Source organism: Sciurus vulgaris (genome assembly GCF_902686455.1).
Source record: "Sciurus vulgaris genome assembly, chromosome: 10".
Classification (NCBI taxonomy): Eukaryota; Metazoa; Chordata; class Mammalia; order Rodentia; family Sciuridae; genus Sciurus; species Sciurus vulgaris.
In genome coordinates this window covers 89,040,947-89,178,962 of record NC_136470.1, presented here as the reverse complement: position 1 = coordinate 89,178,962, position 138,016 = coordinate 89,040,947, and the positions used below count along the sequence as shown (strand labels likewise).

Sequence of the window (138,016 nt, the reverse complement as noted above, 5' to 3'; positions counted from 1 at the left end):
TGTGTCAGTGTATTCCTACAAGCACTCAAATCACTAATCCTATTTAATTTTTCACTCTTATGCTGCCTGTGAATTTGTAGGGCAGCCAAACAGTTCTCTACAATGTACATTCATTTAATTGAAAACTTTTACTGAATTGCCATCTGCTTTTCTTTCTCCAGGCTAAATTTTCCAAAATCAGAGGTTTGCTCATTAACTGAGCAAAGGAAGAAATGACAGACTCCCGGGTCCCACAGGAGGGCACCTGAATACTGAGAGTCAAGTCAGAATGGCCACGTGGAAATAAATCTCAGTCAAGAACGCCAAACCCCAAGTGCAAAGAGGAGGTGGGAGGGAGTAACTTGCACAGAAACCTAGCAGAAGCCTGTGGCCTGTGGATTTCTGTCGGTGTCCATGCAGAAAAGGCAGGCAGTGGCTTGCTGGAAAGTTATTTGCTGTAAAATGACACCTAGGCTGCCTGACCTTGCCGCCCTGCTTCCCCCAATAGCGGCTTGGTTTACTTGCTACAGCCACCTCTTTCCCTAAGACGGGTAGCTCTCTTTCAGCACCGGGCCTGGGAAGCTTGCTGCTTCAACCTGCTTGTGTTCTTGCATCCACCCCGGCCTCCCTCTCTGCTCTGCTTCAGCCAGAGAGTAGTCTGATAGGTTGAATGAAGGAAGGAAGGTAGTCATTGTTATCCCCACATAAATTGTCAAAAAGATCCTGGAACTATGAAGTCAGCGAATTGGATTCCAGGACGAGTTCTTCCGCTTACTAGCCAGATGAACTTCCTTCTTCTAAGGGTTCGAGAAATGTTTGTTGCCCTGGATTGGACGTCCAGCGCTGCAAAAAAAGAAAGTTTTTGTTTTTTCCCAGAGATTGAATCCAGGGGAGCTTAAACACTGAGCGATATCCCCACAGTCCCTTTAATTTTTTTAAATTTTGAGACAGGGTCTCCCCTCGCTTAATTGCTGAGACTGACTTTGAACTTGGGATCCTCCTGCTTCAGCCTCTGGGGCGTCCGAAGAAAGAATGTTGAACGAAATAATAAGACGTCTTGTTGAGACATTATATTAATTGTAAATGAGCTAATACTTGTACCAAACCTGCTCCACAATCAGGATTTGTTAGAGTCACCACCGTCCCTCCTACAGTAGAAAGATCATGAGTTCCCTGGGGAAAGTCTGACTCGGTTCCAGTTGCCAAGGTCCCATTAGGCAACTAGAATGAATGCATACACACACACACACACACACACACACACACGTGATTGAACCCCGGGCGCCTTACTACTAAGCTGCATCCCCCAACCAGTCCTTTTTAATTTTTATTTTGAGACAGGTTCTTGCCAAATTGCAGACGCTGACCTCAAACTTGCGATCCTCCTGCCTCAGTCCCTGGAATTACAGGCGTGCGCGGCGAGGACTGCAATTTTTAACAGGCTCGGGGCAGGGAAACTGCTGGACGATTACAAATCCCACATGGGTCTGGCTCCTTGGTGGCGACCGCAGTGCCATCACACTGCAAGAATCTCAGCTTGTACACGCGCAAATAAAGACCTATGATACTTGCAGACAGTCTGACGTCTAAGAGATCGCACCCCGCAGGGTCCCCACAGACCCAGACAGCTGCTCTGGACGTCACGCCTCCCAGTTCAGACCTCCCACCGAAGGGTGCACACGGAAGACGCATGCGCTCTCCTCCCTCAGCGTCTCCTCCCACCCTTCTTTAGTCCTTCGCGTTTCCAGTGCTGGATCCTTTTTGTCCCCTACCGCGTGCGGTGTCGCCTTCCCTGCGGAAGTGTTGGTTGTGAGGGAAGAACATGGCGGCCGCGGTGGCTGGGGCTCCCGGTGCTCCGGCCAGTCGAGCTAACAAGCGCGGCGGCGGCGGGCCAGGAGGCGGTGGCAGCGGCGGGGTGGCCAGAGCGGCAGAGGAGGAACCGCCGCCGCCCCTACAAGCGGTTTTGGTGGCCGATAGCTTCAACCGCCGCTTCTTCCCTATCTCCAAAGACCAACCTCGGGTGAGCGCCGGCACGTGAGCAGCCAGCCGGCTGGGAGGTGATGGGGCTGGAACTAGTTAACCTTTCGACTGGCTATTGAAGCATGCCCTGGAAGGTCTTGTGTTTCCCCCCATCCCCCAGTTTTCCTAAAAATTGGGTTGATCTGGTTAAGAGGAAGGCAGATGTCTGATTCCCAGTGACTGCCCGACCAAGTGAGTGACTGGCAGACGTAGGGCACTCAGGATGGTCCTCCCCAGGTTTGGGAAAAAGGAAGAGTAATAAATGTAAAAACAGCATTTGAGGGAAGCCTTCACACAGAGATGCAATGGCCTAAGACCATAGGACTGGTTGGGGATGCAGCTTTGCCTTTTAACTTTGCATTAATACAAAAAGAATAATACCTTCCTTTGCCTCCAAAAGGAAGATAGTGTGCCTAAAAAAGAGCAGGCAGGATCTCGGTCTAGTGTACTTTTTTACTTTCCAGGTTTTAATGACAACCTTCATCTGTCAAGAGGACAGAATGAGGGCTGGGGAGATAGCTCAGTTGGTAGAGTGCTTGCCTCGCAAGCACTAAGGCCCTGGGTTCAATCCCCAGCACCGCAAGATAAAAAATTTAAAAAAAGGACAGAATGATTTTAGTGGTTAGTTGTCATAAGCTCCTGAATTTTCTAGACAATGAGAAATTAGATTGAGCCCTGGGATCAGTTCGGTTTAAGGAGGAACTGCACTGACTTTTGGGGAAAATCTTCCCTAACTACCCTCCAAAAAACAAATGGCTGTTCATTTTTGATAAGTGATGGGGGTGGCTAGCCGGTGACTCTTAGGGCTCAAGAAAGTTTTATGGGAAAGAAGGCCTTAGCAGTGGTTAGAGTTCTGGTGTTGTGATCAGTTTCCAGTATTATCCTTTGTCAGAAGACCCAGCAGCTCTCTGCCTGATAATAGGCGAATAGATTCCATGCTTACTATGTCCAAATTGCAACACATCAAATTTTGAAGCTTAAAGCATGCTATGAACATCAAAGGTAGGCTTTGAATTAGAAAGATAAGGCAAAACTACAGTGTTTGGAAACACTGATAAAAGAGTGAAAATTGTTGTCATGGGCTACCTAAAGGGCCCATACCAACTCAGAAAACCTCAAATATTTTTCATATCCTGCCCTGCAGGTCCTCTTGCCCCTGGCCAATGTGGCATTAATTGACTACACTCTGGAATTCCTGACTGCCACAGGTGTACAGGAAACCTTTGTCTTTTGCTGCTGGAAGGCTGCTCAAATCAAAGAACATTTACTGTAAGGCCCTGTAAATTTGCTTTCTATGTTTCATCATTTTTATCCACTTTCTTCAGGATGGATATAACTCAAGGGGGATGGAAAAGATTTTTTTAAAAAGTGTCTATTTAGATCCTATCGTAAGGTCTAAGGGTGTTTTCTTGTCATGAGGTGAGCAGCTAAACCTCTGTATCTGTCCATTTTGAGGTTCCTGTGACAAAGATAACAGTAACACTTGGACCAAGGAGTTCCTGTAGTTCTAACTACTCAGGAGGATTGCTTAAGCCCAGGAGTTCAAGGCCCTCCTGAGAAACACAGTGAGACCCCATCTCAAACAAAGAAAAAAATTAAAGGAAAAAAAAAAAAAAAGAGTGATGCTTAGGCTTGGATTTTTCTGAATCTCATAAAGTTTGGTCCCAGTAGGTTTTGTTCTTATTTAATAGCTCCAATACATAAATTATTAAAATAACATCTTTTTTTTTTTTTTTTTTTTCACTGATTGTCCAAATATCATCTATACTGATCCTCAAAGACAAGAATGAGCTGTCCCTTCATCTTTGTATCCTTACTGCCTAGCTTAGTGCCGGGCACATTGTAAGCCCTTAATATGTTTATTGAGCTGGGTGTGATGCACCCACCTGTAATCCTACCTACTTGAAATCTTGGAAAAGAGTGACTCTCAGAATTTATGGAAGCTTGGAAAATAAAGATTAGAAATATTAGCATGGTCACCATCAGACAGTTCTTAAATTTTGTATGGACTTCAAAGGAGTAAAGGTAACATGACAAGTATGTTTGAAAGAATAGTCTTTCAAAAGTACCCACAAAACTAGGGTACTTTATACCTTAGTTTCAATAGGATTTTAAGTTCAAATCCATGTTGGAGGACAGGGTTCAAGGTATAGAGAGGAAATAACCATGTTTCTCTAACCCATAAAACAAAACTGGTGACACAGGATGCTGAAAGCATTAATTACAATACATAAATCTCTTTGAAGTTGTGGACGCTGGCAGAAACCCAAAAGAGCCATAGAGAAGTAGGGTGAATATTTCATTAAGGAAGGGGTAGGGAAGGTCCCTATGATGTTTATGTTTGATTTACTCATTCCCATTACCCCCTTCCTGTAGGAAATCCAAGTGGTGCCGCCCCACATCCCTCAATGTGGTTCGAATAATTACATCAGAGCTATATCGATCACTGGGAGATGTCCTGCGTGATGTTGATGCCAAGGCCTTGGTGCGCTCTGACTTCCTTCTTGTGTATGGAGATGTCATCTCAAATATCAATATTACCAGAGCCCTAGAGGAACATAGGTCAGGATGGGAAAGTGGCAGGGGCGAGTGTTAGGGGGTAAACGAGCCCTAGGATTGCTCTTTTGCAGCTCTCTCCCTCCTATCCTTTATAGGTTGAGGCGGAAACTAGAAAAAAATGTATCTGTGATGACAATGATCTTCAAGGAATCTTCCCCCAGCCACCCAACTCGTTGCCATGAGGACAATGTGGTGGTGGCTATGGATAGTGCCACAAACCGAATTCTGCATTTCCAGAAGACCCAGGGCCTCCGGCGTTTTTCATTTCCTCTGGTGTGTGGGTATCTGGGGTCCCCGAGATGGGAAAGTGATTGACTTCAGTAGGAGAAACAGGTTAAAGTTCATATAACTTCTCCCCTCAGAGCCTGTTCCAGGGCAGTGGAGATGGAGTAGAGATTCGATATGATTTACTGGATTGTCATATCAGCATCTGCTCTCCTCAGGTGAGCTGTCAGGGCCAGAGTTACACATCTGAAGAGTAGAACTATGAGAGTCTTTTGTCTCCTCAGAAGGGCAGGGTATATTTTTTTCCCCTTTTTCTTATCTGTTGTAAAGCAGAAGGGTGATGTAATCTTGACCCCAGTGTATTGAGAGCCTCTTAGGAGCTCTTTGATACATGTCCGAAATGGGTTTCTCAGGTCTCTGGTGGCTTGTCTTTGCTTCCAGAGAATAGCACCTAACCTTAGCCCGCCCTGTTTCCTCCACAGGTGGCTCAACTCTTCACAGACAATTTTGACTACCAAACTCGAGATGATTTTGTGCGAGGCCTGTTAGTGAATGAAGAGGTGAGAATAGTCTTTCAAAGCCTCTTTAGGAGGGTAGGAGAGAGTTTGGATTTTATTCCATTTTGGTAACTTTGGTCCTCTCTTGTGTTTTATTGAGGCTTAGGAGCAAGGAAAATAGCTGGGAGGCTGGGAAAACTGACCACAAAGAAAACTCTCAGGCCATTTGGCTGTTACAGAGAGTCAGGGGGACTGAGGAGACTTAGGAAGGTGTTATACTTGGGGATGTTCTTCCTGTCTTGCTTGCTTGGCTGACCTCACCTTCCTTCTCCTCGTTTAGATCCTAGGGAACCAGATCCACATGCACGTAACAACTAGAGAATATGGTGCTCGGGTCTCTAACCTACACATGTACTCAGCTGTCTGTGCTGATGTCATCCGACGATGGGTCTACCCTCTTACTCCAGAAGCCAACTTCACTGATAGCACCATACACAGCTGCACTCATTCCCGACACAACATCTACCGAGGGCCTGAGGTCAGCCTGGGCCATGGCAGCATCCTGGAGGAAAATGTGCTTCTGGGCTCTGGCACTGTCATTGGCAGCAATTGCTCTATCACCAACAGTGTCATTGGCCCCAACTGCCACATTGGTGAGCACAGGTGGGGAATCAAACCAACCATCCTAGAAACGAGAACCTAGGGACCTTGTGTTTTCAGAAGCAAGGATAGTCCTTGGGAACAAAGAACTAGAGTGGCTACCTTAAGAAAAAGGATTTGACAACTGATACCTTAAAGTGTAGCCTGTGAGCCTATTATTGGATTACTCTTCACATTCCAGGGCACCCTATAGTCACATTCAGGACCAGTGGATAATTAACATGCAGTAATAATCTCTGTTTAGTGTATTACTGTTTATATATCTGAGCTTATTCAATCCTCACAAAAACCTTGAGGTAGGTATTATTTACCTTAATATACAAACAAGCTCTAAGAGGTTGTCTCACCCAAGGTCATAGCTAATAAGAGGCAGCACTATGACTTGAATTCTGGGTATTCTGGTTTTAAATCCAGTGTTCTTTTTACTGCCCCCATAATTAACTGGCTAGCCTCTTGGTAACTCATTGTGGCTGTAGGAAAGTGATGCTTCTAACAATACTGCCCCTTTAAAAGAACAAAGTAAGATTCAAATTCTAAAAGTATAAGAGGCAGACTAATTTGATTGTGTTTGTAGAGATGGATGTGATTCTAATAAGCGTCTTGAGTTTGTTCCCAGAAATCCTATAGGTTTTCCAGTTCTAAGGCCCTGTATATAGTCTTTAATGGTTGTGAACTTTGTTAGAGAATGGTCAGGTGTGCAAAATTCTATTCTCAGGGTTGAGCCTAGAGAGTGACTAGATATTTCTGTTGCATTTGTATGAGATATTAGTACTATGTGGGAACTGGGCTAGTGTCAGTAAGCCTGTCCTCCATGAAAGGCTGTGGTCTAGAGGTGGAGCCCTGAGTAACCAGGAGCCCTTCCCATCCTGAGCCAGGTGATAACGTGGTGCTGGACCAGGCCTACCTGTGGCAGGGTGTTCGAGTAGCTGATGGAGCACAGATACACCAATCTCTACTCTGTGACAATGCTGAGGTCAAGGAACAAGTTATACTGAAGCCACGTTGTGTCCTTACTTCCCAGGTGAGACCTGCTCCATACTGTACACAAGCCCTGAATTGAGTGGTTGTAACACCAAACCAAAGAGACCTAGTTTCTACCAATAATTCAACCTGAATTGAGAGTCCAAATCCATGGTTTCATTTACCTTCCACTTGGCTTAGTTTAAAAAATAAAATAAAAACTAAAAGGTCACTCTTACCTCAACACTCTGAAGATGTGTGCTACATACTCCTTTCTTCTCCCCTAGGTGGTAGTGGGCCCAGATATAACACTACCGGAGGGCTCGGTGATCTCTTTGCACCCTCCAGATGCAGAAGAAGATGAGGATGATGGCCAGTTCAGTGATGATTCTGGAGCCAACCAAGAAAAGGAGAAAGTGAAGCTGAAAGGTATGGGGCATATAGGCATTTCTCTGCCCTGTAGAAAAGCCACTGTTTCCTTCTGGAAGGGTGATGCTTCTGCTGGGCCTTCTCTAAAGATCAATACCTTTTCCAGGTTACAATCCAGCAGAAGTAGGAGTTGCAGGCCAGGGCTACCTCTGGAAAGCTGCAGATGTGAACATGGAGGAAGAGGAGGAACTGAGGCAGAATCTGTGGGGTAAACAAGGCCTTATACCTGCCTTCCTCCTTCTAAGCCAATATTTTGAAGGATAATTACTACTTCAGAGCCAGATTACTTGTTCATTCCTCTCTTCATGCTGATAGGGGAGATATATTGCTCTCCTACAATGACTCTTTTCTTGTTTTTCTTTTTTCTCACCCTTTCTGGGTTCTAAGGACTCAAGATCAACATGGAAGAAAAGAGTGAAACTGAAAGTGAACGAAGTATGGATTCTGAGGAGCTGGACAGTCGGGCAGGCTCCCCTCAGTTGGATGACATCAAAGGTGAGTGACCAGGGGCACAGAGGCCTGGACAAAGGGGAAAATCCTTCAGTTTATTCTTTGCCTGCATCAGCTAGCTTAAGGCTCATGTTCCTCCCAGAAACACTTTGTATAAAATCAAGACTAGGAGACTTGAAGCAAAGCATCTGGACTGGTGTCAGCCTATGAACTTTTTCTTTTTAGTATTCCAGAATGAAGTCTTGGGAACGTTACAGCGAGGCAAAGAAGAGAACATTTCTTGTGACAATCTAGTCCTGGAGATCAACTCTCTCAAGTAAGAGGAGCCCCTCCCTGTTCTTTTCTACACTGGGAAATTCAAGGCAGGTAGAGCTTCTCTCCCAAGTGTTTCTTTCCCAAATAGGAATCTATTCCCTCAGTGTCCCAAATAGAGAAGGATGGTAGTATTTGGAGCAAGGAAAGCATTAAGTTTTAGCTTCAGTATAGACTTTCCCTTCCAAAACCCTCCCCTTCCGTGTTCTTCTGACATCCTGTCCTTTAGTGTGCTGTCCTACACCATGCTGAAAGGGCCAGTGAAGGGCCTGTTGTCACACCAGTCTCCCAACAGATATGCCTACAACATAAGCTTGAAGGAGGTGATGGAGGTGTTGAGCCACGTGGTCCTGGAACTCCCCCTGCAGCAAATGGATTCCCCACTTGACCCAAACCGATACTGTGCCCTGCTGCTTCCTGTGAGCAAAGATTGGGGCTGGGTATGGGGATTGGGTGGAGGTACTCATCCTTATTGTGCTTGACTTTAAAGGAAGTCAGGAGTAGATGGTCTTATGGGGTACATGCTACTTCTGGCTTCTTTTTCCTTGCCTTTGGAAGATGGTTGGGTTCTACAGCAGCCTTGGCTGTCCAAAGTAATCAGGTTGGGTTCAGTTGGCCTTTGAGACTCCAGGACGCAGATCATACTAGGTCCCAAAGGGATACTTAGAAATAGACCTAGAAGCCAGCATAATGGTGCATGTCTGAAGTCCCAGGTACTTAAGCTGAGGGAGGAGGATCACTTGAGCCCAGGAGTTTGAGACAAGCCTGGGCAACATAGCAACATAGCAAGACCCCATCTCAGAAAAATAAATCAACCTGTAGGCTGGGAATAACCTGAGGCAGCCTTTAGTATCTGACCCCCTTTCACCTTCCTTGGGAAATCTATTCTTTTCCCTAACTCTGACTGCCAGCAACTCCCAAGTCCCTCTGACATGCATCCACAGGACTTCTATCATCTCCCTTTTGCCCTCTTGTATCAAAAAACCCATGTATCAATATTGATTGTCATTGCTACTGAGGTATAGGTGCATTCTCAGAAATATATTGTAGTTCCCTATTTTCTTTCATAGCTGCTCAAGGCTTGGAGTCCTGTTTTTAGGAACTACATAAAGCGCGCAGCTGACCATTTGGAAGTGTTGGCAGCCATCGAGGACTTCTTCCTGGAGCATGAAACTCTTGGTATTTCAGTGGCCAAGGTGAATACCACCTAAAGCCCCATGCTTCTGTATCTGCATTGAAAGAGGCCTAGGTGACCAGCATGGACAGCACCATCTGTCCCTAGTATCTTGCTTATTGCTATATCAGTACAGCTTAAAGACAGGCTAATTCTAGTAAGGCAGCCATTGGGGGATTAGCCTAGGAATGTGCAGAGCATTGTCCAGCAATAGTTCCAGAAGTTATGCCTGCCCAGCATCAGAGTGGACAGTTCACTCTTGTCTGAAGTGTGTGGAATATAGAGCTGCTAAGGTTATGCCTCTCCCTCTGTTATCTATTTTATATTACTGGACTCTGCAAAGCCCCTGAGATCCCTTTTGCTGGCCTTCTGCAGGTACTGATGGCTTTTTATCAGCTGGAGATCCTGGCTGAGGAAACAATCCTGACCTGGTTCAGCAAAAGGGACATAATTGACAAGGGCCGGCAGTTGCGCAAGAATCAGCAGGTGAGTCAGGCTTCCCTCTTCTGGCCAAGGTGGTGGTTCCCAGGTCTTTGGCTTTAGTGTCCAGGGACTCTGCCTGTTAGAGTTGTTTTATCCACCAAGGGCAGTGAGAGGGCACATAGCTGTCCCCTAGTAGCTCTTTCTTCTGCTCCTTACAGCTGCAGAGGTTTATCCAGTGGCTAAAAGAGGCAGAAGAGGAGTCATCTGAAGATGACTGAAGTCACATTGCCAGCTCCTGTGGTGTGATGGATTGCCTTCCTGACTCCTGGATCAGGACAAGTGAGGAGCTGCCTCAGAAGGATGAGTGGCCAACCTCCAGGCTGAGACTTAATGGAGCAGAGGCTGAACTGCAGTGTTCTTCCCACCGCCAGCAACCATGTGCCTCCCATTCCAATTGGGGAGTTGGGATGAGGGAAGTTGGGCTGAAACAGACTTTGCCTAGGGAGGATCAAGGCAGGCCCTGCAGTTGGAGGAAGGCCAGAGGAACAGTTTTGTGCTCTGGCTTTCCCTCAGGGAACAGCAGAGAGCAGCTGATCCTTTCTGCTGCTTGTATTTGTTAATATTAAAAGAGAGAGAGGTGTATTTGTTTTCTCTCCAGCTCCGACCAATCAGCCATTAAAGTTTACATGACCAGAGTGCTGAAACTCTTACAGCCTTTCCCTAACACCTAGGGGAACGGAGAAGAGGGGTGTTGTGGCCACTAGATGGTACTGTGTCTTACTAATTAACTACTCCTGTGACTCATGGGTAGTAGAGGACTGAACTTTTCCGGCTTCTGTAGACCAGTCTGTGGTTCTGCAGTGGTGTGCTGAGCTGATTTCCTTAGCCAGTTCTGGTCCATATTAAGCCAGGCATATGTGAAATCCATTACCTCTTGCCAATCCCTCTCACAAGCCTTTTCCGTTTGACCCAGTACTAGTTTTATCAGAGAAGCTGGACCACTCTTTGTCTTAAAGAAAATCTGCTCAGGGTCTCATGACTCTTACAGGTAAAGTTAAGAACTTGAACCTCATAATCCAGAGTTCTTTCTGCTTCAGTATCTTGTCTCAGTGACAGGGAAACTGCCTCCAGAAGCAAATAAAACCGAAACCCAGTAATGAGCATCCTAAGAATGCAGGAAGATCCTTTGAAATGTGCTTTCCCTTATTACTGAGAGACTTTAAAGTGTGACAGGCATTTACTAAATATTCTTTGTGTATTATTTCATTTAACCTTGATGTCAGCCCTGTGAAGTAGATCTTGTCCCTGTTTTCAGATGGGGTGCCCGTAACTCAGAAAGATCCCATTACTTTTCATTAATGGAGCCAGGATTTTATATTGAACACTAGAACTGGAATTTTGCTATATTTTCTTAACCTTAGTAGTGAGATGTGCCCTCTGTGTCCTTTATGGAGTGTTCCTTGTTTGTTTTGTGGTGCTAGGGTTGAACCTAGGGACTCATGCATGGTAGGCAAGCACTCTCTAGCCCTTTTTATTTTATTTTGAGACAGGGCATTACTAAGTTATCCAGGCTGACTTTGCACTTGTGATCCTGCTGCCAGTCTCCCGAATGGCGAGGATTACAGGTGTGAGCCACCATGTCCAGTTCCTTTGTGACCTCTTTGTTGCCTTCATATGGAGTGAGTTAGTAAATTCCTGTATTGATACTTATTGTGGCAAATGTCACTGGTAACAAGAGACCCCTTGGCATGGAAGTCATAGACAAAATAGGTGCTTTTCTTCATTTCAGTGAAGTGGAAAGGAATAAGCTGAGGAAGAGGATACCGAATTCTCCTTGGGATAAAGACATTTCCAAAGAGGAAAAAATAGGTTAGCCAAGGGTTTACTTCATTTTTTCTTATTCAATAAATATGTTTCAATCTTTTCAGGTTCAGGATCTAGTACCTAGAGAGCATATGAAGGTTATGACCTGGATCTAATAAGACAGTTAAATACAGGTAACCATAAGGTATCTCTGATCTGTACCAGATTGATGGTGGAAATCAGAAGTGACTTATAGATCTTTTTGGGAAAGAGAGATGCCTTCTAATTGGGATATTTAGGGGAGATTACCAAATTGTGATGCTGAGATTGGCCTAACAAATAGAAAAGGTTAGAAGGACACATTCAAAGCAAAGGATTTCCAGTTAAATATGGAAAACACATGACCACTTTTGCTTCCTCAAAAAATCCCATTCAAATGCTAGTAAAGGAATTCTTTTTCCAGGCACAATGACACATGCCTGTAATCCCAGCTGCTCAGGAGGCTGAAACAGGAGGATCACAAGTTCAAGGCCAGCTTAGGCAAACTTAGTAAGGCTGTCTAAAACACTATAAAGAGCTGGGGATGTAACTTAGTGGTAAAAGTTCTGGGTTCAACTGCAATACTGAAGAAAAGAAAATTCTTTTAAAAAGGCATTTGAGCCAGGCACAGTGGTGCACACCTATAATCCCAGCCTCTCTAATCCAGAGGCTGAGGCAGGAGGATTTCGAGTTCAAAGCCAGCCTCAGCAATTTAGCAAGGCACTAAGCAACTCAGTGAGACCCTGTCTCTAAATAAAATATAAAAAAGGGCTGAGGATATGGCTCCGTTGTTAAATGCCCCTGAGTTCAGTCCCCAGTACCCCCTCCCTCCCAAAAAAGCAAGGTACTTGATTCAATGATACGAAAAACAGAAGGTAACAATGAAATGAAAAACATTTTGGAAAGTGAAAGAGTGAAAGGCAATTTAGTGGAACACAATGGGTTTGATTCTACCTGCTAGAATGGTTATTAAGAAGCAAGCCAGTGTACCCTTCACACTCTCAGAGGAAAGTAAGGATTGGGGTTGAGAGTTGGAAGTGTGAAGGGGGATTACACAAAGATCAGTATAAGAAAAATTTAACCCTATCCCCACTTCATCGGATTCAGCCAGGTGATTACCTTTGCTTCTCTGCAAGAAATGGGATATTCAGCTTCTGGAGAAATGGTGGGAAGGAAATCAGAGAAATACCTAAGAAGATCATGAATTTCCAGGTGAACAGGGCCCCTGAGTGCCCAGTATAATGAATGAAGAGTCCTGTGAAATTTCAAGACATAGGGGAGAACTATTAGAGCCTCTGATCTCAGTAATAGGCAAAGTGGGGATGGGGTGAGTTATTAGGTAAATCATGAAGAGGAAAAAACTATCCATACTGAATTTTTTGTTGTTTCCTTAACAGAAAAAATCCCTCCCCCCACTTTATCAAAACCCTACATTGAAACCCATCAGTTAATAGGTCATGTATGTAGAGCTTCCAGTCAGGTTTTTGTTATCTCACTCTTAAATGTGACTAGAAGCCAGGGTCCATCAAATATTTAAAGAAGCTTCCCAAATGAAAGAGACCAAAAAAAAAGCAAATAGAAAGCTGAAACCAAGAAAACAATGGCAAAATTGGATACTTTTGAAACTTCAGAGAGGGAAAAACTACAATTACACAATTACAAAAACTCAAGGAAGATACTGTATTTACAAAGGAAGTACTGTAAAAAGGAAGAACTGGAGAATATCAGTTCTTAGAAAGTAAAAATAAATTATTAAGAATGGGAGGACTAGAGAACCAAATTGGAGGGAAATATTTCATTGTATTTCCATCCTTAGGTATGTTTAGATTTCAAATTGTGAATATTTTACTTATCCAATAAAAATGATGTTTAAGAACATAATAATATATTGGATAAGTAAAATCCAATACATTAGATGATTAATGTTTGGAAGGGTTGTAAATAATGTTAAGAAAATTTTGCAAAAAAGATGGAATCATTTAAAAATGAAATGGTAATAAAGAAGAAAAGGTTAAGAAAATGATCAATCCAGGTCCAACATCTAACAGGCAATACAGAAAGAATAGGAAAAATGATAGTGATAATGTTATATATTCAAGAAATTATTGTTGAATTCCTCGATAGAGTCCACCAAGTACCCAACAGTGAATGAGAAAAGATCTTTACCACATTAGGCACAGTGATGACCTGCAGTCCCAGCTATTCAGGAGGCTGAATCATGAGTAACACCTGAGCCGAGGAATTCAAGGCCCACATGGACAAGCTATCAAGACCCCAAATCAAAACAAAATCTTCACCAAAGCATATCACAATGAAATTTCAGAACCCCAGGGATAAAGGGACTTCCTAAAGGTTTCCAGAGACAATAAAATGAATTAAAAGGCCTGAGGAAAATAGCAGTACTGAAACTAAAAGACAATGCGAATACAATAGGTCAAAATAGAGTTGCCTTCAAAATTCTGAAGGAAGATTATTTTCAACTTAATCATTTTAGATATGTAAGTTCTCAAAGAAGTTTTCTAGGGGCTGGGGTTGTGGCTCAGTGGTAGAGCACTTGTCTAGCATGTGTGAGGCCCTGGGTTCGATTCTCAGCACCACATATAAATGAACAAATAAAATAAAGGTCAATCAATACCTCAAAAAGAAATTTTAAAAAAAAAATTTTCTATTCCCCATGCTTCCATTCAAAGGAAGCTTTATTGAAATGAAGGAGTAAAGCATCCAGGAAACAGGAGTCCAACACGAGAGGTAAAGAGAATCGTGAGAATGCAAATCCAGGTTTGGCAGCTGTGTACAGGTGGAGACAGCCAATAGTACAGGCCAGAGCAAAGAAAAGAAAGGCTTGGGGGTGCAAGGATGGAACTGATGAAGCCTAATAGTGTGACTGAGCAAACAAAATGTGTATTGAGAAACAGATTATGTGGGAAAAATTAGTGATTGTTACAATATATAAAAAGCAAAGTCATTTAGGGAAAAAAAAGCAAATGAAAAGGCAAAGCAATGATTAATACCAGGAAAAACAAAAAGTCAAAGGAAACAAAGTCATGTGACATGCATAGGTTAGCAGTGTACTCATAGTCACTTGGTATTGAATTGTCATTCAATACCAAGTACTAAATCTATTGAACCAGAAAGTGTGATTTCAGCATTTTAAGAGGGTAAAAGGAGGTGAATGAGAAATCATCATCAATCAAAACTGGAAATTAATAGGTATTGCCTAGAATGCATAAATCAAGAAGAGATAGCAGTCTGAGTTAAAAAAATATATAGGGTGAGGAAGAAAATTAAAGAGAAAACTGCTTTGTTAAAAGAATACTATTTGGTTATGTATACATGTTACTTTGATTAAAAAATTAATATTTAATAAAAGTAAAGGGAAAGAAATTAAGAGTCTGTTCAGGTGTGTACAGCAGCTAGCAAGAAGATTCATTTGCCTAGAGTCAGAAGTTTGGCCAGGGGGCTTGGGGTTGTGGCTCAGTGGAAAAGCACTTGCCTAGCATGTGTGAAGCACTGGGTTTGATTCTCAGCACCACATATAAATAAATAAAATCAAGGTCCATTGACAATTTAAAAAAATTAAAAAAAAAAAGTTTGGCCAGGATATAATACAAAAGACTACTAAAAGGTAGGTGGAACTTAAATTATGAAGGACCTTGAATATCCTGCTGAGGACATATGAAATGCATCTGGGGAAAGTTAAAGAGGTTTCTGAGCAGAAAAGTTGTCTGAAAGAGGTACTTTAAGCTAATTTGGCCACTATGTACAGAAAGGAGTGGGTGGAGCCCACACCAGTTACTGTAAAATTCCCTATGTGATCTGACCCTTGTCTACCTTTCTGGCCTGGTACAATTGTTCCTTCAATCACAATGCCACACTGTTCCTCACATGTGGAAAGCTTATTCCTTTTTTGAGCCTTTACACTTAACTGTGTCCTCTGCCTGGAACACTCTTCCCCCCAATCTCACAGCTGCTTTCTAATTATTAGCTCAAATGGAAGAGGTCTTCTGTTCACCCAGAATCCTCTTTCTCCGGTCACTATCCAATCACTTCGTTTTACCTTCTTCATAGCATCGGTAAGAAGTTATTTAACAAGCCTATGTGCTTCCAGTGGAGTGAAGGTCCTGAGGGCAGACTTGGCTTTCTTGCTACCGCCTTCACATGCAGCATGTTTTGCAGTGTAATAGGCACTCAATATTTATTTAATGAATTAAAAGCTAAGGGATGAGAGCATCTGTTAGGAACCGATTATAACTAGTTCTATCTTGAGACTTATGTCCCAATCATGCATGTATCCGCTCATTCTTCACTCAATCCATTTATTAAACCACTTTGCACCTAGGCATTGAGGTTAGAAGGATAAACCAGAATTTGATCCTGCCCTGTCCTCAAGGAGCTCAGTTAAGTAACCTTAATGACAGCAGCTGTGCTTCCCAGCAGATCCTAAAGGGCCTTCCTTGTTGAGGCCACTCTCCTCCAGATATCCACAGTCAGATCTTAAGATTCACCCTCCTCCTCCAGACCATCTCTGGGGACCAAAGCGATCCCTGCATTCCACCCCTCAAGGGCGGCAGAGGAGCCACAAATCTCCCTGGGGTCTAGAATGAGGACCTTGAAGGGTCCGGGAACAGGGTCATCCGGCCAAGACCTTCCCTTCCATCTCTGAGGGCCTGGGACCCGAGCGTCAGAAGCGATCACCGCCGCCCGGAGGGTGGGCGGAGAGTGGACTGGCCCGGCCCAGGCCCGGAGATCAGCGGCTAGGCCAGCGCGGCTCCGCGGCGGCCGGAGGCGGGGCCGCGCCGGGGCGGGGCCGCGCCCGGGCCGGGGGAGGGGAGCGGGCCGGGCCGCAGCCCAGAGCCGGGAGGGCCGCGGCCACCGGAAGAATCGCTGTGGCCAGCCGAGCCGGGAGAGTGGGGAGCGGAAGCAGCGGCGGCAGGCGGCGCTGGGACCCGGGAGCGGCCGGAGAACAAGGGAGCTGGCGCCGCGGCCGGCCGCCGAGCGGGGCTGAGCCGCTGGGCCGCGCAGAGCGCCGCCGCCGCCGAGAGGCCCGGCCCGGCCGCCCCAGCAGGCCGCGCGCGGGCCGCCCGGCCCGAGGCCGGAGCCATGGGCGAGACCAAGATCATCTACCACCTGGACGGGCAGGAGACGCCGTACCTGGTGAAGCTGCCCCTGCCCGCCGAACGCGTCACCTTGGCAGACTTTAAGGGCGTTCTGCAGCGACCCAGCTACAAGTTCTTCTTCAAGTCTATGGACGACGATTTCGGGTGAGCACGGTCCCTTGCCCGGCCTCCGGGGAGCCCTGGCGCTCGGCTTCCAGGGGCCGACGCGACCACTTTGGACTCCCTGGCTATATTGACTTCTATCCCCACTCGCTGCAAGGGGGCTACTCGACCCATCTGAGCTCCCTTTTGCTTTGGGGGGGGTTGGAGTTCCAGTCCTTGAAGGGACTCCCAGTTCCTGCCAGTCAGGCCCCTCGCCTCCCTAGAGACCAGTGGCCCACATAGACAGACACACCCCCCCCCCCCCCCCCCCCCATTCCAAAGCTGAAGTCTCCAACCCTCCGCCTTCCAGGGAGCCTCCTTTTTACCATAGACTTGGGATGTTTGGCCCCGGCCTGCCTTCCCAGTTTTTTCAGCTCCACAATTCAGCCATATTTGGAGTATCCTGCATCTAAGAGCCATGCTGTGGGACTTTGAACTGGGGGAAGGGGAGCTGGGGGTACTCCACCTGGCTGGAAGATAGAGCCTGCAGACCTCATATGTACTTAGCTGTCCCCCCTTGCTTGTGGGGACTGATGGGGATGATGTGGGCTGAGCACAGTGCCTGACGCCCCCCACCCCCCAGAGGGAGTCCTCACTAATCCAGGTGCTGATCTCACCTCTCAATTTTTCCTCCAGATGGTGACTCAGGGGGAGACATTGGAAAGGGCCTTAGAGTCTGGGTGGGAGGGCCAAGAAGAGCCTCTTGGCATTCTCCATGTTCCCCTCGCTGGTGGGGGTCTTCCCCTCTGCCCAGTTACAGGGCTTTGGACAGGCAGTTTGGAAGCAGCGACTGCCCCTTTAAGAGGGGTTGGAATGTTGCAGCCGGAAGGTTCTGTAGCAGCTGGCCTGGGAGGGGGAGCCTGGCCGATCCCCCCCTCCACTCTCAGGGGACTGGGGGAGGGGGAGGCCCCCACACTAACTGGGCGCTAGGCCTGGAGGCTGCTGGGAAGGCCTCCTTGGTCCTCCAGGCCTGAAGGCTGCCTCTCCAGCCCTAGCCTGAGGCCTGCATTGCTCTTTGCAGCAGAGGCCCCAGAGCCGAGTAAGGAGAGATATTCTTCTCCCCCAGTGTTCCTCAATCTGGCTTCTCTCCTAAGACCCAGGCCCTCCTAGCCCCAGGAAGCAAAGCACCTTCTATCTGCTGCCTGGCATGTTTGTTGTCACCTTCTGTCCTGGAACTCAGAATTGAATGAGCCCATGAAATCGTGTGTGTGTGAAAGTGCTTTGTACAATGGGGAGTATACTGTGTAGGTTCTTTCTATTCTTGATCCTGTTGTTCTTCCAACCCCAGAGTGGGGACTCCTAGTGTAGTGATGATTGTCTGGCTTCAGTCTGGGACAGACATGCCTGATTGGAAGATTGTAAAGAGAATCAGTCTGGAAGCTTTGGGGAGAAGGAGGTGGGTGCCTCAGTTTGGCAGGGAAAATAATATAGGGTTATAAAGGACTGATACTGCTTTAGAGTATGGGATGGGGGAAAGTCATCCAGAGTCCTGTATGGGCCAGTCCCTTGAGGAAAACTGAAACAGGTCTGTAGCTCCAGCCCCCACCTTGCCCCTGCCTCCTAAGCAGACCTTTCTGGGCTGCCTTCCACTCTCCCAAGTCTGCTGTTAAATTGGGCCTAGCTACAGTTACTAGAGGGCACTCATTATATCCTCTCACAGTTAGTTTAATATTTTTCCTTAAATTTACTGTTAATCATCTCATTTTTTTCCCTAAGCTTGACCCAACTAATAATACAAAATCAACCACAGTTCTTATTTTCTATTTATATCTCTTTCCAAAATTTGTTACAAATAAACATTGAACTAAGCAATGTTTATCATGTACCACCTGAAACTATCTTGCTTACATCAATGGTATTTGAAGCACCCCTTGCAAGATATTAGAGTTGACTGTACTAACAGGGTTGGGAATAGTGCTAAAAATGAAGTGGAGAGACTGAGCATTGTGGTGCATGCCTCTAATCCCAGCAAGTGGGGAGGCTGAGGCAGGATGATCTCAAGTTTGAGGCCAGTCTGAGTTAGCAAGACCCCATCTCAAAAGAAAAAGAGAAAAAGATCCAGATATTTAGCTCAGTGGTAGAAAAATAGAGGACATTGATGGACTAAATGGTTTTAGTCCCAGCAGATTAAATGAGTAGGAGACCTGGTAGAGCTATCTGGTTACAGAAAACTAGGCAAGTGTATATACAGTTTGTTTATTTTACAAATTCTTTTTATGGTGCTTACAGTGTGCCAGACTGATCTAAATGCTTTGCAAATCTTTACTCACAGAATCTTCATGATAGCCCTATGAAATAAATGGTACAAACCCCACTTTACAAGTGAGGAAATTAGAGCACAGAAAGCTTAAGTAACTTGCCCAAGGTCACACAGCTTGGCTGACATCAGTAATCTGGCTCCATAGTCTAAAACCTTAGTCACAAAGTTGTAGGTGTGATTGTTATCACCATTTTACAGATGATCCTTCTCTGGGAGATGGTAAGCTTGGACAGTTGGGGAGGTGATAGGGCTACCTTATTAAGCCCATACTAGGGACCCCTGCTGACAAGAGGGAAAGAAGAGAAAGACTGCTGCCCCACCAACAGTGTCTCCCCTCCAGGCTTACCCTCTGAGGTTGGGATGTGAGTGTTTGTCAAACCCAGGGCAGGCCCAGCCCTCTTAAGTAGAGTAATGGAGGAAGGATAAACATTTTCAGCACTAAGGAGATGGTAGATGAATGGGGTACCCTGCTGCTAGTCTGACCTTGAGCTGTGGAAAGGGGCAACATAGCAAGTTAGGAAACTGTGTTGCTTCCTCTTCGTATCACACACTGCCCTGCCTCAGGGCCTTCTACCTGGGGCACTCTTCCCGTCTCCTCTAGGTTCAAATCCCTCATCCTTATATCCCTACACAGTTCCTAGCCTGGCCCTGACACTCAGCAGATGTCTCTCTAGCAAATGAACACACCTGTTGCTTTATGGCTCTAACTTCTCCTCCCCTCTTGCAGTATGCTTACATAACTACCCACTGGACTGTACCTTCTCAGAGTATAAGGCAGGCTCCAGGCCTGATGCTTCATGACGTCCTTGTTGCATGGGACCTAAAGCCCACTGGGCTCTTGACAAAGCTTGTGTGTCCATGTGGTACTAGGCATGTAACCCAGGGGTGCTCTACCACTGAGCTACATCACCATCCCTTTTTAATTTTTTATTCTGAGACAGGGACTTGCTAAGTTGCCAAGTCTGGGCCTGCACTTGGAATTCTCCTGCCTCAGCCTTCTGAGTAGCTGGGATTATAGGCAAGTGCCACTGTATCTGGCTCAGCAAAAGCTTTTTAATAGGATGAATGATTAGCAGATTTGTTTGGTCCCTGCCTTTAGAAACTTACACAAAGTTAGAAAGAGGGTGTGGATCCCACCAAAAGTTGGTTGAATTAGTAACTAGTTTTATTATATGCCTGACCATGCCAGGCATTTAAGAATCCCACTTACCAGGTAAGACAAAGCCTTGGAAAAGTTAAGAGACTACTCTAGGATGGGAGGGCTAATAATGGGAGGGAATCTGAATGTATATTTGTCTGACTCCATGGGGGGATGGGAGGCGGGTGTTAAAGAAAGAAAGACGGTGGGGGTGTGGTATGTGGAACCCTGCGCCATTCAGCTCTGTGGTGGAAGATACAAGCTTCTGAGGTCCCCCAAGGCTGCTGAGGATCAGCTGATCATTGTGAGTCAGCAGAGACTTGGCGACCTGTCGGTGACCCCCAGAAAGAGAGGAAACATCTGTAGTGTGGAGCAGTGTGGTGGGGCCTGCTAGGGGAGGTCCCAGAGACTCAGCAGCAGTTTCCCACAAAGGGAGACCCTCTCCAAAGTAGGACACAGAGTCCGTGCCATGTGGCACATGCACCCCCTTTCCCTTTGAGCTTTGGCTGTCATGTGGGTCTGCTTGGGTTATCCTGTGACCAGATTGGCTGTTGGGTATAAGTTACCTCTCTGTCACTTCTTTCCAGCCTGTTTTTCTCTAGGCTTTCTGCCATCATGATCCTGAGCAAGATGATTTGGGCTGTTTTCTTAGGGTCGCTGTGGGGAAAATGATGGGGAGCCAGAGCTGGTTGGGAGGGAAGAGGGCAGGCTTGGCCTGCGAACTTGGCTTTGAGTCCAAGAATGTGAGCATCACAAGGAGCCAAGCACGTTCCTGACTCTGGGCAGAAGCTGCTCTATGAATGAGGGAAGAGTGGTCTTCCCAGCCTCCTCCTTGCTGTCTTCCTTCTCTGCTCAAGATCCTAGGCATGTGCCATGTGTTTGACAGCACTCAAACTTTTCCATTCTCTTTCTTGCCCTAAACCTAGCCAGTGTTTGACTTCTTACCTCACCACATTCCCCAAGCCAAACTACATACCATGACCACCTCCCATACCCTGCATGCCCCACATCACTGTCCCCTCACCACCTACCCTCCTCATAAACCCATGTTACCTTTGTCATTGCATAGGAAAGAATGTGACATACAGTTGAAAGGGTGTGAGTTCAGCATCAGATGAGCCTGGGATTGCATTCAGCTCTGACTTCCATGAACTTCATGACCCTGGATAAGTTACTGAATTTCTGTTAGTTTCCTTATTCATGAAATATGTATTATATTGTCTACGTATAAGACTGATGTGAAGATTACATATTCTAAATATAGGGACAGAAGATGGCATAATAAGTAAGAATCAGACTTTAGAGTCAGGCTGACCAGAATTCAAATGCCAGCTCTTAGCTTACTATTAGTGTGAATTATAGGTGAATTACTGAACCTATTGAGCCTAGTTTCCCCATCTGTCCCCAGCATTGTATGAGTATTAAATGAAACAATACAAGTAAAGCACCCAGCAAAATGCTCAGCCTATGATGCTTGCTCAATAAATGAGAATAATTGTCACCATCAGTTATCTTAATGGCACATGGAAGATGTTCAGTAAATGTCTTCTCCCCTTCTTCCTTAATTTCCTGGTCCATACCTCCCAGAACAATGTCAGGATTCTAGGTTGCAAAGGGAAGATCAGTAATACTTGTGTCCTTTTTCCCAATTTGGAACTCTGAGAAAAAGAAAAAGTCCAGCCTAGGAAAGCTACGTGGGGCTGGGTAAAGCACTTTGGAGGTTACAGGGAATGGCATGGGGACAGTGGTATATCTGTTGTAATCAGCAATCATCTGATGATTTAAAGGATGTCCCAGGAAGATAGCTGGTCCAAGCAGGGCTGGTGTCTTCTTGGTGATGCTAAAGAGATGTCCCTAGGTCACCCCCCTTGCTCCCATTTGAACAGTATTGTGCTGGTGACTTAAATCACGGTTTAGGATGGAATACAGCTGGGATTATGAGGACCCTCCATTTACATACCAGAAAGTTCTCTCTGACATCCCCCTTTCCCTACAGAGTTGTGAAGGAGGAGATCTCGGATGACAATGCTAAGCTACCCTGCTTCAATGGCCGAGTGGTATCCTGGGTAAGGAGCCTTCAGTCTCCATCCACCTGCATGCCTGTACTGGTTCGAGGGAGGGAAGGCATCCTGGGATTATAGATGGTGGTTTTATGCTTCAGTATCTGAATTTTCCTTTAGTTTTTTAACTGAACTATTTCTCACCCCAACTTCTTCACTTTTTAATGACAAGTGGGAGCCGTGGGAAAGGGTAAAAGGAAGAAACCAAAAACACATGTGGAGATAAAAATGTCTCCTGTGCCCATTGAGATACCTGCTGTTACCTGGTGACCTCTGCCTGGGACCACTGACCCTTGTTCTCCATCTCCCACTCCACTTGAGCAACCCATGCCTCCAAGGTCCCCCTCAACCTGGGTACGGGGCCACACCTCACCTCAGCTGCCCTTGCACAGTCCAGTTTCTTCTACCTGCTTCCTTCTTCCAAGGCCTTCATACCCTGCCAGAAGCCAACCCCCCCCCCCGATCTCCCTGGTGCCCCCTGTGACATAGATCTCACTTATTTTCTCCTTATCAGCTGGTATCAGCTGAGGGCTCACATCCAGAGCCAGCCCCCTTCTGTGCTGATAACCCATCAGAGCTGCCACCACCTATGGAGCGCACAGGAGGCATTGGGGACTCCCGACCCCCATCCTTCCAGTGAGTATTGCTTGAGGGTGGGGAGGGCCCTTGGGAGAGGGCCGCATCAGCTCAGCCCAGGGCTGGGGGAGGGAACCCCCAGCCTGCCCCCTCCCCCACCAAGTCCTCTCTTCCCTGCAGCCCTCATGCTGGTGGGGGCAGCCAAGAGAACCTGGACAATGACACAGAGACAGATTCCTTGGTGTCTGCCCAGCGGGAACGGCCACGCCGGAGGGATGGCCCTGAGCATGGTGTGTCTTCCCTGAACAGGAATGCCTTCCCCACATCTTCCCAGTCCCACCTTTCTGCCCTATGTCCTGAGCTCTGGATATGCCTGGCCCCAATGAAGCTCCTGGCCTGTGCCTCTCTCCTCCCTTCCCCTGAACCGAGCATTGTATGAACCCAGCCCTCCGTCCCCTGCAGCAACCCGGCTAAATGGAACTGCAAAGGGGGAGCGGCGACGGGAGCCTGGTGGTTATGATAGCTCATCCACACTTATGAGCAGTGAGCTGGAGACCACAAGCTTCTTTGATTCAGATGAGGAGGATTCTACCAGCAGGTGGGGCTTTAGTTTCATGGGTACTGTGGGGCAGGTGACCCCAAGGAGCCCTGAACTCTGAGGATGCTGGCTCCTGGGAGGGATGTGGACTTTGTGTTGGGGACCTGGGCCCTGCAGTGCCTCTCATAGGGCAGGGCTGGGCCAGCCTGGTGGGGAACGACTGTGGGCCCCACAGGTTCAGCAGCTCCACAGAACAGAGCAGTGCCTCACGCCTGATGAGAAGACACAAGCGGCGACGGCGAAAGCAGAAGGTCTCACGGATTGAGCGGGTATGGGGCCTGGGATGCTCAGGATGGGTGGGGGCAGATTGTGAGCCCTTTCCAGGCAGGCTCAGCTTGTTCTTCCTCAGAACCCTTCCCTTGGTTCAGCGTCTAGAACCATAGAGGGTGAGGGGAGCAGTGCTGAGGAGAAACCAGGTAGGAACAGCGAGTTCCTGCCACCCCACCTGCAGCTCAGGGCCTTTGTCTCTTCCAGTCCTCATCCTTCAGCAGCATCACAGACTCCACCATGTCTCTCAACATCATCACAGTTACTCTCAACATGGGTGAGTCTGGGGAAACAGTTCTCTTGAGCACCTACTATATGCCAGATACTGGGCAGGCATGAGGGCTTCTAGGAGACACAAGATTTGACCTTTACTCTCAAGCAGTTCTCTTGCATAAACATTAGCTAAAACTTACTCTGATCACTTTAGTACCTCATGGTCAAAGCTATGACAGATAAAAGCAGAGAGAGCTGTAGAAGCAGAAATGGCACCAAAAGTCTTCTTAGAGGCTTCTAAGTACCCTGCCCCTTGCCATCTTTAGCCATTGTATCCTTGCTCTCTGATTTCTGCCCTAGGTACTCTTTTTTTTTTTTTTTGTCTTGGTATTGAGGTTTGAACCCAGGCCCGATGTATACTAGGCAAGTGCTCCACCACCTAGCTGTATCCCCACATCTCACTGAGTTGCTGAGGCTGACCTTACACTTGGGATTCTCCTGCCTCAGCCTTCCAAGTAGCTGGGGATTACAGGTGTGCACCACTACATCTGGTTGCTAGGGACTTTATATATAGGAGACAGCTGGACGTAGTGAAAAAACCCAATTTGAGAACTTAGAAATCTGAGTTTGAATTCTGCCAGTTATTGGCTTAGAAAAATCACTTAAATTCACTTAATTTCAATTGACTGATCTGTAAAATGATGCAGAGTCACTGCCCCATAGCCAGTAGGGATTCAATGAAAGCATGGGTAAGTGCACTATACACAGTGCTTGATTTGGATTCAGTACATATTAGTTTTTGTCCCTTTCCATCCTGTTCTAAGAAAGGACTCTTGCCCCTCTTAAGCTGTTAAATTATTCCCTGTAGAAAAGTATAACTTCTTGGGCATCTCCATTGTGGGCCAAAGCAACGAGCGTGGTGATGGAGGCATCTACATTGGCTCTATCATGAAGGGTGGGGCTGTGGCTGCTGATGGACGTATCGAACCAGGAGATATGCTGTTACAGGTATCATTGCCCACCCTGGGTTGTAGTGTGGATAGAGGGTGGGGAGGAGTCCCTGCCCTCTGGAAAAAGATCTCCTGCCCCCTCTCCCCTGTACAGTCTGTTATCCAACTCCTGGTTCTCTTTCTCAGGTAAATGAGATCAACTTTGAGAACATGAGTAATGATGATGCAGTTCGGGTACTACGGGAGATTGTGCACAAACCAGGGTATGGATGGAATAGAGCACTGGGGAGGATGGAGTATACATTTCTGGCTGTCCTCAAGAGGCTTGGTCTGGCCTCCTCACATTCTACCCTCAATAGGACATCTTTGTTTTCAGGCCCATTACCCTGACTGTAGCCAAGTGCTGGGACCCAAGTCCGCGTGGTTGCTTCACATTGCCCAGGAGTAAGTAGATGGTGTGTGTGTGGGGGGGGGGGGGACTCATCCCTGAAGCCAGTATTTAACATCTTTGAGCCCTTTCCCACATTTCTGCTGTGTTTCCCTGAACCCCCACACCTACTTGTTGGGCCCAGCAGTGGGCAGGGTGAGCAGCCTGTGATGCCTCATCCTCCCTGCAGGTGAGCCCATCCGGCCCATTGACCCTGCGGCCTGGGTCTCCCACACTGCAGCCATGACAGGCACCTTCCCTGCTTATGGCATGAGCCCTTCCCTGAGCACCATCACCTCCACCAGTTCTTCCATCACCAGCTCCATCCCTGACACAGAGCGTGAGTGTCTAACCTTGTCTCCTGGACTATGCAGACAGGGCCAGGTGGGAAGACTGATGAGGGGCACTAAAGCATCAGGGAGGACCAGAGAGGGGACTCTGCTCATTCCAGTTATCTCACACTGTAATTTCTGCCAGCAGGCACTCATTCTTCACTAAACATTGTTTGCTTCAGAACCCACATTGAGCACCCAGGGAGTCTCAGTTTCCTCTTGTAAAATGGTACTATTAATATATACTTTACAAGGTTCCTATGGGTTTAATAAGAAACTATAAGTGATAACTTTATGCCATCGGTGTGTGGCATAAAGTAAGCACTCAATAAATGGCTGCCATTTTTATTATTATAACATACATGAATGCATTGTACTAAGTACCTTCTTTTATGTTACTGAACTCTTTCTTCAGATATCCTTGTAAATAGCTAAAATTCCCAATTTTATAGAAGAGAAAACTGAGTGTCCAAAAAATCAGTAATTTGTCCAGCATTGGTCCATAATTATTGTGGAATATTAACTCTTATTTATCTAACTCCAAAACCCCTTTCTGCCTCACCATTCTGCTTCCCACCCCCAGGCCTAGATGACTTCCATCTGTCCATCCACAGTGACATGGCTGCCATCGTAAAAGCCATGGCCTCCCCTGAATCGGGGTTGGAGGTCCGAGATCGCATGTGGCTCAAGATTACCATTCCTAATGCTTTCATCGGTGAGAGAGCCCCATGGTGGGATGAAGGATAGGGGCGGAATGATGGGACAGAGCAGGTCAGGGGTGGGGGGACTCAGTAACTCCCTCGGGCCATTCATGTGAGCTGGAACCAGCACCAGCCTCATAACTTCTATGAGGCCAGATGAATCCAAATCAGGTGGGCCTCCCAGTCAACTGGCAGCCTTATCCTCAGGCTCAGATGTGGTAGACTGGCTGTACCACAATGTGGAAGGCTTCACTGACCGACGGGAGGCCCGCAAGTATGCCAGCAACCTGCTGAAAGCCGGCTTCATCCGCCACACTGTCAACAAGATCACCTTCTCTGAGCAGTGCTACTACATCTTCGGTGACCTCTGTGGCAGTACGTGCTTTGCTGACCTTCTTGCCCTGCCTCCTGGCTGGGAGTGGGGAGGTGCACAAGGTTATGGTAGCAGACCCCAGGGAACATAGATGGGGCACAGCAGAGCTGGGGACCTGGTTCAAGACCTGAGAGTTCTATGGTGGAAACAGTCCAATCTAACCTCTTCACCTGCCCCACATCTCTTCTCAGGCCTGGCATGTTCTAAGTGCCTTTTCTGTGCCCGGCACAGTGCTGGTAGTTTCTAAAAGTATCATCTCATTCTCACTGGATCCTCACAATTCCCCCAGAAGCAGGGAGGATTACTATCCACTATCCATGTCCTCAGATGAGGAAACTAAGATGTCTCAGTATGAAATAGTCTGTCCCAGGTCTCACAACTAGTGGTAGAGGATTAAGCCTTAGATCCAGTGTCTTCTCACTACCTGGGGATGCTCTGGGTGTGTAGTACTACAGAAACATTTTCTCAGTGATGCTAAACGGAGTGCCTGCACTTGGTCTCTGAACCAAGCAGGACCTGCAACTGACCAGGGCAGGATCTGTTACTGACCAGAGGCTTCAAATCCTCCTCAGATCCCTTAAGGCAGGCTGTGCTCTAGGATGAAGCTGGAGAAGCTGTCAGGACCAGGTGGCAGATAATTCTGTAAGCCATACCAAGGAGTTTTGACTTGATCCTGAGAGAGCACAAAAGCAGTGAGGTTATGAAGCAGCAGAGATCTACAGGGAACCTCCCTTCTCTTTAGCCTGGGGACAACCCTTAGGATAGGGTATTCTTAGAACAGGATAGCACTGCCCAGGGCTGAGAGCTGAGGCCCACCCCCAGCAGCCACCTGTGCCCAGCAGTGCCAACTGGTGTCTAAAGCAAACTCTTAAAATGCTTCAGGTAAGGTTTGAGGCACTAGAATGGCTGATCCTGCAAAGCACAGCCCATGGGAGGAGAGTAGGATCCCTAGGCCTTAGCAGTTTGAGCATGGACCCATGAAGTAGTGATAGATGCTTAGGATTATGGAGTTTGACAGTTCTGAGTTCAAATCCTAGCTCCATCCTTATTGTGTGAGGTACGAGTAAGTGATCTAGTCTCTTAATGTATCTGTAAGATGGAGATTAGATTAGAACCTGTCTCATAGAACTTTTTCGAGAATAAGATAATGTATACAGTGCTCTTAGTGTAGTGCGTGGCTCATAGCATATGTTCTATAAAAGTTGCCTGTGTTTATATATTTAATTGATTCTAAGATGCATTCTTTTTTTCATATTTCAATATCTGAAATTGGGGTACATCTTACAATCAAGAGCTTCTTAGACTCTTTTGAAATGTTACTATTTTCATCATTAGCAGAACTCATCCCTGATCTTAAACCTCTAGGGACACCTAAAGCTTCCAAGGCATATATGGCCTTTGTTTAAAACATTGTTTCTTCCCTGGCCCCACCCAGGTCTTTGATCCATGGCCCCAGACCACTCAAGGCCCAGTTCAGGGTCATGCTGATAGAACCTTTTCCTTTTCACTTGACCAAAGTCTCCTTGGCTGAGAGTAAGGCTGGCTTAAAGGGAAGAACTGGGGCCTAGGTTTCCCCAAGAGCATATATTTACATATCCCAGAACAATAGCATGCAGGCTAAAGTCATCACCCATTCTTTGGGAGTGAGCAAGAAAGACCACTGCTTCCCTCAACCCTGCCCCATGGTGCTGCTGGCCACTGGACAGGTTGATAGCTTGGCTGACAGGCTCCACAGATACCTCAGATCCCCTTCTCCTGATTTTTCCTTGCACGGCTGGGCTGACTCACCTTAGGGCTTAGAGGAAGAGCTGTCTTATTATATGGGGCAGGTGGCCTCTAGCCCTAGTTCTCTCCAAGCTGTAGGACCTGTGGAGGGTGTGTGAGCAAGGGATGATCCTTATGCTCCCTTCAAGGTAGTTCTAGCATTGACAAGGACAGCTTTGCCCTTAAGGAGCATAAAATTTCCCCAGGAAGCCAGTGTCATGAAATAAGTAATGATAAATAGAGTGAGTTGGTGCCAGGCCAGAGGCACCTATGTTGTTCTGTCTGGCCCTTCCCACCTTATATCCAGCTACCCTAGCAGTACCAGGAAAATGTGATCAAGGCAAAGTCCTTGATGGGCTTCTAATGAAGATACATCTATCTATATCTTTATCTATCTATATCTATAGATAGATAGATAGATTTCTAAAGGAGAAAAAGGGCAAAATTTCACAATTTCCCCAAACAGCTCCCTGCTTCTAACTAATGGCCTCATCTGGAGAGGTAAAGAGAAAGTGAGCAACTCTTAGCTTCTGTTCTGCCTATAGTCATGTTGATCTCTGGCTGCTCTTTTAACTTGTGTGGACTTGACTTTCCTCACCTGGAAAACTTCATGGAGTTGTGGCAGTCTTTGAGGGAGATAGAGTGCTGACTAGTATGCTTAATGAAGCGGAGGTGTGCAGTACTTATAGGTCATTCAGTACTTCAGCCTTCCACATCCCCTGACCTAGGACTCTCTAAGTGAACAAAAGAGAAAATGGCTGAATAGCAGTCTTATCCCTTCTTCCAGCCCACTAAGGAGAAAGGAGAGAATGCTACAAGCTTGGTAGGGGCTTCCCAGGTCCTGGGAGTTGGGTATTGGGATTGACCCAGAATCTGAAATGATGACTCAGGCTTGCTAAGGAGGGTCTCCAGGGCTGTGTCTGGTAGTGCCAAGGAGTTCTGCAGAAGGGGTGAGCTCTCTGGCCTGTGCCATGCCTACTCCCGTTCTGACCAGAAACTACCACTGTTGCCTACCACCAGACCTAGTTCCGCAACCCCTCTCTCCTGAATAAGGAGTCCAGGGAACAGACTCAGCTTACCCAGTCTTTCCTCCGCAGACATGGCCAACCTGTCCCTCCACGACCACGACGGTTCCAGCGGTGCCTCTGACCAAGATACGCTGGCACCTTTGCCGCACCCTGGGGCTGCCCCTTGGCCTATGGCTTTCCCTTACCAGTACCCACCGCCTCCACACCCCTACAACCCCCACCCAGGCTTCCCAGAGCTCGGCTACAGTTATGGTGGGGGCAGTGCCAGCAGTCAGCATAGTGAAGGTAATTACCGCGGAGGGACCGTGGAGGGAGCTACAAGTGAGCCCAGGCTGCCTGCGTCAGCTCTAAGTGTCCCCGACTCCGACCCTGCTTGTCTTCTACAGGCAGTCGGAGCAGTGGCTCAAATCGTAGTGGCAGCGATCGTCGTAAGGAGAAGGACCCAAAGGCCGGAGACTCCAAGTCTGGCGGCAGCGGCAGCGAGTCGGACCATACAACACGCAGCAGCCTGCGGGGGCCACGAGAGCGGGCACCCAGTGAACGCTCGGCGCCCGCAGCCAGCGAGCACAGCCACCGCAGCCACCATTCACTGGCCAGTAGCTTGCGCAGCCACCACACGCACCCGAGCTATGGCCCTCCTGGAGTGCCCCCTCTCTACGGCCCCCCAATGCTGATGATGCCCCCTCCGCCTACAGCCATGGGGCCCCCAGGAGCCCCTCCGGGCCGCGACCTGGCCTCTGTGCCCCCAGAACTGACCGCCAGCAGACAGTCCTTCCGCATGGCCATGGGAAACCCCAGTGAGTTCTTTGTGGATGTGATGTGAGCAGGGCCTCTCCCCCACTGCCATCCCACCCCCCACCCTCCACCACATCCCTCTCCGTCAGTCCGTCCGTCTTTTTTACTTTGTCTGGTACCTGAAAGGGAAATAAATGCAACTAAATCCAGGTGCGCTAGCTAACTGCTCGCTGGGCGCAGCAAGGGCGGGGTGTATCTACCGTTCAGCTCTGCATCCCCTAACCCGGCTCTGGCCCAGCTTGTTCCCTCTGCTAACTAACCTTAGGGGGAAGTCCCAGGATCCTTCATGTCCCCGAGTCCTCACTTGCTGGTGCTTACTTCCCTCTGCCCCATCTTCACACACTTTAGGAGCTGACTCCAGTGGTGTCCTGGGGGGTCCGCTTACCACCTTCCCCTGCTTTTACCCCCTTCATTCATTTGGCTTCATCATCCCGGTATTAAGTTCATCCTCTCAAGCATGTGTCCAAATCTCTTGATTTTACCCCACAGTACTGACACCAAAAAAGTCACTTCATCTGCCCTGCCTAACTCTTCCCTGCCTGCTGCCTCAGATCTGTACCTGAGCTATAGTTATCCTTCAGTAGCCATTCATGCTGTTTATCCCTGCCTGTACCCATTCCTAATCAGAAGCCAGAGGGGCCCTTCGGGTGCTGAGCAGCTAGTGGTTTCCAGAGAGCATCTCTGCTGAACCCGTAGCTCCCGTGCCTGACTCGTGTGCTGGTTCCTTCAGACCCTAACCCTACTAACCAGCAGGCTCATCTCACCTCCCGGCCTGAAACATTTCTTTTCTTTCTTTTTTTCCTCCCCCAATTTTCCCTGGGCATGGAGCAGCCAAGAATTTCGGGCTGTTTGACTTTCTGTGAACCCCAAGCAAGGGGAGGCGCAGCCTCCGAGGAGACAAGGAACCCTGCTTCAGGAGCCCTCGGGGCTTCCCAAGGATGTCCAGCCCCCACACCCACACTTCAGTATTGCTAGGCTTCTGGGACTGGCCCCAGCCTCACCCATGCACGAGGACCCTGTTCTCTTTTCCAGAGAATATGCTTCCCCTCTATATCTCTCCCCTCCCCTCTCTCTCTCTCTCTCTCTCTCTCTCTCTCTCTCTCTCTCTCTCTCTCACTCTCTCTCACACACACACACACACACACACACACACACATATACACAAGTACACACTGGTGCCTATGCAAGTTCACTTAAGCCTCAGGGCTGGTCCCTGCCCAGAGGGCTGGACCCTCTCCAAGTCTTCTCCCAGAATAGTGGGGCTGGTCCCCTGACTTCCCTCTCCCCTTCCTCACTGCCCTCAAGCCACATATTCCCAACATCTTCCTACCTGGATAAAGCCCATAAGCTGGGTCTCAGGCTGGGCTCAGCAGAGAACTCTCCAGGTGACTGACAGGCCATTCTTACCACACACACCTACCCCCCCCCCCCCCCCACACACACACACAGGCTTTCCTGTTTGCACATCCACCATGATACTCCAGAACAAGGACAGAAACCCACAGGCCAGTTGGAGTTGGGCAATAGGGCTTCCAGAACTTTCAGACAGAGTTCCAGTTATTTTTTTTACCTTATTCTCCACTTTAAATAAATTGCAACTTTCTCTTCTAACCTCTACTATAAATTCTCCTGACTTGCCCAGTCTCCCATATTTTTAGGGACAGAATGTCAAGAGTAATATGAAGTCCTTAGCCCAGGTTTTGGGGCAAACCAAAGTAGGGGCATTTTGACATTATTTCATATAACAAATACATCTGGAATTTTAGTGAACAAACACTGCATTGGAAATGTGACTCAATCTTGCTTGCCTTCTGGAAGCTTTGGGTTTGCTTCCCAATCCAGGCTGTGGCTTCTTCTAGCCACCATTACAGAGCTATCTCCTGTCCTCTGACTCTGACTTGTCTGGCTTTCTTGAGAATGCCTCCACTATACTATACCTTCGGTGTCAGTTCTTCTGTTGTTCCATCTTTGGTTCACTTCTCTTTCCTTTGTATTTTTTTCCCAAAATGGTGTCATGAATCCCGATGTCCTCAATTGCTGCTGATATGCTGGTGATTCCCAAATATATAGCTCCAACCCCAAATTCCCTCAATCTTTAGATCTGTATTTTTATTACCTACTGACTATCTCCATGGACATGTCCATTTGGACTCAACCCATGTCCCCAACCAAGTGTGTTCCTCCTGAATTCCTGTCCTGATGACCATCACAATCTACACAGGCACACCAGCTAGAAACATTTACAGGCTTAAATTCCTTTTTGAATCTTACCAGTCAGCATATCACATCTTTTCCACTCCAGCAATCTTTCTTGAATTTGGCCCTTTCTCTCCCCTTTGCCTCTAATTTACCAGAGCCTCGGATTTGGAGTCATATTGTTCTGAGTTTGAATTCAAGCTCTGTTTCTTCTTGGTTGCGTGATAGGAGAGTTATTTAACCTCTCTGAGCCTCAGTTCTCTTGTATGTAAAATGATGATAATAATACCTACCTCACAGGGTTGTTGTGAGGATTTAAATTAGATATTGTACGAAAAGTGCCTAGCACAGTGCCTGGCACACAATAGAGTAGGTGCTCAATAAATGGTAACCATTATTATTATTTTATCATTATCATTATTATTTACTCTAAATTGGCAAGTATTTATAGTATGTTTGGAAGATAAAATTCTGGCAGAGGTAGAAGTGAAGCCTTGAATGCTGGCTAAAGGGTTAGAAATCCCGTTTTGTGTCACTTAATGGAATCAGGATGTGACCACAATTTGAGAGAGGCCAGATCTTCATCCTGCTATATCCTGACTTCCGGCAGAAGGATGCTAGGGGACGGTGAGGCTCACAATCAGATTTGCCCCTTTTGCCCTTCCTTCCTGCCATGACAGTCTCAAGCCTGCCTAGGGAAGGCATCAAGCTATCTCTGCCTACCGAAAGAGAAATGCTGTCTCTGGTCCTCACTTCCAAGATGATGAAAAAAAGAAAGAATAGTTGCATTCCCAAAAGGGCTGCAGCCATGTATGGCCTATTTGCTGCAGGAACTATGCCCAGTGTGCACCCAAGACAAGGCCATTAAGAAGTTCATCATTCAAAACATTCAAAAGTAGAGGCCCTCACCATCAGGGACATTTCCAAAGGAAGTGTTTTAAATGTTTATGTGCAACTGCATTACTGTGAGTTGTGCCATTTGTAGTAAGGTGGTCAGAAATCCATCTCGTGAAATCTGCATGCACCAAACACCCCCACCCTTATTTAGACTTGTCCCACCACCCCCACCAAAGCCTTTAAAAGGAGCTGGGTCCTTAACGATTAAAGAAAAGCTATCTTCTGGGAAAAAGTGGGAATTATAATTCAGATGAGAGAGAGAGGAGCAAACCGATTTTCTCCAGATCCCGCAAGAACTAGGCAGGTCTTTCAGATTCCGTGGTTGACTCTGCCTTCCCTCATGTCAGATGCGCATATTAGTTCTGTTCATCAGGGAATTCTGAATCCCACGTCCAACTAAGTACATTACCAGCAATTTTTTAAAGAAACTGTTGCCTGCCACTAGAAAGTACACACGTAGCTGAAGAGGGCAGTGATACATGAAAAGTTTTCGCTAGTTTCTTCTAAAATTTGCCTCCTCTCGGTTCCTCTTTTTGAGTCTTGATCCCCAGGAAAAGGCTCATAACTGGAACGAGTAAGACAAAAGTATGGGAGAATCACAGGTGGTGTTGAAAAGCAGTAAATTCAGCACTGACACTTCTGCCAAGTTGTGTGTTTGTGTATAAACTGAGGACAGTTAGTCCTAGACTCTGGAAACAGAAAAGGCCAATTCGAAGTAACAGACTGGCTTCAACAAACGGCAGTAATCCTCTGAGGCTCTCCGGAAATACCGAAATAGGAACAGTAGAAAGTGAAAAGACTACACTTCCCGGGATACTCAGTAAGGAAAGGGAGAGGGAGGAGCGGCGTGTGCTGAACTGTGTATTCTGGGAAGGGCCCGCCTAATCCTCGAAGGCGGGGGCGTTCTCTCGAAGGCAGTCGGTAGTTGTAGTTTTCCTAGCCTGGGGCGTCCGGAGCAGTCCGCGAGAAGATCGAGGGGCCTGACGGGATTTGTAGTCGGCGCGGGAGGCGGGCGCGCAGGCGCAGCTGGAGCCGGGGCGGGGCCGCGGCACTGCGGTGAAAGCCGAGGCAGCGGGCAGGCGAGCAGGGGGGCGGGCGGACATCTTGGGATCCGGAGAGTGGCTGGGCCGGCGGAGCGGGGGGCCCGCAGACGCCAGGTGAGCTGGGGATTTGATCTTATGGGGTGGGGAGGATTCCGTGGGTCGCCTGCCACGCTGCCCAGCCTTGCCTTTGCCTGCACTGCACTAGGTAAAAAGCTGCCCACACCCGGGAGTGACCTCAGCCTTCAGACCCGGGAGGGAGCTGACGGCGGGGCGGGGGTGCTCGGGGTGCGGTTGCAGGACGGGCGGGGAGCCGCGCCCTACACCTGACCCGTCGGGCGCCTCTCATGAAAGAGAGACGGACCGGAATCTTCCCAGAGCAGGGAAGCCGCGCGGCGCCCCCTTGATAGGATGGTGACCCCCACCCCCCACCCTCCAACACACACATCAGCCCTCGGCGCAGGGACAATTCCTCCATCTCCCAAGACAGTGACACCCCTTTGTGCCGCCTTCTTGGACGATGACAAGTCTCAGACAGTGACACCCCGCGGCTCTTTTTCCTCAGACCTGTGACAGCCCCCGCACCCTTGGCACCATCTCTTCCCATGATGTCTCCTTCCCCAGCGAACAGACCAACACCCGCTCATGCCTCTGTAAGCCCAGAGCAGACCCGGACTCTCCAGTTTTCCCGTATTTGCCACTGTCAGTCTCTCCCTGCGGGTTTTTCCTCCTCAAAGCCCTGACCTTTGCCATATACCAATGTCTTCTTTAGGGGCTCCACCAGCCCTGTTTGCATCTGTGAGGTTCACCTGAGTATACTGCTGACGGTTCCCTTAACTCAATATTAGGTTCCTGTCCAGAATCCATCTCTAGCTGTCCGGTGCACAGAACTTCCTACCACTTGACTTGGTTCTTTGCCCAGGGCTCTACCTGTATTTTGCATTTCCTCTCCCAGTTTCTTTGGGACCAAGGGATGGAAATGTGTTCACCACTTGAGAGACTTATCACTAGTCTGGGTAATGGTGACAGAGTAAAAGGCTTTATTTTCCAGTTTTAGAAAAGTCTGCTGAGCTTCCCCCTGTGAAATTAATACCAGGGCTAATCCAGGAAATCTAGAACCAAATTAACCCTTTTTCTCAGTCTAAATTAGTTTAACCCAAATAATTTATATATATGCATAATAATTCTCACATCCCTGCCCCTTGCTTATAAGCACTCAGGCCAAAAGTCAGTTACTTGGTGGGTCTAGAATCACAGTTTCAGCTGGAAGGATCTATTAATTTTATGAATCTGCACATACACATCCTCATTTTTATTGCACTCTAGAGCTTTTCCAAAGCGGGTGGTGGTCAGAAATAACTGTAACAAGCAGCCTGAGTCATTGAAGTTGGTTTGCTAGTGCTGGGACCTTTTTTCTCTGCTTCTTTGCCTGCTTATCTGACTGCCTGGAGAGATGTGCCTGCTTTGGTCACACTCTTGGGTTCACATCAGAGCCTAAGGCCTCCCTTCCTTCCCCACCCCCACCCCCACACCCTTTCCTGGAATGTGTAGACTTCTGGAGATTCAGGCCTTGCTGCCTTCTTAGAAGGGTAATGGAGTCTGAGAGACTGGGTGCTCTAAAGGTTGTGCCTGGGGGCGCCAGGCCTGAGCCAGCTGGAGTAATTTCTACCGCCATTCCTGCAGCCGCAGGCAGGCCTTCTCAGTGACTCACTGGCTAGAGCCTGAGTCTGCACAGAAGTGGGCTGAAAAGAATCCTTGCTGAGCTCAGCGCTGTGAAGAGAGGGTGGGGGTGACTCTCTGGCTCAGCCCCAAAAAAGGGAGGGTCAGAATGGCCTTAGAATCCTGAGCCCTCGTCTGTTTCTTCCATCCAGTGTGGAATAAACAGGAACTAGAGCCTGGCTGAGGGGAGGGGCTTGCCTGCAAGGGCTGCAGGGTCACTTGGTAGAGGGTCAAGTCAGGAAAAAAGCAAGCCAGTGACCTGTACAGCCCCACAGGGGACATTGGCAAGAGTTCTGAAGACTTCCCTTACCCCACCCCCGCCTGTCCTTAGGTCAGTTCTCAAAGCGATGGGCCGAGGAGACTGAGCTGCCGCCATGATTGGAGGCTTATTCATCTATAATCACAAGGGGGAGGTGCTCATCTCCCGGGTCTACCGAGATGATATCGGGTGAGTCCCCTGGCTAAGCCAGCTGTGTCCCCACCACCCCAGCCCCTCAACCCCAGCATGCAGGACCAGGTCTTATCCCAACAGGCTTGACTTGGGCCACCCCCACCCCTTGCTGCATCCTGGAAGCTCAGCTAATACAGCCTGGTTCCCATTAGGTCTGGTGGTATTGACCTAGCAGCCTGTTTTCTGGCTGCTAGGCAGGACCTGTGGAATGGGGTGGGGGCAGGTAACATCTTTAAGGACTCTGCCCTTCCTGCCCCCAGGGTCCCTTAGTTAGAGTTCTGGTTGCTGAAGATGAGTGTTTTGCCTAGACAGGTCAATTCCTCCTTTCAGGAGAAGGGAGATATGTCTTCAGTGGGTGGAGTTAGTGCCAGGCTTGAGGTGCTAATCTAAATCTTGCTCTTAAAGCCCTTTTCACATTGAGAGAGAGCCTTCATTAGATTCTTTTGAAAGTCTCTCCAGGCAGTGGAATCCTTTCCTACTCCCTTTCTCAGGAGGAGTTGGGCTGCTGACTCAGCTATTTTTACTTCCTCTGGGCCATTCCTGGGAGAGGAGGTGAACATGCTTGAGGCACTCTCTGGGTCACTGAGGAAGAGGCAGGGAGGCCATGCTCCTAGGACAGTTCCCTGTTCTGGTTCCCCAGACTTTAACAAGGAGCCACAGCCTGACTTCTCATTCTGCCCCACCCTGCATGTCTTCTTTCAGACAGAGACTCAGCAGCTCTAATGAGATTGTGCTCCTCTGGTTCCTGCTACCCTGTTTTTCTTCCTCAAAGAGCTTGAGATAAAGTCAAGCTCACAAAATGGGCCTATTGCAGTACGCCAGATTCTTGGCTTCTCTGTTGATGGGCTGGCTTGGCCGGGTTTTTGTGGCTGTCTATTGGTTTGGTGGCATGGTTGAGCTATACTTATGGCAATGCCTGGCCTGCCTGAACCTGGCTGGCTACACCCACCATGCCCCTCCTGCCCTTGTGGTCCTGATTAAGTCAAGGCCAGGTCACATGCCACCTTGCATGCCTTGCTATGCTTTACACCCTTGCCTGTCTTGTCTGCTTCTACCTCATGGTGTGTGCTGCCCTCCCTGGTGTGTCATGTGTCTAACCCTCTCTCTCGTTGCTGTCACTCTCCTCTTCTGGCTGGCGTCATTTCTCTCATCCCATCTCATTGGCTGCCGTAGCAATAGGTAAGCGGCCTATCAAGCTGCTGCCCAGGTACAGGCGGGTGGGGGGGCCCTACCCCCCATCGTTTTCTTCCCTTCATCCTTTTTCATTCCCTGAACTTGCTCTGGAATTGTATACTGGACAAGAATGAGTGGCACAGCTCCATTGCCTTTTGATACTTCTTTCCCAGTAGATAAGAGCTTTCTCTGAAGTCAAACTGGCCTTGTCCAACTTCTGGAGGAGTCTGTCTTCTCCGTCAGCAGGCTCACTAGTGGGAGACTGGAGAGGAAGCAAGATCTTTTCCTATTCTGGGCCTGGAGCTTACTGGGAAGGTGGTAGAGAGTTGGTAGTTGAGTATAGCTGGAAATTGGGGCCAGGCCTGGGAGTGAAAAACATACCTCTCTAAACTTGATGAATCTTAACTTTATTGAGATTACATCTGTCTTCCTGCCATTGCCACTTGACTTCCCTCTTTCTCATGGCTTTCAGACACTAACCCAACCCAGACCCTCCTGCCATGGCCCCACTGGGAGCCATGAGAAGGGAACTACCGTAGTGGTTTAGACCTTGACTTTAGCACATATGTCATATTTCAGCAGTGTGGAGGGTGGGACTTTTAACAGCTATGGTTGATCCCCATGGGGTGGGGTCTGCCTGGGTGCTGAGAGGCTCTCTGTACCCTTTTCCCTTAGGAGGAATGCAGTGGATGCCTTTCGAGTCAATGTTATCCACGCGCGGCAGCAGGTTCGCAGCCCTGTTACCAACATCGCTCGCACCAGCTTCTTCCATGTTAAGCGTTCCAACATCTGGCTGGCAGCTGTTACCAAGCAAAATGTCAACGCTGCCATGGTCTTCGAATTCCTCTATAAGATGTGTGACGTAATGGCTGCTTACTTTGGCAAGATCAGTGAAGAAAACATCAAGAACAATTTTGTGCTCATATATGAGCTGCTAGATGGTAAGGTTGGGGGAGTAGTGGGCCTTGAGTGGGGATGAACCTAACTGGGTGTGGCCTAGAGGCTGGAGCAGATCTGAAGCCCAGGTGTACTCTGAACTTTGTTTCCTGTATACCTGATATCTCAGGCTAGGATCTCTATGCCCTTGAAAAGCCAATTCAAATCCAGACCTAAAGGCTGTTCTGAAGTGGAACACAGAAATAGGCCAGCAGGTGGGGGCAGGGAAGTTTTGGTTTTTCATAGAGCTAGGAACCTGACAGGTTTGGTGACTGAGCCTCCAATATTCATCCTCTCTTCTTTGTGACTTGGGCCTTTGTTCACTGTCCTCCTGGCTTTCCATCTCAACAGCTACTTGAGAGCATGGGGGAGGGTGAGATTTAACAAGTCCCTTGGAGTACCCTGTTACCATGTTCCCCTGCAGGGTATGATAAGTAAGTTTTTCCACCTTCCACATTCTCAGCATCTGATTTCTAGAGAAAATGGGGTTCAGAGTTTCTTGACCTCTCACCCACTAACCATGTGACTCTTCTCTGAGACTTCTCTGTTTGAAAAAAATTAAACATTTTGTTTTTTGTTTTATTTTTTGTGGTGGTACTGGGGATTAAACCGGGGGGCACTCTATTACTGAGCTATACCCCTAATTCATTTGTTTGCTTATTGTACTGGGTATTGAACTAGGGCCTGGCATATGCTGGGCAAGTGCTTTATCATTGAGCTACATCCTCAGTACCCCCCCCCCCCACCCGCCAGCCCTTTTTATTTTTTGACAGGTTCTCATTAAGTTCAGAGACTGACCTTGGACTTATGATCCTCCTGTCTCAGCCTCCTGAGTTGCTGAGATTATAGACATGAACTACTGTGCCCAGCTTATTTGATTTTTTTATGAAGTACAAATCACAGTAAATGCTGCAAAGGTGGAAGACTTTGTGCAGTGATTCCACATAGTCTTAGTGAACTGTGCTAACCAGACATGCTGAGGTCAGGGGGACTGGAATGAAAGAGCCTACAGGTTTGTCCAGGGCCTAATGGTTCCCTTCCTTTTGCAGAGATTCTGGACTTTGGCTACCCACAGAACTCAGAGACAGGTGCATTGAAAACCTTCATCACACAGCAGGGCATCAAGAGTCAGGTACTTGAATTGTACAGCCCATAGGCAGGGTGGAGCCCAACTTCCCTTCTACCCAGCTGGTCCTTAGCCTTGTCCAAGCTGACTCATGGGCCCATCCTTGACTGGAAGTGCCAGCCTGAGTCTCCTGCAATGGCAGCAGGCCTGTTTTGCCTTGTGTGGCCCTGCCACCCCAGGGGCAGCTGATTCACCATCTCTTACTGAAAATACAGCTCAGGCAGTTTGTTCTGTGCTGGGGGTAGGGGGTGTGGGCTGCTCTGGAGACCTGGTGTTCTTCAGGAGAAGAGCACTTGGGCTCTCCTGTGGGATCCAAACCTCATAGCCTTCTCCTCCTTCCCTGCCTCCCCTATGGCTTCCTGTGGGAACTTTGTTGGCCCCGTGTCCTCCAGCATCAGGTAAGTTGCTCCCTTGGCTTCTGCCCTCATGGATTTACTCTGTTTTCTCTAGGTCCTTCCCCATGGAGATTGTGGGAGAGAATGGGTTACAGGGAGAGGACTAAAAGGGAGGTGGGGTGAGGGTTAAGTGGGAAGAAAGAGAATGATTGAAAAGGGAGAAGAGCAAAGCCATTGCTGTTTGTCTTTACCCCCATGTAGACAAAAGAAGAACAGTCCCAGATCACCAGCCAGGTGACTGGGCAGATTGGCTGGCGACGGGAGGGCATCAAATATCGCCGGAATGAACTCTTCCTGGATGTTCTGGAGAGTGTGAACCTGCTCATGTCCCCACAGGGTGAGGACCCTCTTGTGATGAAGCCACAGCGGGGCCAGGGAAGAATCCTGAGCTTGCCTGCTTGACTCAGCTATTCCCATTTATCTGTTCTATCACCAGGGCAGGTGCTGAGTGCCCACGTATCAGGCCGGGTGGTAATGAAGAGCTACCTGAGTGGCATGCCCGAGTGCAAGTTTGGGATGAATGACAAGATTGTCATTGAAAAGCAGGGCAAAGGCACAGCCGATGAAACAAGCAAGAGGTGCCTGAGTCAGGGGAGCTGGAGGGAAAGGGTAGTGGGACTTGTAGGGTTCACTGGGGCTTGGTGAACCACAGGTTCCTTCTGGACTACATTTCTGCTGTAACTGCAAACTCTCTTAAGTGTATGCTTAGCTGATTGCTCCTGACATCAGTGATTAGTGATGAGGGGTTGATATTCGCCTATTATTCTTAGAGGGCAGGCTCGTTATTTGGCCCCTAGGACCAAGGCCTCATCTGTACATACTGACAGTTGCTGCCCAGTGTGCCAGAAACACCCACATCCCACGCAACAGGGTTCTAAAGTTATGATGAGCTTGCAAAGCTCCCTCTCATTCCAAACTCTGGGACAGGGACCCCTGAGTCAGAAAACTGCATGCTGAGACTGTAATGTCAGTCTGGGATAGTAAGATTGCCCAGCCTGACACCTGCTGCTCCTCCTGTACCAAGCTCTTCTGCTTTTGCTTGCAGCGGGAAGCAATCAATTGCCATTGATGACTGCACCTTCCACCAGTGTGTGCGACTCAGCAAGTTTGACTCTGAACGCAGCATCAGCTTCATTCCACCAGATGGAGAGTTTGAGCTCATGAGGTGCCATTGGGCAGTGAGGAGGCAGGGGGTGTTGCTGGCTAGAGGTGGGAAGGGAGTGGAACAGGCTTTCATTGCCAACCTCACCTTCCAATCCTAAAGGTATCGCACCACCAAGGACATCATCCTTCCTTTTCGGGTGATTCCCCTTGTGCGGGAAGTGGGACGCACAAAATTGGAGGTCAAGGTGGTGATCAAGTCCAACTTTAAGCCCTCGCTGCTGGCCCAGAAGATTGAGGTGAAAACAAGGGGCTTGGGGAGGAAAAAGAATTTGTCTGCAGAAATAAAGGTAGCTGATGTCAGGACTTGACAGAGCTCCCTGACAGGTGTGTCACTTCTAGGTGAGGATTCCAACCCCCCTGAACACAAGTGGGGTGCAGGTGATCTGCATGAAGGGGAAGGCCAAGTACAAGGCCAGTGAGAACGCCATTGTATGGAAGTGAGTGTTTCCTTCAGGAGGCCACAGCTGCACTCTAGATGCCATAGTGTATCTTAAGTTTCACCTTTTGTCCTATCCATTGTGGGTTGTGGAGTGGGAGGAGAAAGGGTGCCTTTTTCTCCAGGAGCCTCTGCTTATGCTGTCAGCTCTTCCACTTGTGTGTGTGCGCCTGCCTGTACTTGGGTTCTTGTATGCATCTTTTTTTCAAGAGATTTTAGCATTTCTCAGTTGCCTTAGTAATGTCTGTAAACAGACAGACACAGCAAGGGGTAACTTGCCCCTCAGCAGAAAATGCAAGCTGGAATGCTAAAGGAATAACAGACCCAAGGTTCCACAGCAAGTGGTTATCAGGGTCCTGACCACTGTTCCTTGTCCTGGCACCTCCCACAAGCTCCTGGCTTTCACCCAGTTTTACATGGCAGCCCCCTTTGAAATGCCTCCAAGCTATCATGGGTACTTGCTGCCCATTGTTCCTGTGTTCCCAGGATCAAGCGCATGGCAGGCATGAAGGAATCACAGATCAGCGCAGAGATTGAGCTTCTGCCCACCAACGACAAGAAGAAATGGGCTCGACCCCCTATTTCCATGAACTTTGAGGTATGGCAGAGGAGGGGTCTAGCACCATGGTAGGATGTGCTGGGAAAGATGAGAAAGATGATTCAGATGTACCTCTGTACCTTAGAGATGAGAAAACAGACCTACAGGGAAGAAGTGACTTTTCTTCTCCCTTTAAGAATCTTAGTAGAAATTGTTATTCACACTGAGAAAAATCTTTGACTTCTCTTAGTGTGTTGCAAAACAGTTCTTTGGAAAAGTTTAGATTGTTTAAGTGCCAGGTAAGAGCTGGGTGCTATGGTGCATGCCTGTAATCCCAGTGACTCAGGAGAATCCCAAATTCAAAGCAACCTTCATCAACTTAGCCAGACACTGTCTCAAAATAAAAAAGTAAAAAGGACTGGACTTGTTTCTCAGTGGTCTAGCACCCCTGGGTTCAGTCCCCCCTACCAAAAAATATAAATTAAAATTTTTTTAAAAAAATGTGAATTCAGGTAAGACAGCAAATTGCCTCACAGGATAATGAGCTGACTTTGCTTTGTGTGTGTTAGACATATAATTTTCTCCACCTTATTTTTCAAGTCCATAATATTGAGCAGGATAAGTATGTTCTAATGCAGTTCTTTGGTTGCTGCCTCCTCCTTATTAAGGGAATTGATTCAAGTTATCACAGGCAACAGCTGACTCAACCCAAATTATTTCTAGTTACTCTTGGATATGCTTTCTTTAGTAACGTCTTAGAGGGCTCCCCACCACCCCCATCTTCTTTCAGGACCCCAGCCATTCAGCCATCTATAGTAGAGATGAGATAGGGCAGAGCTACTGAACTTCTCAGAGAAGAACTGTGAGAGAAAGGCCACATTCCTAACTGGAACTATTCCCTGCCCAGGTGCCATTTGCGCCCTCTGGCCTCAAGGTGCGCTACCTGAAGGTGTTTGAACCGAAGCTGAACTACAGCGACCACGATGTCATCAAATGGGTGCGCTACATTGGCCGCAGCGGCATTTATGAAACCCGCTGCTAGCTGCCCAGTGGCAGTTAGCCCACCTCCCTACCCACCCTCTTCCGCAGGTCCAGGTGCCCCCAGCCACCACACATCAGTGTCTCCTCCCTCCTGCTTTGCTGCCTTCCCTTTGCAACCAGCCCCTGAGTCTAGGTCTGAACCAACTGCATCACAAGTGGGACTGGTGGAGCAGTCCCTGGGCTCCCTGGGAAGGGTGGTTTCTGGGACTCCTGCTCTTCCCAATTCATCTGTCTGTCCTGGCCTAGTGCCAGGCTGAGTTCTGTGACCAAAGCCAGATGGGCCCCATTCTTCCCCACCCCTGTGGCCACACCTCTGGAGTGGGAGGGTTGGCTGCCCCTCACCTCAGAGTTCCCCCAAAGGCCAGTAACAGATCCCCAATCCTCAGTCCCTATTCTGCTTTGGGATAGTGTGAGCTTCATTTTGTACAAGTGTGACTTCGTCCAGTTATAAACCCAATAAACTCTGTAGAGCGGAGTTGTTGGCTAAGTGTTAATGTGGGAGCTACAGGGGAAAGGGAACTACTAGGACTTCCCACATTTTCTTATTCTACCTGTTTTGAGTAGAATTTTCTATTCTGAATACTCTCAAGGTTCTTTCCTTGTTACAGTTGCGAGCGAGTCCCCTCCAGGCCTTCCCAGCCTTATCCTCTTGAGTGTTGGCCCAGGTCTCCTGGCTCCTCTAAGAAGCAAAGGACTCAAGGCTAAGCACCTGGCCCCAGGGTAGTAGATTCATTTGGTCTTGCAGCCATTCTGAAAAACTGACTTCTTATTCCATCCTTTTTCTATTTAGCCAAGCTTTATGAATCTTGGTCGGGTGACCAGAAGAAAGGTTTTATTTTCCCCATACCTCTTAGAAAACTTCTGGATACCTCCACCCCTCCACAGAAAAAATGTGGTGAGCTGGTCCCTGAGAGGAATGTCCTATATCCTGCCAGTATGCTGGGGCTGATTAAAAGCAGATTTGCCCTCTCTAGTTTTTTTCTTGCTTGACTTCAGTTTTTTGAAACTTCAAATTTATTGAGAGAAAATGTCAAACAGAAGTAGAATAATGTAATGAACCCACTGTAATGACTCATCACCCAGCTTCAGCAATGATGGCCAGTTCCTTGATATATTCAACGTGTGTTCACTTAACCCAGATATCCTATAAAATTTTCTGCAACTTGTATCCAGTTAGGATCAGTTGTGGTTGGTTGAAACATCTTGTCTTAAAATCCACAAATTTCCCCTCAGTTCTTACAATTTTGTTGAAGACCTGGAATTCTCTAGTTTCCCCATTAGAATTTGCATACTCCCCCCCAGGATGTCACTTAACATATTCCTCTTTATCTATATTTTCTATAATATGGTTATTAGAAGGAGAGTTACCATAGCTTTTTAAACCTTTAAATATCGGGAATGGTTCCTCACTGTGGCCATACTTAATCCAAAAAGATGAATGGATAAACATGTAATTGTAGGTGCCAATTTTATTGCCAAGTTGGAAGATTATTTATCTAAAATACCAAACAGTAGTGTCATGTAAGGGCAGAGCCCTAACTTCTACCTGAGGGAATCTTATGAAGAAAATAGCCTTTTACTGACATTGAGATTCATGGTGCAGGGAAGGCTGCTGTGGGTGTAGATAGGGAATAAATACCATAAATTTATACTGGGCATTGTGTCTATCTGGTTTTCTTGCCCTTTGGCGTTGGATGAGGTTGTGCCCTGGGGTGGTGGAAGAACTGGCATAATTCGCAATGGTCGACTGCACCGTCATGAAGTGTAGAACATTGAGCGCAGATCCTGTGGGGCGGGGGTGGGGGTTGGCTACCAGGCTGACAGGAACAAAACCGACAGATGCACTAGACTGAGCTTGGGGCTTCCGTAGAGTGCAGGAGCCGGCGTGAGTCAGCAAAGCTCTCTTTGGGCTCCAAACTGGCTGGGCATACAGCTGCGTAAGCGCCTCGAGGAACGCTTAAGACCTAGCAAAAAACAATATGTTTTATCAGTCGTGGATCTACTGGAAGACTCCCATCCGGAAGACCAACAGTACTTCGCGCCCTGGTAAACCTTGGGGGCCTTTTCCCCACCCCTTGCCTCCAGATCGCCACCTCCTAAAAGAGCGAAAACAGCACATGTGGCTAATCTTGCAACAGTGAACTTTGCGCAGGCGCAGAAGGAGAAGTTCCATCTAAACTCGAAACAGCGCTTGCGCAGGGCTCGGCCAGCCCGTCAGATTCCGCGCCCTCGGCTCGTTTCTTACGTCACTGCAACGCATGCGCTTTGGGGGGAGGAGCGAGATTTCGGGGGAAGGTAGGGGGCGGGCCTAGGCAGAGGTCGCTCGGCGACTGCGCGGTCGGGATTCCGACTGGAACATGGCGACTTGCGCCGAAATCTTGAGGAGCGAGTTCCCAGAAATTGACGGACAGGTCTTCGACTACGTGACCGGTGAGCCAAACCGAATCAGCTGGCTGATGAGGCCGAATTGGAGGTCGGGGGGAAAGAGTAAGGGAGGGCAGTGTTGGAGACTGCTAAGGCCTCTCCTCTGAATGACCTCTTGTCCCGAGGGGCGGTTGGGTCTGGAGCCGGAACTGGGGTCGCAATTCCAGCCCTGAAACTGTCCACCTGACCGCTATCTTCCTCGTCCTGCCACTCCCCGCCCAGGAGTCTTGCACAGCGGCAGCGCTGACTTCGAGTCTGTGGATGACTTGGTAGAAGCTGTGGGAGAACTATTGCAAGAGGTTTCCGGGGACAGCAAGGATGACGCGGGCATCAGGGCTGTGTGCCAACGCATGTACAACACTCTGCGCCTGTATGTGCCAAGGAATAGGGGTCGATGGGGGCGAAGGGAGGTGAACGGTTCGGAGCAAGAGGTGGGATTCTAATGGCCGTAGAGCTTTTCCTTCAACTCCTAACTGCGCTTTCTATCCCTATCCACGTAGGGCTGAGCCACAGAGCCAGGGAAGTAGCCAGGTGCTACTGGACGCCCCTATCCAGTTGTCAAAGATAACAGAAAACTACGGTGAGAGTGAGGGGAGATTGAACTAGCCGCCCTCTGTCCTTTATGCAGCTTTTGCCCCCAGCCTCCTGTGCCCTACAGCTTAGGACCCCTTCCGTCTCTTCCACAGGACAAGAGTTGTAGGAGCTAGTTGACATGTTTATGAAAGCAAAACAGCCTGTGATGATGGCAATAAAACTGGAGGGTTCTCCCAGCTCTTAGGTATGGTAGGAAGTATATGGGTCTTGGAGCTGGACAGATTTAATGTCATTTCCCCAGTTTTACAGCTTATTTTTCAGTAGCAAATCTTCAAGAGCTGCTTATGTGGCCCAGTGCCTGTATCCTTATATGCAAGATTTGTGGGGTGTTTTAGCTCAGAGAAGATTATAGCCATCCATCCCCTGGATTGTAACACTTTCTTTTGAAAACATACCAGGTTCTTCTTGGTAACTCAAAGTGTTGGTTTCTCTTCCCTCAGAGAGAAGGTGACTGCTTTTTCTTATTGTTTACAGACTGTGACACCAAACTTCCAGGACTGCTAAAGAGGGAACAGTCCTCGGTGAGAATAGTGATAGGGAGGGAGCTGTGTGTGTGGTGGGTTTCGGAGTTGGCTGTCTAAATGTCATTGTCTTTGGGGTGATTTTTTTTTTTAATTCTTTCTCGATGTACATGACAGTTTAATGTATTTTGACATATACATGCATGGTTTGGGGGATTTCTGATTGTGTCTTTCTGTGAACTTTTGAGTCTGTTTAATATGAGTAAGTTGTGAGGATTTACTTGAGGTGTTCTCTCTGGGGGCTTCTTTCTGAGCCTACACCTTAGGGTGAAGTGGTTGTGTTTGGAATTCACTTAGACGGTGAATGCAAAGAAGCTAGAAAAGGCCGAGGCCCGACTGAAGGCAAAGCAGGAGAAGCGCTCAGAGAAGGACACCCTGAAGACCAGCAACCCTCTGTGAGTTCAGGAAGAAGGGCTCAGAAGGATAGCAGAGCAATCTGCTGGGACAGAATGGTTAGTGGGGGCACTAAAAGCTATACACTTACCTATTTTAAAGAGTCTTGGAAGAGGCATCAGCCAGCCAGGCAGGCAGCAGAAAGGAGAGTCGGTTGGAATCATCTGGCAAGAACAAGTCCTATGATGTGCGAATTGAGAACTTTGATGTGTCTTTTGGTGATAGGTGAGAGAATGGCAGTGAGGGGTGGCATTCTTTTTCTTATTCTAATTAAGGGAGAATTTGAAGAGATGAAATGGACTTAAAAACAACGTTAGGATTCTGTTCAACTTGAATATGCCTGTTTTTAAACACCCTTAATCTCTTTTCTACCACCCTTGCAGGGTACTCCTGGCTGGGGCAGATGTGAACCTGGCATGGGGCCGCCGATATGGGCTGGTGGGACGGAATGGGCTAGGGAAGACTACACTGCTGAAGATGCTGGCCACCCGGAGCTTGCGAGTGCCAGCCCACATTTCCCTGCTACACGTAGAGCAGGAGGTTGCTGGAGATGACACCCCTGCCCTGCAGAGTGTGCTGGAGAGTGATAGTGTGAGAGAGGACCTGCTACAGCGGGAACGCAAGCTCAGTGCCCAGATTGCTGCTGGCAGGTGAGAGCAACAAGCTAGAGAAGACCTAGCAGAAGCTGTTCTTCAGAGTGCCTGCCATGCTGTCACAATCCTTGATTTACATGCTCATCCTAGTGATTAGCAGAGCTTGGAACATGGCATTGTGGGACTCTAAAGCCCTCATTCTTTGCACAGCACCCGTTGCCTTTACACTTTGGGCAAGTCTTCCTGTGTTCTATTCCTGTTCTGGCAACAAGGCAGCAAGTGGGCCTGCTTCAGACTATATAGGGTGAAGGACGTCTTCCTCGACTGCCTAAACTTAGGCTGGTTGCTCTTTCTCTTTTCCAGGGCAGAAGGTTCAGAAGCTGCACAGCTGGCTGAAATCTATGCCAAATTGGAGGAGATTGAGGCTGACAAGGCACCTGCCAGGTATTTGAAATTCCCCCCCCCATTGTATTTTACATTTCCCTTCTGTGAAGTATTCCAACTGGGTTTTTTAAAATTTCTTCATTCCTAGGGCCTCAGTCATTCTTGCTGGACTTGGCTTTACCCCTAAAATGCAGCAGCAGCCCACCCGGTGAGTGATGCTCACCATTCTTGGTTCTGAACACTGTTAACTCTGATTAACACTGACCCCTAATGTATGTCTGTCTGTGTTTAGGGAGTTCTCAGGTGGCTGGAGAATGAGACTGGCCTTGGCCCGGGCTCTGTTTGCTAGGTGAGTCTCCAGGAACCATGTATGAGCCTAGGAGGGATGGGTCTTGGGACATGACAATGAGTCACTGACCTAAAAACCTTGTGCCATGTATTCTTCTTCATAGGCCAGATCTTCTGCTGTTAGATGGTGAGTTTAAAATGGGGCACCCTGACTCCAAGGTGGGGATGGGTAATAACATCTTTTTTCCTAGTTCTACAGCCCTTCAATCACAAATGTGTGCCCCCCACTTCCTCTACAGAACCCACAAACATGCTGGATGTAAGGGCCATCCTGTGGCTGGAGAATTATCTACAGGTGAATTTGGGGAAAGACTGGAGTGGGTTCAGGGAAAGTCTGCCTCTAAGACACTTGGGAACCTGGGATCTGTTTACCCTCCCAAACTGGGCCTGCTGTCCTATGACTCCTCAGACATGGCCCTCCACAATCCTAGTCGTCTCTCACGACCGCAACTTCCTGAATGCCATTGCCACAGACATCATCCACTTGCACAGCCAGCGGCTAGATGGTTATCGGGGAGACTTTGAGACCTTCATCAAGAGCAAGCAGGAGCGGCTGCTTAATCAGCAGCGTGAATATGAGGCACAGCAGCAGTATCGCCAGCATATCCAGGTGTGGGGCAGACAGGACTGTGAGTTCCATCCCATGGGTATCAGTTGTTCTTAGCAAGGGAGTTTGACCAATGCTTGCCCTCCTTCTCACACAGGTTTTCATTGACCGGTTTCGCTACAATGCCAATCGGGCCTCTCAAGTGCAGAGTAAACTCAAGATGCTGGAGAAGCTGTGAGTACAGTATCCTTGACCAGACCCTGACTCCTGTTTTCTTCATTTGTTCCCTCATTTTTCAGTCTAACTTTGCCTTCCCATTCCAGGTCTTCCTTTAGCTAGCAGGCAACTTTGACTTCCTCCCCTGTAGGAAAGCAGAAAGTATTTTATACTGTTCAGGGGGGTTAATTTTGCCTATGTCTAGGCAACCACTAATCTACATTCTGTCTTTACATATTTGCTTATCCTAGATGTTTCATATTAAAAAAAAAAAAAAAAAACATATTATACGTGACCTTTAGTATCTAGCTTCTTTCACCTAGAATGTTTTCCAGGTTAATCCATGTTGTAGGATGCATCAGTACTTTTTTTTTTCATGGCTGAATTATATTCTGTAGTATGACTGTACCATATTTTTTTTACTGATTCATCCAGTGATGAACATTTGGGTTGTTTCCATTTTGATTATTACAGATAATGCTGCCATGAACATTTGTATACAATTTTTTGCATTAACGTGTTTTCATTTCACTTGGGCACATACCTAGGAGTGGATTTGCTGGTTTACTTGGTAATTTCATGTTTAACTTTCTGAAGATCTGCCAAAACATTTTTAAAATATGTAAACTGTTACATTCCTGCCAGCAATGTATGAGAGTTGAAGTTTCTCCACATCTTTGCCAATACTTATTTTTTTTTTTTTTTTTTCCGCAGTACTGGGGATCAAACTCAGTGCCTTGTGCTTGCAAGGCAAGCACTCTACCAGCTGAGCTCTCTCCCCAGCCCCCAACACTTATTCTTAACTCTTTCAGTTTTAGCCATCCTGGTGGTTGTACAGTGATTTAGATTTGCATTTCCTTAATGACTAATGATATTGCACTTTGGGGTTTTAATCTCAAGTAGCCTTTCTAAAAGTTCTGGGAGGAAGATTAAGTTCATAAAGTTTAGAATTTTGTGACATTTAAACATATGTCATGATATATTTACTGGGAGTAAAAAATTACAAAAAACAGGCTGGGGATGTGACTTAGTCAGTAGTAGAGTGCTTGCCTACTATGTGTGGAGACCCTGTGTTCAATCCCCAGTACCACATGTGGGGGGAAAACTTCCAAAAAGAGGGGTAAGGATATAGCTCAGTTGGTAGAGAACCTGTATGGCATGTGTGAGGCCCTGGTTTCTGTCCCTAGCACTGCAAAAATAAATACAACCCTGGGTCTTGTCCCGAGCACTGCAAAAATACATACATTAAATTTTTTAAAATGCTAAAAAAAAAAAAAAAAAAAAAAAAAAAAAGTCTTTTTCAGCAGATAGTGAACTAGAAAAATATATTACGAAATAATATTAACTGGGTTGGGGAGTACAAGCTTTTCCTAAGTTTTCTTTGAGCTTGTACTTGTGCAAGAGGAACAAAGTTATTTTTTAAGTTCATTTTATTTATTTAATTTTTTTGCTTGATACTGGGGATTGAACACAGGGCCTTGTGTATGATAGGCAAGAGCTCTACTACTGAGCCATACCCCCAGCCATAATGGCATAGCCACATTAATTTTATAGCAGCTTAAATCACAATAAGGAAGTTACTTCTTAAAATCATAAATCCTAGTCCATTCTCTCTCTCCCTTCTCAGACCTGAGCTGAAGCCTGTGGACAAAGAATCTGAGGTTGTGATGAAGTGAGTGCTAAACCGGCGGGGCTGGTGGGGAAGCTCTTATTTCTGGCTACCCAACGCTCCTCCCCTGCACCTACAGATTCCCTGATGGGTTTGAAAAGTTCTCACCACCAATTCTGCAGCTAGATGAAGTGGATTTCTACTATGATCCTAAGCACGTCATCTTCAGTCGTCTGTCTGTCTCAGCTGATCTTGAGTCCCGCATATGTGTGGTATGGTTTCTGTTTGTGTACTCCATGAGCTGCAACTCTTGCATCCCAGAAAGTGTGGGTTGGGCCATTCTGAGGCCATTGGAGGAGGAGGTGCACAGGAATAGGAGTTGCGTCTAGGAAAAAGATGTTACTGTACTCATACTCTAGCCTCTTACGGCCACCCACAGAATTTGAAAACCTGGTTTGTGGTATTTTCTGAATACTCAGAGCTATACTTTTTCTGTCTCAGTTCTGAGTTAACCATGGGATGTTGAAGCAAGAAGATACCATTCCCTAGCTTGATTAGCAAGCAATATCTTCTTCCTTAAAAGGAAGATAACAAACCAAGCACAGTGATGCACTCCTGTAATCCCAGAGACTCAGGAGGCCCAAGCAGGGGGATCCCAGTTTGTGCAACTTAGCAAGACTCTGTCTCAAAATAAAAAATAAAAAAGGCTGAGGATGTAGCTCAGTATATAATGCCCCTGGGTTTAATCCCTGGTACCTAAAAGGTGGGGCGGGAGCATGGGAGGTAGCATCTCTGTCACTTGGTTATTGGGAAAAGTAAATCCCTAGCACTTAGCAAGTGTTCAAATATTGGTCTTAGTTCTTTAGAAATGTTTTTTCAGTTATGGGACTGGAGATCTAGCTCAGTGGTAGAGCACTTGCCTAGCTCTGTAAAACAGAAAGAAATTTTGGGGGATAGTAAAAGGCACAACCCAGGACCCCTTCTTAGCTCATTCCCCTCCATGTTCCTTCATGTGCACTCTAACATTTCTGTGCTACTTACAGGTTGGGGAGAATGGGGCTGGGAAGTCTACCATGCTGAAGCTGCTTATGGGGGACCTGTCACCTGTTCGAGGCATCAGACATGCCCACAGGTAAGGTGTCACCACTAACCACGTGTCCACATTCATACACTCCACTTATACTTCTTCATAGTCATTGTCTTCCACCTTTGTTTCTGCCTGCAGGAATCTAAAGATTGGCTATTTTAGCCAGCACCACGTGGAGCAGCTGGACCTGAATGTCAGTGCTGTGGAGCTGTTGGCACGCAAGTTTCCTGGTGTGTTAGGGATTTGAATTGAGGCAAGAGGCCCAGGCTGACCTCTGCAGCTAGGGGTTGGTGTAGAGTAGCCATGCCCAAGACTAGGCATAAGACATGGGCAGATAGAGGCAAATCTGGAAAGTTAGGGACAAAGTTGAGTCAGGAGTCCACCTGATGAGGGGGGCCATTTCCAGGGCGACCCGAGGAGGAATATCGTCACCAGTTGGGCCGGTATGGCATCTCTGGAGAACTGGCTATGCGTCCTGTTGCAAGCTTGTCTGGGGGCCAGAAGAGCCGGGTGGCCTTTGCTCAGATGACCATGCCCTGGTGAGCTCTGATTTTCTAGAGTTTTTGCCTTCCCATTTCCCTTTCTTGCCCAGTAAGAAGTGATTCTCTCGTCTTTGGACCAGAGGGGTTCATTTTCTCCCATCACCCACTTCATCTCATAACTACCTACCTTCCTGGGTTCTGCCTTCTAGTCCCAACTTCTACATTCTGGATGAACCCACAAACCACCTGGACATGGAGACCATTGAGGCTCTGGGCCGCGCTCTCAATAATTTCAGGGTGAGTATGCTTTCCTGCTTCCTACTACTCCCCATGCCTCAGCACCCCTTGGTTCCCTCCTGAATACCTCTTGCTTTCCTGTTTTTCAGGGTGGTGTGATTCTGGTGTCCCATGATGAACGCTTCATCCGATTGGTGTGCCGGGAGTTGTGGGTGTGCGAAGGAGGTGGCGTCACCCGGGTCGAGGGGGGATTTGACCAGTATCGAGCCCTCCTCCAGGAACAGTTCCGCCGTGAGGGCTTTCTTTAGGGCCGCCAGCCTAAGGACTGTGCCCAGGACCTGGACTGGTTTTGAAGACCCCTGGGCCACCATTTAAGCAATCACGTCCAGGCCACAGACTTGCCCCTACCTGGGGATAGCCTTATTCCAAGATCTCTTCTTTCAACTGGAGCATTCTCTATATAATGTGGAGAACCCCATCCAAGGGTCTCTGAGGACTGTGTCCCAGAGGAAGGGGTTGGGGGTGCCCTCTGGGGTTGTAGATATCCCCACTGCCCCAGGTTGACTGGGCCCCAAGTGGCTGCTATGTAAATTAAATCATCCCCTGCATCTCCTTTGCCTCATCTCTGCTGCTCCCTCTCAGGGCTGCAGTGGTTACACATTATTGAGGGTGTGGGCACTCTGGTATCTGTCACACAGAGGAAGCAACAGTAGTACCAATTGTGCCCCTGGGAAGAGACATCGGGGCTGGTGTGGCATGGAGGTCATCTGTCTGACTTGCGGGTAGGCTAAGTGGTGGAATGAAGGCCAGCATATTGGTATCGTGTGGTGCTTATAAACTGGCCTGGACTCAGCCTCAGCTGAAGGAGTCTTGGACTCTGCTGTCTCAGCCCCTGCTGCTTAGGAATTGGAACCGATTCTGAAATCTGACCTGCTTTCTCCATGACTCTCTGGCCTAGACTTCCCTTGCTTCTCTGATCTGGACCCTCAGGGTTCAAAAGAAGCTAACTTTAGCATTAGTGTTTTCATGTTTTTTTGTTTTTCTTTTAATTATACAGGAGAGACCTGAGAAGTAGGAAATTGAGAACAGAATCTAATGGGGAAAACTAGGACACTTCATTTTCAAATTAAGCATTCTTTGAGAGGGAAAGCCAGGGCAGTAGCATGCACCTGTAGTGCCAGCTACTTGGGAGGCTGAGATGAGAGGGATGTTTTATTCAGCATCCAGGAATTTGGGTTCAGCCTGGATAACATAGACACATCCCAAAAGCAGGAGTATGTATTTAACTAAGGACCTATGATTTATAAATGTTATTTCTTGAGGATTTAGTTGCTCTGTGTAATTGGTAAGCAGAAGATATTAAAATGAAGACATTATTCTCAATGATAGAAGAGAAAGCAGTCATCAGGTGGAACTTGCTGGCATTGTGGAAATTGTAGTCACAAAGTTCAACCAAGGAAACAACTCCAAGCTACTGAGGGTTTTGAGGTACAGCTCAGGGAGAGAGAGCGATTTTGGAGTTAAAAAATAAAATCAGGGAGGCCCTGTTGAACCACAGGACAGGTGCCTAGTGGACTGGTGGAGCTGACAGAAGGGCTGCTGATCTGTCTACTCCTCGGCTTCCCTCAAAGTCTGGAGGTGTTCCTCCAGCTACACCTCTGGCCGTGTGTACTCTCAGCAGTCCTGAGAGCTTTCTCACAGCCCCCCACGTTTTCTTCCAACTTCAGACCTGCAGATGGACGAGTCAGAGAGCCATCTGTAGGACCTGTCTGCCAGGCTTTTCAGTTCCCAAATTATGAACCTCTACAGTTTTTCCAACTACTTTAGGAACCTGGTAAATGCAATTGAGGGATTCCATGACACAGTGGTTTTTGCACAGCAGATACTAGAGCTGGAGTTGAATATAAGGATAAAGCCCAGCTCTTATCGCTAAAAGAATGGGCCACGGGGGCTGGGGAGATAGCTCAGCTGGTAGAGTGCTTGCCTTGCAAGCACAAGGCCCTGAGTTCGATCCCCAGTACCGCAAAAAAAAAGGGCCACGGATAGAAGCTTGATAGCCACAACAAATTCCTTAACATCCACTCAGGTTTTTTTCATTGTTTGGTACTGGGGGTTGAACCAGGGGTACTTTACTACTGAGCTACATCCCGTGCCCTTTTTATATTGAGACAGGGTCTCATCACTAAGTTGCCAAGGCTGGCCTTAAGCTTGCAATCCTCCTGCCTCAGCCTCCCAGGCCATTGGGATTTCAAGTGTGTGCTACCCCAATGGCTGTTGTAAGAATTTGCTACCAAGCCCAATATACAAGCATTCAGAAAGTGATTCAGTCTGATTTGAAGAACTGTTTTATGGGGAAAGATGTAAATTTCTCCTCTAGAGGTAGGCCAGTGGCTGACAGAAGACATACTGCAGTTGTTGAGGCTGCCTCCTTATTGTACCCCCCACTCACTAGGGCTGTCCAGAAAATGACTTTCTTGGGTAGACAGTGGACTAGATGGCCTTTAGCTTGGCTTCCAATTTTACCAATTCCATGAAAGAGAAGTGAAAAGCCTGTATGTTTGGCAGGGCCAGCCTTCAGCTATGATACAGTGCTGAGAAAGACACTAGTTTTTAAAAAGGAGAGAGGGTTGACAGAGTTGTCTTGAGGGATGGAAAAATGGCAATGTAGCCAGCTCCATTTCAGAAAGCACAGGACAAAGAGGAAAGAGGAATCTGATGTGGAAGGAAGTTGCCCTGGATCATTCCAGACTGCATCATGGCAGCCATCCCCTTTGCTGGTGATCCCAGTCAGTTGGGAAGCAGTCTTTCCTCAGCTGCTGACCCTGGAACTGCTCTGCCAACATCAGACCTTTAACTAAATCGGGAGCTGGTCAGGGAGAAAGCCTCAGTCTGCAGAATCTTTGTTGAAATCCTGGCCTCCCTGCCTCTGCTGACCAGAATTGGTAATACCTTCTTGGGCAACCTGGCCACTCCTGATAGGGGGCCCTGGGGCCTTCAGTATAGTCTATGAGGTATTCAGACGCCAGAGAATTATTTACTTCCAGGTGACGTTACTGTCTTGAGATTTGTTGGACGCACATCATTTTGCTAACTTTAGCATCACAGCTTGTGTCTGCATTAGGCTTGAGCATGCAGACTGTTATCAGAGACTTTGAAATCTCAGGCTAGCAGGGTGGCCCCAGACTGTGAAATGCTTTCGCAGCCTGAGTGAAGGGTTTCTAGGAGTCCTTGAATCTGGAGTGATGAACTGCCTTCATTCAGCTCCTCCAACTGGACTTCCATTGCATTTGTTTTGCTTCCCCCATTAAGAACTGCATGGCATCATTAAGATATGGTTTCTGCTTTGCCTTGACATCTGAGAGGACCAGACTGTGGCTCATTCATCTTTGTGCCTGTTGCAGATTGGGTTTCCTGGAGTATATTGAAGGTATCAGCATGCAGGGTGTAGGGGTAGAAGGGAGGGCCTGGAAATAGGATCAAGTAGAAAAAGAACTTGAGCAGCAATCCAGGCAGGCCTAAGGAGAACCTGGGTCAGCCCCACATTCTGGAACTGGGATAGCCCTGACGAGTTGTCCTGAGTTGGGGCAGTGGGCCAACCTTTCCTTCTGTTGAGGCTGTCAGTCTTTGGATGCTGGCTGCTACCAGGAGGCATGATCTTGGGAGAGGTTTTCCTCAACTGAGGTGATAACCCCCAAGGGACTGACAGATGAGGACTTTCTGCTATCAGTACTCTTAGCAGTGAGGGCAACAGTTCTTCATTCCTGAGAGGGATCTGGGCAGTTCATCATAGCATACACTACAATGCCTAGAGTCTAATAGGTACTTAGTAAATATATTTGATGAAGTTTGACAAATTAATATTTGAGAAAAAGTAGATGATAGATGATGACATTGAAGGAGAGAGTACAGGAATGGAGCCCATTACCCGAATTCAGTGTTAATGGGGTGGGGGTTAGGACAAAGGAGATGAGACGAGACAGACTGTAAGATGCAGCAAGGGTTTTTGAACTCAGCCCAAACTACAGAGGACTCCTTTCTCTAGCCAAAATCTTCACAATGAAGTGAGATGGCAGCTTTGGAACACTAAGCCAAATTAAAAGAGTTTTTTTGGTTGGTTTGCTTGTTTGTCTTTTTGTTTTGGATTTTGCTTTTTGGTACTGGAGACTGAACCTCAGGAGTACTTTACCACTGAGCTACATCCCTAATCCTTTTTATTTTTAAGTTTCGTGACAGGGTCTTGCTAAGGTGTTTAGGGCCTTACTGTTGCTCAGGCTGGCCTTGAACTTGTGATCCTCCTGCCTCAGCCTCCCAAGCTTCTGAGATTACAGACATGTACTACTGTGCCTGACTAAAAGGGTCTTTCAGTTTTTTTTAACTTCCCCTTGTTTCCTTTTGAGGAAATGCTAAGGAACTTTCAGATAATAACTGAATATTTAGAGGCTCTTGTGCAGTAGGCATGGTTGAAGTGCTTTCCCTGTGTTAACTCAGTCAATCCTTACAAGCCTATGAACTGGCACAATTACTGTCCCCATTTTTTAAATGAAGAAATACAGGGAGTTGACATGGTGGCAAGACTCAGATTTAAGGCCAATCTGCCTTTAGAGTATAGCTCTTAACTGCCACACAGGGCTATGATGATGCTTTTGGTGTGACATGACATACTGAATATAGCTTGTTAATGTCACCTCTTAAGCCTCATCATTAATTCTGTGGGCAGTGGGCTGGGCAAGCTATCCTCAGGAGACCAAGCTAGTGAGGGGGATTTCTTGGCAGCGTGGCTTACACACGTGAGGTCCTTAAAGAAGAAATGATCCAGAGTTTGTGGTGTAGGAAAAGTCACAAACTGGGATTGGCTTAGCTCTACCACTAATGGTCTTGAGCAAGTCAACCTTTGCTGAGTAAATTATCCATATTCATAAAATGAGCCTCACATAGGTGGTCCTGCCTGCTTCTTTAGGTCATACTTTCTTTGTTTTTGTAGTACTAGGAATAAAACCCAGGGATACTTTACCCCTGAGCTACATCATCAGTCCTTTTTTTACTTCAACACTCTGACCAATTTGTAGAGGCTGGCCTTGAACTCATTAACTCGTGATCCTCTTGCCTCATCTCCCCAGTTGCTGGGATTACAGGCATGTGCCACCACACCCAGCTTCTTTGGTTATTTGGAAGGTTTGAATGAGACAAGGTCCTATGTAAAGTGAATAAGAATTTATGAAAGCTGTGAAGTCCCAGGGATCTAAGAGCTGTTATTTCATGGAGTGATGGAGCAGCAACTTAGGGCCTCCTGGAGATACACAAGCTTGCATTTATGCCCATAAACACTGCAAACCATCCTCAAGATGGCCTCAGGAGGGCCACCCACTGCTTTCCACATCTGCTGAGCCTGGCACCAGAAAGCCTACTGGCACCCACTGAGTTGCATGGAATGAAGCAGAAATCCTGCAATTTTTATTCATTATATGTATAAGTCATGCCCTGTTGGTAAGTCTAGGCTTCTGTTTTCTTTGTTAAATCAGTGGGTAATTTGGAAGTGGTTTCCATGGTACATTAAGAGAACTTTGAAACCCTAAGTTAGAATAAATATTTGTCAACCCATACTATGGCTTTTATGACACTGAGAAAGACTTTCACAAATGGTCTCTTCAGGCCTTCTTATAGAAGTGGCTTCTGCTGAGTTGTTTAACAGAAGAACTTTGGGGCAGACAAATGTGTCTCTTGGGTTCACTATGTGTGCAGAGGTGAGGCAAGAACAAGGTATCTGGTTCCTTGACCTCCTCACATCCAGGTGGGCTATTCTCAGCTTTGTTCCACAGCTATTCATGTCACACATGCCCACATGCATACCCAGAATACGTACCCTTCTGCCCCTTTAGAGAAATATTTTAAGTCCAGAATGGAGAGAGTACTATGAATCTGACTTTTTTGTTTTCAATTTGTAAATTAGGGGACCCACCCTGGAGTCAGAAAGAAGTGGCTTTGCACTTAGATTCTATTATTTAATAACTTTATGATGTTAGCAAATTAAACTTTTTTTCTGTACCTCGGCTTCCTAATCTAATTATTATTCCTAATTGGAATAATAATGATCCTTACAGTGAGGCATGGTAACACATACCTGTAATCCCAGTCACTGAAACAAGAGGATTTCAAGTTTGAGGCCAGCTTGGGAAACTTAGTGAGACCCTGTCTCAAAAACTAAAAAGGAGCCAGGCATAGTGGTGTACACCTTTAGTCCTAGCAACTTGGGAGGCTGAGGCAGGAGGATTGCAAGTTCAAAGCTAGCCCCAGTAACTTAGGCCCTAAGCAACTTAGCAAGACCCTGTCTCAAAATAAAAAATAAGGGTGGAGGGGGCTGGGGAGATAGCTCAGTCGGTAGAGTGCTTGCCTTGTAAGCACAAGGCCCTGGGTTTGATCCCCAGCACCCCCCAAAAAAAATAAGGGTTGGGAATATCGCTTAGTGGTATAGTGCCCCTGGGTTCAATCCCCAGTAGTCGAAAAAATATGTATTTCTTACACTGGAGAGTTATGATGACTAAGATAATATAAGCCAAATTCTCATTATGGTTTCTAGTGTTCAGTAAGTGTTAGCCATTGTGATGAGTATTAGTGTTTATTGTGACCCTGACTGATTTGTTGATTTTTAATGAGATACTGTTTATAATCTACGTGACTGAGAACCACTATGTTTATTTAGTCATAGTGCTTCAGTCAAAATGAATAGGCATACACACCTCCTCCTGTATCACTGAGCCCAGAAGGGACCCCTTGAATAATTCTTTTCTCACTGCAGAGGCATTCTCTTCTGGTTGTTCTACACACACACACACACACACCTCTAATTCTTTCTGGATGTTCTACACTCCAGTGTATCCCATCACTCAGCACTTTGTTCCAGGTTGGTGACTGTCATCAGTGTAGGAATCCAAGTTTCTCTTGACAACTGGGGACCCTTGAGCATAGTCCTTCTGAACCTTTTCCTTGGCCAATATCCTAACTATTCCTACTCCATGAACTCTGCAGTCAGAACACAGGCTTGGCACATCCAGAACTTGTAAGTAGAGTTATGTTTGAGTGAAACTAGTATGAATCAGTAAAAAATGGCTGAACTGGGCATGGTGGCACATGCCTGTAATCCTAGTGGTTCAGGAGGTTTGCAAGTTCAAAGCCAGGCTCAGCAACAGCAAGGCAGTAAGCAACTCAGTGAGACCCTGTCTCTAAATGAAATACAAAATAGGGCTGGGGATGTTGCTCAGTAGTTGAGTGCCCCTGAGTTCAATCCCAGGTTATCCCCCCCAAAATAATGGCTGAGAGGTAGAAGTCATTCAAGAGATTGTGGATTTGGGTTGGGGGCGGTGGTGGTGGTATGTGTTTGAGAGAGACAGAAGACTGGATGACATCTAAGACCACCCAAGGGCATGGCAGAACACAGTGATTGGAGGTATACATGAAATGTGATTGGAAGCAAGATGTCTTGCCCTTCAAAGCACTAGATGCCTTAAGCCATCAGAGCTTGGCACCATAGTCCTCTGAACTCCACCTACTCACCCAACTCCATTCTACTTCTTTAGCTGGTGACCTGCTTCCTGTGTCACTTGTCTCACCAAAAGAGTATGTGCTGACCAGCAAAGATGGATTTTTCAGGCCACCTGACAACTGCATTTCTAACAATAAATTAGCTAACATCTGGCTTACATATCAGTCTCTTCTAAGTTTCACCTGTGTGAGACAGAACCCCTTAGCTTGATCCATTAATAATAATTTACTGAACACTATGTACCTGTCATGATTCTTAGTATTGTATATGAATTATTCAATCTAATTTCTTTTGTACCAGAAATTGAACCCAAAGGGGCTTAGCCACTGAGCCAATTTGTTAAATAGTAGTTTCCCCACCCCCTCATAATTTCTTATGGTCCTAATCCACACAGTTTCTGATCAACCTAATCATACTCACTAACCTGCTTTATTACCAACCCCAAAAGAAATGCTCTTTCATTTAGCTTGGATGCTCTTCAGTAATATCTCTAGGCACATCTTCCTGCCTCTTCAGCTCCCAGGCTGCTGTGTCAGTGCCCTGGGAGATTTGAGACTGCTGCTGGTACTTGGCACAGGCAGTCTCTCTGAAAGCTGGCTGCTTCCTCGGGAACTATCTGAGCACAGGCATGCTAGGACTCTGCACCTCACCAGTATGTGCACGACCTCCTGGAAACAGGAAGGCTTGGTCCAGGACGTTTGGGTGTCTAAGGAAAGAGCATTCCATCCATTTGACATTTCCATGCTTGAGGCTTTACCCTCCCCTCTACGCAATGAATAATGCAATCCTCTGTCCTCTGCCCAATTTGTCTGACGTGATATAATGCTGTCTAGCGAGGAAGTATGGAGAGATGCCCTCTCACATGACAAAGTGGAGAGTGCTTCAGTGAACAACTTCCACGCCCAGGGCCAGAGCCCCCGACATCCTATTTGCTGGCTCCTGGACTGTTCATTCATTGTACACATGTGCCTGGGCCTGAGAACAGCACTGGCTCAGACACTGTTATTGTTCTCAGGGGTCTGTGCCATCACAGGGGGAGAGACAGAGACGCAAGCTGAGGGGCACATGTACAGGAGCCCAGTGGAGTGCCAAGTACAGCCCGCCACCACCATGCACCCCCAGGCCTGCTCCTCCAGCCCTGTTGACTGCAGCTCCTGCACCTCCAACCTACTGTGCTCATCAACGCTTCTCTGCCCTGCCAGCTCTACATGTTCTGGAAGACTTCAGAAAACCTTCCCTGAATCCCCCAGGTGGGGATGACGCCTTCTGTGCTCCCAGCACAATGGGCACATTCCCTACCATAGCTCCTGGCACATTGTTCTTAAGAACAATCAGCTTTCTTCTGACTTGTGCCCCACAACAGACCTTGCATCTCTGAGAGCAGGAATGTGTTACTACTGCCTTCCCACTGTCAAGTGCGATGCCTGCCATATACTGTCTGGACAGTAAGTACCTGCTAGTATTGAGTTTCCTAATTACAAAGCGACCTTACTACATTCCTTTAATAAATTTCACTTGGTCATAGTGAAGAAAACAAAAACTATTGTTGCTAGTTTCATATGTACCTTTCCACACTTTCATCTCTAATCATATGAACACACAAAGCAGGAACTTTTCATGTATGGCAATGTCATCTGTTATTCTGCCAGCTATTAACTTTGTTCATAGTGTCCTTCACTGAACAAAAATTCTTAATTTTTGTAACATTTTGAAATAATTGGAGAAACACTGACAAAGAATTCTGCTCTTCCCTCAGCCAGATTTCCCAAACGTGAACATCTATTTTATCTTCTCTGTGTGATTGTGTGTGTATACATATACATTGTCTAAACTATTTAAGAGTAAGTTGTAGACAAAACCTTATTTTATTTCTAAATACTCCAATGTGTTATTTTCTGATAGAAAGGACTCTCCCTAAATAACCACAATGCAGTTATCAAACTCAAGATACATACACTGATGCACTCCTAGTCTCTAATCTATGAGTTTATTCAAATTTGACCAATTGTACCACTCATTTCTATAAAATAGAAAAGGGAAAAATCAGGATCCAATCTAGGGTTCCATGTGACATTTAGAGTTGTGTCTCTTTGGCCTCCTTTGTTTGGAACAATTCTTCAGTCTTATCTTTCCTAACCTTGACATTTTGGAAAAGTACTGGACATTTCTTAATTTGGGTTAGTCTGGTGTTTCCCCATGATTAGATTCAGGCTGTGAATTTTTGGCAGGAACCCCACAAAGTGATGCTGTGCCTTCTCAGAGCATCTTATCAGGAGGCATGTGATGTCAATTTGTCCCATTACTGGTGATGTTAACTTTGATTACTTGGTTAAGGTGGTGTCTGTCAGGGTCCTATGCTACAAATTACTATGTTTGCCCTCTGTAATTAATAAATATCCTGTGGACATGAAATACTTAATTTCTATGCAATCAAAATCATCAGTGTTTTGCAACAATAATTTGTTCTTTTGATGTTTTGAGTCTTTCCCACTCCTAGGTAACTGATTTCCTGCAATTTTTTTTCTTTTTTTGGTGATGGGGCCCCACACATCTAGACAAAGCACTCTACCATTGAGCTACACCCCCTGCTTCCTGCAACTTAAAAAAAATTAATTATATAGTTATATTTTCTTACTTGGGTCTTGAAGATATCTAGAATTCACCTTTGAATGTGTAACATTGTTTAGAGACGTGGTTCTCATCTTGCTCCATATAGTGAGCCAGTTTTTTCAACATTATCTACTAAACAACCTATCACTTCCTCAGTGACGTGTGGTGCCACGTTTATTACATATTATATGTTCTCATTTATATTATATTATATATAGGTCAGTTCTGTATTAGTCTCTTTGCTCTTATACCAATACCATGCTATGGTTTTTGTTTTATTTTTTGGTAATAGAGATTGAACCCAGGGGTGCTTAAACACTGAGCCTCATTCCCAATCTTTTTGTATTTTTTATTTTGAGACAGGATCTCACTAAGTTGCTGAGCACCTCACTAAATTGCTGAGGCTGGCTTTGAACCCTCAATCCTCCTGCCTCAGCCTCCCGAGTTGCTGGGATTACAGGAGTGCACCACCATGTCCGGCTACCACGCTGTTTTTTTTGTTTTTTGTTTTTTGCAGTGCTGGGGATTGAACCCAGGGCCTTGTACTTGCGAGGCAAGCACTCTACCAACTGAGCTATCTCCCCAGCCCTACCATGCTGTTTTGATTACTGTAGCCTTGAAAGTATATCTTGACATCTGATAGGGAAAGAATGCTCTATTTTTGTAATATATTGACTTTATTCATTTTTGAAATTTATTTCTTTATATAAATACTGGAGTAAGTTTTTTACATTTTTCAGAAAGTCCTCACAAACTTGAATTAGGATTGCATTAAACCTATACATTAAGAGGGAAAAACTAACACTGTTAGTTATTAAACTGTTCCACCCAAGACACTGGAGCTTCCTTTTTACTTCATTTGGATCACTTCTCTGAACTTCTAATGTTTTCTTATATATTTCTTAAGTAAATTCTCTGATTCTTTATAGTTATGTCATATTGTGAATGGACATTCTTTTTTATATTAAAATCTTTTTTATTTTTATAGACTGCATTTTGATTCATTGTACATAAATGTGGTACAACTTTTCATTTCTATGGTTATACACAATGTAGATTCACGCCATTCATGTAATCATACATGTACATAGGGTAATACTGTTTCATTCTACTATCTTTTTGTCCCCCACCCTCTCCCACCCCATTTTCCTCTACACCATCCAAAGTTCCTTCATCCTTCTCTTCCCCCTGCCACCCCGCCCTGTTCTATATTGCCATGCACTTATCAGAGAAAACATTGGGCCTTTGGTTTATTTGGGTTTGGCCTATTTCACTTAGCATGATATTCTCCAACTTCATCTATTTACCAGCAAATACCATAATTTTATTCTTCTTTATGACTGAATAATATTTATGTCTGAATAATATTCCATTGTGTATATATACCACAGTTTCTTTATCCATTCATCAATCAAAGGGTGTCTAGGTTGGTTCCACAATCTAGCTATTGTGAATTGAGCTGCTGTGAATATTGATGTGGCTGCATCACTGTAGTATGCTGATTTTAAGTCCTTTGGGTATAAACCAAGGAGTGGGATAGCTGGGTCCATTCCAGGTTTTCTGAGGAATCTCCATACTGCTTTCCAGAGTGGCTGAACCAATTTGCAACTCCACCAGCAACGTATGAGTGTGCCTTTTTCCCCACATCCTCGCCAACACTTATTGCTTGTGTTCTTAATAATAGCTATTCTAATTGGAGTTAGATGAAATCTTAGGGTAGTTTTAATTTGCATTTCTCTAATTACTAGGGATGATCAGCACTTTTTCATATATTTGTCGATCACCTGTATATCTTCTTCTGTGAAGTGTCTGCCCATTTCCTTAGCCCATTTATTGATTGGGTTCTTTGTATTTTGGGTGTAAAGTTTGTTAAGTGCTTTATAAACTTTGGAGATGAGTGCTCTGTCTGAAATGTGTATGGAAAAGATTTTCTCCCACTCTGTAGGCTCTCTTTTCACATTATTGATTGTTTCCTGTGCTGAGAAAAAACTTTTTAGTTAGAATCTATCCCATTTATTGATTCTTGCCTTTATTTCTTGCACAATGGGGGTCTTGTTAAGGAAGTCTGGTCCTAAACCAAAGTGATGGCCTACTTTTTCTTCTATTTGGTGAAGGGTCTCAGGCCTAATTCCTAGATCCTTGATCCATTTTGAGTTGAGTTTTGTACAGGGTGAGATATAGGGGTTTAATTTCATTTTACTGCTTATGGATTTCCAGTTTTGCCAGCACCATTTGTTGAAGAGGCTATCTTTTCTCCATTGTAAGTTTTTGACACCTTTGTCTAGTATGAGATAACTGTACTTATGTGGGTATGTCTCCGTGTCCTTTGTCCTGTATCATTGGTCTGCCTGTCTGTTTTGGTGCCAATACCATGCTGTTTTTGTTACTATTGCTCTATAGTAGAGTTTAAGTTCTGGTATTGTGATACCTCTTGCATCACTCTTCCTGTCCAGGATTGCTTTGGCTATTCTAGGTCTTTTGTTCTTCCAGATGAATTTCATTATTGCTTTTTCTGTTTCTATGAGAAATATCATAGGGATTTTAATTGGAATTGCATTAAATCTGTATAGCACCTTTGGAAGTATGGCCATTTTGATAATATTACTTCTGCCTATCCAAGAACATGGGAAATCTTTCCATCTTCTAAATTCTTCCTCAATTTCTTTCTTCAGTGTTTTGTAGTTTTCATTGTAGAGATCTTTCACCTCTTTGATTAGATTGATTCCCAAGTATTTTATTTTTTTAGGCTATTGTGAATGGAATTGTTTTCCTCATTTCCCTTTCAGATGTTTCATCGTTTATGTATAAAAATGCTTTAGATCTATGCGTGTTGATTTTATATCCTGCTATTTTGCTGAATTCATTTATGAGATCTAGAAGTTTTCTGGTGGAGTTTTTTGGATCCTCTAAATATAGAATCATGTCATTCGCAAATAGTGACAGCTTGAGTTCCTCTTTTCCTATTTGTATCCCTTTAATTTCTTTAGTCTGTCTATTTGCTCTAGCTAGTATTTCAAGAACGATGGACATTCTTTTATTGCATTTTCTGGTTGATTATAACTGCTATAGAGATATGATATTTTTTTTTATTGTAAACAAATGGGATACATGTTGATTCTCTGTTTGTACATGGAGTAAAGGCATACCATTTGTGTAATCATAAATTTACATAGGGTAATGTTGTTTGATTCATTCTGTTATTTTTTCCCTTCCCTCCCACCTCTCCCACTCCTCTTTTCCCTCTATACAGTCCTTCCTTTCTCCATTCTTACCACCTTCTTTAACCCTAACCCTAAACCTAACCCTAACCCTAACGCTAACCCCTCCCACCCTCCATTATATGTCCTCATCGGCTTATCAGCGAGATCATTCGTCCTTTAGTTTTTTGAGATTGGCTTATCTCACTTAGCATAATATTCTCCAATTTCATCCATTTGCCTGCAAATGCCATAATTTTATCATTCTTTATGGTGGAGTAATATTCCATTGTATATATATGCCACAGTTTCTTTATCCATTCATCAACTGAAGGGCATCTAGGTTGGTTCCACAATCTGGCTATGGTGAATTGAGCAGCAATGAACATTGATGTGGCTGTATCTGTGTAGTATGCTGATTTTAAGTCCTTTGGGTATAGGCCAAGGAGTGGGCTAGCTGGGTGGGTGCTATTGGTTTTTGTAGATTAATCTTGTATCAGGCTATCTTGCTGAATTCTTTTATAATAAAATAGCTTGTTGATTTTATTGGTATTTTGAGATGGATAACTGCCTCACTAATTATAATTTTATGTATATAACTGGGTCTGTTATATATGTATCTATTAATTATATGTATCTATTAATATTTCTGTAAGTAACCACCTGTCTCTATAGTAAGCTATTCATGAGTTCATACTAATGGCTCCAACTCCAATCCATGATGGCCTGGATCATTCTAACCTTCTCCCTTTGCTCGTCTATGACCTCCCATTCCAACATCAAGATGCCTGGTTCTCTTGGCATGGTGGCATATGCCTATGATCCCAGTGCCTCCCGAGGCTGAGGCACGAAGATTGCAAATTTGAGGACAGCCTGGGCAATTTAGCAAAGACCCTATCTCCAAATAAATGATGATGATGGCAATGATGATGATAATAAGAAGGGCCGGGGTGTAGCTCAGTGGTAAAGCACCCTGGGTTCAATCCCCAGTACAGAATGGGGGGAGGAAGGAAACCTGACTCCCACCATGCACTATTCACTTATTTAAATTGTTCAAATCCAGCATATATGAATTGTAGTTTCAAAAATGTTAACCCATTTCCCCATGGGAAACAACTTTGTCAACTAGAGTTCTTTTACCTTTAGTCTTACAGACTCTGCATTTCCAAAGCAACTTAGGTTAGCACCATTCTCCGTTCTTCTTCAGTAAGGTCATTTCATACATATGTAATACAGCTAGAGTCTCTGCCACATTCTGCATTCCATCCTAAGATCTCTCGTTCTCTTGAAGGATTTTTTAAAATTGTGTATACATAATACTTCACTCTGTGCTGGAAAGATGGGTGGGTTTGACAAATGTATAGGGTCATATATCACCTGTCACATTACCATGCAGAATCACTTCAGTACCCCTCCCACATCCCCTATGTTTCACCATTCAACAGTCACCACACCTTCACCCCCATACCCAGTAATTTTGTTTATCATCTTTATAGTTTTGCTTGTTTCATGTCATATGGATGAAATCATACACTTTGTAGCCTTTTCAGACTAACTTCTTTCACTTAGCAATAGGCATTTGAAATCACCTATGTATTTGTGTGGTTTGATAGCTCATTCCTTTATATTGCTGAATAGTATTTTTTTATATGGATGTAGCACTTATCTGGGAGCTGGGGTGTAGCTCTGTGTTAGAGCACTTGCCTAGCATGTGAGAGGCCCTGGGTTTGATTCCCAGCACTACAAAAACAAAACACAACAAAGAAAACATCTTTGTTGCTTCCAGTAGTCAGTGGTAACAAATTTAAAAAAAAAAAATACATGCTGTGAACATTTATGTGCCTTTTTTTTGTGTGTGGATATAAGTTTTCTAATCAGCTAAGTAATTATCTAGGAGTGTAATCACTGGATTATGAAGTAAAACTATATTTAGCTTTTTAAGAATCTGCCAAACTGTCTTCCAAAATGGTTGTACCATTCCACATTTCCACCAGCAATGAACAAGATGTTCCTGTTGCTTCACATCCTTGTTAGCAATTGGTATTGTCCGTTTCCTGGATTTTCACCAGTTAAAAGATATGTAGTGGCCATTTATTATATATTTTTTAAGTATTTTGTTATTCATTTTTAGTTGTAATGCATTATGGTTAAGAAACATAGTCTCTATGCTACTGATCTGTTGGGATGGATTGGTCTTTGTGGTCTAATACGTGGTCTGTTTTTGTACATCTTTTCAGTTTTGAAAAGAGTATTTCTTGTTTGTGAACCAGAGCTTACCATAGTGGTTCTGAGCACAGGCTTTAGAATCACCTTGCTGAGTTTTAATAGCAGTGTGGACTCAGGCAAACTATAGGGAACTTCCATTCCTCAGCTTCTTTAATAAATGAGAATTATAATAGTATCCACCTTTTAAAGTTATTATAAAGATTAAAAGAGCTAACATTTCCAAGTTAGAACTGCATAGTAACTTGATATCAATGTCTGTATAAGAAATAAATATATCTAAACTTATTGTATATTTTAGGTCTTTTACATTCCTCATGTTTTTACTCTGTGTATGTGTGTTTGTGTATGTGTGTTTGTGCATGTGTGTGTGTGTGTGCATGTGTGTGCACACTGGGGATAAACCCACAGTCTTCTGAATACTAGGCAAGCAAGCACTTTACCACTGAACTACATCCCCAGCCCCATTTTATGTATGTATGTAAGTATGTGCATATATATGTAATGGGGATTGAACACAGAGACACTTTACCACTGAGCTACATACCCTACCCTTTGTATTTTTTATTTTGAGACAGGGTCTCACTAAGTTGCTGAGGCTGGCCTCCAACTAGTAATCCTCCCACTTCAGTCTCCCAAGTTGCTGGGACTCATTTTACTTTTAATCTATCAGTTTACAAGGATAATATACTAAAATCTCTAACTGTATTTGTTGATATATTTAGTTCCTGCTGACCAACTAGCAAATTGTTTGAAATATATATATATTTTTTTTTAAATATTTTTTGTTGTAGATGACATGATACCTTTATTTTATTTGTTCTTATGTGGTACTGAGGTTTGAGCACAGTGCCTCACACATGCTAGGTAAGTGCTCTGCCACTGAGCTACAGCCCCTGCCCTGTTTGATATATTTTGATACTGTAGTAATTGAATCAGATTCGTATGTTTGTGACAGATAGAACCTATTTTTTATTGTTCTTTTTGTAAGTATAAATATAAAATATCCTTTGTTCCTTGAGATACACACACACAACACACACTCACCTTTGTTTCTTTTCTTTTTTTTTTTTTCTCTTTCTTTTTTGTGGTGCTGACTGCTTACAAGGCAAGCACTCTACCAGCTGGGCTATCTCCCCAGCCCTTGTTTTGACTTTTTGTGCTTTAATGTTCTGTAGTCAAATGAAAGTATACTTCAACCAACACTGAGGCCACCGCCTCACCAGCCCAAAAGTGTGTCTTCCCCTCCAGTCCCTCATTTGGTCTTTTTGCAAGTTGCTAGAATTACAAAAATAACCACTGTAAATTCTCTGTATCTGGTATATAAAAACTGAGCAAAAAGTATCTCAGTAGTTGTTACCTAAAAGCAAAACATCTTAGAAAAAATACAACACAGGTTTAACTTCTGCAGTATTCTTTCTCATATAAAACAGTAGTAAAATAGGCTTCTTAAAAATTAAATAGTGAAATATCAATCAAATTATATACATTGTTACAGTACAAGTGAATGAGAAAAACATCCAGTTCTTAGTCTCCCAGGTAGGGAGTCGGGGCACGTGGTGACTTGGGCCACACGCTCCTGATGCCTCTGTGGGGCCGAAGAGGTTTTGAGGGACAAGCAAATGCAGAGCAGGTCCCAGGGAAGGCTAGCACTATGGCCTTTCGGATTACAGAGTGGGGACCGTTTTATTGCTTGCTAATTCGCAGCCTTCTCCTGGGCGCTCGCCCTTGCTCTCCACGCAATGCGGAGAGACAGACGTGGACTTGGTGGCCTCAACGTCCAAGAGGGTTGGTCCTGGTCTTTGGTGGTCTGACAACATGGTGGGAGCCTCCACAGCTTCCCTGCGGATGGCCGCGTTTGCCCAGGGGCCTGAGGGCAGGCTGCAGGGCTTGCAGCTCAGATGACTCTGCTGCTGGCCCGGCGCCTGTGTCAGCGCTGGGGCTGGAGGGCTTCCTGTGTGCAGTCAGAACTTTGTCAGTGACCCGGCTGCGCTTCCGCTTGTCCGCCCCGTTTACACCGCAAGCCTGAGGAGCTCTTCTCTTTGTCTTTGCTGGGTTTTTCTGTTTGATTTCCCCGCGTTCCCTGAAGATGAAAAAACGTCGTCAGCCCACCGTGGGGGTCCCCGTCTTCCTTCATCTCTTTCATTTCCTCTTCAGTGACCACTTTTCCTTCTGGACTTCCTGAATGATCTCTTCTGGAAGGACGAAATTCCTCTCTGGATTTGGGAAGGGAAGAAGTGCCTGCATGTCGTACATGGTGCTCAGACGGTCCCAGATGACCTTGGATGGGACCTGCGGCCCAATATTCTGGCTGAATTGTCCCGGATACAAATCATGTGGAAGTGCCGGTTTACCCCGGGCTTGTGGCCCAGCATGGCGTGGAAGAGGCACACCTCCGCCTCGGGGCTCCACACCACCGTCTCCGCTGGGCTGGTGGCCGCCTCCCCCGCCACCCACCTCGGCCTCCCCCATGGCCGCCAGGAGCCACCAGCCCCGGGCGCGAGCAGGCGCGGCCACGGGCTCCCACATTTTTCTCTTACATGTCTTTCTTTTCTTTTCGTTTTACTGGTATTGGGAATTGAACCCAGGAATGCTCTACCCTTGAGTCACATCCCAAGCCCTTTTATTTTTTTATTTTGAGACACACAATATAAAAGGTTTTATGAAGTTGGCCAGGCTGGCCTCAAGTTTGTGATCCTCCTGCCTCAGTCTCCCAAGTGCCTGGGATTACAGGTGTGCACACTGCACCAGCTACTTTTCCCTACCAGTACTTTTTACCTATTGTTTTCAACCTTTATATTTGCTTCTTAAAGGCAACATCTGGATTTTGTTCTTTATTAAAGATTCTCTTGTTTTGGAGATACTTTGTTTGGATACAGGGTGTCTAAATTTCCCAGGCTGGGCTCTAGCTCATGATCCTCCAGCCTCAGCCTCCCCAGTAGCTGGGATCACCTGTATGTGCCACTAGAGAATCTCTTTTAATGTTTAACCCATTTATAATTATATATTTCCTGTTATTTTATTACTTAATTCTCCCTTCTTGTGTTGTCTTTTCCATATACTATGTTTCACATTGTTTCTTTTTCTCCATTTCCCTATTTCCATAGAGGTTTAAAAAGCTTATATTTATGGTATGGTGATGGCCTTCAGACCTACATGTATGTTTACTTTTCCCTACTGTTTGATTGATTGATTTTCTTTCTTTCTATTTCTCTTTCCATACCTATGTATGTATGTTCATTTTTTTTAAATTTTGACACAGGGTGTAAATTTCTGGGGCTGGCCTCAAACTTTTGATACTCCGGCCTCAAACTCCTGAGTCACTGGAATTATAGGCATGGGCCACTGAGTCCAGCTTTTTTTTTTTTTCAATTGAACTCAGGGTTGCTTAACCACTGAGCCACATCCTCAGATCTTTTCATTTTTTAATTTGAGACAGGATTTCAATAAGCTGCTTAGGGCCTCACTAAATTGCTGAGACTGGCCTTGAACATCAATCCTCCTGCCTAAGACTCCCAAATTGCTGGGATTACAGGCATGAGCCACTGCAACCAGCAGAGCTCAGCTCTTTACTTTACACAGGTTTCGGGTCCTTGACCCTTTTTTTTTCTTCTTTTTTTGTACTAGGGATTGAACCCAGGGGCGTTTACCACCAAACTACATTTCCCAGTTTTTGTTTGTTTATTTGTTTGTTTGTTTGTTTGTTTTTGAGACAGGGTCTCACTAAATTGCTGAGGCTGACCTTCAACTTGCAATCCTCCTGCTTCAGCCTCCTTAGTCGCTGGGATTACAGATATGCACCACCAGCCCAGGTCCCTTTTCTTTTTTTAAGACAACAATAAATTTGAACAGAGCATAAAGTAAGATAGATAGTTCCCATATATTTTGCAACAGCTCCTGGATTCATATCTCTTTGTATCTGAGTACTTTAAAGTATTTTCATGTGGATCTCTATATGACGGAACTTGGACAGCCTTGATGTTTCTGAGAATGTTTTTATTTTGTCTTCATGTTTGAAAAATAAGTTGGCTAGATATAAAATTCTTGTTTAGATGTTATTTCCTTTGACTAACCCTTGAAAGTATGATTGCGCTGTTTTCTTGCCACTGATATTACTTAAAACACTTAAAAGTGTTACTTATGTGAATTAATCCTTATTCCGTTGTTAGTCATTTTACAATTTCTTCAAATGTATCTCCAAATATTTTTTTTTTTTCACATAAGAGGTTTATTAAGCAAACAGAGTGTCTCCCTGCAGGGTAAGAGAGAAAATGAGAGGAAAAGAGAAAGGAAAGAGAAAGGGCGTGCGCTAGAGAGAGTGGAAAGCAAGGAGGAGAAAGAAAGTGAGTCCGGGAGAGAAAAGCAAGAGTCCAAATATTTTTGAATTTTTCTCTTACCTATAATTTTCTTAGATTTCTTTTAGTATCTCTACATGTTTTTGTTTTTCTTTATTCTCTTCTATTTGAGACTCTAGGGGTCTTTGCAATCTGAAGTTACTTGTTTTTATTTTGTTCTGAGAAACTTATCTCCATTATTTCTTCTCTCCTTTTAATTATCTCTCTTAGATTCTCCTATTATCTGAATGTTCAGATATCTATGTCTAGCCTTCATATCTGTGAATTTGTATTTTCTGTCTGTATCCTTTCATCTTGTTTTCTGATCTTCCCACTCATTCATTTGTTTTTCAGATATTTCATCTTGTTATTAATCCCATCTACCATGTTCTTTATTTTAATTGTGTTTTTCATACCAAGAGGTCCCACAATCACTTACTGAAACCCCTTGCAACCACATATTTTTTAGAATTCTGAACATTTCAACCTTTAGAAAGGTAAGGTGAAAATAATCTAATGTAATACTGGGGCATGGAACACTATCCTATAATCAGATATATTCTGCAGCAAAACTTAAAAGATTCACACTGAATAAGATGACTACTACTATCAATAGTCAGTTCAGATTTTGTCACTTAATGAATTGTCCTAAAACCTTTTTTTTTTTTAATTCTGGAATTTCAGAAGTTTTTATTTGTTTATTGTTGATAAGGGATTATGGATTAGTAGTTCCACATGTTTATATGCTTAAGGATTTCCTGCTATAGTTTTATATTGCTAATATGTTTCTTTCTTTCCTTGCCTATTTACCAAAATGTATTCTAAATTCTTGGTTCATCTGTTTTGTGCTCCCCGCTGCGCCCCCCACCCCCGCCCCCAGTTCTAGGAATCAAACCCAGGGCCCTGTGAGTGTGGGCAAATGCCATGTCCCATGCCAGTCCACCTGTTTTAACAGTTCTACTTTGAAAGTATAATCTGTCTGGCTGTTGCCTTATACCTGGGTGTCTGGTTATTTGGGACTGGGAGTTCGTGTTTGCCTGGGGTCTCAGCAACTCTGTCTGGTAAGGGTACTGGGGATTCTGAAGGCTGTGTCGCCCCAACCTGTGGCAGTCCTGGTGATCCAAGGAAGCAGAAGGAAAGAGCCCTAGGGTGGACAGCAGCACACACCCACAATGCATCACTCCCCTGACTGCCACACACCCGGAAGCCCTTAGAAAGAAGCAGGAAGGGAGAAGGCAACTGACCAGACCTGGTTTTTGAAAAGAAGAGATGAAGAAGTCACTACAAACAATCCAGTCCTTTCTGTTCTTATCACATTCTCTTCTTGCTAGGCTTTTGCACTACCCTGATATTATCTCCAGAGGACTTTGGTAATTATTTGACTTTGGTAATTATTTAAAATGGATTCACGTGGGGCCGTGGTGGTGCACACCTGTTATCCCAGCTACTTGGGAGGCTAAGGCAGGAGATCCCAAGTGTGAGTCTAGCCTGGGCAACTTTGCAAGACCCTGTCTCAAAATAATAAATACATAACAAGGACTGGGGATGTGGCTCAGTGGTAGAGCTTTTTGGGTTCAATCCCCAGTACTGAAAAAATAATTGATTCATGGTATACACATCATTCTGCACTCTATTTTTGCCTTTTACCAATGTATGTAAGTAGGACCCATAATTTTTAAAAAATTCTTTTGTAGTTATAGATGGACAGAATGCCTTTATTTTATTTGTTTATTTTTCTGTGGTGCCAAGGATCAAACCCAGTGCCTCACATGTGCTAGGCAAAGCGCTCTGCCACCGAGCTACAGCCCCAGCCCAGGACTCATAATTTTTAATAGCACAACTGCACAATGTTTCATGGTATCAATGTACCACTGTTTATTCCACAGTGTTCCTTTTGTTGGACATTGTCTCCCAGCCCCTTAAAACAGGTTTGTATCCTTGACTATATTCTCTTACACACTGGAGCATTTATTCCCACTGTAAGATGTACAGTGGAAAGATGCATAAGGCATAGTGACAACATGGATTACTTCTAGGCTGGGACAGGGGAAGAAAAGGGAGGGGAATTTTTAAATTTTTCTTTGAACATCCTTTAAGACTTTCTATCCTGAATGTGCACTCATTTTATTATTTATATATATTATATATAATATTGTATTACATATACGTATTGTAGACATATGATGTATTATATGCGTATGAAATTGCGATATATATATATGTATAATAACTAATTAAACTGAAATGAACTCTGTATGATCACATTCCATAGTTTAAATCTCTCTAATGGTTTCTATTAGTTTTCAAGTAAAGTTGAAGATCCCTGACAAGGCACAAAAGCCCTGAATAAACCAGCAACTATTGGCCTTTCCAGATCAACTGACCTCACTCTTCCCGTGCTTTTAGGTCCCTAACTATAGGAACTTTAATTTATTGCCTGTAAAGCTTCAAGTTTTCTGTCTACTCATGGCCTCTGCAAACACCGATCCTTCTGCCTGAAAACTTCTCCCCATCTTATTTGCCTAGCTATTTTCGGGAGGCACTGAGAATTGAACCCAGCAGTGCTTAACTACTGAGCTACATCCTCAACTCTTTGTTTTTTGAGACAGGGTCTCCCTTAATTGCCTACAGCCTCACTAAGTTGCTAAGACTGGCTTGGAACTTGTGTTCCTCCTGCCTCAGCCTCCAGAGCCTCTGGAATTACAGGTATGTGCCATTATGTCCACCAGCTAGCTAATTCTTATTCATCCTTCAAAAAATCTCAGTTTTAAAGTGAAATGTTCAGAGTAGCTATCCCTGATCCCCCAGGTTGAGGTCAAGTTCCCTTCCCATGATAACTGCATTGGAACATGTATTTTCTTGTAGTATTATCATAATTTTAAAATCCAAATTAAAAGTGAACAAATAAGCCAGGCACTGTGACACATGCCTGTATTCTCAGCTACTTGAGAGGCTGAGGCAGGAGGATTGCAGGTTTGAAGCCAGCCTCAGCAACTTAGTAAGGCTATAAACAACCTAGTGAGACCCTGCTGCTAAATAATAAAAAATAAAAAGAGTTGGGGATGTGGTTCAGTGGTCGGTTAAGTGCCCTTGTGCTCAATCCCCAGTATTGGGGAGATTCAACATAGTAAGCAGGGTGCAGTGGCACATGTCTGTAGTTCCAGCTACTCAGGAGGTTGAAAGTGGAGATAGCTTCAGTCCCCAAAGTTCAAGACCAGCCTGGGCAACATAGCTAGACCCTGCCTCAGACAACAACAGTATGATAAAGGTGTTGATTTTCAGTAGGTGTGGTGGCACAGACCTGTATTTCCAGAACTCGGGAGGCTTTGGCAAAGAGAATCACAAGTTTGAGGCCAGCCTCAACAGCTTAGCAAGCCCTCATCTCAAAATAAAAAATTAGAAGGGATGGGGATGTAGCTCAGTAGTAAAGAGCCCCTGGGTTCATTCATCAGTACACACACACACACAAGATATCAGTTCTCCCCAAATTGACATACAGGTTGAATGTAATCTTTATCAATATCCCAACAAGACTTCTGTAGATAAAGACAAGAGTATTTTAAAATCTATATGAAAGGCAAAGGAACTAAAATTACTACAACTATTTCAAAAGAGAAGAATAAAATGGGAAGAATCAGTCTATACAATTTTGTGACTTATTATTTATCTACAATAATCAAGACTGTATGGTAAGAATAAAAAATCCTGTATGGTGTTGGCAGAAGGATAGACATATAGACTGATGCAGCCGAATAGAGAACCAAAAATATAGCTCCACAGAGAGTCAACTATTTTTGACAAAGACACAGAAGCAACTCAATGGAGCAAAAGAGTATTTTTAACAAAAGTTTCTGGAGTTATTGTATATTCATAGGTAAAAACCAGAAATTAAAAAAAAAAAAAACAACTTTGGTCTAAACCTCATCTTATAAAAAATTATATCAAATGAGTCAGAGATTTAAGTATAAAACTACAGGAATTCCACCTCTCCAACGCAACTTCTAAATGTGTCCTTCTGCCCTCGTCCCCCACTTGGCCTTCTCTTACCACTGCTGCACCGTGCACTTGATTCTGTTCCTCGTCCTTTCTTCTCATAAGACTTTGAGGATCAAGCGATTTCTGGCCAAGAAACCAAAGCAAAATCATCCCATTCCCCAGGGGGTTCAAATGAAAGCTGGTAACACAATCAGGTTCAACTCCAAGAGGAGATACTGGAGGAGAGCCAAGAAGTCTGTAAGGAATAGGTTATGGTCATCTTGTCACGTCAAGTTGAAAATGTCACCACTAGATCAACTGGGAAGTTGGGAATATTTAACTAGAATGTGATCTTTCTTTAGCTATGAAGGTGCTGTAGTACTGGTTTGGGTTGGTTCTGTAATAAATATGTGAAACTTTAAAACAATAAAGAAATACATGTAAAACTATATAACAATTAGAAGCTGACAGGGAAGAAAATCTTTGAGACCCAAGACTTGGTTAAGAATTCTTAGAATAACACTAAAAGCAAGATCCATAAAAGGAAAATGTGATAATTTGTTTTCACTTGTGTTGGTGAAGATATGGAGAAATTGGAACCCTTACACATTGCTTATGGAAATGTACAATGGTTTTAGCTGGTGTGGAAAATAGGTTAAACACAGAATTATCATATGATCTAGCAATTCCATTGCTGGGTATATACCCCCTAAAATTGAAAATACATAGGTGGGCAGGGAGTGTGACTCAGTGGTAGAGCACTTGCCCAGCATGCATGAAGTTTTGGATTTGACCGGCAGCAAGCAGGAGGGAGAAGGGGAGAGAAAGGGAAGGGAGATGTTCAAACAAAATCTTGTATCTAAATGTTCACTGCAACACTATTCACTTAGCCAAAGATGGGAACAACTAACGTATCCTTCAACAGATGAATGCATAAATAAATGTGGTATATCCATACAAGGGAATATTATTCACCCCTAAAAGGAATAAAGTACCGATTCATATTATAACATGGATGAACCTTGAAAACATTGTGTTCTGTGGCCTGGGGCTGTAGCTCAGTGGTACAGCACTTGCCTAGCATGTGTGAGGCACTGGGTTCAATTCTAAGCACCACATATAAATAAATGAATAAAATTAGGTCTGATCAACATCTAAAAAATATTTAAAAAAAGAAAACATTATGCTAAGTGAAAGGAGGCACATGAAGGCCACCTGCTGTATGATTCCATTTATAGAAACATGTAGAACAGGTAAATTTAGAGACAGAAAGCATATTAGTGGCTTTTAAGAACTGGGAGAAGCAGGGAATGGGGAGTAACTGCCTCACGGGTACAGGATTTCTCTTTAGGGTGAAAAAGTGTTCTGGAGCCAGCTGTCGTGGAACAGGCCTGTAATTCCAGTGACTCAGGAAACTGAAGCAGTAGGATCGCAAGTTCACAGCCAGCCTCAGCAGCTTAGGGAAAATGTGTCAAAATCAAAATAAAAAGGACGGGGGAATGTACTCAGTGGTAAGGCAACACTGGCTTCAATCCTCAGTACCCCAAAATGATGATAATCATGATGAAGATAATTAAAAAATAAAATAATTACAAGGACTGGGGATGTAGCTCAGTGATAGAATACCTCTAGATTCAATCCCCAGTACTGCAAAAATTTTTTTTTAATTTTTAAAAATTTTTATAAGGCTGGGGAGATAGCTCACTTGGTAGAGTGTTTGCCTCACCAGCACAAGGCCCTGGGTTTGATCCCCCACACCACAAAAAAAAAAAAAAAAAAAAAAAAAAAAATTACAAATTAAATTGAACTAGATAATGGTGATGATTGAATAATATTGTGAAAGTGCTAAATATTAATGATAAAAATTTTTATGATAAAATTTTAAAATATTTTGTTATAGATGGATACTATATCTTTATTTTATTTATTTATTTTTATATGGTGCCGAGGATCAAACCCAAAGCCTCACATGTGCTAGGCAACACTCTACCCCAGTAGAGTACTGAGCTACCACCCCAGTCCCATTAATGACAAATTTTATGTTATGTGTATTTTACCACAATAAAATGGTGACTTTTAGCATATATAAATTATACCTCAACGAAACAGATAAAACATCCTGGGGCTGGGGAGGTAGCTCAGCTGGTAGAGTGCTTACCTCCTAGGCATAAGGCCCTGGGTTCAATCCCCAGCACCGCAAAAAAGAAAGAAAGATAGTAGTAGCTCTACACTGGTGAAATCTGGCAGATACCACCCATGATGGTTAGCTTTTTGAGTAATTTGGAGAGTGGTTTTGGATGAGATTAACATTTACATTGATGAATTTTGAGTAAAGAGATTGACCTCTATAATGTGGGTGGGCCTTATCCAATCAGCTGAAAGCCCAAGTGGAACAAAAAGATGGACCTCTTCCCTGAGCAAAAGGGAATTCTCCAAGAGACTGCCTTTGGATTTCATTTATACTCTTGCTTCTCCTGGATCCTTCTCTCTCTTTCTTTCTTTCTTTCTTTTTTGTTTTTGTTTTTGTTTTGTTTTCTTTTTTTTGAAACAGACTGTTGCCCAGGCTGGCTCAGACTTGTACTCCTCAGCCTTAGCTTCCCAAGTAGCTGTGGCTACAGGTGTATGCCACCATCTCCTGGATCCTGAGCTTGTCACACTACACTACAGATTTGGACTTGTGAGCTTCCATAATCACAGGAACCAATTCCTTATTTTACAAACACGTATACACACACAAGTGCTCTCTCTCTCTCTCTCTCTCTCTCTCACACACACACACTAATTTAGCACCTTAATCAGATGTTCAAAGTTAACATGACCAGTCATATTAACTAACACATACATCATACTAATCTGGTAAAGTGAGAATAATTTATCACTTATGTAGTATTCCTGCCAAAAGTTCATATCCTCATTCTAATCATGAAGAAACAGCAGACAAACCTAAGCAGAGGGACATTCTGTGAAGTAACTGGCAAATACTCTTTTAAAAATTAACAGTATTTGGCTAGGTACAGTGGTGTGTGGCTGAAGTCCCAGCTACTTGGGAGACTGAGGCAGAAGGATCATTTGAGCCCGTGAGTTTGGAGCCTGCCTGGGCAACATAAGGGGAAGAAAAAAATATATATGTATATATATGTATATATATTTTATGTATATATATGTATGTATATATATATATATATATATATATATATACACATATGAATGAAGAGAAAAGAAAAACCTTAGCCTTAGCCTTCCAATTTTCCAATTGGGAGTAAAATTCTGGGGCTGAAGGTCTAGCTCAGCGGCAGAGCACTTGCTTGGCATGCATGAGGCCCTGGCTTCAATCCCCAGAACTATGCAAAAAGTAAGTATAAAATCAGCAAGACAAAAAGAATGAGGAACCATTTCCAACGGAAGACTCTAAAGAGAACTATTAACTAAATGCAACATGTGATGCTGGATTGGATGGGGGCAGGGATAGCTATGAAAGACATTTTTTTCAACCATTTGTGAAACTGAAATATTGACTGTGGTTTAGGTAATAGTATTGTTTCAATATTAAGTTTCCTGAATTTGACAACTATTGTGTGGTTATGTAAGCATATGTCCCTGTTCTTAACTGAAGTGTTTAGAGGTAAAGAGACATGATGTTTTTCAAATGGTTCAGAAAATAAGTTCTATTCTTGCAACTTTTGTTTTGAGATTATTTCCAAATAATTTTTTTTAAATTTTGTTTTAGTTGTAGGTGGACACAATACCCTTCTTTGATTTTTATGTGGTGCTGAGGATGGAACCCAGGGCCTCATGCATGCTAGGCAAGTGCTCTAACACTGAGCCATAACCCCAGCCCACCAAAAAATTTTTAAAATTAATAAATTTTGAAATAATTTCCAAATAAGAAGTTTAAAAAGTTGTTGTATACCTGTTTGATGTCTTCCATGAAGGGAAAAGCCCACCTCTATTTTGTTTCCTGCTGTAGCTTGAATTTTAGCACAAAATATGCTCCAAGAAGCATTTATGGAGTGAATGAATGATGGGATGAAGCCAGCTTCCAATCTGGGTTTCAGACAGGGGCTGGGACTTTGGAAATCAAGCTTTAGATATTCAAGAGACAAACCCCATCTGTTTCTCTAGGCCTGACTTTTTCTGAGTTCAACCCAGAGTTTATCTGCTTCTGAAGTTCAGGGAAACAGGACTATGCCCTCAAAGGCAGGGAGGCAACCCATGAGCAGAAGATGAAGGGGCTATGCCATCTGAATGTCATTTTCTCTTCTGTTTTCTTTAGGAGTTACTGGGATTGAACTCACGGCCTCAGGCATGACAGACAAATGTTCTACCACTGAGCTAAATCCCTAGTCCCCATTGTCATTTTCTAAGGCTGTTATTTTCAGGTTTATTGCCCCACTCCCTGTAAAAGTTATTGTCCTGTTCTAGCCCCAACACCTGGCAGTCCTGAGGGGCAACCTGGAATCCTCCCTCTAACACCAGATCTGAGGGAAAGCAGCTGCCCACAGGCCAACGCGAGGGTGGCTAAGATAGGTAAGTGGATGCTCTGAACAGGGGACCTTAGAGAGCCTGCTGTCTGCTCCACAGGGAGATCAGAAAACTGGTACAATCTTGGGTTTCCTCACACCATCACTTAGCCAAAATGTACTGGGCACCTATTGTGTGCCAGGCACTATCCTATGCAAGGAAGCCACTCCTTGGGCTCCTACCCACTTAAGAGAACATGAACCTAGCTTCAACCACTGGCTGCTTGGACCTCCAGGGCCCTCTTCTGCGTGCCGGGTTGATGGTGAGGCCCTAGGTTCAATCCCTAGCAATGCAAAGAATAAGGGAGACAGAGAGAGAGAGAGAGAGAGAGAGAGAGAGAGCGAGAGAGAGAGAAAAGAAGAAGAAGAAGAAGAAGAAGAAGAAGAAGGAGGAGGAGGAGGAGGAGGAGGAGGAGGGGGGGGAGGAGAGAGAGGAGGGGAGGGGAGGGGAGGGGAGGGGGGGGGAGGGATGTAGCTCAGTGGTAAAACGTGTGCTTAATGTGCTCAAGGCCCTGAGTTCAATCTTCAGCACCAGTAAATAAATAAATGAGAAAGCCACACTGTCTGGTCATTCCATAATGTATACACATTTTTAAAAAATGCTATATACAAGAACTATGCAATATTTATTTGTTAATTTAGAAACAGTTTGGCCAGGTGTAGTGGTGCATGCCTGTAATCCCAGCTATTTTGGAGTCTGAGGTAGAACAACCCTGGGTTCAATTCCCAGTGCAGTGCTCTAGCAATTAGGGAAATGACATTAAAACTATACTGAGATTCCTTCTCACTTTAGTCAAAGTGGCAATTATCAAGAATACAAGGAACAATAAATGTTGAAATGTTGGTGAAGGTGTGGGGGAAAAAGTACACGCATACATTGCTGGTGGGACTGCAAATTGGTGCAACCACTATGGAAAGCGGTATGGAGATCTTCAGAAAACTTGGAATGGAAACACCATTTGAACCAGTTATCCTACTCCTTGGTATATATGCAAGGGTTTAAAATCATCATACTGTAGTGACACAGCCACATCAATGTTTATAGCAGCTCGATTCACAATAGCTAAGTTATGAAATCAACCTAGATGCCCTTCAATAGATGAGTGGATAAAGAAAATGCGGTATATATACACAATGGAATATTATTCAGGCATAAAAAAGAATACACAATGGAATATTACTCAGCCATAAACAATAATGACTTTATGACATGTGCCAGCTGGAATGGAACAGGAAAAGGAAAGACAGTGGAATGAATCTAACATAGTTTCCCATGTACATATATGCAAACAATACAGTGAATACCACCATAATGTACATCCATAAGAATAGGACTCTAACTAGAATAAGATATATTCATGCTTATATAATTATATAAAATGCATTCTACTGTCACATGTAATTAAAAAGAACCAATAACAAAATTCCCAGTGCAGTGGGTCAGGAGAGAATGAAAAAAGAAAGCAGGCATGGTGGTATGTGTCTCTAGTTCCAGCTACCGAAGCGGGGGAGTTGGGATATGGTGGGAGAATCACTTGAGCCCAGGAATTCACAGCCAGAGTGGGCAACATAGCATGACCTCATCTTAGATAAAAGAGTAAATAAATAAAAATTTAAAAAGAAAGCCATATTATCTATAGTGGTAATTCAAAACAAGGGTTCTAGTCGGGTGCAGTGGCACATGCCTATAATCCAGAGGCTAGGGAAGCTGAAGCAGGAGGATTGCTAATTTGAGGCCAGCCTCAGCAACTTAAGGACACCCTCAGCAATTCAGCAAAATCCTGTCTAAAAATTAAAAAAAAAAAAAAAATCTGGGAATGTAGCTCAGTGGTAAAGTATGGTTGGGTTCAATCTGTGGTATAAAATAATAATAAAAAAGTTTCTGGCCAGACCATCTGAGTTCAACATCTGGGCTTTAGCACTCTTGTCTGTTTGTCTGTGGCACTACGGATTGAACAGGCGGTGGGAGGGGGTTTCCACTGAGCTATGTCTCCAGCCTTCTTTTATACTTTTCATTTTTGAGACAGGGTCTCCCTAATTTGCCCAGGCTGGCCCCCAATGTATGATCCTCCTGCCTCAGTCTCCTAAGAAGTTTGGATTACAGAGTGCCACCTGGCTTAACTCTATCACTTGAATAGCTTATGAGCAAATTATTTAATTCTCTGGGCTTCTGTTCTCTCAGTTGTAAGAGAATAGTAGTATCTATCTTTTAGGGCTGCTTTGATGATGATGATGGTGATGGTGATGGTGATTTTGGTGCTGGGAGTGAACCGAGGGCCTTGCGTGTGCTAAATACTCTCACTACCTCTAAGCTACACAGCCAGCTCCTGTTCTAATTATTCGATGAGATCAGCCATGCCCAACACAGCCAGCCCAGTGCTAACGATTCCACAAATGTTGACTAAGAGAAGATCTACTCTCTTTTTTTTTTCCCCTCTGGATCTCTCAGTTTCACAGGTTAATTCCTCTGCAGGAAACACCTTCCCCTTCACCACTTAACTTCCATTTAGGACTCAACTTAAATGCCTCCCCCCAGCAGGTGTCCCTCCTATAGGGACGATATTAAAAACTTTTATAATACCCATTTCTCCTGGCTGTATGTGTATGTTTACCTGTCTGTGTATGTGTTCACTAGAGTGCAAGTCTTTTTTTTTTTTTTTTTGGTACTGGACATTGAACTAAGGGACACTTCACAACTGAGCCACACCCCTAGCCCTTTCCTTTTTTTATTTTGAGACAGGATCTTGCCAAGTTGCTTAGGGCTTAGGGCTTCACTAAATTGGCAAGACTGGCTGGCCTTCAACTTTTGATCCTCCTGCCTCAGACTCCCAAACTGCTGGCATTATGGACATGTACCATCTCTGGCCTAGCTCACCCAGCTGGGTGCAAATTTCTTTAAGGCAGAGGTTGAGTCTTTTCAGTTGTTTATCCCCAACCCCTCCCCTATGCCTAGCACTTAGCAGACCACACCAGCTCCAGGCATCCCTCAGAGCTACATCAGATCTCACCTACCTCCGGGAACTAGGCACCTGAACCCTCTGGGGCTGTGCTGTCCCCTCATACCTTCAGCTACCATTTTGGCACCCCACCACCAGTGTGCCTTCTAGCTGGACCTTAGAACCCCTTTTTGGATGTGGAGCCAGGAAGCCTGTGCTGGCCTGCCCCATCCTGCAGCATGCTCTCGGTGTCTTGTGGAGCTGCTGTCTGTCTCTGCCTTGATTTACCTTGCTAAGACAGCTTTCCCAACAGGATCTCAAGGCCAATTCAGTTTCTAGCACAGGATGGCTTCTGCCCATGCATGTGTCTGATCTCCCATAGGGACGCCATCTTCCTGGAAGATTATTTTATATCCAAGTTCTCCTCAGGACCAAAGACAAGGGCATCTTCTTCCCTTCTTTGTGTACACATCTCCCAGATGATAGCTTCCTGCATGTTTGGCCTGAGAGGCACACGTGACTCTGGTTCATTTGCAGAAGGGGCAGAACATAAGGCCCTTGGGGAAGGTGGGCATTGCCTGGGTCTCCATGGGGCTGTCAGGAGCAAGGGTAGTTCTGTCGGGAGCCTGTATCACCCTGAAGGGACCATCAGCTCATCCACTGATTCTCCCTAGTGTTAAGACCTGGATGGGTTCAGCAGAGAAAGAAGAGGGGCTAGTGGCTCAGGCAGTATGGAAGGAACAGAGCTGGTGGTCAGCTGGAGTGTCCAGTGGACTACACTGGTGTCACAGCGTCTGTACTCTCTATATTGTCCTGTGCATTTCCATCCTGAAGTTGCCTGGGGGGAAGGCCAAGCTATCTCTGTTATGCTAAGTGGTTTGAGTGAGGGAGAGCGCTGGGGTTAAGGGCTCAGGTGCTGGAGGAGGCAGTCTATCCCCAGGGGCCAGTGTGCTGATGGTGATTGGAGTTAGAAGGATGGAGTTAATGGGTGGGGTGAGAAGCCTGAGTCTGTCTGGAAAGGCTGCTGGCCCCTGGCTGCCCCACACTGCCAGCTCTCCTTAAGTTCTCTGCAGAATGAGGGCCATCTGTAAGAAAGCTTGCATGGGTGGCCCTGGAACACGCTCACTTCCCCCAAGGCTCTCAGCCTCTCCCACCAGAGCCTGGAAGAAGTTTTACAGACTTGCCTAATCTTTGGCAGGGGTACGGGGTCAAACACATGAACACCCTGTCAATAACTAGGGACCTGTTTTAGAAGCAGAGATGTTTTCTCCGGAGGCGCTGCATGGATGGGTGTGTGTGTGTGGGTTCACTGCTGTGACAGGGACAGTCCGCAGCCATAGGCTGGAAGACTTCACTCTTAAGGCTCCAGGCAACGTCAGAAACCAGGGGGTTATAGCCGGAGGGAGTCATCCTGCACATCCTCTCCAGCAAGAGTAGGAGGATGGCGCTGCAGTAGTGGCAACACTGGCTGCTTCCGGGTGCGGGGAAGTCGCTGCAGTGATGGGGGAGCCTCGCTTGGAGTGAGTGGTCACTGAAGTGACCACAACTGCTAAAGGTACCCTGCAGAAATGGGGGAGGTTTTCTGCAGTAATTAAGGAGCACTCTGTAGAGGACAGGGGCTGGCTTCTTGGAGGAAGAATCCTACTGTGGTGGGGAGCTGGGGTTCGCTGCAGTGAGAAGGGAGGGTCACTGCAGTGACGGGAAGCCTACCCAGGGCGGGGAGTAGGTGGGATGGCTGGGGTCGCTACATTGTTGGGGGTCGCAGACTGAGCGGCTCTGCGCGCTCAAAGGATGCCTCGCCTCGCCAAGGATTGAAGGGGTGGGTCCTCAGAGGCCTGGGTCCCGCACCGATGCGGGCTGAGCGGCGGCCCGAACGCGGTCCCCGCACTGCGGTGCACTGCCGGGCTCCAGCCGCCGGGGCTGGAGCCGAGGCGCTACCGCGCCCGCAGGAGGGGGAGCGCGGCCAGTCGCAGCGGCGGGCGGGGCGGAGGCGGGCGGCAGGGGTGGCCTCTGGGAGCGGGGGCGGGACCACCACCGGCACTGCCCGCGCCCCTTCCAGGATCACAGCGACCGCCGCTGGAGTCCCGAGCCGGGTCTCTGCAGGTGTCGGGACTCGGTGCGAACCTGAACTCAGGCTGCACAACACAGAAGCTGCACAACCCATCCTTGTCGGGTCGCGACGCCCAGAACTCCGCGGAGGAGCCAGGGTGAGATTGGGGCTGCCCGCAGGGAGGGGGGCCGATCTCAAGTCTCAGCCCGCGGCATCCTCTGTGGACACCGCGGCGACTGCAGCAGCTCTCCACTCCCAGATCACTCAGCCAGGGTGGGGAGGGGTGCACTGGATGGATCGCACAGACTCTCCGACACCTTTCTTGGTTTGGCCTCCCAAAGACCCCTTCTTTTCGCTTCCCTGTCTCGTTCTTTCTACTCCAAACCCTCCACTTAGGTCTGCAGCCCTTTGCTGCAGTTAAGGACCTGGAGAGATAAAGACTGCAGTCTATTCGACTCCCCATCCCACCCCCACCTCTCCTGTCCCTTGCTGGGCTGGGGGCACCTGGGAGGAAGCTGGCCCTTTAAACCTTTGATCCCCACCCAGAGCATCTTCTATCTCTCCACCCGCGCCACTTCCGACAGCTGGCAGCTACGGGGAGCCCCCGGGGGCCGACAGGTACGGGGGTGGCGGTGAGGCCCAGAGCGGGTGATGGAACAGCTGTGACAACCCCCTACCCCCACCCCCAGAGGAGCCCGCGGCGGGACTGTCGGGCGCCGGGAGCGCCGGTTAATCATTAACCCTCCGCTCCCCGGGACCCCGCACTGCCCTGAGCTGTGCTCAGCCCCGGCTTCCCAGGTAACGCGCGAAGATGCCCGTGTCGCCATCCCCGACCTCCCTTTCTTATCTTCCCCTGCCACCTGTCAGCCTGGGGAGAGTCCCGCGGCTCAGCTTTGCGCCCCTTGCAGGCATGCGTCCAGGGCCTGAGTTCAGCTCTTGAGACTGGCTTTCAGGAGCTCCGGGTGCGGCACCCGGGACTTGCGCTGCGCACCGGCTTCACGAAACCCTGCTCCCGCAGGGCCGACTTGTTGGCACCATGCCGGGCCTGTACTGCCCCTCCAGCTGGACGCCGCTACCCCTCACCGACTCCTGGGTCCGGGCCTGCGCCAACGGACCCTGCCTCAGCCTGCGGGCTCGGCTCACCTACCGCAACCCGCAGCCGCAGCCGGTGGATGGTGAGACCGGGTGCGGGCGCAGGAAGGTGGGAGCGGGTGCCGGGCGGGGTCCGACGCCGCCTTCTGCCCTCTCCTCCCGGCAGGCGTGTTCGTGTACCCGCTGGCAGAGGCCGAAGTGGTATCGGGCTTCGAGGCCGAGGCGGCGGGACGGCGCGTCTCCTTCCAGCTGCAGAGTCGGCGCCGCTCGCAGGCCGCTTGCTGCCGCGCGCTGGGCCCGGGGTTGGGGACCTCTACGCCCCGCCGCTGCGCGCAGGGTGAGTCCCGGTCGCCTGCAGCCCGAGCTCCTGAATGCCAGCCAAAGCTCAGGTTCCTGCTCTTGCTCAGTCTCCCACCCCTCCCCCACCTTGCTCCAGCCACTGGGGTTTTTTTTTTTTTGTTTGTTTGGTTGGTTGGTTTTTCATTCATTGATTCATCCCTTTATCCAACAGTCGTGGAGTGGGCACCTGATCTGCTCCAAGAACTCGGGGAATGTGGCCCAGACCTGGCCCGAGATTTTCTGCTATGGAGATAGATACAGCAAGCAGCACAAAGCTTGTTGGGGCATCACCAGCCCTTACTACCCAGGCGGTCATAGGATCTCGGGGTGTGGCAAAAGAAGCAACTGGCCCGCAGCTGACACCCCCCCCCCTCCCCGCAGCCTCTTCTTTTAGGTTACACACCTCCTCTGCCAGGGCGGTGTGAACCAGTCAGCTCCTGGATCAAGTGCAAATTATCTGCACAGTAGCCCAGGTCCTCATTCACCTCATTCTGTTCCTCTAGACCCCATCTTACCCTAGGTACCACAAGCACTGGCCTTACCAACAAGTCGTTTTACACCTCACTGTTCTATCTTCCCATCTTCTAATGAGCACATTTGCACTTGTCCTTAAAGATCCACTCAAATATCACTCCTTAGGAAACCTGCCCTTACTTCACAAATAATTAATTACACTCTTCCCTTGCTCCCTAGCCTTTGTACCACCTCATTATAGCACTTATTAGGGGGAGTAATTGTCACAGGTATGCGTGTCTTCTCTCCCCCTTTGAAGAATTATCTCCTGAGCTTAGGACTGTGTTTTGGCCATCTCCAAGTCCCAGTATGTCACATAGAACCTGGCCCAAAGGGCCCAGTCAGCACTGCCAGAGAAGATAGGAGTCCAGCAGTCCAGCTCTGGGCTAGGCTCTGTGGCTTGCACTTCATTCTTTCCTTTATTCATTCATATATTCATTCAACCCTGCTCATGGGATTTACCATCTGGATAAGTAGAGAGACAGAATCCAGTGGTATTGAGAGTTGGCATAAGCCCTGCAGATGGTTAAAGGCAAGAGTGAGCTCTGGGCCCAGGCCCCAGGAATGTTCCAGAAGGAGGTGGAGCCAGCATTTGACTGAAAGAAGGGTAGGACTTGGTGGAGTGGAGAGTAGGAACAATGGTATAAACAAGGTTTGTATCACTGGGTAATGGTGATACAATGACTCAGGTTTGTAGTGATTTACAGTTTACAAAGTCCAGACACTGATATCACCTTATTTGAATCTGAGAGAGGTATGTAATGTGCATTGTTCCCATCCCCCTTTTATGGTAGCAATGGCCACTTACTTGTATGTTGGGTGCTTTGCATACATTATCTCATATATTCCTCACCACAATCTTAGAGAGACAGTTTTATGGATGAAAACACCAAGGCTCCTAAGATGGTTGTCAGAGAATACAATTAGAAGTCACAGAGCTGAGACTCAAAGGCCAATGCTGCACTCTCTACTGTACTTCCTGAATGGAAGTCCTCTTCCTTCTTAACTTTCTTCTTTCCTTTTCTTCCATCTTTTTCTTCTCTTTATTCAGCAAGTATTTCTCAAAAAGATGAATATTTATTATTGTGGGGAAGTGAGGTAAAGTAGGGCTATAAAGGTGGACGGGGGAAGACTGTGTAGGTGGTATACACGTCCAGCAGCAGTGGTGACTACCCAACTCCACAGTCCTCAAATGAACCCGCGATCTAAATAAAACATGCAAATGCAGTTTATGTCCTATAGTCTGATTTCAAGCAGATTGCTGTCTTTAAGCTCCTCCCAGGTGGAAACAATCTGGAGCCATTCTAGTGGGCATTGAGGAGTCCCTGATGGTTCATGAGCAGGGGATTTGTGGGTCCTAGACCTAAGGGAAGTGCTGTCCACAAGGGAGAATCCTTTAGAAAGACAGTATCCAAAGGTTGAATGGGAAGGAACAGGCAGGACAAGAGAGGCAGATGGTATAGTTCCCCCAGAACCTTGAAAATGGATATGCCTCCTTCTCATCAGTCCTTTAGCAGTGAGGTCACTGCTCCCTTGCATGATGACAGCCAGATCCCTCCATTCCCAACCTGCCTTTGCTACCACTGTTCGTCTCATGTGTTCATCCTGCATCACTAGCGCATTAACACGGTGTCCTGTCAACCATACAAAGTCCCCTCTGCCCAGACTCCCTGACTCATTATTTCCCACTCCCTCCTCTATCTTCCCCCATTTCCTCCACTTCCCTCCCCCTCTGATTCCTTTTCTCACTCATCATAGGTCATCTTGTCTTGGATCTGGCTCAGGCCCGGTCCACGCTGGTGCTGCCCACGGGCCTTATCGCTGCGGCTGGCACCATGACAGTGACCCTGTGCAGCAGTCGGGAGCTACCCTCCAGGCCTGATGGGGTACTGCATGTGGCTCTGCCCACTGTGCTCACCCCACTGGCCCCACCAGGCCCACCAGGGCCCCCCAGGCCTCCGGGGCTCTGTGACGACAGGTTGGGCCTATGGTGATTCTCTTCGTCCCTCCCTCGGCTTCTCTGGGTCTAGTGCGGGTGAGGGGGCCTCAGCAGGATGCTCTGGGGGATGGACAGGGTGAAAAAGGGAGGGGGCAGTCAGCCGGAGGGGCTGGAGCCCTTCATGGTGGCCCAGTGACCCTCCTCATGCTCCCTTCCAGCCCCACCAGCTGCTTCGGGGCAGGCAGCCCTGAGGAGGAAGGGCTGGCCTGGGAGGAGCCACCTGCCCCTCCAGACGTGTTTTCAGGCCCTGCCCGCTGTCCTGCCCCATATACCTTCTCCTTCGAGATGCTTGTGTCTGGGCCATGCCTGCTGGCAGGTGGGTGCATCTGGTCTGACCTGACCCATCCCTCCCACTATAGCAGACTAGGAAATAATTCAAGCCTTAGGAATGGGAGGAACAGGACCAGGTGAGGGTAGTGAGCCAGAGGGGCTGGGGCCCTAAGGTTCAGGGACCTAAGCCTTTGGAACCTTCAGTCTGATGGTAGGAGCATCCCCTGGCTACTTATACCCAACCTAGTTTTATCAATGTAGTTTATTTATACCCTATGCCCAACAATGGCAAGAGAAATATGTACTATGGGACCAGTCCAAATGCTGAAGTGGATTTTCTTTGTGCAAGAGATGGAGAAGGATGCTAATTGGCTGGTGTACAATCCTTTCACCAGCCAGGAACAGACTAAGAACACATGTCCCAGCCCATGAAAATAGATTCTCCCCTGTCCATCAGACCCTACTGATCAGATTCTGAGAGTTGAGCTGGATCAGCCATAGTCCCAGCCTACAGCAACTATCATCAGAGAAGATGATATCATGCCCTTAATACTGGTTTGGGGTGAAGTGACCATCACTCCTCCCTGCCTTTCTGTCCCTCAGGCCTGGAGAGTCCCTCCCATGCCTTGCGAGCAGATGCCCCCCCTCATGCCAGCTCTGCAGCCACCATCTGTGTTACACTGGCAGAGGGTCACCCATGTGACCGGCCCTTGGAGATCCTGCTATACCCCAGTGGTGAGAGACTGGGACACAATGGGCTGGCCCTGACCTGCTTAGGAATAACCTAAGCAGTTTTCAAGTATAGATTTCTGGGCCCCAGGACAGATGGACTGAATCATCTCAGTGAGGGTGGACCCTGTGGTTCAGGGAGGCTGCACCTTCAGGGTACTCTTAAGACAAGAGGACTGGACAGTTGAGGTCCAGGGATAGAGACTTCCCTGACAGAATTGTATCCCCTCTTCTCAGAGCCCCATCAGCCACACTTAATGCTGGAGGCTGGCAGCCTGAGTGCATCAGAATATGAGGCCCGGATGAGGGCCCGTCGAGATTTCCAGAGGCTACAGCGAAGGAACAGTGATGGGGACCGGCAGGTATGGCCTCTGGCCTTCATGCAAACTGTAAGAAAGCATGAAGAGCAGGCAAACAGGTGCAACTTGGGATGGGTTTGGGGCTCTTCTCTCAGCAAAACCTCGTAGTGGCTCATCCCAACCCATTATGGGATATATGAGTATCATCACAGGAAGACTCACCCACATAAGTCTCTCTGGGATATGTCTCAGAGGATGGAGGCTAGGTCTGACATAGGCAGAGTACAGCACCTGCCTCTTCCCACTACAAAAAGGTGTCCTCTCTAGGTGAATCACAAAAAGTTCTCAGAGCCAGGTCCCACTGGCCTACCCTGGACAGAGCTGCACTAAAACCTGGCCCAGGTTGACTTGGGGCTCCTATGCTTAGGTGTGGTTCCTGCAGCGACGTTTCCACAAGGACATCTTGCTGAACCCAGTGCTGGTGCTGAGTTTCTGCCCGGATCTGAGCTCCAGGCCAGGACACCTGGGCACGGCTACCAGGGAGCTTCTCTTTCTGTTGGATGGCAGCTGCGCAACACACAAGGCCCGTGGGGATTGTGGGACAGCCCTAGGCTTGGGCGGGGCAATGGTCTGAGGTGGGCTGCGGGCAGCCTCTCAAGCCAGGAGTTGCCTTGTTGCGTAAAACACCAACTTCCAAAGAGGAACCAGACAGAAACTCCTCAGGAAGAGAGAGCCCTTGGAGAGTGAGCCCTTCTCAACTCCCCCCGTTCCCTCCCCCAATCTCTTTCTTTCTTATACACAAATATTTGTCTCTCTCATATTTTAAAAACTTCTCTCCTATATAGTCACACTCTGAAACCTAATCATAGAGACCAGAGTTTCACATATACCTCCGAATTCCCATACACGAATGTGTCTCACACACAAAGGCTGCTTCATACTCCTAGGGTCCCATGGTCTCACACACTCAGGCCTCTTCTAGGTGATTTTATCTAGACCTCATTTTAATCATGGCCTAGAGAAGACAAGTATTTTGGAGTCCCTTGTTTTCTGCCAATGCCTGCAGGACCTGCCTCATGCTGCCCTCTTTGGCCCTCTCCAGGATGCCATTGTTTTGGCTGTGAAGTCCCTCCCAACTCAGACACTTGTCAACCTGGCCATGTTTGGGACCTCGGTGCAGCCACTCTTCCCAGAGAGCCGGTCTTGCAGTGATGTGAGTCTTGCAGGGATTTGGGGGTCTCTTAGAGATGTTTCAGCCCAACCCAGCCCAGCCTCGCCTCCTCTCTCCAGGACACTGTGCAGCTGATCTGTGAGAGCATTGAGACCCTGCAGGCTGGGAGTGGTCCCTCAGATATACTGGCTGCACTGGACTGGGCCCTGGGGCAGCCCCAGCAGAAGGCCCACCCTCGACAGCTGTTCCTGCTCACTGCTGTCTCACCCATGGCTGTCACTACTCACCAAACCCTGGAGCTCATGAGGTGGCACAGAGGGGCAGCCAGGTATGGAGTGGGCAGAGCCTAAGATTGGTCCCTCCACCCAAAGCCTCCTGAAGGTCACAGCTGCTTCCCTTCCTGTCAGGTGCTTCTCCTTTGCGCTGGGGCCTGATTGCTGCCAGCTGCTCCAGGATCTGTCTGCCCTCAGCAGGGGCCAGGCTTACTTCCTGAGGCCTGGAGAGAGGCTGCAGCCCATGGTGAGTTTGAGCCTGGATCCTGTTCTATATTTTTACAAATCCTCCCAAGTTACACATCAAATCTGAAGTAACTCGGTCAGACCATGGGGTCTCTTGGTATCCTCACCAAGTCTTCTCCTTACTCTAATCTTTCCTCTCCTTGAGAAGATGCCAGCCAGGAGAAGAACTGTGGGTTGGTACTGCTGTGGGATGCTGTGGAAGACCAAAGATATAGGGCACAGCATCTGACTATCCCCCAAATCTTAACTCAGCTTTGTTCTGTATATGAGCCTATCCTCATGAAGTCTTGCTTCATCTATGTGGCAAAGATCAGGCCAAGAGACAGATCAAGCCCCGAGGACTGAGCACTGGTTCCCCTTGCTTGCTTCTACCCATATTCCTTCTCCTGACCTCAGACTCACCCTGTTCCCTATCAGCCCAGCATTAGACAGAGGGCAGCAGGGTTTGGGAAAGGCAGCCTTTCTGTCTGGCTATAACACTCTTTTCTCTCTGATGTCCTCTCTCTGGTCCCTCCCCACAGCTGGTGCAGGCTCTACGGAAGGCACTGGAGCCTGCTTTGAGTGACATTTCTGTGGACTGGTTTGTGCCCGATGCCGTGGAGGCTCTCCTGACTCCCCGGGAAATCCCAGCTCTCTACCCTGGGGACCAACTGCTGGGTTACTGCTCACTCTTCAGGGTGGATGGCTTCCGGCCCCACCCTCCAGTGGTAAGCCTGGGATTGGTGTGGTAGGTGGGCCTGGGTGGCCGAAGTCCCAGCATCTCTTCAAATCCCTTCTTTCCTGCACCTTTCTCTGTCAAACTCCCCTACTGTCCCCTAGGGCCTCAAACAGATCCCACTGGGCCTTCTTGTCCGCCTCATGAGGTCTTCCACTGAGCTATTCTGTAAATTGTTGTCCTTAGTTTTTATCAGAGGTCACTAAAACACACAGCCACCAAACAACTCCAGCATTTGCTGTGAGGTTTATGTCAAAACTTGCTCACTATCTGTGTCTGATAGAAAGCACTATTCAGGGGCTGGGATGTAGCTCAGTGGTAGAGTGCTTGCCTGAGGTCCTGGGTTTGAGTCCCAGCACCACAACAATAAATAAAATAAAAAATAAATAAAAATCCACCATCTAAATGCTCAGTGACAGATGAGCTCAGCAGAGATGCAGTCTCAAATCCCAACTCTGCCACTTGCTAGCCATTTGATTTAGGCAAGTCACTTAACCTCTTTGAGCCCATTCCTTCTTACGTAAATGTTTTCCATAGTACAATGCCCTTAGCAGGATACTTGACACATAGTAGGAATGTGAGGAAGAGTAGGGTTTGTTTTTTTTTTAAAACACAAAACTATCTCTTGCTCCAGAGCTAAACATGCTTCCTCTATTTTTGATTATAAGAGTTGTGTAAAACAGTTTTTATTGTTGTTGTTCCAGGGATTGAACCCCCAGGGGCACTTAACCACTGAGCCACATCCCCAGCCCTTTCTTATTTTTATTTTTTGACAGGGTTTCCACTAAGTTGCTTAGGGCCTCACTAAGTTGCTGAGGCTGGCTCTGTACTTGAGATCTTCCTGCCTCGGCCTCCCAAGTCGCTGGGATTATAGGCATGTACCACCATACCAGCTACAGTTAGCTTTTTTGCCTGGCTGCTAGGAAGCTCAGGTCTAACCTAAAGTTCAACTCCACAGCACTTCTATTAACCCTTATGGTTAATGTGCTTCCTCCTTCCTTAGTACTGGGCTTTCAAATTTTGCTGTGAACCATCTTAACTTCTCCTTGGAAAGAGGTAGTATATAGCTACAATCAATTTTTTTCCCTCAATGCTATTCTCCCTAGGGCCAAGAGCCTGGCTGGCACAGCTTGGGTGGTTCTGTGTTCCCATCCCCAGAGGAGGCACCATCTGTTGCCAGCCCTGGCACTGAGCCCACTGGCACCTCAGAGCCACTGGAAACAGGCACTGTGTCAGCAGAGCTGTCCAGCCCATGGACTGCTGGGGACTCAGAGCAGAGTGAGTATCCTAGTGTATGTATGGCTGTGTTGGAGAGGGCAATGGGAGAGGTCAGGGCTGGAGCCCATTCTCTTGCCTCCAGCAGGTACTGATGCTCTGACAGACCCAGTCACAGACCCTGGACCCAATCCATCCAATGACACAGCCATATGGCGCCGCATCTTCCAGTCCTCATACATCCGGGAACAGTATGTGCTCACCCACTGCTCTGCCAGTCCCGAACCAGGCCCCGGCTCCACAGGCAGCAGCGAGTCCCCAGGCTCCCAAGGCCCTGGGTCCCCTGAGGGCTGTTTTCCCCTGGATCCTCCTTCTCAGCAGGGCTGCCGCAGCCTGGCCTGGGGAGAACCTATAGGCTCCCGTTCCTGCCCGCTGCCTGCACCCCCACAGTCTCCATTCAAGGTGAGATCCAGCCCACATTCAACCACCATGTATCCAGCAAACATTTACCACCTGCTGTGCATCAGACATTGTGCAATGTTTATTAAGTCTAGACAGATAGATGATTAAATTTATAATGATGACACCGCGCAACAACCTGTGATGGCTATAAGGGCTCCAGGTCAGGATGGCTAATTCTGTCAGAGGAGTCAGGAAAGTAAAAGCCATGTCTGGAAGAATAAGTAGTAGAAGAAATTAACTAGGCAAAGAAGGGACATAAACAAAAACAGATACGCAACAGCTTTAAGTGGGGAATAGGGAGTAGAGAGATGACAAGGAGCATGTAGCCTATGTATATATGATGGCCAGGGACTCTGCAGCCCTTGACCAGTGGCCCCACATCTCACATGCAGGCAGGAGCCTTGAGCGCTGAGGTGCTGGGCCGTAGGCACAGAGCGGCTCTAGCTGGCCGAAGTCTCTCATCTCCACCAGGCCGGGCAAACCCAGTCCCTGGCCGACCCCGACAACCCTCTCTGGGTGCAGTACCAGATGGGCAAGGCTTTGAGTCAGGCCGACAGCTGGGGCAGGGCCTGGATGACTCAGGTAAGGGCTGGAAGTGGGGCTGGATTCTCTAATATCAAGGAGGCCTTGGGGAGATGGAGCCTGGGACACCACATAACCATTGTCCCTGCTGTCTTTTCTCCCCAGGAAACCTGCTCTCCCCAGCTCCAATGGACTGGGATATGTTGATGGAACCACCCTTCTTGTTCACAGCTGTGCCCCCCAATAGGCAACCAACCCCTCCAGCAGTGCCACTGCCTCCCCAGGCTCCACGTTGCCATGTGGTGATCCGGGCCCTGTGTGGGGAGCAACCTATGTGCTGGGAGGTGGGTATTGGGCTGGAGACACTGTGGGGCCCTGGGGATGCCTCACAGCCTCCATCAGTCGCTGTAAGAGAAGCTGCTTGGGACCAAGCACTCCACCGACTGACAGCAGCCTCAGTGGTCCGAGATAATGAACAGCTGGCTCTCCGAGGAGGGGCTGAGACCACAGCTGACAGGGGTGAGTTGCTAGTGGCCCAGCTGGGGCCCAAGGGCATAGGACAGAAAGCAGCAGAGGTATAGGCATCTGTTAGATCACTCTCTTTTCCTCAGTTTGCTCATAAAGGATTCAAGGTAGCTCAAGGTCAGAAATTAAGCAAGACAATGAGAGAAATGAAAATAAAGGGAGCCAATAATTAGATTATATTAAAGATGTACACCATAAAATTATATACTCCTAAAAACATGGGACCCAAACTTGGTAAGCTTCCTAGCTGCCAATACAGGGGGAAATATGATTTGCAATTATCAGTGCTGCAACTCAGAAACAAATCTGTTATTCTGGAAATGACTATTAAAATTAAACAGTTTAAATTCTAGTTCCTTGGTCGCACTAGCCACACTTGAAATGCTTGGTACTAGCACTAGTGTGACTAGTGACTACCATATTGGATCATGCAGACAGAAAATTTTTATTCCCTCAGAAAAATTCTTTTGGACACTGTGAAATGAGTAGAGGAAAGGGCACAAGGCGATGTTCCTTTGGTAGTGTCTATTGAGTTTCTGGGTAGTCAGAGGTTCCAAGCTCCACCTATGGGTTGAGGGTTCAGCTTGACCACTTCTTGTCAAAGGTGGGAGTGATAGCTAGTTCTGGTCCCGAAAGGGGTACTCTACTACTCTGTTTAAAAGTAGACAGAGGGAGAAGATGTGGGGTACATTGTTTTTCTATGCAGCCCTCTGTAGAGGGTGGGAATTCAGCATGCTGCTCCTTGGATTCACAGGCCATGCCCGGAGGTCCTGGCTTCGAGCCCTTCAGACAAGCAAGGTCAGCTCTGCTCCCTCCTGTTTCACCTGCCCAGTAGCTGTGGATGCCACTACCAGGGAGGTCCTGCCCGGGGTCCTGCAAGTGCGGAGCTCAGGTAGGAGTCCTCCCCTGGTGACCTCTCAGGTCCAGCTCTCACCTCACTAGCTACCCATCCAGACAAACCTTACTCCTGTCTCCTGTGCCCTTCCAGAGTCAGCTGAGCCCCCAGGCACTTATGCCTCTCAGGGCCATCTGGATGTAACTTCTCTGCCTACTGCAGCCCACCCTAAAGGTATAGCCCAAATGTGGGGAAAGGGTAGGAGATATCAGGGCTTAGAGACCACCAGCTGGGATTGGCTGGACCCACCACAGGAATTCAGTCTCTCTGTTAGGCACCTGGGACCTGGACCAAAATGACAACTCCAAATCAGCTTTGGGGGAGCCCACAACTCCCACGGGAGGTCCTCGCCGCCTGCCCCACCAGCCTTCCTCTAGGCTCAGTCTGGGCCGCCGACGGAGACTCTGTAGTTCCAAGGCTGGTCAGGCCAATGAAGGCAACAGTGAAGGCAGCGATCATGATTACCTGCCCTTGGTGAGGACTCGGGAGGTGGAGGGTAGTGTCACCCAGGGCCAGGGTGCTACCTCTGCTCACTTCTCCCCCCACCTCCTCTCTCCTCAGGTGCGGCTACAAGAAGCACCAGGCTCCTTCCGTCTGGACGCACCGTTCTGTGCTGCTGTGCATATTCCTCAGGAGCGCCTGTGTCGTGCTTCGCCATTTGCTGTGCACCGTGCCAGCCTCAGCCCCACCTCTGCCTCATCTCCCTGGGCACTTCTGGGCCCTGGTGTTGGCCAGGGTGACAGTGCCACAGCCTCTTGTAGCCCATCCCCCAGCTCAGGCTCAGAGGGTCCAGGCCAGGTGGACAGTGGGCGGGGTTCAGATACTGAGGCTTCAGAAGGGGCGGAAGGGTTAGGTGGCTCAGATCTTAGGGGTCGTACCTGGGCTACAGCTGTGGCACTTGCGTGGCTGGAGCACCGCTGTGCTGCTGCCTTCAGTGAGTGGGAACTGACAGCAGCCAAGGCAGATTGCTGGCTACGGGCCCAACACCTGCCTGATGGTCTTGACCTGGCTGCCCTCAAGGCTGCAGCCAGGGGACTCTTCCTGCTACTACGCCACTGGGACCAGAACCTGCAGCTGCACCTGCTGTGCTACAGTCCAGCAAATGTGTGACGCACACCCTCCACTGGAACCGATGTCCCCAACATACTCAAGTCACTGCCACCCAGGGCCCGCTGCTCGGTGCTGGGAAGGGGTAGGCTGGTGTCAGCCTATCCTCCACTGCTTCTCATTCCCTCCCTAGAATCCTCTTACCCTCACAAAAAGTGCCTGCCACCCTGTGCCCCTTCCTCTGTGTAATACAGGGGAAGGGGAGAGAACCACAGTCCCCAAATCCTATGCAATAAAGTGCCTCTTAAGACTGCCTGAGTGAGCTCTTTATCTGCTCTGTACATGCCTCTTACAGCTGGGTCCAGGGACCAGATGCTCCTATCTCCAAATAGGGTGCACAGAGATGGACTTGGAAAGGTTTATTTTAAAGAGCACAGTGTCTATCCCACCCAGGGTGCTGAGAGTGAACTGGAGGGAAAGGGTAGATTTTAGTGGGCTTTCTTGCTGTGCTGGATGTTCTTGGAGAAAGGCTGTGGACCCAGCCAGAGCTGCAGCAGGATGACAGCATGGCATACGTGCAGGGCAGCTGAGCTGCAGGATGTAGATGGGTATGTATTCCAGGAGAGCTCAATGAACCCCAGCACCAGCAACCTAAAGATCAGAAACAGGCCCCAGGTTTTGTCCAGTTTCAACATGCCCTAGACACATCCCCTTAGCCCTTCCCACTCCCCCAGGGTGTCCCAGCTGGTACCTGAGCAGATGTGTGAGCCAGTGTGCAGGCATGGCCCACAGGAGGTAGGGCAGTGTGTGGAAATACCAGACATAGAACTGGTAGTGGAGGGAGCGGCTGAAGCAGATACCAATGAAGTTGGAGGTGAAGAGGGTAGAAACAATCTGTATGTGATAGTCAAGGACAGGAAGAGAAGGTGCAGAGTTGGGGGTGGGTGGGTCCCAAACAGGGCAAAAGTTTTGGACTCAGAAAGCTCTCTGGCTCTGCCATTCCTACATGCATACCTTGGGCATATTTCTTAACTTCTCTGGACCTGTTCCTTAATCTAACAGGGAGACAGTCATACTTCAGATCATAAAGCCTAGTGAGTTTGAATCCCTCACTAGATATGTGATGTCAGCAAGTTACTTAACCTCCTAAAGCCTTTATTTTGCTTTCTGGAAAATGAAGATAATGAGTATATCCTTATCTCTTGTGAGCTTTAAATGTTAGAATATATACATATCTTAGAGTATCAGGCAAGGAGTGTGTACACTATCATGGAAGATCAATATTTAGAATTAAGAATAAATTGCTGGGGCTGGGGAGATAGCTCAGTTGGTGGAGTGCTTGCCTTGCAAGCACAAGGCCCTGGGTTCAATCCCCAGCACCAAAAACAAAAACAAAAACAAAAACAAAAACAAAAAACAAAAACAAAGAATAAATTGCTGGGGGGCTGGGGTTGTGGCTCAACGGTAGAGCACTTGCCTAGCATGTATGAGGCACTGGGTTTGATCCTCAGCATTATGTTAAAAAAATAAGGTAAAGGCATTGTGTCCATCTACTATATTAAAAAAATTAAAAATAAAAAAAATAAGAACAAACTGCTGAGTGTGGTGGCACACACCTGTAATCCCAGCAGCTCGGGAGGCTGAAACAGGAGGATTGTGAGTTCAAAGCCAACCTCAGCAACTTAGCTGAGGTCCTCAGCAATCCAGTGAGACCCTGTCTCAATGAAATACAAAAAAAGGACTGGGGATATGGCTCAGTGGTAAAGTGCCCCTGGGTTCAATTCCTGGTAAACACCAAAACAAAAGAATAAAAAACTATTGATATGTAAAGTGCTTGGCAGTGTTTGGTACAGAAGAGCTCTATGAATGGGCTCCCCTTCACTTCCCCAGGTCACCAATCATCTGAGGTCAACAGACCTGAGACCCCACCTTGCACCTGAAGTGGACAAGACTTACCTATCCATTATTTAAAGGATATGATTGGGTGTGAGGGGTTGGGGTGGAACTTTCCTTTTGGAGGGATCCTTCAGCAGCGACAGGATACTTTCCCCAGTCCTGGGGAGAAGTTATTCAGAAATTTATCAAGCTTCCATTGTGGGCCAAACTCTAGACTCATCCCCATGAATTTAACATCTCCCCAAATAGCTCCTAAAACTCAGGCCTTTCACTCCTTCCCCCAACCCTGCCGATGGCACTGCCCGTTTCTCACCTGTGCCATCTGCAGAGGGCAAATAGCAAGAGCAGGGTGAGGTGGGCAGCCAACAGGGCCAGGTGGAAAGCTCGATGCAGGAACAGGGCCTCAGGGAGGAAGCGCCAGTTTACTGTCCAGCGGAAGAGAAACTGGCGGCCGAGGTCGAAGGAGCGGGACAGATAGCCAATGGGGTTCTCCAGCAGGAAGGGGAGCCCCAACACCACCTGAGAATGAGTGTGATGTCAGAAGAGCTGCCAAGGCTTACCCCCAGCCTCCATGCTAATCACTGAGGGGAGTGAGAGTGGACAGAGGCCTCAGAGGTTCCCTAACGTCTACGAGGAATACCAGAAAAGTCATCCCCCACAGCCACCTCAGTTCAGAACCTGGCATTAAAGAGGCTCTGATTTGAGCTCCTTTATAGGTAATAACAGGAAATAATCCTAATCTAATGCTTTAAGGTTAGGATTCACCAACTCATAAATAGAGCTGGAAAGCCTCTCATAGGCCAGCTTCTTCAACAGTCTAATTTTTAGAGTTATGGAAACTAAAGGTGCCCATCTCAGAATCAACTCCCAAACCCTATCTCTCAATTTGAGAAAGTCTCAAGTAATAGAAGAAGGTCAGAGTAGTGGCCTTCTCCTCATCAACAAGGGGAAAACTAAGGAAGAGATACCTGAAGGACAGCACAGATGCCCAGCTTGGGGAGGGCACCACGGAAACCAAACTGCATGAGGAGAAGGAACAGTAAACCAGGGGCGAAGAGTAGCACATTCATCTTCACAGAGACCGCCAGGCTGGAGTGGGCAGGGGACAGGAAGGGTAAAGATCAGCTCCAAAGCTGTGTACCTTGCTTGAAGATGTACCCACCATCATCACAGCAACTCCTGGCCTCATACCAGCAAGCTCCAGGATGAGACCCACACTCAGAACTGCTGAGGAAGGGTTAGGTAGCTTGAGAGGAGGCTGGAGAAAGGGAATGGGTATGCAGTCCCTCTGTCCAAACTGAATGAGCATATACTGATGTATTTAGAATGTACACCGAGCAACGCCAACACTGGATGAAGAGAAAGAGGGGAAGAGGGCATGTGTGTGGGAAGGAACATGGGAGATAGAGGCTTTCTGGACTTGCTTGCGGGACCCTGAGTGACCTACATTATCTGTTCATTCCCTTATTCCCTCTTCTGCAGAAAACTGGAGAGAAAGAGAGGGAAATGCAGAAAGTGAGAGAGGGGGCCAGAACAGAAGGGTGTCAACCTGAAACAGCAGCAGCCCCAGCCCCACCGCTGGGCCAGGAAGAGGTTGATACTGAGGAAGAGCAATGCCATGGCCACTGGGTCATTGAAGAGCCGCAGCACAAAGATGGAGTGGACACGGTAAGAAGCGCAGCACATGAAGAAAAAGACGAAGGGAGGTACCTGAGGGATGGGCACAGTGGGGAACAAGGTCAGTTCTCCCAACCGTGGCCATCCCCGTAACCCACCATCCCAGGTTGGGACCCTCTGATCCTGGTAGCATGGACTCACCTTGCAGGTCTGGTGGTAGATTAAGAAAACAAGTAGCAAAGTGGCCAGGTAGAGCACAGCAAAGATGTTCTGTGCCATGCGGATATCAGTGCCCCGGCCAGTGGCATAGTAAAGTCCCATAAAGATGTACACAAAGCCAGCCGGGTAGCTGGAAGATGAGGGGGAATGTGAGACTAGGTCAGGTTAACCAGCCTGATACCCAGCCAGCTCTTCACATTCTCCCTCAACCTCCTATAATAACTCACACAAGAGGTCCAGTGTCACCCTGCAGTTGTGTATAGTCATATGTGCCATTGATGACGCCCTCCACCTGGGCCATGTAGGCCTTCCAGTCAATCTCTGTGTCTGGAAGAGGATGAGATGGTCTGGTTACTTTTGAATCCAGAATTTGCCTGCCCCATACTACCATGTCTGCAGAATATCAAAGCAGAGTTCCAGCTCATTCCCAGGACTTCCATCTCCACTCTTATCTAATGGCCTATTCTCTGGGTGAACTCAAGCATCTCAAACTCAATCAATGTGTCTATAAATGAACTCATGATTTTTCCTTCTTCTCCAAATCTCTCTTTCCTGGATTCCATTAATAGCATCACCAACCTCCTACCTGCTCAGGTCATGAAGCAGGATTACATCTTTGATACACCTTCTCTCTCATTTCTAACCCTGAGTCAACAAGTTCTATTTTCATCTTAAATATCTCTAGTAATTCATCTTTCTCTGTTACTACATACTCAATTTTGGGGTCTAAACCTAATCTGTAGCTTCCACTACACAACAATATCCTAATTAGTCTCCTGGCTTCTACTTTCACTCCACTAAATGTATATTCCACCCTGGCACAAAACAGTTTTCTCAAAATACAATCATCATGAGGTCTCTCTGCTTAAAACCCTTCAATCATTTCCCAAGGCCTTGAAGATCAAGATCAATCTCGATTATTCCCATTTTTTTTTTTTTTTTTTTTTTTTAGGAAAGGAACCTAAAAGTTAATTAGGTTAAATGACTAGCTAAAGATGGTGAACTAGAACGGGTAGAATTGGGGGTACCAAGTTTTTAACAACCATGCTGTCTCCTTACAATGCTGTTAAATTTCTTTATGATTTGATCTCAATTGTACAACTGCTCTCTCATTACTATTCTGACCAGTTTCAACACTGTGGCTCTAAAAATTTAAGTTCTTCAAAGGATCGGGCTCTCTATTTTGCCTGGAGGTTTTTGGTACAGGATACCCACTTCCATCCCCTTCCCTTTTTCTTCTTTCCTTATCTGGCTAGTTCCTACATACCTTTCAAGAGGGAGCACTATGAAACTTTCCCTGACTCCTGGGGTCTGGCCCTCCTAAGTTCTTTTTTCTTTTTTGGTACCAGGGATTGAACTCAGAGGTCTTAACCACTGAGCCACATTCTCAGGCCTTTTTAATTTTTTTTTTTTTTTTTTATACAGGGTCTCGCTAAATTGCTGAGGCTGGCTTTGAACTTGCAATCCTCCTGCCTCTGTTGCCAAGCCACTGGGATTATAGTTGAGTGTCAACATGCCTGGACCCTCCTAAATTCTTATAGCACTCTGTCTTACTACTATCACGATTAATGGGATATACTGTAATTGCCTACTAACTTATCTTAGTTCAGACCCATATGCCCAAGTATTTATACACGTCTCTCTTATTCACCATTGAATCTCTGGCACATAACGTAATGTTAGGTAATTAAAAAACAAGGTGAAAACATTTTAGGCATATAACAAGTACTCAATAAATATGTTTTGAATGAATAGTCTTTAACAAGAAACCTAGGTGGCTTAAGCCCAGCGTCTAGACTCAGCCTGGAAAGAACCACCAATAATGCCAAACGGATTCAAGTGGTCACAAAATGCCATCGTTGAGAAGGGACTTCGAAGACCTCAAAATTTAAATGGATGAGAACGTTGAGATTCGGGAAGGGAAGTGAGGTGTCCAAAGACACAGACAAGCAGCAGTAGCCGCACATTAATTCTGGCCCAGAAACGACGGCCAGGTTGGTTTGTTTTCTTAGCCTGGCAGGCTGTATGTTCAGGACAGAAGGCCAACCTTTAGGGTTGTCCCCTTCGTCACAGAAGCGGGATTTTCTGTCGAGCAGGTTTGGGGCTCTGATAAGGGATATGACTCTGCAAATGATAAATGAGTAGCTCTAGAGCCTAGTTTTGAGTTCCGGGTCTTGGACTCGCTTTGGGCTAGGGGTTCGGGTCTCCCTCCCTTCCCCCCTCCACTTCGGCGCACTCACATGCCACCCTGTGAATGACCCAGAAGGTGATGCCCACCTCTGCCAGGCAGAGGCAGGAGGCCACCAGCAGCGTGTAGCGCGGCTCCCGCAGTAATAAGCGCCGCTCTTGCCAGGCGCGTTGTAGCCATTGTCCGCAGACTCCCGCCGGCTGGGCCGCGGAACCCGACCGGCCGCGTTTCCGCAGCCCAGCCGCCATGTTGACGGTGCGCCGCTCTAGTTGGTCCACCACCCCAGAAACCCAACCCTTCGACACTTAGTTCCGTTCCTCGCGCCAGGCGTACCACTAAACTAAGGGCTGATCCGAAGAGCCAGAGTCCTTTACTAGACTAAAATTTATTTCTTCCGTATCTGTCTCCTCTGGGGGAACTATACACTCCAAAACAGCAGGAACAAAGTCTTACTCCCCAGTATATACCCAGTCCTGGGCAAACGGTTCTGTTCCTCTCTCGCCAAGCATTCCACCTTCCCTATGCTGGGAATACTTATGTTCATGCTGGAGGGCAAAGTTGGTCTGCACCCCTCCCGCTTCCCTTCCTAGCCTTCTGGGTGCTCAAGAACGGCTTGGGAAGAAGTGAATTTTCCATTTGTTTTTAATTATTAATGGAAGGAGCCGTTCAAACTGAAACATAAGAGGGCAGTGGTGAGCTCAAGTAAGTCTAGCACTTAAGTGTGGCCGGCGAAAGCAACGAGGCAGAGCAGCCAGAGGACGGAGCATCCAGGCGATGATCCGGTTTTCCCAGCCGGAGGATTCTTCAAAGAGCGCTTAGCAGAAGGCGGAAGTTCCACGTGTTTGTGTTGAGCAACTGCAGATGGTGGGCGGAGACACAAGCGCCCCGCCTCCCACATCCCACCCTCCCGATTGGCTACGGAGGTCGGACACTGGAGGTTGCTGAGAGCATGGCTTCTCCTGGGGCCCCCGCGCCGGGGCCCGAGTTACCCGAGCGGAACTTCGAGTATTGCGAGGTCCAGTACTGGGACCAGCGCTATCGAGGCGCGGCGGACTCTGCGCCCTACGAGTGGTTCGGGGACTTCTCCTCCTTCCGTTCCCTCCTAGAGCCTGAGCTGCGGCCGGAGGATCGTATCCTGGTGCTAGGTGGGTAGCCCCGGTGCTGTCCCGGCCAGGAGGTCAGGCTGTATCAGGCTTGGCCTGACTTCATCCACTTTCTTCTTGTCTGTTTGTCCCTCTCAGTGGACACCCCAGTGGGAAGCCAAGATCCAGTATCTCCGAATCCAGCTCTTGTAGTTAGCTAGGACAAACAGGCGTGATCCGGACCCTGTTCCGGACTCTCGGGAGGTAGCCTCAGGCACAGGGGGAAGACGGAGGACCTAGTTCAAGTCTCAATACAAATTGGCAGTATAACCTAGGACAAGTAATGCCTCCGTTGTGAGCGTCAGTTTCATTTTTAGAAATGGGACTACGATTTCATACGGGATAAGGCATGTGCAGACATCTCGAGCACATGCTTAGCGCTCTTCTTTTTGCGCCAGTTTGGCACCGGGAGCCATTGTTACCTAGAGGAAGTTAGCACTCTCCGAATCCTGGCTGAAACTTAGCGCTATGCCCAGTGTGAAATGAAGGTAAAAACAGCGCCCTCGGAGATGGGAGTGGAGATTTTGGCGAGATTGGTGTGATTTCCTGAAGAAAAGAGGTGCTGAGATGCTAGGTAGGCTTTGAGAGGTCCAGCCTCCCCACTAGGGATTCTCTCCCACTGTCAGCCTTGGAGGCTTATAGTGAAACTTGAATGAGCAAAGGGTTTTCTACCAGTTATAGTTTTTATTTTTCTGCCTCAAAGTCTTTATGTATTTAACTGGAATATTTGGTACCTGTAAAAGGATCATCTCAAAATACATACCGTATATAGGATATGAATGATGTATCTGATGTGTGCTCTATTCAGTGTGTGAAGTAGAACATTAGGACTAGAAAGGAAGTGTAACCTAGTGGTGAAGAATTTGGACTGTGGTCAGGCACAGTGGCCCTCGCTTGTAATCCCAGTGAATCCTGAGGCAAAGGCAGAAAGATTGCAAGTTTGGGGTCAGCCTCTGCAATTTAGTGAGCTCCTGCCTCAAAGTAAAAATTAAAAAAATATGGGAATGTACCCAGTAGTAAAGTGCCCCTGAGTTCCATCCCAGTACAAAAAAAGAACTTGGACTCTGGATGCTGCTAATCATGTTGGAATTTTGGCTCATCTAATTCTGGCTGTGTCATCTTGCACATAATACTTAAATTTCTATACCTCCATTTTCTCAACCTCTAAAAAATGGGTAGTTAAATATTGGTTTTCTAAGATGATTGAATAGGAAAGATATCTAGAGCAAGACCTGACACAGTAAGCCTCATGTATATTCCAGGTTTTCCATGTAATTCCTCCCAAAAACCCTTCCCCCAGAAGTTAACATTTCATTAACATTGTGATTGTAAACTGTCCCATTTATGTATAGTTTACAATAGAGTTTTGTTTTTCAAGCTGTAGTGTGCATCAAAATCACCTGGAAAGCTGGACCTCACCCTGAGATTCTAATTCCAGGGATGGGTTCTAGGAATCTTTTTTTTTTTTTTTTTAAACCAGGGATTAAACCCAGGGGTGCTTAACCACTGAGCCACATCACCAGCCCATTTTACATTTTATTTAAAGACAGGGTCTCACTAAGTTGCTTAGGGCCTCACTAAGTTCCTTAGGCTGGTTTGAACTCACGATCCTCTTGCCTCAGACTTCCAAGCCAAGGTATTTATTTTCAACACAGCTAATTCTTATGCTGGTGGTTGGCAGAGTAACTCTGCCTTAACTCTGCCTGACTGAGAGGTAGCCTTTTTTGGATAGGAGGGGTAAAAAGTCTAAAAATCAAAAGGGAGGGCTTTTCAGAAAGGATCTCCAAGATTTAACAACAGGACCCAGGATGTGGGGAATACCATATGTTACATGCCACCTCAACAAACATAAGGTAAGAACCTGGTAGATGCCGTAGAACATGCCGGGCCTTTTTAAACTTATTTAATCCTTGTGACAACCCCTAAAAGTGAGTGAAAAGTATTAAGAGACTTATTCTAGCGTAGGGGTTTATAAACTTTTTCAGAACATGGCCGGATGGTAAATATTTTAAACTTTGCAGTCTCTGTCACAACTACTCAGTTTTGCTGTTGTACTGTATGTACACATACATAAGAATAGCCATGCTCCAATAAAACTTTATTTACAAAGGTGGGTGGTGAGCTGGATTTGGCAACCCCATTGCTATGGGTTTCTCAGGAGCAAATCTGAGATGAGGATATGTCCAAGTCATTTGTTAGATAAGAGTTCCAAGGAGATATTGGTGAGAAATTGGGATAATAGCTAAAGAGAAGCCAAGCAAAATTGTGATGTCAGACAAAGTTTCCCTGAGTGTAATTTCAGCCTGAAGAGTCACAGATGCAAACTTTAATGCAAACATACACCACAACCTAGGGACATATAAAAATTGCTTAAAGGACTCCAAGGAGATCTGGTCAGAGTATTGACAGTGTCTATTACTATCATGTAGCAAGGTGAAGTAGGGTACACTCCAACTCCAAAGCTTCTAGTTCTGCTGCTACACCACACAGATGGGTGGAGAGGCATATTAGCATTCTGTTGAAACTGTTGCAATGACTACATTGTGAATTACAGCTTAATGGGCTTACTGATATAGATAAAGATGAAATGTCACCATGGAAGGTAAGTGGGCCTCTCAGAAGTTGGAAGGTAGTTGAGCATAGTGGTTTAAGAGCTCTGGCTCTATAGTGAGGCAGGCCAGGGTCCAAATTAGGACTCTACCTCTGACTGTAGTTTTGGGTATGTTCTTTATCTGTGTTTCTCAATTTCCCCATCTAGAAAATGGGAATGGTAATATAACAATATCTTCTATATGAGTCTACTATGAAAATAAACAGTTCTTATGAAGTGCTTAGCATGCTACCTGTTTTTCAATTTCAGTGACTGTTAATGATCATTATTATTGAACCATGCTTATGTGTGTGTGTGTATGTGTATGTGTGTGTGTATGCACACACCCCCACACACATTAAAGATTAAACTCAGGGCCTTGTGCATGCTAGAAAACTACTCTACCACTGAGCTATACCTCCAGTCCTCATTATTATTGAAAATGAAAGTCAGAGAGGTAGTTTATTCAGGAATGTTCAGAGACATTGCCTGAGGACTTGTGTTTCTGGTCCCTATGACTAGACTGTTCTCATGGCAGGTGAATGCAAATGGATGGCTGTCCCCACTTTATTGTCATTATACTTCTCTGATTCTCTTTCTTTGCTTCATTCCATGCTCTGTAGGAATCTTCTGATCAAAATTTGCCTTCTAGAGAGAAGGGACTGACCAAATAATTTCACTGTCCAGTTCTCATGATGGCTATTTTTTGTTATTAATGAATTGGCATTCAGGCTTACATCTCAGTTTCCTTGGTGTTGGTTTAGCATCCTCATAGCTCTGGACCCATGTATGATGTGTTCTTGAATTTGGGTCAGTTCTCCAGGGCTTTGCTTCCCTAAATCCCCACTTTGGGAGGCAGTGTTCTTTCCAATCTCTTTCTTAGTTGTGGGCCCCAAATCACTGAGGCAGAAATCAAATCACTGCTTTGTAACCATGAAAGGTTTCTTGAAAGGTGTCATCCTATACCAAAGGGAACAAAGTAAGTAAATGTGAGTTTGTCTACAGTTGGGTAGAGTTCTGCAGGCTTAAGAGGTTGGATGCTAGGTGATGAAGGGATTGTGTCAGAGAACACATTGAAATTTTTGCCTGGAACTGAGTTAGGGTCTCCTATACAGCTCCCCTCACTTACCATCCCTTGTTCTGTATCTATCAGTACTTGCAGGTCCATCATGGGGAAGCATGCATTAGGCTTTCTCAGGCAAGACAGTACTCTCCCTGAGCCCCAGAGCCTGAGGAGGAGCATGCGAAGGGACTGCTGAGGACTGGCCTGCTGCTTCTGGATGCCCTGTTTAGGTGCTAAGCTCTACTAGATTAGGGATATCTCAACAGTTGATCCTGTAATCCTTTTAGGGAAGTAAGTGAGGGTTAAAAGGAGCCTAATTCTAAGATCCAAGGATCCCCTACATGGGACTGCCAAGAGCTGTTATCTGGTCTCATTCTCAGCCTGAGACTGGCCACAGGATGGCCTGGCAGAGGCCACTGATCTTTTAAAGCAGTCATATCCATTGGGCTATAGATCCACATCTACTCCTCTAACCTCCACCCCTCTCTAACCTGATACTTCCTCTTTGAGATTGCATTCTAAGCATTTCCTACCAGTGTTGTGTCTCCTCTGCCCCCCTCCCCCAAGATGCTGCTTATTTGTCAGCTTCCCTGAAACTGTTGGCTAATTCACCTGGGGTGGGATCAGGCTCCCTGCTTTGTGCTCCCACAGCCTATCCCTATTGAAATATTCATTGTACTATGTTGCAGTTGCCCGATTCCACATTTCTCCTTCCCATCAGAGCACGAGTTTCTTGAAGGAAGGCACTCTTATTCATCAACAGAGACCAATATGTAGTACTCAACATGTACGTGAAAAATCTTAAGGGATCAACCCTGCTGTGTGTCCCCACCTAGCTTCCCCTTTACTTATCAATTCTGCCATGGAAATCAAAGATAATAACTCTTATCATGAAACCTGCCCAGGGTGGATATCTTCCAAGGTCCTCTAAAGGTTTAGGGATTAGGATAATACTAATATTACATTTCTAATGAAGCCAGTATTATTACCATTCTGAGTTCGAGGAAACTGAAGTCCAAGAAGTCAAATGATTTTTCCACCGCTGTGTGATTAGGGATAGCAGATCCTTGAATTCCTAAGTTCTGACCTCCTTCGGCCATTCCACAGATGTTCTGGTTCTTAAATTAGTGTGTTGCATCCTTTATGCAGGCTAGCTATTGACTGTTATCTTCGTTTTGCTGAATAGGAAATCTAAGTTATTGATATTGAAACAACTTGCCCTAGTTCATACAGCCAGGGGTTTGTGCACAGGTCTGTGTGATTCTAAGGCTTATGCTGTTTTCTGTACCTTTCTGCCTTTTCCTTCAGTCCTGGAAGATTTGGACTGAGAGAAAATGTGGGACCAAGAGTGGAAGAATAATTGGGGGAGTTGAGAACCAAAGCTAACCTAGCTCTTTTGCTACCCATCCCATCCCACACCAGGTTGTGGGAATAGTGCTCTGAGCTATGAGCTGTTCCTTGGAGGCTTTCCCGATGTGACCAGTGTGGATTACTCATCAGTAGTGGTGGCTGCCATGCAGGCTCGCTATGCCCACATACCCAGGCTGCGCTGGGAGACCATGGATGTACGGATGCTGGGCTTCCCTAGTGGCTCCTTTGACGTGGTGCTTGAGAAGGGCACGCTGGATGCCTTGCTGGCTGGGGAACAGGATCCTTGGACCATATCATCTGAAGGTATCCACATTGTGGACCAGGTGCTGAGTGAGGTGAGGAAGCAACAAGAGAGGAGGGCAGATTAAGAGGTGGGGATGAAGGGATGGAAAGAACTGAAAAATTAGAGGTCTGGTTTGGAGCAGGTGATGGATCACCCTCAGAAGCATGGTTCTCTAAAAAATGGGAGCTTTAAGCTGGATTAAGATTACAGGGGGCTAGAGTGATTAAGCTCACAAAGGCCAATGTTTGGCTACTGGGTTGCATCAGGGATAAGTTAACAGTCCGGACAGGTGTCACAGACTGGGAAGGTGAACAGCTGATAGGAAAGCAGTGCCTTCTGTACTCCCATGCTCCTATCTAGAACATATCCCTGCTCTCATGAAATGGCCAGGAGTGGAGAATGTGGCTTACTCCTTGCCATCGAAAGTTTGAGCTACTGGATGGAGGGTAGTACCTGAGGTTTGACTGGGAGGGCATCTGGGGCAGTACTGACCTTTGAGAACCTGGAGATGACTCATCATCGATGACTTCTCTGTCTGCCTTGCAGGTGAGCCGGGTGCTGGTCCCTGGGGGCCGGTTCATCTCAATGACCTCTGCAGCCCCCCACTTTCGAGTCAGACACTATGCCCAAGCCCGTTATGGCTGGTCTTTGAGGCATGCAACCTACGGCAGCAGTTTCCACTTCCACTTCTACCTCATGCACAAGGGTGGGGAGCTCAGTGTGGCCCAACTGGCCCTAGGAGCTCAGATCCTATCACCTCCCAGCCCTCCCACCTCACCCTGCTTCTTCCAAGACTCAGATCCTGAAGACTTTCTCAGTGCCATTCAGTTGTGAGGCTAGAGCATGGTTCTCCAGCTCTCCCTGCCTTTCTGCCCTGAGCTTCTCAGGAATTCCTGACTCAAGTTTGGGAGTTGTTTCGAAGGTGCTCACATCCCAGAGGTCTCATGTGCAAGACAGAGGTTGTGAGAACAAGCCCATGTGAGCCAATTCAGCCCTGCTCTAACTAGGTCCCAGATCCCAGGTTTCTGGCTTCCTTCTTGTGTTCCTTAGATTTCTCCTGGGTTCCCCATCTCTTTCTCTACCATGCCAAACTACCAGTAATTCATCCCCTGGGGTAAATTTCAAGGACCCTTCTGTACACCAGCCAGGCTAAAAGGCCCCCTTCCAACTTGCATTTGTGTACAGGAAATAGCAGACTTTGAATCTAGATTGCTTTATGTTTCTGACCCCAGCTCCAGCCCCTAAGCTGGTGACCTGTCCTGCTTAGACTGTTCATGTACCTAAGGAGGCCACATGGTAATGATGTGCCCAGCTCAGGCTGGCCTTCCTGTGTTCGTTCGACTGGCAACCCTCCCGCACCAGCAACTTTGCACCTGAGATTCCCAAGTATTCCCTCCCATTTTGGCCCCGCTCCTGAGCAGACTGAAGCAGTGGCCACACACACACACACACACAGGGAGGTCTGTGTTTATTCACACACTCCTGATACAGTGAGGATGGAGGAACATTTTACAAAGGACACCCCTGGGTTGAGGACATCTCCAGGTCCACAGGTGTCATCCAAAGGTGCAGAGCAGTCCCCATTTGGGTTCCCAGGGGTAGAACGAAAGGATCCAAGGTAAAATCAGATCTGGGCCCTTAGAAGGTGATACCTTGGGGGAAAGGGGTCTGCCAGAGAACCTCCTGGAGTGAGGCCCTGACAGACTGACCATATGGTTGGTTACCATGTTGGGGGCTTGTCCCAACCCAGCCTCAACACCTGTCCTATCTGCCAGGCGCAGAAGACCATGGCGGAGGCTATTGGGGGAGGGCACGAACCATGAGCGGAGCCAGTAAACAAAGAATCGGATATAAAAATACAAATGTGCTGAGGAAGTTCCTTAGAAAGAGGCTGGGGTCACGCCAGACTGGGGTGAGGGTTAGGAACTGCCCGGAGGGCTGGGCTCAGGTGGGTGGGAAGCTCATGCAAATACGCAGCCAAACATCCCTGGCCACGCGCGGTCCGACACCGGCAGCCACCCGGTCTGCAGACCAAACTGGCCGGAGGGGGGCGGGGCAGGGGAGCCGTGCGGGAGAGGGCGGGCCGGGGAATGGGGGCCGCGGGTCTCTGTGTCCGTTCCGGTGTGCGGGGTGGGGCTGCGGCCCGAGGTTCTAAAGTGCATGAGCGCGGCGGCGGGCTCCGGGCGGGTCCGCACCGCCGCTACCACCGCCGCCGTGGTGCTGAAGCGGACAGCTCCGGAGTGCCTGGCAGCGGTGGCAGAGACACTGACCCAGCGGCGGCGCAGACCTGCAGCCCCCGCCCGCGGGCGCTTGGGCCGGGGCGGGGGGCGCCGGCAGCCGCATCGCCAGCCCGCGCTCCTGGCCGCTGCGGGGCTGGGCCCGGAGCCCGCCGCCGGAGCCAGCGCGTCTACACTCCGGACGGCGGCTTCTCCCCCATCCCCTTCAGCACGTCGTCTATCCGGTCATCCTCGATCACCACTGCGCAGGGAGAAAGCGCGTCAGCCGCGCGGCCTCGGGGGGCGGCGGCGAGAATGGGCCCCGTGTCCTCGCGCCCCGCATAGCTACTGCCCCCGGCCCAGCGACGCCCCTCGGAACCCGATGCCACCGAGCTTTCCCCATCCGAACACTCCAACCTCCCGACAGGCTACCAAGCCTCGCTCCCACAGACCCCTTTCCCTCCTCTATGTTGGAACACCCCTCTTCCAAAAGCTCCGGCAATTCTACCTCCCAATACGAACCCTCCCGCCACCTGAGCCTTCCTTCATCTCAGCTGATCAGATAGCTCTAGCTCATAGAACCTCCCTCTTCAACCCTCACTTCAACAGAACCCCCTCCTCAAATGGGGTTCAAACGGAACATACAGCTAGTCCGACCCTCTCCCTCACCTAAACCTCTTGCTGCTTGAACCCGTCTTCTGATCCTGGCACCAACGAAGTCCCCCTCCCCAATGCAAACAACCAGGACAACAGAACCCCTGGCCTTCCTGCCCTCCAGTCGGACGCCTCTCTGGACCTGAAGGTTCTTCGTAGCATCCACCGACTCAGCATTTGATCCCAAAGAATTGGCCCATCATTTTGCGTTCCTACTTCCAAGCAGCCCCAAATGCCCGGACCGGCCCCTCCCCCTCGCCCAGGTGCTAGGGCTCTGCTTCCAGAGGTGGCAAGCATCAATCGAATCCGGGGCACTGTGTTCCCGGGAGAGGGTAAGAGGGGGACAACACTGCAGCAGGGACCCTCCCCCCAACCCGGGCCGAAGAGCGGCTGGCTGCGCTGGTCTGCGGCAGGAGCTGCGGCCACTCGGCGGGGAATGGCAGCCGGGGGGCGCCGGCGGAGGGTTTCTGGGTCAGGAGGCGACTCCGAGCCGGGGCCGCGTACCTCGCTTGGCTCGGCCGATCTGGCCCAGCTTGGGGGGTCGCTTGGCCTGGTTGCCCGCGAAGAAGGAGTTGGTGTCCTGCAGGCGGCAGCTGAAGGAGAGGTCGGAGCCCTCAGGGTCTGCGCCGAAGCGGCCCATCTTGTCCTCGCTGTAGGGTAGGATCTCGGACATGGCGGGCGCGGGGTGGGCGCGGGGCGGGCGCGGGACTGCAGCGGGGCGCGGACGGCGGGCTAGCTGCCGGACCGGCCCTAGCTCAGCAGGGGAGCCGGCGGAAGGATGAAGTCATGCAGCATCCGGGACTGCGGAGCCAAGCGGGGCCTCCTCCCCCGCGCCTCCGCCTCCCGGGCCGCTGGGCAGGCGGCGGCGGCGGCGGCGGGGACCGGGCGGGGGCGGGGGCAGTGAGCGGGGGGCGGGGGTGGCGGCGGCGGCGAGAGCGGAATGACGATGAGCGCCCGACTGCGGCAGAGAACGGCGGGCGGGGCGCGGTGGAGGCGGGGCGGACACCGGCCAGGAGAAAGAGGCGGGGCCGAGGGGCCGGAGCGCGCCAGCTATCCCGGGAGAGGAGGGAGCAGCAGTGGGAGGTTCCCGCACAGTGGCGGGGAATGGCCCGCAGTCGGTCTGGGAGGGCTGAACCGGCCAACGTGGGGAAGAGCTGGAGGAGAGGGGCGGGACCTGAGGGAAGTAGGGAGCGAGCCTGGTACCCAGAGGGAAAAGGGGAGGGTCCGACACCAAGGCCAGGAGGGGTGTGCTAGGGGGACTGAGCTGGGGTACAAAAGTGGGCGCGGCCCTTCGGGGCCAGAAAGCAGAAAACAAGGCAGTCAATTGAAAGAGCGGACACCAGAATCGTGCCGGCAGGAAGGGCCAGGTACGAGTGAAGAGTGGAAAAGACACAAATCCTCAGGAGCGCGGGAAGAGCTCAGGCCTGTGGGTGGTGCCCTCTTGGTTGGCGCGCTCTTTTATCCTAGTTGCTCTTCGGGTCTCCAGCGGTTCATCGGGGTCTGTTCACCTCTGAATGCTCTTCTCTGTCTCTGTATGTTAGTGTATCTGTGTCTGTTAGGGTCTTTGCCTTTCTGTATCTGTTTCCATGTTTGGCCCCTGTAATCTGTGCTCTACCGTGTCTCTCTTTAGTCTATTTCAGCCTCTGCTGGAAGGAGTCTAAGTAAATCCGGGGTTGCGTGGCGCACCAAAGCAGACCCCCTGCAGAAATCTGGGCTCAAAGCGTCCGCCGCGCCTTTTGGTTCATCCAGCCCTGGAGGCTCCCGCGCGTTTGCAGTGTAGGAGGAATGAATGGCAGCGTCGTGGGGGGCGCCCGGGGTGTGGGTGACGCGGGGAAACCCGGAGCGCCTAAGGACGTGGTCCTTGCTACTATGGGTCGCCAGGGAGGAAGGAAGGGACAGAGGGCGCCCCCAACCCTGATTGCGGGGACAGCTGGAGAGTTCTTGCCGCTTGGACCGGAACAAGCTCTCTTCCCCCTTACCTCTAACAACCCCCACCCCCGCCCTAGCTGACCGTCAGCGGCAACGTCACCTGCTTGGTAGCGCGCAAGGGCTCTGGCGCAATCACAGGCCTTGGAGGGGAGGGGGTGTCTCACATTCGGCGACAGTGACGACAGCGCTGATAAAGATAATAATCACTCTGTACATTCAGTCCACACTCCAGGCGGAGGACCTTTCTACTCTTACTCCAGCCAAATTACATAGGTAATGAAACTGTATGTTGTCTCAGTAGGTAATGAGTAAACCCTCACCTAAGGTGCTAAAGAAGTGTCCATACTCATCTTGTCAAGGCAAAGTTAAGAGCTTTGTGTGGGGAATTGAAACAATTATTTTATCCCTGCAGAATGAGGGAAAACGGGGATTAACAATTTAACTGGAATTTATTTGTTTAAATAATATTGTCGTCCTTCCTGTGCATGCTGGATCATGCTTAAAGCAAAAGACCTAAGTGCAAAATTGTACAGATATTGCAATACTGTATAAAAATAAGCTTCAGCTATATTATAAACATGTGGGGGGAGTTCTTTAAATTTTGATCCTCTACTGTAAATTCTGATGTTTTGCATCCCTGCTCATGAGAAAATATATTTTCACAGTTAAAATGAGAAAAAATTTGGATTGTGTGATGGCCCATTGTTTGTCACTTGAATGTCCCTCTAAACCTAGTGTACTTACTCCATATATTCCAAACAAAACAATATGCGTTTTGACAATTATTAACAGCATTTTTATTCAAGTGGAAGCTGTAGACCCATGTAGTGAGTTGAGTAGACACATTTTCACACACACCCCAATTCATGTCCACTCTATAACCCCAAACTGTGACCTTATCTGGAAATAAGATCTTCACAAATATAATTCACTAAATTAAATGAGGCCAAACTGGATTAGTGTGGGCCCCCAAACCAATCAGTGGTGTCTTTATAAGAAGAGGACAGGCACACAGAAACACATACAGGGAAAATGAAGGAGGCAGAGTTAGGAGTGGAGGCTACCAGGAGTTGAATGAGCATAGCCCTGCCAATACCTTGATTTTGAATTTACAGACTCCAGAACTTTGAGAGAATATTTCTGTTGTTTCGAGCCAGCCAGTTTGCAGTACTTTGTTACACCAGATTTTGGAAATAAATACAAGCTGTTAGAAATAGTTTTGGTAATCTTTTTACTCTTATGTCTCATGACCATATTTCTCCTTCTTACACTCTCTCAAAAGGGCCTTTTCTCCCTACCCTAACCACTCAAAGAAAACCTATACTATCAGGGTATTTCAAGGACTTGTTGTATTTAAAAGATGCTGATAAATTACAGAAAAAGAAAAAAAGAATAAGGCAGATCTGTGTAAACAGACATGTAAGATCTCCAAGGTGTATCAAAATGTCACCAAATAACAAATGGAGAATATAATTTCACACATGTGGGGAAAGTATACACACACGTATACACACCCCCTGACATGCTTGTAATGTTTAAGTATGTAAATGCATAAAAGAAATATCTGGGGCTGGAGCTCAGTGGTAGAGGGCTTGCCTAGCATGTGTGAGGCACTGGGTTGGATCCTCAGTACCACATAAAAATAAATAAATAAAATAAAGTTATTGTGTCCATCTACAACTGAGAATATAAGAAAAGAAAGATCTGGAAGGATACATACCAAACTGCTAATAATGTTTACCCTTTAAGAATGACAATGGAGATGGGTGCAGTGGCGAACACCTGTCTAAAATATATATATATATAAAATATATATATATAAAATATATATATAATATATATATATATATAATATATATATAAATAGATGTACATATATGTGTATATTCTTTTTGCTTCACAAAATTGAAGTTTTGTAACCCTTTTCTCTCCCACCTAAATCTATATGTAGAATATTTCCCCATAGTGTTAACTCCTCTTCTATCATTTGCAAATGTCCTATTGTGTGGGTGTTGATTTATTCAAGAAGCCCTCTTCTCTTGGACATTGACACCCCCCCTCATTTTTTCTTTTGTATTATAAATAGTGCTGTGATGAACAAATGTTATAAAAGCATGGCCATGATATTTTGTTGCTCATTAAATCAAGAAGTGAGTCTATTTCTGAATCTGGGCTAGACCATTTCACTTACTTTACCCAATGGGGATGCTAGCAAGTATGATGGAGCAGAGGCCTGAAAGATGCTTATGTATTAAAGCATACCTCCTTTTTGTTGCTGAGAATCCTGAGACCACTATATAAAGAAGTTATAGCTAGTGTATTAGAAGAGGAAAACTACAGAGAGGCAGGATTTAGATATCCTAGCTAAAGCCTAAACGTGTAAATGAGGCCATTTTAAGTCATTCTAGACCATCCAGCTTCTGCTGATCTGGACCAGCCCTGAAAATCACCCGATCACTCCACAGAATATGAAAAGTAATAAATGTTTGTTATTTTACTGTACTACATTTGGGATCCTTTGTTACACAGCAATGCTAATTAATACAAATAATTTACTTTAGTACTGGACTCTGCCACTGAGCTACATTCCCAGCCCTTTTAATTTTATTTACTTATTTATTGTTTGTTTTTTACGAGGGATTGAACCTAGGGGGAGCTTAACCACTGAGCAACATCCCGAGCCTTTTTTTTTTTTTTAATTTAGACACAGGGGCTTCCCTAAGTTGCTTAGGACCTCATTAAAATTGCTGAGTCTGGCCTCAAACTTGCAGTCTTTCTGCCTAGTCTCCCAAATCGCTGGGATTATAGGTATGTGCCACTGTGCTTTATTTTCTTTTGAAACAGGTGCCCAGGCTAGCTTTGAACTTAGATTGTCCTGTCTCTGCCTCCTGAGTAGCTGGTGATACTAGGTGTGTGCTATTATGCCTGTGATACAAACATCCTTTAGATAATTTCTAACATCCTGGAACAGTTTCCTAGAAGTATACTTTCTGGGTCAGTGTGCATACTTTTATACTTCTTGGTTTCAAATTGCCAAAAACGTTGTATCCATTTATAAACATGAGCAATGAATGAGAATGCCCATATTTCCCATTTTTTGTCAATACTAAACACTGATGTTTCTTGTTATCATCAAGACTACATTGTGCTTGTAAAGTTAAAAGTGAATTGTCCATTCCTTCTCAGCCTACAGTCAGTTTAAGAAAATAAAGGGGAAAAAACATGTAGGAAAAAAAAAGAGAGCAGAAAAGAAAAAAATGGAAAGAATGTTTTTAAAAGTCAAAAGGTTATACAGAGGAAATAACAAAATATAATAGAATAATACCACCTCCAAACTTTTATAAAAAGTTATTTAATATGTAATCAGGAAGAGTTATGGGCCTAATAAATAATTGTGGTCACAAGAGGCATGAAAAGAAACTGCTATTAGGGAAACCCTGTGAATCTGAGAACACTGTAAAATAGGTACCAGACTCTTTCATATGTGGTTGGATTTAATTCCCTATCTCAGAGAATTCATTGGACGTTGATACCCCCTATCATTTTTCCTTTTGTATTATAAATAATGCTGTGATGAACAAATGTTATAAAAGCATGGCCATGATATTTTGTTGCTCATCCAATCAAGATGTAAGTCTAGAATTTCTCTGAGATAGGATAATTGTTCCCATAATACAGATAAGAAAAATTAGGGTCAGAATTTGATAGAGATATTAGCTGACAAAGAATTGGAATCCACATTTGAGTCCAAGTCTGCTTGGCTTGAAAACTGAATGTTTCCGCTTACTCTTCCTAGAGGAGATGTAGCAAAGGCTAGTAACTAATGGTGGGAAGAGAGTATAGCCTCCTTTTGATTCATATTGCCAAACTACTTTCCAGAAAGGAATCAGAACCCTGTGTTTGAATCCAAGCTCTGCCACCTACTAGCTGTGGCTCTTAGCATCTCTATGCCTCAGTTTCCTTGTCTATAAATATAATTTAGGATAAATGAGCACATAGATATAAAGCACCTAGAATAGTGGTTGTCCAGATAGCAAGTACTGCATAATCTTGGTATTATAGTATGGTGTTGGCGGTGGCAATAAGGACTAATTCTAATGACCCTGTTGCCAGGAGATTCTTCTGCAGTATCTTTGATTATAATCATGCCCCACAAACATGACGGGATTACCCCTGGAGAAGGAATAAGCCTGATACCCTTGTTTTTCTTTTATCTAGCTTTGGCGAAGAGGAAGAGGGAGAGGAGAGATGTGTGTCATCAGTGTTAAAATGAATGACTCTAGAGACTTGTCCCAAGTAGATTTCCCAAGCTTGCTACTTCAGTCTCCAGTTTTGCTAGAAGTGAAAGTTTCTTGCTCAAGGAACCCTGACTAACCTAGTAACCATCTGCCTTATTCTGCCACCTGTGGAAAAAGAAACAGGCTTCTTCCAGTTTTAACAATTCCCATTTGTAGTTATGGCATTTGAATGATAATATAATTCAAATAAAATAGTATTGGACACACAGGTACTCTCTTCATGGGCCAGGGCACTATCCAAAGCACTTGACACAATACTGTTTCATTTAATTCTCAGAACCACCCTTGAAAGTAGGTACTAGTCTTGTTTCCATTTTACAGATAGGGAAACTGAGTCTGAGCCCAGAATCTTTCATTCTGTTGATACTGTACTGTCTCCTGTTTGAGAACATGCAATTTGGGGTGGAAAAAATGACTAAGAAAGCAATGCAACACTTCTCAGCCTAATCCATTCATATCATCCACCTTTCTCAGTCACAAGATATTCCATGCTAGAACCACTTGCAGCAAGATGTCTAGAGACTAAGGTGGAGTCAGGAAACGGATTATGTATTTGCCACCACTTCAAGCCATCTCAAGTCAAATTCTTGTAGTCTCTTGGTGGGGTGGGGGTGGGGGGTGAGGAAAACGTCTGTCTGTCTCTCTTCCTCTCCCTGCCCCCAACTGTAAAAAACACTAGGCAGTCCTTAGTACAGCAGACTGTAGCAACACCAGGCCTGATTAAGGAATGACAATATGGAAGGCAGATGGCAGATGCATGGATGCCACACTATTTGCGCTTCAGTTAAATATTGCTTGGTGTGGTTTTTTTTTTTTTTTTTCTCCTTGTAAACCTCCCAAATAAAATCCTTTGCTTTCCCCAAGTTAGAAGTGTTAGCACGTCTTTTCTTTAAATATCTGTGCATGGCTGTTTTTTTCCCTGCCAATTTGTCACCATCTGTAACCCTCCCTTTATGAGATGATCTGATGATAGCAATTATCTTGCAGAGTAAAAGTGCAGTCTTGAAGCAACATGTAAGAATGGAGTCAGTGAGGGCCGTGTGTGGAGTGCATGCTGCCCCTGCAACTTGATGCGTGCGTGTCGTGTGTACCAAACAACAGTGTACTTTGGCTCTGGGCGCCTCGTGCATGTATACACTGTGAGTATGCAGTGTGTATGCATTCTGCCAGAGTCGGTCGGTGTGTGTGGACTGTGCATTGGTTTCTGTGCCTGCCTGTGCACTTGGGGGTCTGTGCTCTGTGTAAACACCCTGTGGACATCTGCATGGGAGCGAACCGCTTGTGTGCTTTGCACATGCTGTGCGGACTACTGGGGGAAGGTGTTCTTCAGGAGGGCATGATTTCTTCAAGGTGCTTAAAGGACCTGAAATTTGGAGAATTGGACCATGGAATATTAGCGGGGATTGGGCCTGGGCAAAAGAAAAGTAAATTATAGGCGATTTATAGGGGGGCGCTCCTGGGAAGGTGGTCTGACTCTGAAGAGCGAGGGGAGCGGAGGGGGGTCTCCTCCAGCGAGGCTGGAGCACAGCGCCGGCGGCCAGCTCAGGCCAGGCGCGGGGCTCCGGGCGGCTGGCTGGGAGCCGCCGGCGCGCTCCGCCCCTACCCTTCGCTCCCCACCCCCCGGGCGCGGCGCTGCGGGGAAGGGGGGACTCGGGCAGGCGGGGGCCGCGGCGGCCACGCGAGGGGCTGCGGCAGCGGCCGTGATGGCGGGCGGTGGCGGGGCCAGGCGCGGGGCCTGGGCCGCGGCCGGGGAGAGGGTCAGCGGCCACGAGCCCTAAGGCGCCGCCCGGCCCAACTCACCATGAACGTCGCGCTGCAGGAGCTGGGCAGCGGCGGCAACGTGAGTGGGGGTCTGGGGCTTCAGGGGCGAGGACCCTGGTGGAGGAAGGTACCAGGATGAGGGGTCCGCCGCGAAGGAGCAGGCGGCGTCGGGCAAGAGGCTCTGTCTTCCTGAGATGCGGCCTCGTGTGGGGGTTGGGGTGGGGAACGTTGCCAGAGGGGACCCCAGGCCCAAGAGGCCGGCAGAAGGGAAGGGGCCCTCGCTGCAAGCGGGAAGGGTCCTCTGGGCGAAGGGTACTGGGCCAGGGACGTGGGCATCAGCTCTTCTGCCTGACCTCGTTGCGTTGGCACCCCGGGACTGTCTGGCAGATGGTGGAGTACAAACGCGCCACGCTTCGGGATGAAGACGCACCCGAGACCCCCGTAGAGGGCGGGGCCTCCCCGGACACCGTGGAGGTGGGCAAGGGGGTTCCCCCTTTCTCACCAGGCCCCAGCCCTGGCATGACGCCTGGCACACCCAGGACCTCTGGGCTGTTCCGGATGGTCACCTGCCCCCATCTCCGCTCCATCTCTGGCTTCTGCGCTAGGACTATGGTGAGGCGATTCTAAGCCATGACGTTGCACAAAACAGGCTCAGGGCTCCACTCGGTCTGCCTCATTGCCCCTGGGCCCAAAGTTAAACCCCTTAGTGTCTTTGCTTCATGGTTCTTCTAATTGCTTGTGCTTTCACCCTTTGGAAGTACTTCTGTAATCTTGGATCCCTGCCCTGCCTTTCATTCCCTCTCTGTCCCCCAGGTGGGATTCCGGAAGGGGACAAGACAACTTTTAGGCTTGCACACCCAGCTGGAGCTGATCTTGGCAGGTGTCTCTTTACTGCTGGCTGCACTGCTTCTGGGCTGCCTGGTGGCCCTGGGGGTCCAGTACCATAGAGGTAGGTGGGCCCATGTCTGTCACCAACCCTCATAGTTGTGGAGGATCTGGAAACTGACGGGCCTCTAAGATTTTCTCTGTTTGGAGGCAGCCTTCCCATCCTTCTCATGATCATGGCCCTTCCAAAGAGTTTGCCTCTCCCAAATTATCTGAAAGTCTCCTACCCTGGGATTATGTCGCCTGCCACAGACCCAACCCACAGCACCTGCCTCACAGAGGCCTGCATTCGAGTGGCTGGAAAAATCCTGGAGTCCATAGACCGTGGGGTGAGCCCCTGTGAGGACTTTTACCAGTTCTCCTGTGGTGGCTGGATTCGGCGGAACCCTCTGCCAGACGGGCGGTCCCGCTGGAACACCTTCAATAGCCTCTGGGACCAGAACCAGGCCATACTGAAGCACCTGCTTGGTGAGTGGCACTGTCAGCGAATTACTGTGCCAAGTATATTATTTGGGAGTCCAGCACAGGGCCTGGCACTTAGTAGGTACTCAATAGATGTCCATATGTTAACAAGTGGATGGACTGCTCTGTGAGGTAGAACGTGCTGAGAGTTGGGGGCTCCTGAGAAGAGGAGATGGGTTAGAGGGAGGCAGACTTTTGAGTATAATAAAAGGGCTCCCCCTGCATTTTGTCAAGGTGTGGTAGATGCCAGGGATAGTGCTGGGATATCTTTGAGGGTCTCTCCACAGACAGGGAAGAGGAAGCCACAATTTGCTGTTTCAGACAGTCTTCTTAGGTTCACATTAGGAAGACTGCTCATTGGTAGGGCAAGGAGAAGCATGAACAAGGGCCAGGGACTTCCTCTGAGCAGTTAACCTAATTGCCACCTGGACTGCTTTTACTCCACAGAGAACACCACATTCAACTCCAGCAGTGAAGCTGAGCGGAAGACGCAGCGCTTCTACCTGTCCTGCCTACAGGTGGAGCGCATTGAGGGAGCTGGGAGCTCAGCCACTGACGAGACCTCATTGACAAGGCAGGTTCACCAATAGACCGTGGGCAGGGGAGCACGAGACTCTTGGGAGATGAATGTGCTCCAAGAAGTTTTGGGGTCCCTATGCCAGAGGTTCCCCTTATGATCTCTACTCAGATTGGGTGGTTGGAATATTACGGGACCATGGGACCAGTGACAACTTCATGGAGGTGCTAAAGGCAGTAGCAGGGACACTACAGGGCCACCCCATTCTTCACCGGTCTACGTCAGTGCTGACTCTAAGAGTTCCAACAGCAATGTCATCCAGGTGCTGAACTGAGAAAGGGTGGGGAGGGACTCTGCTGAGCCCAAGATTCTTTCTCCTTGGTGACAGGCATGCTGGGCTGGTGCCCCTGCACAGGAGTCCAAGTTCTAGGTGTGAGAGGGACTCACCTTCTTTTCTTGCAATTGCAGGTGGACCAATCTGGGCTCTTTCTGCCCTCTCGAGATTACTACTTAAACAGAACTGCCAATGAGAAAGTAAGTGAAACATCCTTAGAACCCCCATCCTCACCCCTTGCTGAACTGGGCTGATCCCTGAATACTTTTCTCTTTGTCCAGGGTCAGAGTGGGGGAGGTGACCCCATTCTGTCACCTAGTGGCCTGACTGCCCTTTCTTCCATCCCATCCTTCCATCTTTCCTTCCTTCCCCTTATTCTTCCAGAAAAAAGCATTGCTTTTCTTTTCCTTTCTTTTCTTTGTGATGCTTAGAATCAAATCAAGAGTCTTGTGAGTGCTAGACAAGAGCTGTACCACTAAGCTATATCCTCAGCTTCAGGAAAACATTTTATAAGCACCTACTGTGTGCCAGGTGCAGTGGGGGAATTCTGAGATGTAAGAGCCATTGTCACTGGAAATTTGCAGTAGTAATGGGTTGGTGAATCTAGATAGCCAAGAAAAAGGCTCAAAAGAAGACCTCTAGGACTCAGGAGAGACTTGAATGTCCAGAGAAGGTTTCCTGAAGAGATTGCATTTGAGCTATGCCCTGTATAACACATAGAAGCAGATGAGAGCATCTAGATAGAGAAAACAAGTTAAATAAAAGAAGAAGAAGGAAAGGCGGGGTGTGTTCAGATCATGGGAAAGGGTCCAGTTTGTCAAGATGGGAGGTTGGAAAGGTGGTCAGGGGCTTGTTATGGAGGGGATTGTGAATGTTTCACTAAGGAGTTTATTCTATAGCCCCAGAAAGTCATTGCATGCTCCAGAGCAGGGAGGAAGTGATGCAGTGAGCCATGCTTTGGGAAGACAATTTAGTTAGGGTGTGAGAAGCAGAGGCAAGACAGGGAGCCTGGAGATAAGTTAGGAGTCTCTGCTCTGAATTCCAGGCTCTTAGTCAGTAAGGACCCAAGTGAGGAAATGGCACAGGGAGTGTTAGGGAGCCAAGGCTGCAAGAGACATGCTCAAGTCAGAATTAAGTTGTTGGTGACAGAATGTTAGAAGGGGGAGGCAGTAAAGATGACTGAAGCTGTAAACCCGAGTGATGGTGAGGTGGAGGGGTCCTTAGGGAATCAAGAGGAACTAACTTTGGGTACATTGGGGAAGAGGAGACAGTGCAATGTCATCAGACAAGGAGAGTGTGGAGTCCGATCTGGATTTCAGTCTCGCCTTTGCTACTTAGTGCAAGTAGATTGATCTCACTAAGCTTGTTTTCTCTTCTGTAATAGGGGGACCAGAGCCTCTAGCTCATATGGGGAAGTGTGGTGTGGGAGTGCAAGCTTATGTTCTTGCCTGTGGCAGACACTCAGGGGGTGGAAGCCTCTCCTTTCAGATGTGCGAGTATGAGGAGCCTGGACACCTTCACTGTGTGAGGTCTGCAGGCAGATTCAAGTGGAATCCCAGAGAGAGGACAGTATGAAGGGAGCAGGAGGTTGAGGGGCATCTCCTTTGAGACCTAGACAAAGACTCAGGGGAATTGAGAGAAGGGAGAAGACTAGATGAGGGAAAGGAGGAAATCCTTGTGTTTTTTTTTTTTTTTTTTTTTTTTTTTTTTTTGCAGTGCTGGGAATTGAACCCAGGGCCTTATGCTTACAAGGCAAGCACTCTACCAATTAAGCTCTCTCCCCAGCCCAAAATCCTTGTGTTTTAAGTGCAGTGAGAAAGGGAGTGTCAGCAAAGGAGACTGCTGTAGAGTAGGACAACCTACAGAGCCCTTTGACCTAATGTCATTCCTTCACAAACATTTCCCAAGCATTCCTGGGCCAGATTCTCCTTTAAGCACATAGCAAACAAGACATTGCCATGGGCCTCTGAATGGAAGAGAAGACATGAAATATCTGGTTACACAGTGTCCTGTTCACAGTTGTTGGGACCGAAACAGAGGAGAAGCATGGGGTTCCCAATGTGAGTAGAATCAGGAACCAGCCTAGTGCTAGGGTGAGGGTGGGCCCCAGTGAGTGGAGAGGTTCTACAGAGGTAGCAGCTTAGGTAAAGGCTCTGAGGTAGAAGGGCAGATGGCCGTTGACATACTGAAGGGGAGAGGGACCAGGAGGAAAGAGTAGCTAAGTCCTGTACAGGGATGTAGACCAGTTTTATGTACGGATATTGTTGGTCACGTTTAGGACGGTTAAGTTTTTGGCATCATCTGAGTTGCGAAGAGAGAACTTTGAGAATGCAGGAGTGAACCACATTGTTGAGCACATCTGTTGGGGTAAGGGAGAGCCTTGGGTTTGATTTTCAGTATATCCCTGGTTGCCTTAGGCAGAAGCTTCCTGCCAGGGTCTAGAGGAAGGTGCAACACAAGAGGTTAAGGTGGGGCAAGAAGTAGGAGGACAGAGGCTTTAAGAAAGTCTCCAAAGCAAGTCTTAAGCCACAGGTAAGGAGCTGGAGAGGACACTTGGTTGAGCTACCTATCCCTGTTATGATCTGGGATGACTGGGGTTTGCACTTACATCTCTTCCTCTGACACCAGCAGCAAGGAAAAGGAGAATGAAAAAAGAAGAGATTTCATAGTACAGATATTATGAATATTAAAGGATCTAAAACTTTTCACTGAAATAGAAGAGGAGATAGCCTTTGCCCATTAAGAAATCTAGGATTGGGGGCTGGGGATATATCTCAGTTGGTAGAGTGCTTGCCTTGCAAGCACAAGGCCCTGGGTTCAAATCCCTAGCATCCCCCCGCCCCCCGCAAAAAAAAAAAAAAAAAAAAAAATCTAGGATTGGACTTAAGGTTAAAATTTGGGAGTGATCTCTGGGAAGAAGACCACAGGGGTTGGTGCCAAGCAGTGCTGAGGTCTATTTGTACAGTTTCATCCCTTTCCTCAATAAATACATATTGAGCACCTACTATGTGGCAGACACTGTGCTGTAGCCTTCAACTATAGTGGTGAACAAATTGAACAGCCCCCACTCTTACAGAGCTCACATGCCAGCAACATGAGTTTTTGCAGGACCCAGGTAGTACTCAGGGCCACATTCTGACTCTACTATGGGATAGTTTGTAATAGGAATCAGGTATGCCACCTTACCAAACTTATTCCCTCTGTGTAAAATGGATTAGTACCTACTTATGAAGTTGCTGTGGGAGTGTGAGGGGAAGATACATTATATGTGAATTCCCTTGCAGTTTGATCTGTATATACAGAAGTGGTCACTAAATATTTATTTTCTCTACCTTGGAGACCACAGCGGGAGTGGGAAAAGCAGCAAGTTTGAGGCCTGGCAGGATGAGAGAGACAAGAAACTTGAAGGCTGCAGGGGACCAAATTTCCTGTGGGGTCCAATCAGCTGTTCAGTGAAGGCCCATGGCCACTATGGGCTAGGACAACTAGAAGAGCTTCAGGAAATGAGAAGGCAAAGCAGTATGGGAAACAGGACCATCCACTGGACAAATATTTGCAGATCACCAATTCTGTTTGGTTGGTCCTGTTTGAGGCCCTTGGGATACAGGGGTAAACAGCTGCTGTAACTTGAACAGAGTTCTCCTGGGGAAAGTAGATGACATGTGCACAAATAAATAAGCAAGACAGAGTAAACAGTGGTAAGGGTTGTGTTGGAAATGAAACAGGGTCATCCAGGAAGTCTTCCCTAAGGAGAGTCAAGCAGAAGAGAGAGTGGGCAGAGGTGGGGCCAGTACAGATCCTTGCTGCCTGAGCCAGCACTTACTGACTCCGAGGATGTCTTGGGGCTTCCCAGGTACTCACTGCCTACCTGGACTACATGGAGGAGCTGGGGATACTGCTGGGCGGACAGCCAACCTCCACCCGGGAACAGATGCAGCAGGTGCTGGAGCTGGAGACACAACTGGCCAACATCACAGTACCCCAGGACCAGCGGCGTGATGAGGAGAAGATCTATCACAAGATGAGCATCTCAGAGCTGCAGGTGGGACAGGCAGATATCTGGGAGGGGCTGGCCCCTGGTACAGAGCACCTGGCTTTCCTTCATGCCATTTTTCTGGTGGCAGTTGGTTCTTTCCTCACATCCTTTCTTTTCTGAGCTTCCCAGCTGCACTGTTTCTATCCTACCATTTTAGGCCACCTCTCACAGGGTCATCCATTTGTCTCTTTCTTGTGAATGAATGGAGAGATTGCGTTAAAAATTTATAACAACTTGGATAAGATGTTCACACAACAATCAGAATGGCTATGGAAATGTCTCCTGGAGGCTCCTACTGTGTCAGGCAGCAGCCTTTTTGGTGGTGAATTATGAGAAGACTAGGAAAGGGGAGGTTCTGGAGTAGAGGCCAGGTGTGTGGGAGGTGTCAGGGGAGTGGTATTTTATCAACAGTTATGAAAATATTTGACTATCTGTGCTCCAGTTGAATCTCACACATTTCCTTGTATAGTAAGTGGTTGGGCTCCCAGACTGAGTGGTGCTTAGGCCTGGAAAAGGGTTTTTTTGCAGGAAGGAGTCACCAAGCAGCCTGTAGCTATTGCCATGGCAATGGGAAAGCCTCCCAGGCTACAATGTATCAGTGGGGGAGGGGTCCACTGGAAGCAGTGTGGGCAGTCAACCAAGCCTGAGAATTTTTTTTGCTCTCAGACTCTGGCACCCTCCATGGACTGGCTCGAGTTCCTGTCTTTCTTGCTGTCACCATTGGAGTTGGGTGACTCTGAGCCTGTGGTGGTGTATGGGACAGATTATTTGCAGCAGGTGTCAGAACTCATCAACCGCACCGAACCAAGGTGGGAGAGAGCCCAAGTTGCAGGGGGGTGGGTCTTGGGGCTCTGTGAAGATCACTGGTAGGGACTAGGCCCAGTGGGCAGGCACAACCAGACAAAGCAGCATTTGATGAAGCCCTGGGCCATTCCAATCATGAGAATGTCTGTAGGTTCTTTCTCTGGGTATGTGGTATGTGGTCCCAGGGTGAGAGAGGGACTCTAGGACAGCTTCAACATGTGCTCCTCAGGACTCCTGCTGTCTGCATGTTCTTGGGAATTGGTTGGTGGGAAAGGAAAAGGTACCCCACCTCCCCTTATTTCCTGGTATGAATGCCAGCGTCCTGAACAATTACCTGATCTGGAACCTGGTGCAAAAGACGTCCTCAAGCCTAGACCGGCGCTTTGAGTCTGCACAAGAGAAGCTGCTGGAGACCCTCTATGGCACCAAGAAGGTGGGGCTCTCTGACTCTGCCCCCACCTTCTGACCCACCCTAGCTGATGCTGCACACTCACAGTGCATCAGGCACCGATTGCCATATGGTGCAGAGTGTGGAGTACAAAATTTGGAATCAAGCTGACATGGATTCCAATCCCAACTCCTCCATTTTTTAGCCTGTGGAACTTTGGGCATGACACCCGGACTCCTTGATTCTCCACTTCCTGGTCTGTAGAGCAGGAATAACTAGCAGGGTTGTCATGAGGATTAACTGAGTTAATGTCCTAAGTGCATGGCATACATAGACATTGTAACTTTGATGATGAAGATCGGGAAGTTGAATAAATGCTGTTCTTCATTCCCATGTGTGGGTGGGGAGTGGATTTATAAACAAATACAGGTATTTGGGGGTGATAAGTGCTCACACTGAGTGAAATACCTCCTTTGCACCATAGGACAGATGTGGGAACAATGGGGGAGGCATCAAGAAATGTTTTGGGGCTGGGGTTGTAGCTCAGTGGTAGAATGCTTGCCTAGCATATGTGAGGCACTGGGTTCGATCCTTAGCACCACATAAAAATAAATAAATAAAATAAAGGTATTGGGTCCATCTATAACTAAAAATATTTTTTTAAAAAAGGAAGGTTTTCCTGAGAAGAATGTGTTCACCAAGAAAGTAGGGGAGAAGGGCATTCTAGGCAGAAGGAACAACATGAAAATCCCCAAAGGCAAGAAGGTGTTTGGTTCTGGTAGGAGCTTGAGAACAAGGCAATAGAGAGGCTGAACTTGGTGAGGTGGGCATGGGGTGTCCATGAAGGGATCTGGCTCTTGTGTTAAGATGTTTTGCCTTGATTCTTTCATAGAAGGAGACCATGGGAGTAACTGCAGATCAGCAACATAGTTATGTTACGTATTAGATGATCTTTCTGGTGTCCTAATGGATGATGGAGGATAGTGACTGGGGAGAGGGATGAGAATGGAACCAGAGTCTAGTCAGAAGACAACTGTAATTTTTAGGCAAGAGATGATAGTGTTGTAGGGCAAGAAAGTAGGGATGGGTGGGCAGGGGAGATGATGAAAAGTAGAGTTGGTAGATACTAGTGATATAGTGAATATGGGGTTAGGGAGATGGGGGAAGCTGGAATGACTCCAAGGGTTTTAGCATGGGGGACTGAGTTGTGAAGCTGAGCATAGAAATTTCTAGATTCCAGTGGGGCCTCTTAGAAACACTAGAGAAGTGCCAAGAACAGTGTCAGTAACCATGAGTTCCTACTGAGGTTTCATTCCTGGTATTGGAATGATTCCAGATATTGCCTTTATTTCCCCTGGAGTCTGAGGAAGAGATGGCACCCCAAACCCAGGCCTCTGTTGTCTAGAGCTGAGAAGGCTAGCTTCAGAGAAAGAAAGGCCCCAGACAGAGGAAGAACTGTCTCTGGGCCCTTGACTCTTTGTCCCTTTACAGTCCTGCACACCACGATGGCAGACCTGCATCTCCAACACAGATGATGCCCTTGGCTTTGCTTTGGGATCCCTCTTTGTGAAGGCCACGTTTGATCGACAAAGCAAGGAAATTGTGAGTCTTCAGGCTGTTAGACGCTACCTTAAAATTCACTGTTACATGGGTACATATTAAAAAACTGGAAGGAAATTCTTAAACGAATATACAGTGGTTACTTTGGACAGCGGATGCATAAATATTTTTTATTTTTGTTCTTTAAGTTTTTCTGTATTTTTCTAAAATTTTTATAAGAAGTTTATATTATCTATATAATTAGAAAAAATAATATTTTCTTGTTAAGTGGTATTAATGGGTGTGCTTAAATATTATTCACAAAGATGTTTATGACAGTGTTGTTTGTAATAGGGGGAATGAAAACAGCTTAAATGTCCAACCATAGGAAAAATAAAATTATGGTTAGGACAGATTATATTATGAGGCAGCCTTTAAATTCAAGATACACATTTTTTTTTTTTTTTTAGGGAGTGGTGCTGGGGACTGAACTCAGGGGCACTCAACCACCAAGCCACATCCCCAGCCCTATTTTGTGTTTTATTTAGAGATAGGGTCTCACTGAGTTGCTTAGCGCCTCGCTTTTGTAGAGGCTGGCTTTTGCTGAGGCCGGCTTTTGCTGAGGCTGGATCTCCTGAACTGGTGGGATTATAGGCATGCAACACCACACCTGGCAAGATACATTTTTAAGTGAAAGAATAGGTTGCAAAAAATATATATGTTATACAACATAATTCCATATTTTATATCTGGACAGGGGAAAATACTACAAATAGATATCAAAATGTTAAAAAAGTTATCTCTGAGTGATTGGATTATAAGTTTTGTGTTTTCTTCTTCAATTCTTCTCAACTTTCCAAAGTTTCCATTAATGCCTTTTAGAATCAGATAAAACCAAAGTGATAGATTATAATATTATTAACTTATTAACATTTAAAAATTTTTAAATTAATTAGGAAAAAAAGTCATCCTCAATGCCAGTACTTTCATAAATGATGCTTCCTTCTCATCCTTACCAGATGCTAAACTTTATGGGTCTGAACGTTCCCATGGCTCACCTAGGGGGACAGGGATGGGGCTGTAGGGCAAACAGGCGAGAATGGATACATTAAGTGTGGATGGGGGGCTGATTTGTTCCTCTCTCTCCCAGGCAGAGGGGATGATCAGCGAAATCCGTTCTGCATTTGAGGAAGCTCTGGGACAGCTGGTTTGGATGGATGAGAAGACCCGGCAGGCAGCCAAGGAGAAAGTGAGCAATGGCTAGGGTTGGAGCGCCATCTTGAGGAGGGGATGGAGGATACGATTTTTCTGGGACCCGAGCAGGAAACCCTGTTCTCTTCAGGCAGACGCCATCTATGATATGATTGGTTTCCCGGACTTTATCCTGGAGCCCAAAGAGCTGGATGATGTTTATGATGGGGTGAGTACCCACGGTCACAGTATTGACCTGCAACCTCAGGCAGGGGGTGCACTCTTGCCTACCCTCAGTAACTGGGACTCAGTAACTGGGAGGGAAGGAGGTGCTTTTTGCTTCCTTTCCGAGGAAGATATGGGCAACCAGAATTGCTTAAATGTTGACTCTGTGCCAGGCTGAAGGCCAGAGGACAATAAAATACAGTGTTAATGAGTAGGGATTTGGATCAAGACTGGGTCAAATCATGTTTCTACCCATAACTAACTGTATAACTTTAGATGAGACGTCGGTAGTCCTTAATGTCTTCATCTGCAAATTGGGGGTCCTACTAATGCTTCACAGGGTTGTTGTGAGAACAAAATTAGGCAGTATGTAAAAAACATACAGCACCAGCAGCACAAGTCCATCCCCAGCTCTTAATTTTATATTTTGAGCTGGAGTCTCCTTAAGTTGCTAAGGCTGGTCTTGAACTTTTGGTCTTCCTGTCTCAGCCTCCCAAGTTGCTGGGATTACAGGTGTGTGCCATGATGCCTGGAAATAAGTTATTTTTTATATATTGGCAATTATTATTTTTAAATTTTTTTTTTTTTGTAGTTGAAGATGGACAGCATGTCTTTATTTGTTTATTTTTATGTGGTGCTGAGAATCGAACCCAGTGCCTCACACATGCTAGGCAAGCGCCCTGCCACTGAGCTATAACCCCAGCCCCTATTGGCAATTATTTACTAGGTATTTTACTCCTTTTTTTTTTTAGGGGACCCAGAACCTTATGCATACTAAACACACACTCTACCACTGAACTACATCCCCAACTTTTTACTCCCACTTACAGTTGAGGAAACTGAAGCTTGGAGAGAGGCTAATTAGTAGTCAATCTGGGACTTTTTATTATCTTCATGTTCTCGCTTACTTTCCACCTCCTGCCATGCCCATAGTATGAAGTCTCTGAAGATTCTTTCTTCCAAAACATGTTGAATTTGTACAACTTCTCTGCTAAGGTGATGGCTGATCAGCTCCGCAAGCCTCCCAGCCGTGACCAGTGAGAATGGGAGGCCACAGACTCTGGGGACATTAGGGGAGGTGGGGGAAGTTTCCCAGGGAGGGGAAAAAGGGGTGGCACAAGGCCCTTGTGGGAGGTAGGGCAGGGCTGCTGGACTTGGGGGTGGGCATCAGAAGAGTAGGGAACCTTAGCCTCTCTCTTTTCCCCCCAGGTGGAGCATGACCCCTCAGACGGTGAATGCCTATTACCTTCCAACCAAGAATGAAATTGTCTTCCCTGCTGGTATTCTGCAGGCCCCTTTCTATGCCCGCAACCACCCCAAGTATGTCTGAGGCAGGAGGGACCGGGTGCTGGGGCCTGGGCCTGTGTGTGAGATTGGAGCAGAACTAGAAGGGGGATTCACAAGTCCCCCTATCGTATCCTCACTCAGCATTCCTCACCTACCAGGGCCCTGAACTTTGGTGGTATTGGCGTAGTCATGGGTCATGAGTTGACACATGCTTTTGATGACCAAGGTAGGGACTGGTGGAGTTGTCCCATTGAATTCCCAGTGGCTCCTGCAAAGGCCTTGGGAAGTTGGGGGCAGGTCCTAGGGGCCCTGGAATCTGTGGTCCAGGGGTGGCAGGGGTGTTTCTGTCCCCACGGGGTGAGCTATCATCCTATGGGGTGCAAAGGTGAGTTCTCCTCAGGGCGTGAGTATGACAAAGAAGGGAATCTGCGACCCTGGTGGCAGAATGAGTCACTGGCAGCCTTCCGGAATCACACGGCCTGCATGGAGGAACAGTATAACCAGTACCAGGTCAATGGGGAGAGGCTCAATGGCCGCCAGACACTGGGAGAGAACATCGCTGACAACGGGGGGCTTAAGGCTGCCTACAATGTGAGTAGCCTAGTGGGCTTCCAGTGGCCAAGGCCTGTGGGCCTGAGTGGAAGGGTGCTGAAGAAAGTGGGCAGGCCCGGGTGGACTTGCTGCCCACTCTTTCCCCCAGGCTTACAAAGCGTGGCTCAGGAAGCACGGGGAGGAGCAGCAACTGCCAGCTGTGGGGCTCACCAATCACCAGCTCTTCTTTGTGGGATTTGCCCAGGTATTGCCCCCTGGGAGACCTGGGGTGTGCCCCTCTCTCTGTCTCCTCCAGATGATGTCATTAGAAGAAATGGGGGGCATGCAGGAAAGGATCTGAGAAATAGGGCTGAAGTGGAGATATGGGAGGTGGGTTAGGAAGGCCTTATGCTCAAAGCCTACAAAAACGACTTAAGAAAGGAAAGTCTTGGGTAAGATTTTGCAGCTCTCAAAGAGCAGAGCTGCCCTGCTTGAGGGGGTAAGAGGTGGGAGGAAGCATTGATCCTCTTGATATTCCTGTGGAGTAGGTATGGAGGAGGAAATTAAAACTTGGGGACACAAATTAGCTTGTTCAGGAATAAAGTAAGTGGCAGTGGGAGGACTCAGGTGGGGCCTCCTCCAGGTACTTTGCATTACAGCAGCCAGCCTTGAGGGTCTCTGTTACCCCCACTCCACACTGGGCAACCCAGTGTCCAGGGCAGCTTTAGAAGAGCTTCAAGGAATTGGGGAAGGAGAGAGGGGTACATTTCCCTCCATTGGAGTTGAGATGTTGGTGGAGCCCCTTGTAGTGATCCTGAGACCTCCTGAGCTGAGGGATTGGGGCAATGGTGGTTTGTGCCCTGAGATGGTTCTGCTACGGCTGAGGATATGGCCCAGCTCCACACTAGACACCGTATGTCCCCGTGTCTGTCCTGGTCCGCAGGTGTGGTGCTCGGTCCGCACACCAGAGAGCTCTCACGAGGGGCTGGTGACCGACCCCCACAGCCCTGCCCGCTTCCGCGTGCTGGGCACTCTCTCCAACTCCCGTGACTTCCTGCGGCACTTCGGCTGCCCTGTCGGTTCCTCCATGAACCCGGGGCAGCTGTGTGAGGTGTGGTAGACTTGGGTTGGGGGAAAAAAATGGCTGGCCATTGCCAGGGCCTGGGGCTCCCAAGTTAGGAGAAAGCAAACGCAAGCTGGGCTGGGTCCAGCCCCTCCACCCTACAGGTGACATAAGTCTAGTCCCCCCCTTGAGTACCACATCGTGCCTCTGCTTTGGGGGTGCCCTTTCCTCCAGCAGAGCCCCCACCATTCACTGTGACATTCTTCTGTGTCACCCTGCCTTGAGGAGGTGTGGGCAGAGGATCCAGTTCCCACAGAAAGGAGTCTTTGGCCCCAAGCTCACTCAGTCTGGGGGCTATGGGGCCTGCTGTGTTTGCCCCATTCTGATCCACAGAGCCTGGGGCTGTGCCTCCCAGGCTTCTCTCCGGGCCTACTCAGTGCCCAAGTGGAAATGGGCTCAGCTCCCTTCTGACCTGCCCTCAGAGGCCACCCCCACCCCCATGCTCCTTGTGCTGCTGCTCCCAGTACAGATGCCCACCCTCACCAAGAGATCTACTATGCTCAGTTCTTAGTGGAAGCCCGAGGGCCTTTAAAAGCCTCCCTGTTGCCTCATTTCCCTGGCTGAGAGGGAAAGTATGTATATGTAGGGGTGCCAATTCCTGTGTTTTAGGGTGCAAGTCTTAGAGGGTGACTAATTCTCCCTGGACTAAACAGGAAAGCAAGACAGAACAGGGAGAGGGAAGGACAGAGTTTATTTTTACAGGAAAGAGGGTGGGGAGGGCATGGTCTTGGCCCTGTAGGACCCTGTGCCAATAAATAGACCACACCAGTCAGCCTGTCTCTTCCTTCAGTCCTGTTTTCATCTATCCATTTATTCATTCCACCAGTATTTATTGAGCAACTGCTTTATGCCAGGCATTCTTCTAGAAACTCATTTTACTCACTCTCCAGAGACAGGGGACTGAGATTAGAAGCACTGAGAAGACAAAGAGAGGAGGGGTGGAGAAATGGAATGAATGCAGTTGAGTCTGGCCAGGCAGAGCACATCCTCTGCTCTACAGCTGGAAAGACTTGCTGGTATTTGCAGCTGGCCTGACACTCAGTAACATCTGGGTCAGGTCAGCCTGGAAGATGGGTGGCCCTCACCTTGCAGTGGAAAAAAGCCCTGGTCAAGAGAACTCCCTGTACCACTCCAAGTACCACTTTCTGGAATTCAACACACCAGCCTCTGCTTGTAGATAAGAAGACAAGTATTTCCTCACAGCCTCAAAGGCTCACAGCTCCTGAGAGTCAGTCATTCCACTTACACACACTCACTAAGGCCTATCAAGTGCCAGGCACAGAGACTGCAAATATGGCCTCAACCCTCCAGAGTGAGGGAGGGAAAAGAAATGTTTATCCAATACCTCTTGTGTTCCAGGTACCTGTGCTAGGTGGCTCATTTCTTTATTCATTCATCATTTATTAATTTATACATTCATAGATTTATTTTTAAAAATATATTGGAGACCAACAATGTGTCAGGCACTGGGGATGCAAAGTTGAATAAGTTCCCTTAGGGGACTTTTGTTTCACTTTTATCTTCACCTAATCCTTATAGCAACTATATTCTATAAGTGCTCAAGTCTCCATTTTATAGATATAACCTTAGCCACTTCACTGAAGTTAAAGAGACCAGGATTGAAAGTGAGGTTCTGATAATTGAATGAGCTTGTGGCTATTCCTTAATTGCTGTGAGCCTCAGTTTCTTCATCTGTGAAATGAAAACTATAGCAAAACAGTAGAGTCCAATCTCAGTTCTAAAATTAAGTGATCCCCAAAGTACAAGAAGGGGTGCATTTGTCAAGTTTGGAAGGGAAAGAATATGGCTTATCAGGGTTGCTGCTGGGTACCTGGTCCCTTGTTGATGCCATTAGCATGGGTCCCACAACCTGTGTCCTATACCAGCTCTTCAGGAATCAGACTGTCCCTATAAACAGCTATATATGGGGCCATGTCGTTACCTAGAAGTACTGTCTGCTCACTAAGGGAAGGAAATATTTGTTCTCAGAAAGGGGCAAAGTGCCCTCTGCTATTCCACCACCAGGGGAAAGCATGACCTGAGTCTCTAGGAGCATAACTTCAGAGTGGATGGCAAGGAGTATTGGAAAAAGGAGAGCTGTCATGTCTGGAGACCTGGTTCTGGCTCCAGTTCTACCATCCCCTAGCCAAGGCTTACCCCGCTCAAGTCTCAGTATTCTCAGCAGTCTGTGAAATAGTGGATTGGATGAGATGATCTCTGAGGCACATTTTAGCTTTGATGCTTTCAGAAGTGAATTCATGTGCTTTAAATTCCAAAAACCCAAAGAGATATTAATAAATGACTTGTGGGGTTTGGGTGTTGCACAGTGGATCAAACAGAATGTCAGAGAGCACAATGACTAAAGAGAGGCTTGGCTGGATAAACCCTTGCCCTTCCTGACATCTACTTTCAGAGGTCAGCTTAGGATCCTGAGCAGCTGCCCAGTATGGCATTTCGTATTTGTAAAAAGGTCAAAGTGTCAAGTAATAATAATAATTACCAGCTTTCATTTACTGAGTCCCTATTTTTCTTCAGCCTGTGCTAAGCACTTTAAAAAATATCATATGCTGGGCTCGGTGGTATACACCTGTAATCCCAAAGACTCGGGAGACTGAAGCAGGAGGATTGTGAGTTCAAACCTAGCCTCAGCAACTTAGCAAGGCCCTAAGCAACTAAGCAAGACCCTGTCTCCAATAAAATATTTTAAAAAGGGCTGGGGATGCAGCTTAGTGCTTAAGCACCTCTGGTTTCATCCCCGGTACCAAATAAATAAATAAAATAATAAAATAATATAAATATCATCTCATTAAATGCCCACATTATTTATCAGGAGGCTTTATTGTTATCTCTATTTTACAAGTGGGGAAACTAAGGAAAGATATTATATTACTTCCAATATCAGATAAGACAGATTTCATTTAAGTCAGATTATGAACTCAGATGCTCTTAATCACCACC

General features: G+C 47.0%; 8 protein-coding genes and 1 pseudogene across 19 annotated transcripts; 6 read left to right on the top strand and 3 right to left on the bottom strand.

Moving 5' to 3' along the window:
- Positions 1 to 1,765: 1,765 nt before the first annotated feature.
- EIF2B5 (eukaryotic translation initiation factor 2B subunit epsilon) lies at positions 1,766 to 10,382 on the top strand. The gene is made up of 16 exons (XM_079101527.1): positions 1,766 to 1,999; positions 3,143 to 3,267; positions 4,375 to 4,560; positions 4,653 to 4,830; positions 4,920 to 5,000; positions 5,265 to 5,342; positions 5,620 to 5,932; positions 6,815 to 6,960; positions 7,187 to 7,328; positions 7,435 to 7,536; positions 7,716 to 7,823; positions 8,004 to 8,094; positions 8,386 to 8,509; positions 9,161 to 9,286; positions 9,640 to 9,750; positions 9,906 to 10,382. The coding sequence occupies exons 1-16, from the start codon at positions 1,802 to 1,804 to the stop codon at positions 9,963 to 9,965; spliced, it is 2,169 nt and encodes a 722-aa protein (XP_078957653.1). The 5' UTR covers positions 1,766 to 1,801; the 3' UTR covers positions 9,966 to 10,382.
- Positions 10,383 to 16,352: 5,970 nt separating this feature from the next.
- DVL3 (dishevelled segment polarity protein 3) lies at positions 16,353 to 32,868 on the top strand. Its single transcript, XM_079101528.1, has 16 exons — positions 16,353 to 16,790; positions 22,182 to 22,251; positions 22,760 to 22,881; positions 23,002 to 23,111; positions 23,284 to 23,419; positions 23,595 to 23,688; positions 23,894 to 23,963; positions 24,768 to 24,907; positions 25,036 to 25,112; positions 25,226 to 25,293; positions 25,467 to 25,616; positions 26,192 to 26,323; positions 26,517 to 26,684; positions 29,544 to 29,759; positions 29,861 to 30,271; positions 31,101 to 32,868. Exons 1-16 carry the CDS (start codon positions 16,630 to 16,632, stop codon positions 31,130 to 31,132), a joined length of 2,157 nt encoding a protein of 718 aa, XP_078957654.1. The 5' UTR covers positions 16,353 to 16,629; the 3' UTR covers positions 31,133 to 32,868.
- Positions 32,869 to 34,377: 1,509 nt separating this feature from the next.
- Positions 34,378 to 43,856, top strand: AP2M1 (adaptor related protein complex 2 subunit mu 1). The gene is made up of 11 exons (XM_079101138.1): positions 34,378 to 34,519; positions 36,453 to 36,569; positions 38,421 to 38,686; positions 39,731 to 39,813; positions 40,404 to 40,539; positions 40,639 to 40,780; positions 41,248 to 41,367; positions 41,467 to 41,602; positions 41,706 to 41,803; positions 42,289 to 42,400; positions 43,248 to 43,856. The coding sequence occupies exons 2-11, from the start codon at positions 36,496 to 36,498 to the stop codon at positions 43,380 to 43,382; spliced, it is 1,302 nt and encodes a 433-aa protein (XP_078957264.1). The 5' UTR covers positions 34,378 to 34,519; positions 36,453 to 36,495; the 3' UTR covers positions 43,383 to 43,856.
- Positions 43,857 to 45,676: 1,820 nt separating this feature from the next.
- ABCF3 (ATP binding cassette subfamily F member 3) lies at positions 45,677 to 53,424 on the top strand. The gene is made up of 21 exons (XM_079101137.1): positions 45,677 to 45,811; positions 46,028 to 46,175; positions 46,306 to 46,385; positions 46,874 to 46,920; positions 47,218 to 47,315; positions 47,416 to 47,538; positions 47,697 to 47,963; positions 48,270 to 48,350; positions 48,439 to 48,498; positions 48,583 to 48,639; positions 48,743 to 48,765; positions 48,878 to 48,933; positions 49,048 to 49,248; positions 49,343 to 49,419; positions 51,029 to 51,073; positions 51,150 to 51,282; positions 52,054 to 52,142; positions 52,236 to 52,327; positions 52,504 to 52,636; positions 52,789 to 52,876; positions 52,966 to 53,424. Exons 1-21 carry the CDS (start codon positions 45,739 to 45,741, stop codon positions 53,122 to 53,124), a joined length of 2,130 nt encoding a protein of 709 aa, XP_078957263.1. The 5' UTR covers positions 45,677 to 45,738; the 3' UTR covers positions 53,125 to 53,424.
- A 16,732-nt stretch (positions 53,425 to 70,156) lies between these two features.
- LOC306637658 (MRG/MORF4L-binding protein-like) lies at positions 70,157 to 71,560 on the bottom strand (annotated as a pseudogene). Its single transcript has one exon. The product of its transcript is annotated as an MRG/MORF4L-binding protein-like (transcript).
- Positions 71,561 to 85,557: 13,997 nt separating this feature from the next.
- On the top strand, positions 85,558 to 98,898 carry VWA5B2 (von Willebrand factor A domain containing 5B2). 9 transcript variants are annotated; one of them, XM_079100352.1, is made up of 20 exons: positions 85,558 to 85,703; positions 86,208 to 87,373; positions 87,457 to 87,627; positions 89,901 to 90,120; positions 90,300 to 90,457; positions 91,015 to 91,146; positions 91,378 to 91,502; positions 91,867 to 92,022; positions 92,542 to 92,652; positions 92,730 to 92,938; positions 93,018 to 93,129; positions 93,650 to 93,835; positions 94,950 to 95,121; positions 95,207 to 95,520; positions 95,913 to 96,102; positions 96,208 to 96,561; positions 97,322 to 97,459; positions 97,556 to 97,636; positions 97,725 to 97,936; positions 98,024 to 98,898. In XM_079100352.1, exons 2-20 carry the CDS (start codon positions 87,235 to 87,237, stop codon positions 98,570 to 98,572), a joined length of 3,729 nt encoding a protein of 1,242 aa, XP_078956478.1. In that variant the 5' UTR covers positions 85,558 to 85,703; positions 86,208 to 87,234; the 3' UTR covers positions 98,573 to 98,898. The 9 variants fall into 9 exon arrangements, with proteins under 9 accessions (XP_078956478.1, XP_078956477.1, XP_078956476.1 ...); XM_079100351.1 differs by having other exon boundaries at positions 95,204 to 95,520; XM_079100350.1 differs by having other exon boundaries at positions 89,901 to 90,132.
- Positions 98,899 to 98,913: 15 nt separating this feature from the next.
- On the bottom strand, positions 98,914 to 104,717 carry ALG3 (ALG3 alpha-1,3- mannosyltransferase). Of its 3 annotated transcripts, none has more exons than XM_079100360.1 (9): positions 104,482 to 104,717; positions 102,469 to 102,568; positions 102,224 to 102,371; positions 101,955 to 102,115; positions 101,374 to 101,494; positions 100,719 to 100,924; positions 100,489 to 100,564; positions 99,261 to 99,406; positions 98,914 to 99,160 (listed from the first exon to the last, which is right to left on the bottom strand). In XM_079100360.1, the coding sequence occupies exons 1-9, from the start codon at positions 104,675 to 104,677 to the stop codon at positions 98,998 to 99,000; spliced, it is 1,317 nt and encodes a 438-aa protein (XP_078956486.1). In that variant the 5' UTR covers positions 104,678 to 104,717; the 3' UTR covers positions 98,914 to 98,997. The 3 variants fall into 3 exon arrangements, with proteins under 3 accessions (XP_078956486.1, XP_078956487.1, XP_078956488.1); XM_079100361.1 differs by having other exon boundaries at positions 99,261 to 99,407; positions 100,488 to 100,564; positions 104,519 to 104,716; XM_079100362.1 differs by lacking the exons at positions 99,261 to 99,406; positions 100,489 to 100,564.
- Positions 104,718 to 105,344: 627 nt separating this feature from the next.
- Positions 105,345 to 137,745, top strand: LOC306670899 (EEF1AKMT4-ECE2 readthrough transcript protein). Its single transcript, XM_079155944.1, is given in 25 exon segments — positions 105,345 to 105,574; positions 110,647 to 110,930; positions 122,124 to 122,210; positions 122,550 to 122,685; positions 122,874 to 123,089; positions 123,531 to 123,616; positions 123,618 to 123,638; positions 123,640 to 123,656; positions 123,772 to 123,808; positions 123,810 to 123,848; positions 123,850 to 123,873; positions 123,875 to 123,922; positions 124,069 to 124,134; positions 127,788 to 127,976; positions 128,637 to 128,779; positions 129,093 to 129,207; positions 130,654 to 130,764; positions 131,852 to 131,950; positions 132,044 to 132,121; positions 133,051 to 133,154; positions 133,327 to 133,437; positions 133,563 to 133,630; positions 133,805 to 133,995; positions 134,105 to 134,200; positions 134,879 to 137,745. Coding segments are annotated over 25 exon segments (2,739 nt in total). The 5' UTR covers positions 105,345 to 105,378; the 3' UTR covers positions 135,056 to 137,745.
- CAMK2N2 (calcium/calmodulin dependent protein kinase II inhibitor 2) lies at positions 112,330 to 114,661 on the bottom strand. Its single transcript, XM_079155943.1, has 2 exons — positions 114,253 to 114,661; positions 112,330 to 113,356 (listed from the first exon to the last, which is right to left on the bottom strand). The coding sequence occupies exons 1-2, from the start codon at positions 114,419 to 114,421 to the stop codon at positions 113,286 to 113,288; spliced, it is 240 nt and encodes a 79-aa protein (XP_079012069.1). The 5' UTR covers positions 114,422 to 114,661; the 3' UTR covers positions 112,330 to 113,285.
- Positions 137,746 to 138,016: the final 271 nt, after the last annotated feature.

What these genes read in the sequence shown, in the direction of transcription:
- EIF2B5 (XM_079101527.1), top strand. Translation starts at nt 1,802, where the DNA reads ATGGCGGCCGCGGTGGCTGGGGCTCCCGGTGCTCCGGCCAGTCGAGCT. An exon ending in AGAGCCCTAGAGGAACATAG is followed by an intron (nt 4,561 to 4,652) that starts GTCAGGATGGGA and finishes TATCCTTTATAG; the next exon opens with GTTGAGGCGGAAACTAGAAA. An exon ending in ACTGTGCCCTGCTGCTTCCT is followed by an intron (nt 8,510 to 9,160) that starts GTGAGCAAAGAT and finishes TTTCTTTCATAG; the next exon opens with CTGCTCAAGGCTTGGAGTCC.
- DVL3 (XM_079101528.1), top strand. Translation starts at nt 16,630, where the DNA reads ATGGGCGAGACCAAGATCATCTACCACCTGGACGGGCAGGAGACGCCG. An exon ending in AGGTCTCACGGATTGAGCGG is followed by an intron (nt 23,689 to 23,893) that starts GTATGGGGCCTG and finishes TGTCTCTTCCAG; the next exon opens with TCCTCATCCTTCAGCAGCAT. An exon ending in CAGCAGTCAGCATAGTGAAG is followed by an intron (nt 29,760 to 29,860) that starts GTAATTACCGCG and finishes TGTCTTCTACAG; the next exon opens with GCAGTCGGAGCAGTGGCTCA.
- AP2M1 (XM_079101138.1), top strand. Translation starts at nt 36,496, where the DNA reads ATGATTGGAGGCTTATTCATCTATAATCACAAGGGGGAGGTGCTCATC. An exon ending in GCCGATGAAACAAGCAAGAG is followed by an intron (nt 40,781 to 41,247) that starts GTGCCTGAGTCA and finishes TTTTGCTTGCAG; the next exon opens with CGGGAAGCAATCAATTGCCA. An exon ending in CTATTTCCATGAACTTTGAG is followed by an intron (nt 42,401 to 43,247) that starts GTATGGCAGAGG and finishes TTCCCTGCCCAG; the next exon opens with GTGCCATTTGCGCCCTCTGG.
- ABCF3 (XM_079101137.1), top strand. Translation starts at nt 45,739, where the DNA reads ATGGCGACTTGCGCCGAAATCTTGAGGAGCGAGTTCCCAGAAATTGAC. An exon ending in AGTATCGCCAGCATATCCAG is followed by an intron (nt 49,249 to 49,342) that starts GTGTGGGGCAGA and finishes CTTCTCACACAG; the next exon opens with GTTTTCATTGACCGGTTTCG. An exon ending in GTTGGCACGCAAGTTTCCTG is followed by an intron (nt 52,328 to 52,503) that starts GTGTGTTAGGGA and finishes GGCCATTTCCAG; the next exon opens with GGCGACCCGAGGAGGAATAT.
- VWA5B2 (XM_079100344.1), top strand. Translation starts at nt 87,235, where the DNA reads ATGCCGGGCCTGTACTGCCCCTCCAGCTGGACGCCGCTACCCCTCACC. An exon ending in GATCCTGCTATACCCCAGTG is followed by an intron (nt 91,147 to 91,377) that starts GTGAGAGACTGG and finishes CCCTCTTCTCAG; the next exon opens with AGCCCCATCAGCCACACTTA. An exon ending in TGAGACCACAGCTGACAGGG is followed by an intron (nt 96,562 to 97,321) that starts GTGAGTTGCTAG and finishes TTGGATTCACAG; the next exon opens with GCCATGCCCGGAGGTCCTGG.
- ALG3 (XM_079100360.1), bottom strand. Translation starts at nt 104,677, where the DNA reads ATGGCGGCTGGGCTGCGGAAACGCGGCCGGTCGGGTTCCGCGGCCCAG. An exon ending in GCCCTCTGCAGATGGCACAG is followed by an intron (nt 100,565 to 100,718) that starts GTGAGAAACGGG and finishes ACTTCTCCCCAG; the next exon opens with GACTGGGGAAAGTATCCTGT. An exon ending in TGGCTCACACATCTGCTCAG is followed by an intron (nt 99,161 to 99,260) that starts GTACCAGCTGGG and finishes TCTGATCTTTAG; the next exon opens with GTTGCTGGTGCTGGGGTTCA.
- CAMK2N2 (XM_079155943.1), bottom strand. Translation starts at nt 114,421, where the DNA reads ATGTCCGAGATCCTACCCTACAGCGAGGACAAGATGGGCCGCTTCGGC. An exon ending in GATCGGCCGAGCCAAGCGAG is followed by an intron (nt 113,357 to 114,252) that starts GTACGCGGCCCC and finishes CTCCCTGCGCAG; the next exon opens with TGGTGATCGAGGATGACCGG.